Here is a 121,896-nt window from a genome sequence, read left to right as displayed (position 1 = left end):
TGTACATTTAGTCATTATTTCACTTAATCTTCACAGAAGTTCTGTGAAAGTGTTGGAGCAAACAAAGCTGAAATATATTTGTTCCAACACGCTCCTGAACAGCCAGTGGATTAAAGAAGAAATCAAAAGAGAAATCAAAAAACATCTTGAGATAAATAAAATGGAAACACTACCAAAACTTATGGGTTACAGCAAAAGCGCTTCTAGAGGAAAGTTTATAGCTATAAACATACACATCGAGGGGAGAAAAAAATCTCAAGAAAACAACAAAACATCTCAAAGAACTGGAAAAAAATAAGAAATTAAGCTCAAGGTTAGCAGAAGAGAGGAAATAATAAAGATTAGAGTATAAGTAAATGAAATAGAGAACAGAAAAACAATAGAAAATATTAACCATAGTTTTTTCTTTGAAAAGATAAACAAAACTGACAAACGCCTAGCTAGACTAACTAAGGAAAAAAGAGAGGAGACCCAAATCAGATATAAATGAAAAAGGAGACATTACAACTGATACCACAGAAATACAAAAAATCATAAGAGTCTACTCTGAAAAATTATTTGTCAACAAACCGGGCAACCTAGAAAAAAACGGAAATATTCTTAGAAATATACAACTTACCAAGACTGAATCAGAAAGAAATAGAAAGTCTGAATAGGCCAAGTACTAGAAGGATATTGAATCAGAAATCAAAACTCTACCAATGAAGAAAAGCCCAGGACCAGATAACTGGTGAATTTTATCAAACACTTAAAGAATTAACACCAATGCTTCACAAACTCTACCAAAATATCAAAGAGGAGAGAACACTTCCAACACTTCCTTATTTTACAAGGCCAACATCCTGATACCAAAGCCAAATAAGGATACTACTAGAAAAGAAAACTAGAGGTCAATATCCCTGATAAATATAGATGCAAAAAATTTCAACAAGATACCAGCAAACCAAATTCAGCAGCACATTAAAAGGATCATTCACCATGATCAAGTGGGATTTATCCCTGTGACGAAAGGATGTTTCAACATATACAAATCAATGTGATATATAAATAGAATAAAAGATAAAGTCATATGATCATTTCAATAGGCACAGAAAAAGAGCTTGAGAAAATTCAACATCTTTTCATAAAATTTTTTTTAAAAGCTCAAAAAATTGGGTATAGGAAGAATGAACCTCAAGACAACAAAAGCCATATATGACAAGCCCAAACCCACAGCAAACGGTATCCAATGATAAAAGGTTGACAGCTTTTCTTCTAAGGTCAGAAAGAGCACAAGTGTGCCCACTCTCACCACTCCTATTGAACACTGTACTGAAAGTCCTAGCTAGAGCAATCAGAAAAGACAAAAAAAGAACAGACATCCATATTGGAAAGGAAGAAGTAAAACTGTCTTTGCAAATGACATGATCTTAATATAGAAAACCCCAAAGACTCCACCCCCCAAAAAAACTAACAACAAATTCAGTAAAGTTGCAGGATATAAAATCAATGCATAAATTTAGTTGTATTTCTATACAATAGCAACATACTATCTGAAAAAAAGTCCCATTCACAATAGCATCAAAAACAATAAAGTAGTTAGGAACAAATTTTACAAATGAATTGACATCTGCACAATGAAAACTATAAGACTTAGATGAAAGAAACTGAAGAAAACAAAAACAAATGGAAAGCTATCCCATACTCATGGATCAGAAGAATTAATATTGTTAATATCTCCATACTACCTAAAGCAATCTACAAATTTGATGCAATCTCCATCAAAATTCTAAGCCATTTTTCACAATGGTTGGACAAACAATCCTAAAATTTGTATGTAGCCAAAGTAATCTTGAGAAAGAACAAATAGCCAAAGTAATCTTTAGAAAGAACAAAGCTGGAGGCACTATAATTACTGATTTCAAACTATACTACAAAGCTGTTGTAATTTTAAAAAAGCAGTATGATATTAGCATAAAAGATGACACATAGACCAATGGAACAGATTCAAGAGCCCAGAAATAAAGGAGCCAGGAATATACAATGGGGAAATGATAGTCTCTTCAATAAATGGTGTTGGGAAAACTGGATATTCACACGCAAAAGAATGAAACCAGACCCTTCCCTTACACCACTCATAAAATATTACATTAAAGATTTAAATACAAAACATGAAACCATAAAACCCCTAGAAGGAAATGGGAAAGCTCCTTGTTATTAGTCTTGGGAATGAATGTTTTGGGTATGACAACAAAAGCAAAAATCAACAAGTGGGTCTACATCAAACTAAAAAAACCTAAATCTGATTTAAAAACGGGCAGAGGATCTGAATAGACATTTTTTCCAAAGAAGACACACAGATATCTTGGCCAGAAAGTACATGAAAATGTGGTTGACATCACTAATCATCAGGGAAATGCAAATCAAAACCACGATAAGGTTTTTCTCCATGTCCCTCACAGTGGGCAGCAGATCTGAGGGGAGCTATCTGCTGAAGGTTCTGGGCCAATTGCTTTTTTGGGGCCCCACTGCCACCCACCCCACTCCTCCGTGGAGAGAATATGGTGGGCCAGAACAGCACCATCTTGGGTGGAACACTTTTCATCAGGTACTACATTTACTTTGACCTCGAGACAGAGTGACCCCAAATTCAAGAACAGGCTGTGAGAATGAAGAAAGAAACAAAAGCTTGACAAAGAGAGAGTTGGCTTTCCAAGTTACCTGACCTTAAAGATACTGAAGCTATTCAGAATTTCTTTTTCCAATAACTATGGCTTGGTGAAGAGTTACTAGCCCAGGGTGAATATTGAGAAGGGTATAGACTACCTGACAAATGCAGTTGCTGTGTGTGGACAGTCATAGCAGTTATTGCAAGTGTTAGGGCTAACAATTCAACAACCAGTGTTCCAGATGCTTTTGACTAAGCTTCCAACAATTAGAGAATTAATTATAAATGCTCAGAGCTTGACTGAAGGTGATGTGGAATGAGAAAAAATGTCAACATAATTATCTCAATTTAAAATATTTTAAAAATCTTAACTCAGAAGATGAGCAGCTCTGGGGGTGTGGTGGGGGACATAAGGGCAAATATGCTTGTTTTTGACTGTCCTACACTGAAATCTACCAAAGTTAATTTTTACTTTGTGTAGAGCCATTTGTCTGTTTTATTTATTTTTCCCAGTAAAAAGCATATTTTGAGAGAGATTTTCATTTTATAAATACACTGTGTGTTACTGAAATTTAGATTTTGTTTATTCCTAAAACATGCAATTAAAATATACATATCACATTGTTTACATTACAAATACTCAGTGCTCAGTTTTGAAAGATGGCCAAAAAAGTGTAGAAGAAAGCTGAAGAATGCACATTTTTTTTAAGCAAGTACATTTTGCTTTACATCAGAAAACTGGATGGAAACTTGATTGTGTTTATCAAAGGTGAACATTAAAATCTTTGATTCTTTCCGTTTAATCTTTTTCCTCCCGGACCGGGGCACGAACCCACGTCCCCTGCATCGGCAGGCAGACTCTCAACCACTGCGCCACCAGGGAAGCCCTGTTTAATCTTTTATACATGTGAGATGTGCTGCTGTACTGTAGTAACAATTTCACCCTCCACTATGTATATTAATCTTGACATGTTTTGGTTAAATCAGTGGGCTTAATGTGTTCTGGATAGTTATCTCCTTAATAACTATCTAACTCATTTAGATATATGTAGTTGCAAATAGCACTGGAAATTAGATCTATGTGCATCCCTAATCTAGATGAATGAGCTTCAGCAGTTAATGTCTGCCCACTTACCTCATTTATAAAATGAGAGAATTGGTCTGCTTATTCAGAGAAGCCTCCCTTTCAGCTTCTAATTTCTTTGGTTCTGTTCAGCATCTTCAAATCCACCTTCTTCTGAGGGATATATCTGTTTGGGCAACCACACTTGCATTTTTTAATATTCTGAATTTTACATGCTTGCCTGACTTGGTATTTCTGAACTGTTTTTTTAAGATATAAATTGTGTTGATTTTCACTGAAATTATGGTTCTATCACTACTTCTTTAAATTAATCTGAAACTTAACCTTCAAGTTAAAAACAAAACAAAACAAAAAAACCATGAGATATCACCCCACACCTGTTAGAATGTCTATAATCAAAAAGACAAGAGATTACAAATGTTGACAAGGATGTGGAGAAAAGAGAACTCTTGTACACTGTTGCTGGGAATGTAAATTGGTACAGCCACTATGGAAAACCACATGAAGCTTCCTTTAAAAATTAAAAATAGAGCTTCCCTGGTGGTGCAGTTGTTGGGAGTCCGCCTGCCGATGCAGGGGACGCGGGTTCGTGCCCTGGGTCCGGGAGGATCCCGCATGCCGCGGAGCGGCTGGGCCCGTGAGCCGTGGCCGCTGAGCCTGCGTATCCGGAGCCTGTGCTCTGCAACGGGAGAGGCCGCGGCAGTGACAGGCCCGCATACTGCAAAAAAAATAAATAAATAAAAAATAGAGCTACCATATGATCCAGCAATCTCCCTCTGAGGTATATATCTGAAGGAAATGAGATCACTATCTTGAAGAGATAGCTGCATCCTCATGTTCATTGCAGCACTAACCTAAGTGTCTGTCAACAGATAAATGGATAAAGAAGTTGTGGTATATATGTACAATAGAATTGTACAATTCAGCCATAAAAAAGAAGGAAATTCTACCATTTAAGACAACATGGGGCTTCCCTGGTGGCACAGTGGTTAAGAATCCACCTGCCAATACAGGGGACATGGGTTCAAGCCCTGGGCCAGGAAGATACCACACGCCATGGAGCAACTAAGCCCTTGCACCACAACTACTGAGCCTGCCCTCTAGAACCAGTAAGCAACAACTACTGAATCCCCTACACCTAGAGCCCATGCTCCACAACAAGAGAAGCCACCACAATGAATAACCTGTGCACCACAATAAAGAGTAGCCCCTGCTAGCCGCAACTAGAGAAAGCCCACGCGCAGCAACAAAGACCTAACACAGCCAAAAATAAATAAATAAATATTTTTAAAAAGACAATATGGATGGACCTTGAGGGCATTATGCTTAGTGAAGTAAGTCACACAGAAAGACAAATACTGTATGACAGCATTTATATGTGGAATCTAAAAAAAAAAAAAATCTAAAAAACCCCCAAAAAACTAAAAAGCAGATTGTGGTTACCAGGATTGGAGGGGTTTGGGGAAGGGAGATGGAATATGTGAAGATAGTAAGAGGGTGCAAACTTTCCATTATAAGATGAATAAATTCTGGGGATCTAATTTATAGCATGGTGATTATACTTAACAATACTTTATTGTGTGATTGAAAGTTGCTAAGAGAGTAGATCTTAAAAGTTCTCACCACGCACATAAATTAACTATGTGAGGTGATGGATGTGTTAACTGACTTTAGCATGGTAATAATACCACAATATTTATATATATCAAGTCATCATGTTATACAATGTTATATGTCAATTATACAATGTTATATGTTAAACTTATACAATGTTATATGTCAATTATATGTCAATAAAGCTGGGAAAAATAAATGTCAAAAAAGATATTTGTTCAGTAGAGCAAGGCTGAATAGAGTGATATCCACTTGCTCTTTAATAGATTTTTCCAGAGGCCTCAGGCAAAGACACTTGATCTTCTCTAAGAGGTGTTTTTCTCTTATAGAAAGGACTATTTTAATGTTTTGATTGATCTTTCTGACCTAAGGTCTTAGTTTTGCTCATCCATTGGAATAGAATTTTTTTTTTTTTGGCTGCGTTGGGTCTTCGTTGCTGCGCGCAGGCTTTTCCCTGGTTGCGGAGAGTGGGGCCACATCTCATTGCAGTGCACGGGCTTCTCATTGCGGTGGCTTCTCTTGTTTTGGAGCACAGGCTCTAGGCACGCGGGCTTCAGTAGTTGTGGCTCGCAGGCTCTAGAGCACAGGCTCAGTAGTTGTGGCGCACGGGATTAGTTGCTCCGTGGCATGGGGGATCTTCCCAGACCAGGGATCGAACCCCTGTCCCCTGCATTGGCAGGCGGATTCTTAACCACTGCGCCACCAGGGAAGCCCTGGAATAGAATTTTTAAAGTATTTTAAAACTCTATCTTCAGTATACTTTAATGTCTTCTGCTTCCGATATTTGAAACTAATAATGTCATGTGAGACTGTCAGCCAGGGTGACTACCAATGTCTTTTCCAGCATAGTCAGCTTATATGGCTGCTCAAGACTTAAGAAAGAGTGTTCCCAGGAAAAAGGCCAATGGCCTTTTAAGACCTAGCCTTTAAAACACAAGGCATTACTTCTGCCATATATATTGTTTGAAGTAGTCACAAGCCCACCTAGATTCAAGGGAGGGGTCATGAGAGATGTATCAAAAAATTTGCAACTGGGTTTGAAAACCACCATGGGTGGTAATGAGAAGGTTTTAAGATGGGAACACTTTAACCAGATTTGCATTTTAATTAGATCCACCTGGCTGGAATGAGAATAGATGTGGTGAGACCAGTTGAGAGAAAGAAATGGTAGTAGTGGAGATGTGAATGGATACAGAGGTGTGAATGGATTCAGGAAATATTTAAGAGCTAAAATCTATGGGATATAAAACAATAACTGTAACACTACCATTTGGCTTATAACATATATGAATGTAATATACTGACAATAGCACAAAGGAGGAGGACAGAAATGAAGTTAGGATGGAATAAAGTTTCTACATTTTATTGAAATTAAGTTAGAATTAACATGAAGTGGATTGTGGTATAAATTAAGATGCATATTGTAATCCACAGAGCAACCAGCCACTAAGAAAATAACAAAAATTGTTTAAAAATCAACACTTGAATTAAAATGGTACAGTATAGAATTTTATTTTGAAAAATAGTAAAGAAAGAAGAATAAAAGAGACATGAGGCATATAGAAAATAAATAGCAAAGTGGAAAACATAACTTCCACCATATCAGTTACATGAAGTGTGAATGTATTAAACACTCCAAATATAGAGATTACACAACAAACAAAGATCCAGGACAAGATGACTTCACTGGTGAATTCTACAAAACATTTAAAGAATACCAATCCTTCTCAAACTCTTCCAAAAAAATAGAAGAGGAGGGAACATTTCCATACACATTTTACAAGACCAACATTACCCTGTTACCAAAACCAGAAAAGAATGCCACAAGAAAACAAAATTACAAGCCAATAGCCCTGTTGATGAACATAGATGCAAAAATCCTCAACAAAATATTAGCAAACTGAATTTAGCAATACATTAAAAGGATCATATACGATCATCAAGTGGGATTTATTCCAAGGATGCAGCATGGTTCAACATCTGCCAGTCAATCAGTGTGATTCATCACATTAACAAAATGAAGAATAAAAAATGATATGATTATCTCAATAGATGCAGAAAAAGCATTTGAAAATTTTCAACATCGATTTATGGTAAAATCTCTCAACACACTTGGTATAGAGGGAATGTACCTCAACATGATAAAGCCCATATATAACAAACCTACAGCTTACATCATACTCAATGGTGAAAATCTTAGAGCTTTTTCTCTAAGATCAGGAATAAGACAAGGATGCCCACTCTCACCAGTTTTATTCAAAATAACATTGAAAGTCCTAGCCAGAGCAATTGTGGTGGTGGGGGGAAGGCATCCTAATCAGAAAGAAAGAAGTAAAACTGTCACTATTTGCAGATGACATGATATTACATATAGAAAACCCTAAAGATTCCACAAAAAACTATTGGAACTAATAAACAAATTCAGTAAAGTTCCAGAACACAAAATCATTGAACAGTTGACCCTCTGTCCATATCCTTGGGTTCTGCATCTGTGGACTCAACCAACTGCAGACTGAAACCGTTCATTAAAAAATTCCAGAAATTTTCAAAAAGCAAAATGCAAATTTGCTGCATGCCAGCAACTATTTACATAACATTTACATTGTATTAAGTATTATAAGTAATCTAGAAATTATTTAAAGTATATAGGAGAAAGTGTGTAGGTTATATGCAAATACTGTGCCATTTTATATAAGGGACTTCAGCATCCGTGGATTTGGGTATTTACAGGGGTCCTGGAACCAGATGCCTGAGGATACCAAGGGATAATTGTACAAAAATCAGTTGCATTTCTGTACACCAATAACAAACTATCAGAAAGATAAATTAAAGAAACAATCCCATTTACAATTGCATCAAAAAGAATAAAATATCTAGGAATAAATTTAACCAAAGAGGTGAAAGACCTGTACACTGAAAACTATAAGCCATTGATGAAAGAAACTGAAAAAGACACAAATATATGGAAAGATATTCCATGTTCATGGATTGGAAGAATTAATATTGCCAAAATGTCCATACTACACAAAGCAACCTATAGATTCAATGCAATCCTGATCAACGTTCCAATGGCATTTTCCACAATAATAGAACAATCCTAAAATTTGTATGGAACCACAGAAGACCCTGAGCAGCCAAAGCAATCTTGAGAAAGGACAAAGCTAGGGAATCACATTCCCTGATTTCAAACTATATACAAAGATATTATAATCAAAATAGTATGATATTGGCATTAAAACAGACACACAGAACAATGGAACAGAATAAAGAGCCCAGAAATAAACTCACACAATTAATTTACAACAAAGGAGCCAAGAATATACAATTGGAAATGGACCATTCTTCAATAAGTGGGAAAACTGAACAGCCAGATATATGTGTGTATACACACACACACACACACACACACACACACACACACACAAAAGAATGTTATTCAGCCATTAAAAAAGGTAATCTTGCCATTTGTAACAACATGACTGAAGCACATTTATGCTAAGTGAATAAATCAGACAGAAAAACAAATACTGTATGATCTCACTTATATGTGGAATCTAAAAAGCTAAAAAAGAAAAATCAAACTCATAAATAAGAAAACAGAGAGAAAGATTGGTGGTTTTCAGAGGTGGGGGTGGCAAAACTGGGTGAGGGTGGTCAAAGGTACAAACACCGGTTATAAAATAAATAAATCATGGGGATGCAATGTACAGCATGGTGACTATTGTTAATAATACTTTGTTGTCTATTTGAAAGTTGCTGAGAGTAAATCTTAAAAGTTCTCATCACAAGAAAAAAATTACTGCGTGGTGATGGATGTTAAGTAGCTGATCATTTCACAGTAAACACACACACACACACATATTAAAGATTACAGTCACTCTGGAAAACAGTTGACACTTTCTTATAAAATTGAACATGCAATTACCATATGACGCAGCAACTGCACTCTGGGACATTTATCCCAGAGAAATGAGAACTTATGTTCACACAAACCCCTGTACATGAATGTTCATAGCAGTTTTATTTGTAAGAGCCAAACCTGGAATCAATCTAAATGTTCTTCAATTAGTGAATTGTTAAACTCTATATCAGAAGCACTAGTCATAAGTAAAGGGAACAAACAAAAATTCCAGTTTCTAGTTCTGCATATAAGGAGCTCCATCCTAATAACAAGTAAAAAGCTGGAGACTGAAAACTCAAAAGCTATTCTTGTGTCCATAAGAGATGGGAGAACAAATTGCTGCCCTCAAGATTGGAGACACAGACAGATGAATATATGAAGTCACAGCTTATGGGAGCAGAGACTCATGAACAGAAACTACCTTAGGAACCAGTGCTGGGGTAGGAAACACTGAATCATAATTGATGAATTGCTGGAGGCTCAGTGTGAACAACTTTGAGAGTTAAAAACTGCAGGAAGACCCAGTCTTAGGAGGGTCCCCACAGTTTCATGAGATTTACCACCAGGAGCTTGACCAGGTTCTCATGGTAAATACTGGGGGGAAATCTTATGTTTCTAGCCCAGAGAGTGGGGGGAGGGGTGGAGGAGGAACCATTTCAAAATACACCAGAACATTCTCTTCTTAACAAGACCTGCCCTTAGAATAAACTAGTTAACCATAGCCTAAACTTCTGGGGTATTAACAGCCTGACTGATCCAGGGGGAAGGGAAATAACCCTATTCCAACTCACTCTATTTATCCTGTCCTAGCTAAGGAGGAGAAAAAGACCTGAGAAACACTTGTGAACTTCATAGCAGAAGCATAGGCTCAGAAAAAGACTGAGACCTCATCATAAGACTATAGAACTTCCCCCTACACCTTACAACTACATTACTAAAGGCCTATTTACAACAGTTCCTTTTACCCACCATTTCACATCCAGCTATCAAGAAAAAATATTAAAGGGCATATTAAAAGGCAAAAATTAAAATTTGAAGAGAAAGAGCAAGCATTAAACCAGACATGGCAAGATGTTGGAACTATCAAACCAAGAATTTAAAATCAATATGATTAATATGGCAAGGACTGTAGTGCATAAAGTAGACAACATGCAAGAACAGATGGGTAATGTAAGCAAAGAGATGGAAGAACTAGAAAGAAATGATAAAAGACCAAAAACACTGTAACAGCAACAAAGAATGCCTTTGATAGGCTTATTAGTAGACTGGACATGGCTGGAAAAGAATCTCTGAGCTTGAGAATATCTCAATCAGAAACATATAAAACAAAAATCGAAGAGAATAAAGACTGAAGGGGGGAGAAAAAATATCCAAGGAAAATGGGACAAAAAAAGAAGTTGCAACATACATGTGGTGGAAATACTAGAAGGAGAAGAAAGAAGAAAGAAAGAAAGAAAGGAAGGAAGGAAGGAAGAGAAAGAAAGAAAGAAAGAAAGAAAGAAAGAAAGAAAGAAAGAAAGAAAGAAAGAAAGAAAGAAAGAAAGAAAGAAAGAAGGAAAGAAGGAAAGAAGGAAAGAAGGAAAGAAGGAAAGAAAGAAAGAAAGAAAGAAGGAGGGAGGTAGGGAGGAAGGAAGGAAGAAGAAGAAATATTTGAAAAAATAATGACTAAGTATTTCCCCAAATTAATGTCAGGCACAAAATTACAGATCCAGGAAGTTCAGAGAACACCAGGATAAATTCTGAAATCATTACACCCAGACATATCTTCAAATTAGAAAATCAGAGATAAAGAAAAAATCCTGAAGAAGCCAGAGGAAATAAAACACACCCCTATAGAAGAGCAAAGATAAGAATTACATATCATGAAAGAAGGGAGTGGAGTGAAATATTTACAGTGTTGAACCAACCCAGAATTCTGTACTCTGAAGTTATCCTTCAAAAGTGAAGGAGAAATAAAGACTTTCTCAGACAAACAAAAATTGAGAAAATTTGTTGCCAGTAGACCTACCTTGCAAGAAATATTAAAAGAAGTTCTCTAGAGATAATGAAATTAAGTCAGAAGCTCAGATCTACACAAAACAGAAAGTGTTGAAGAAGAAATGTGAAGGTAAAATTAAGTTTTTCATTTTTCTTATTCTTAATTGATCTGATAGACAAAAGTTTGTTCAAAATAATAATATCAACACAATGTATTTGATTATGTATGATCATATATCTTATGTAATGTATAAACATACATAATGCTCATGTATATATGCTTATATATAAATGAAACGAATGGCAGCAATGACAAAAGGGACATGAAGGAAGAATTAGGATTATTGCTTTTATTACAAGGTACATGTGAAGTGGTGTAGTGTTATTTGAAAGTGGACCTTGATTAATTGTAAATGTATACTGCAAATTCCAGGGCAACCAGTAAACAAACAAGCAAAAAAGTAATTCTTTAAAAAGTGTAACTCACGTACTAAAGAGAGAAAATAGAATCATATGAAATAAACTGTGAATGGAAGAAGAATAGTGTAAGACAAAAATACAAAGAATGAGGGTGACAAAAAACAGTAACAAATATGGTATATATTAATCTGACTATATCAATAATCACTTTAAATGTCAATGGTCTAAATGCACCAATTAAAATACAGAGATTGTCAGAGTGAATCAAAAAATAAGACCTAACTATATGGTGTCTATTTAAAGAAACCTACTTTAAATGTAAAGACACATGTAGATTAAAAGTAAATAGATGGAGAAAATGATAACAAAAGAAAGAGTAATCAAAAGAAAGCAGGAATAGCTATATGAATCTCAGAGCAAGGAAAGTTAACAGGAATTTTAAAAAATCATTTCGTAATGATAAAGGGATCCATTCTCCAAGAAGACATGCAACTTTTTTTTTTTTTTTTAACATCTTTATTGGGGTATAATTGCTTTACAATGGTGTGTTAGTTTCTGCTTTATAACAAAGTGAATCAGTCATACATAAACATATGTTCCCATATGTCTTCCCTGTTGCGTCTCCCTCCCTCCCACCCTCCCCATCCCACCCCTCCAGGCTGTCACAAAGCACCGAGCCAATATCCCTGTGCCATGCGGCTGCTTCTCACTAGCTATCTACCTTACTGCGTTTGTTAGTGTGTATATGCCCATGACTCTCTCTCGCCCTGTCACAGCTCACCCTTCCCCCTCCCCATAACCTCAAGTCCGTTCTCTAGGAGGTCTGCATCTTTATTCCTGCTTTACCCCTAGGTTCTTCATGACATTTTTTTCTTAAATTCCATATATATGTGTTAGCATACGGTATTTGTCTTTCTCTTTCTGACTTACTTCACTCTGTATGACAGACTCTAGGTCTATCCACCTCATTACAAATAGCTCAATTTCGTTTCTTTTTATGGCTGAGTAATATTCCATTGTATATATGTGCCACATCTTCTTTATCCATTCATCCGATGACGGGCACTTAGGTTGTTTCCATCTCCGGGCTATTGTAAATAGAGCTGCAATGAACATTTTGGTACATGACTCTTTTTGAATTTTGGTTTTCTCAGGGTATATGCCCAGTAGTGGGATTGCTGGGTCATATGGTAGTTCTATTTGTAGTTTTTTAAGGAACCTCCATACTGTTCTCCATAGTGGCTGAACCAATTCACATTCCCACCAGCAGTGCAAGAGTGTTCCCTTTTCTCCACACCCTCTCCAGCATTTATTGTTTCTAGATTTTTTGATGATGGCCATTCTGACTGGTGTGAGATGATATCTCATTGTAGTTTTGATTTGCATTTCTCTAATGATTAACGATGTTGAGCATTCTTTCATGTGTTTGTTGGCAGTCTGTATATCTTCTTTGGAGAAATGTCTATTTAGGTCTTCTGCCCATTTTTGGATTGGGTTGTTTGTTTTCTTGTTATTGAGCTGCATGAGCTGCTTGTAAATTTTGGAGATTAATCCTTTGTCGGTTGCTTCATTTGCAAATATTTTCTCCCATTCTGAGGGTTGTCTTTTGGTCTTGTTTACGGTTTCCTTTGCTGTGCAAAAGCTTTGAAGTTTCATTAGGTCCCATTTGTTTATTTTTGTTTTTATTTCCATTACTCTAGGAGGTGGGTCAGAAAGGATCTTGCTTTGATTTATGTCATAGAGTGTTCTGCCTATGTTTTCCTCTAAGAGTTTGATAGTTTCTGGCCTTACATTTAGGTCTTTAATCCATTTTGAGCTTATTTTTGTGTATGGTGTTAGGGAGTGATCTAATCTCATACTTTTACATGTACCTGTCCAGTTTTCCCAGCACCACTTATTGAAGAGGGTGTCCTTTCTCCATTGTACATTACTGCCACCTTTATCAAAGATAAGGTGTCCATATGTGCATGGGTTTATCTCTGGGCTTTCTATCCTGTTCCATTGATCTATCTTTCTGTTTTTGTGCCAGTACCATACTGTCTTGATGACTGTAGCTTTGTAGTATAGTCTGAAGTCAGGGAGCCTGATTCCTCCAGTTCCTTCTTTCGTTCTCAAGATTGCTTTGGCTATTCGGGGTCTTTTGTGTTTCCATACAAATTGTGAAAGTTTTTGTTCTAGTTCTGTGAAAAATGCCAGTGGTAGTTTGATAGGGATTGCATTGAATCTATAGATTGCTTTGGGTAGTAGAGTCATTTTCACAATGTTGATTCTTCCAATCCAAGAACATGGTATATCTCTCCATCTATTTATATCATCTTTAATTTCTTTCATCAGTGTCTTATAATTTTCTGCATACAGGTCTTTTGTCTCCTTAGGTAGGTTTATTCCTAGATATTTTATTCTTTTTGTTGCAATGGTAAATGGGAGTGTTTTCTTGATTTCACTTTCAGATTTTTCATCATTAGTATATAGGAATGCCAGAGATTTCTGTGCATTAATTTTGTATCCTGCCACTTTACCAAATTCATTGATTAGCTCTAGTAGTTTTCTGGTAGCATGTTTAGGGTTCTCTATGTATAGGATCATGTCATCTGCAAACAGTGACAGCTTTACTTCTTCTTTTCCAATTTGGATTCCTTTTATTTCCTTTTCTTCTCTGATTGCTGTGGCTAAAACTTCCAAAACAATGTTGAATAATAGTGGTGAGAGTGGGCAACCTTGTCTTGTTCCTGATCTTAGTGGAAATGCTTTCAGTTTTTCACCATTGAGGATGATGTTTGCTGTGGGCTTGTTATATATGGCCTTTATTATGTTGAGGAAAGTTCCCTCTATGCCTACTTTCTGCAGGGTTTTTATCATAAATGGGTGTTGAATTTTGTCAAAAGCTTTCTCTGCATCTATTGAGATGATCATATGGTTTTTCTCCTTCAATTTGTTAATATGGTTTATCACATTGATAGATTTGCGTATATTGAAGAATCCTTGCATTCCTGGAATAAACCCCACTTGATCATGGTGTATGATCCTTTTAATGTGCTGTTGGATTCTGTTTGCTAGTATTTTGTTGAGGATTTTTGCATCTATGTTCATCAGTGATATTGGCCTGTAGTTTTCTTTCTTTGTGACATCCTTGTCTGGTTTTGGTATCAAGGTGATGGTGGCCTCGTAGAAGGAGTTAGGGAGTGGTCCTCCCTCTGCTATATTTTGGAAGAGTTTGAGAAGGATAGGTGTTAGCTCTTCTCTAAATGTTTGATAGAATTCGCCTGTGAAGCCATCTGGTCCTGGGCTTTTCTTTGTTGGAAGATTTTTAATCACAGTTTCAATTTCAGTGCTTGTGATTGGTCTGTTCATATTTTCTATTTCTTCCTGATTCAGTCTTGGCAGGTTGTGCATTTCTAAGAATTTGTCCATTTCTTCCAGATTGTCCATTTTATTGGCATAGAGTTGCTTGTAGTAATCTCTCATGATCTCTTTTATCTCTGCAGTGTCAGTTGTTACCTCTCCTTTTTCATTTCTAATTCTATTGATTTGAGTCTTCTCCCTTTTTTTCTTGATGAGTCTGGCTAGTGGTTTATCTATTTTGTTTATCTTCTCAAAGAACCAGCTTTTAGTTTTATTGATCTTTGCTATTGTTTCCTTCATTTCTTTTTCATTTATTTCTGATCTAATTTTTATGATTTCTTTCCTTCTGCTAGCTTTGGGGTTTTTTTGTTCTTCTTTCTCTAATTGCTTGAGGTGCAAGGTTAGGTTGTTTATTCGAGATGTTTCCTGCTTCTTAAGGTGGGCTTGTATTGCTATAAACTTCCCCCTTAGAACTGCTTTTGCTGCATCCCACAGGTTTTGGGTCGTTGTGTCTCCATTGTCATTTGTTTCTAGGTATTTTTTGATTTCCTCTTTGATTTCTTCAGTGATCTCTTCATTATTAAGTAGTGTATTGTTTAGCCTCCATGTGTTTGTATTTTTTACAGATCTTTTCCTGTAATTGATATCTAGTCTCATGGCGTTGTGGTCAGAAAAGATACTTGATACAATTTCAATTTTCTTAAATTTCCCAAGGCTTGATTTGTGACCTAAGATATGATCTATCCTGGAGAATGTTCCATGAGCACTTGAGAAAAATGTGTATTCTGTTGTTTTTGGATGGAGTGTCCTATAAATATCAATTAAGTCCATCTTGTTTAATGTATCATTTAAAGCTTGTGTTTCCTTATTTATTTTCATTTTGGATGATCTGTCCATGGGTGAAAGTGGGGTGTTTAAGTCCCCTACTATGAATGTGTTACTGTCGATTTCCCCTTTTATGGCTGTTAGTATTTGCCTTATGTATTGAGGTGCTCCTATGTTGGGTGCATAAATATTTACAATTGTTATATCTTCTTCTTGGATCGATCCCTTGATCATTATGTAGTGTCCTTCTTTGTCTCTTTTAATAGTCCTTATTTTAAAGTCTATTTTGTCTGATATGAGAATTGCTACTCCAGCTTTCTTTTGGCTTCCATTTGCATGGAATATCTTTTTCCATCCCCTTACTTTCAGTCTGTATGTGTCTCTAGGTCTGAAGTGGGTCTCTTGTAGACAGCATATATAAGGGTCTTGTTTTTGTATCCATTCAGCCAATCTGAGACATGCAACTTTTAATGTGTATGTACCTAACAACAGAGCCTTAAAGTACATGAGGCAGAAATTGATAGAACTGCAAGGAGAAATAGATGAATCTACTATCATAGTTGGAGACTTCAACATTCCTCTTACAGAAATGGACTGATCCAGCAGGCAGAAAATCAGTAAGGACATTGCTGAACTCAACAGTACCATGAATCAACTAGTTGACACTTGTAAACTACTTCAACAGCAGAATTCACACTCTTCTCAAATTCATGTGGAACATTCACCAATATAACCACATTCTGGGCCATAAAGTACACCTTAAAAAATTTAAAAGAATAGAAATCATACAGTGTCTGCTCTCAGAACACAATGGATTAAACTAGAAGTAAATAATAGAAATATAACTGGAAAATCACCAAATACATGGAGATTAAACAACACAGTTCTAAATACACGAGTCAAGGAAGAAATCTAAAGAAAAAAAATTTAAATAATTGGAACTAAATAAAAATGAAAACAGAGCTCATCAAAATGTGTGGAATGCAGTGAAAGTCGTGCTTAAAAGGAAATTTATAGCATTGAATGCATAGAACAGAAAAGAAAAAATATGTAGAAAGCAATTTTTATTTTATTCATTTTTTTCTTCTTTTATTGAGATATATTGACATACAACAATGTATAAATTTAAGGTATACAGCATAATGATTTGATTTTTATACATCATGAAGTGATTATTCCAAGTTTAGTGAACATCTATCATATAAGTACAAAATTAAAGAACTAGAAAAAAAGAAAGCTCTAAAATCAATAACTTATCAGTTTAGGAAATAGAAAAAGAAGAGCAAATGAAATCTAAAGTAAAGAGAAGAAAAGAAATAATGAACAGAACAGAAGTCAATGAAATTAAAAAAACAAGTCCCAGTAGAGAAAATCAATGAAACCAAAAGCTGGTTCTTTGGAAAGATCAATAAAATCAATAAACCTCTAGCCAGGCTAAGGGAAAAAAAGAGAGAGAGAAGATACGAATTACTAATATCAGGAATGAAAAAGGGGACATTACTACAGATCCCAAGGACATTAAAAGAACATTATGAACAACTATGTACCAATTCCTTGAAAGACACAGCCTTCCAAATCTCACACAAGAAGAAATAAACAATCTGATTAGGCCTATATCTATTAAAGAAATTGAATAAATAATAACATTCCAAAAAAACCACCAGACTTAACTGGTGTATTCTAACAAACATTTAAAGAAGAAATTGTACCAATTCTCTACAATCCTTTTCAGAAGATAGAAGCAAAGGGAATACTTCCTAACTCATTCTATGAGGCCAGCATTACCCCAATACCAAAACCAGACTAAGACATTACAAGAAAGAAAAACTAAACACTAATATCTTTTATGAACATAGATGCAATATTTCTCAACAAAATAATAGCATATCAAAAAAATAATATCATATCAAATACAACAATGTATTTTAAAAATATACACGTGACCAAATGGGATTTATACCATACACGTAAGGTTGTTTCAACATGCAAAAATAAATTCATGAAACCGTCACATCAGCTGGCTATAGAAGAAAAATTCTATGATCATATCATTTTGGACCTACACCAGGATTCTAAACTTAACTTAGAACTTTTCTTTGGACTCAGGATCTTGGATATGGATTTAGACCTGACCTGGACATTGGAACTAGAATTTGAAAAGGGACCTACTCTTAGATCCAGATCTTGAACCTCAAAACTTGAGGTTCAGCTAACCCTAGCTCTATCCCTTGTCCTAGCCCTAGCAATAACCCTAATATTAACCTTAACTCTAACATTGGCATTAATCCTAGCCTTAGCTTTAGCCTCAGATCTAATCTTAACCATAATCATAGCTTTAACTTCAACCACAAACCTAACTCTAAGCCTAAGGCTAGCACTAAGCCTAATTGTACATATGTCACAATAAGATGGTTAGAGCTCAATGTGTGAGAAGGGACACATTTTCCTTAAAAAAGAATTCCAAATAATGGGTGGATATTCCTTCCTCTAGGAGACGGAATTTAATTCCCTTCCCCTTATGTGTAGGCTAGACTTAGTAACTCACTTCCAGAGAGTATGGAAAGAGGAAAATAGCAACTTTACAGTGGAGAAACTTGGTTGGAGAAAGCTTAACAAAATGATCAAGGTTAACATCACCAGCAATGTCATGTTGTTATCATGTATTTCTCATATGTGATTAAAAGGGGACTATAATTCTGTGGAATTCTTCCCCAAAGCCCATAACTTAAGTATAATTATAATAAAGTACCATACAAATCCAAATTTAGGGACATTCTACAAAATACTTCATTAGTACTCTTTAAAGTGGAGTCTAAAGATCATGAGAAAAAAAGGAAAGACTGGAAAACTGTTACAGATCAGAGGAGATTAAAGAAATATGATGACTAAATACAACGTGGTGTACTGGATAGGATCCTGGAACAGAAAAAGGACATTAGTGGGAAAAGTGTGAAATCTGAATAAAATCTATACTTTACTTAACAATATTGCAACAATGTTAATTTCATAGTTTTGAAAAATGTACCATAGTTATGAAAGATGTTAACACTAGGGGTAACTGGGTAAAGGGAATACTCTGTACTATCTATGCAACTTTTCTATGAATCTAAAATTATTCCCAAGAAATGTTAAGGGAATTATTAAGCTTTTATACCTATTAATTAATAACTGTATTAGAGAGTAACTACAGAGATCAAATTGGTGAATAATAGTTCTTCCTTATAGATAAAATCTAAAACTAGAAACAATGATTGAATTTCTTCCTAGCACCCTCCCTTTAAACCTGGTTGTGAAGATTACTACCAGTGTATGTAAGATACTTTCAGAAATTAGAAACTGAAAAGTAAAACTAACAAAAAATATTTGTTATTATAAATAACAATGGAATTTAGTATGCTATTATACCTTCAGACCTACTGTAGGACATGCTGTTCTTTGCTGTTCCACTTGTGGCAGGATTCATAGTTTTTCTAACAGGTACAGATCCCTATGCCTGATACTGTGAGGAAGTGTTATACTTGAGCTCCACTCTTATCTCTCTCAGGCATTTTTTGGTATTGTCTAAAATGTAAATACATACTGTCAGCCTCCAGCATGATACCAGGCACATAATAGAAACCCAATAAATGTTTCACTGTGAGTGGAGTATAAGTTGATAGAATATTTTTGAAGGTTGATTAGGAAGATTAGATTGATTGAAAATCAATATTTTAAGTTTGCATCTCTTTCTTTCCAGAAATTCTAGTTCTAGAAATTTATATATAGCTATACACATGTATACAATGTGTATATGTTCACATTGCAGCCTATCTGTAACAGAGGACAGAAACAAAATACCCCCAAACTGAAAACAACTAAAAGTCCATCGATATTGGACTGGCCATGTAAATTATGTAATGTGACGCAGCTATTAAAGAGAATGGAATGTATGTACGCAAAAATTGACTGGGAAGATCACTATCCAAGACAGATTGTAGACTATGTATATTATGCTGCTCTTGTATAAAATACAGGAGCTCCACTACGTAGAAATACTTACATACAAGATATAACAAGTGTGAATGTAAACACTTGGGAAATATCTGAAAGAACCACACAAGATACTGGGAGAGTGGGACAACTTTCCATGTCCCATGATTGGAATTCTGAAGGGTAAACACACGAACTAATGGACCTCTGCTACCATCTTACGGCAAGGGAGGGAATTGCAGGCGTCAGACTCCTCTTTACTAAGGAAGCGTCTCAGTCGGCCGGCGTAATGACGTCATCTCGACGCGCGGTGGCGCATGCGCAGTAGAAGGAGGCCGGCGAGCTGCGTGGGTTTGTGCATGGGCGCTTGTGGTTCGGAGCCCTGTGCTGGCACCGGGGGCGCCGGGTTGGCGACTTTTGCACTCTTGGCATTGGGTGGGCGGCATCTTGGGGGTCGCATGAGCCAGTGGCATCATGCCCGTGGGCGCTGGGGTCAGCGTCGCGGCTTTTCCGGACGGACGTTCGTCGGCGAGGAGGAAGGGCGGAAAGCACATCTCGGAAAGGTAATACGGCTTGGCCCCTGGGCCTGGGCTTCGTATCTTGTGCTGTCTCCTGTGACTGTTGCCTCCGCGCGCTGGCCCGTCCGCGCTGTGCTAGGGGGTATTGGTCGTCTCGCGGCTCAGTTCACAGTAGCTGAAAGGGACAGTGTGTGATGTTCTGATTTCTCCCCATCGTTTTAAAACGGAGGCTCTGGCCATTGCTCCTCGGGTAAAATGCAGAGGGACTGCTTTTTAAGATGGAACTGTCAGTGTTGGGGACCCTCCTTAATTACCAGGATGGAATCCCCTTCAGTTCCTCAAGCTGTGTTGTTTAGGCACAGAAAATGTGAGTAATAGTCACTGGAACTAAGTTTGAGTGAAAAAAGGCACCGGTACCGCCGAATTTTCGAACTAATCTTACAAAAGTCAGTTCAGATATTATTCTTCACTGTGTTTCCTAGCATTAAGGAATTTTATTATCAGGTTTTGTATAAGGACTAAAAGTAAATTGTGAAGTGGAAGAATTGAGTTTAAACTATTTCAGTCAACACGCATGTATTAATGATACCTTAGTAGTCAACAGCGGGCTAGGTTTTATCAGGGATACAAAAGTTCTGGCCATCTCTGGTTTTAGATATCCCTTATTTGTTGAGACCTTTGCATTGTTTTGTTGCCTTTTATCTGTTTTCAAGATGGGAAAACAGGAACAAGGGAAGTATAGGTTATTACTAGGTGGGGTTGAATAAGTGGAGCAGCAAAATGTAAAGCAGAAAGAAGAGGGACCTACCCTAGAGGGATATGATTTCCATTTTCAAGGCGCATTCATCCTACGCAGGGAGACAGCCTAACATAAAATTTGCCTAACAAAAAATATATTAACAGGTGGAAAGACTATCTCCCAGTTGAACAGCGGATGCCTGGGACTCGTTTCATTGCTTTCAAAGTTCCTTAAAAAAAGGTAAGCAAAAGTTAATACCGTATTCTTTCAGAAATCTGAATTCTCCATATAGAGCCCTGGCTCTCAACCCCATCGTACTCCATTTTCCCTTTTTATAGCAAATACTTTTTAATACCTCTTTTACTATCCAGAAATGGAATTCATAGATAAATACAACCTACTTTTGTACTTAATAAAATTTTAAAAATACAACAATGGAATGCGCTATCTATAAATAAAGAATAAAGTAATTTATAAGAAAGTAATATGTATCTCAGTATGTAAATGTTTGGGGATGACTATACTAGAAATAAATAGTCAGTTACTTGTACCATGAATGCAGTAAACTATGGACTTTGATTGATAATGATGTGCCAGTGTTGGTTCATGAATTCTAACAAATGAAGCACACTGGTATGGCATGTTGATAATGGGGAAGGCTGTGTGGGATGAAGGAGAGAGAGTATAACTGGGAACTGTGTACATATTGCTCAGTTTTGCTGTGAAACTCAAACTGCTCTAAAACTAGTCTACTAATTTAAAAAGAAAATTGTGTTGCTGGCACTTGAATAACCAAACAGATCAATCAAACAGAGTACATAAATAAACCAATACATAAAAGAATATTTAGCCATCCTTTATATAGGTAGATATTCAAGAAGTATTTATTTATGTGTCTATTTACAGGCACTCTGCTTGGAGCTGGCAATACAGTGGTGGGCAAAATTGATGTGGTCCCTGCCTTCTCAGAGTTTACAGTCAGGTTAGGAGACCAACATGAAATAAACAAACATAGAAATAACTATATAGAAGTGAGCTTATTTTCTTCCGTCTAATCTCTCTGGAAGAAAGGATTGTAATATCGCTTGTAAACTCCAGAGGAGGAAACTTTACTTTGAATCTCATATGTTAGCATCACAGGTTTTGAATAAATGGATAATGTAGTAAAGGATTTTAAAAATATGTTCTTCCTTATTTTATTCTTTCTGACAGAGTTTTGAAAAGAATCTTGCTCCAGAAGAACGTTTCTCCCCCTTGGATTTCTTAACAAAATCCAAGGACAGAATGAAGAACTTGGGCTGATTATTGACTTAACATATATTCGCCGCTGTTATAAGCCAGAGGTAAATGGAAGCCGTAATTGAAAATGACCTTTCTGATACTGTAATAATTCATAGTAGTTCAGTAGTTATCATCTTATGCTAAGGTGAATCCTGGCCTTCTCTCATGGGTTCAAAAAGGGAAGCTAGTGGTTTCCTGTAATTGCTGTTTCAAAATGAGATTAAAGATATGAATTGAACTATAGTATTTGGCAGTTGGCTCTAGATATGCTTAAGAAATTCTGTAAGCTTCCATGTTCTATATTTTGAAAATGAAGTAAACTTTTAGTAGTTACAGTAGTATCCTAAAAAGAAAGAAAGGTATGTCCATTATGTCTTTAGCACTTATTTTAAGCAGTTGCCTGAGCATGTTTAAGCATCACTGTAAAAGACAATTGTTCTCTAAGTTTTATGCTTCCTTTTCCTAATGCCTTCTGATATAGTACAGAAACCCATATATTCTCTTGGCCCATGTAGGACATTCCAGTGCAAAAGAATTATCCTTCTTCTGACCTGTTCCATGGCCTTGGGAGACAGTAACACCTAATGTCTTTTAATATTTGTAGAGCAGTTTGTCATTTAGAAAGTTCTTTCATATCCATTGACTTAGTTAATCTTCACAGCAGTCCTTTGCTCTTGAAGTGGAAGTAGTACTGATATCTCCTACTGAGTGCTTACTCTGCACTAAGCTCAGAGGATAGACAACTACAATTACTAATTTTACAGATGATGAAACTGACTCTCGGAAGAATTGAAATTTCAGCTCTGTTATTCCTTTTTTTTTATTGTGGTAAAATATAGATAAATCATATTTATTTTAACCATTTATAAATATGCAGTTCAGTGGCATTAAGTACAGTCACAGTGTTGTGTAACCATCACCACTGTCTATAACCAAAACTTTTTCATCATCCTCAACAAAAACTCTGTAACCATCAAACAGTAACAACCCCATTTTCCCTCCCACCAACCCTTGGTAACCTCTATTCTATTTTCTGTCTCTGTGAATTGGCCTATTCTAGGTACCTTGTGTAAGTGGAATCTGCAGTATTTGTCCTTCTGTGTCTGGCTTATTGCACTAAACATCGTGTTTTCAAGGTTCATCCATGTTATAGCACGTAAAGAAATGCCGTTTCTTTTTTGGCTTAGAAAATCCCATTGTGTGTATATAGACCATAGTTTGTTATTCAACGGTTGATTGACACTTGGTTGTTTTCCACCTTGTAGGTATTGTGAATCATGCTGCTATGATCATTGGTGTACAGATATTTGTTCAAATCCCTGCTTTCAGTTCTGTTAGATGTGCAGCGTAGGTAGTAGCAGAGTTGTTGGATCATACGGTAGCTCTACGTTTAACCTTTGAGAAAGTGCCAAACTGTTTTCTACAGTGTTGTCTTGTTTTTAAACAATTATCACAAATTTTAACCATATACAAAAGTATAAAAATACTGTGAATGTTCCTTGTATACCCATGAACTCATCCAGCTTTCTTATTTACCAACTGATGGCTGTCATGTTTTATCTATACGCCCACCTGTTTCACCCCATTCCATATTATCTTGAAGCAGCTCCAAGACAACATGTAATTACACCTGTACGTTTTTGGTACGTGCATGTAAAATATTGGACTTTTATTCCTTAATATCATTTTTTAATATTAAATACCCAGGGAGTGCTCAAATTTGCAGTTGTCTCCTAAACGTCATAAAAAATTGTTTATAAGAATTTTGAATTAGATCCCAATAAGGTCCACACTTTGCCGTGGATTGTTAGGTCTCTGAAGTCTTGTTTAATCTATAAGTTCTCCCTCCATGTCTCTCTCACGTTTTTTTTCCTCCTTGAATTTTGATTTTAAAGAAACCAGGTAATTTGTCCCATCTAGATGTCGATGATTACATTCCATGTGTTGGTAACATATTCTTCAATCCTTTTTTTTCCTGTAAATTGGTAGTTGATCAGAATGAAGCTTGCATGTTTTGTTTTGGCAAGACAGTTTCATAGGTGATGATGTGTTCTTCCATGGAGACATATATAATTGTGTCTTTCTGTGGTATTAGCAGTCACTGATGATTCATACCTACATCCATTAATTCAGTTGAGGCTTCAAAGAATGGTGAATTCTGTTGTTCTTTTCTTCACTTATTAGCTGGGTATATTTGTATGAGGAGAAGATTCCCCTCATCAACTGTTTGGTTGCCCAGTTGTAGAGGCATGATTCTCTTCTTTTATTTAACAGTTTTCAGAATAATGAGTTGATTCACAAATATCCTCCAGTGGTGACCAGTTTTGTAAAATTTTATTTATTCCTATCACCGTGGACTCCGTTACAGTTATTATTCTAACTGAGGCCCTATCTTTGGCCAGTTGGAGCTTCTCAGTGACTCCTGAGTCCTTTTAACATGACATCAGTTGTTTCTAGACTTTTTCAGTGGTCAGAGCTAGGAAATATGTATGTTTGTTTATATTTTTAAAATATGTCATATGTTCCTACTGCTACTTTCCATTTAAATTCAGAACTAGAGAATTTTCACTTATCCTTTTCTGTCTTCTATTGATAGTCTACTTTCTCCCACCCCAAGAATACCAGTTCTCAACAATGCCTGAAATTGCCTCTATTTCCTAATTCGAATCCAAGTTCTTCTGACTCTATTCTACTACTCTCCTTAAATCACAGCCGCTTTATGGCCCTTGAAATGTAAGATAGAACATAAATGTAGGTAGAACTGTTTATATCATTTTGAGTTACATGTGCATTCATTCATATAGATTTGCTTTTCCTTTTGCATGCCTGGTAACTGTCCGTTCTGCAGTTTTAATGAAAATCAAGTGATAATTACTGGTTAAAGCAGCTTTGGAAAAAATGGCTCTCATCAGAATGACTGACATACTAAGTTTAATGTACTCTCCTGGTTTATATCCTGCCTTCTCTAATTAATTTTTTATTCTTTCGCTACAAAGGAAATAATACATATTTTCATGGTTTTGCCTTATAGGACTTACCAGAAACTATTCCTTATTTAAAAATTTGTACAATTGGGCATCAGGTGTCAGATGACGACGCTAGTTTTAAATTCCAGTGTGCTGTTAATGGGTTTCTGAAAGAACATAAAAATAACGGTGAGTTGCTTTTGTTTCTGTTTTTCCTTTACCTGAACTTTGGTATGCATTTTGAGTGGGGTTGGGGATTTTTAACATTTTTAATAGTTCTGGCATTAGTGTCAAGTTGTGTTTGGTAACATTAAGGTGGAAATGTCAGATGGTGCTAATAGAGTACGGTGTTTTTCCTGTTTATGGTCACAAACAATTTAGTTTGGAAAGTGATTTTGTGAGAAATATGAACTGAGCTAGCTTACTTATCTCTTTTTTAAAAATTTGAATGGAAAATACATAAAAACATAAAAATGTTCTTGTGTCCTATTTATTGGTTGAGAGGTGGAAGAAAAGGTTAAGACTCTCGGGTTCTTAGCATATATAAAAGAGAAAACAAAAAGCAAAGGTTCCGAGTGAGACAGATCCATAGAAGCAAAACAAAACAGAGTGGACCAGAAGAGCGGCTTCCTCATCATATATGTGTTTAAGATATTTTTGCTGCTTTTACACTTCGGTGCAAGTGAGGAAGAGCACTACCACCTCTTATTCTTATCTTCAGACAGGAAGAACTTAAAAGGCTGGTGTTTTCTTGTTTCCGCTTTAAGATCTACTCTGTTGATAGTAGGTCTTAATAGCGTGTGAATTTTAAGGATCCACTTGCCTTTTTCTAGCATCTAACTATCAGAAGGAACATGGTGTTTGCCATGTTTTAAGACTGAGGAATCTTTTGTCTTTGGAACACCACTGACGCCCATGTGAAAGTGTTCATTTTGTCCTCTTTCTAAATTTAGCCTGAGGAGTGTGCACTTTATTAAATAAACGTAACAGACAGTAAATATTCCATGTATATATAAAATGATGCACATATATACATAAAACAGGAAATAGGGGAGAAGGAATAGAGATGGAGGTGGGAAGATAGGGGATAGGAGGCGAGAGAGAGAGGGAGAGACTGGAATTTCAAGATAAATTTTCATTCTATAACCTGGTTGCTTAATGCAGGTACTAGCTCTTAAATATCTTAAGCCCTATTCACAGACCTTCTGTGTACTTTAGCTTTAAAACTTGAGAGGCTTGGCCTGTCCTGTGATAACCAGGGTGTCTAGAAAGGAGGCAAATTATCTGATTTGTTTAAACTGTAGTCACAGAAATGTTCCCTCTTAAGATGTTAGGGCACAGCTGCCGGCCTACTCACTTCCTCCAGGCTCCTTTGTGTGTGTTCTGTCTGTTCCGCGTGGGCTAGAAGATCCTTACAAGTGCATGAGAACACGTTTGTAAACCTTGATTGTTCACATGTTATACCAAGTGTAGTCCATTGCATATGCTGACTCCTCTGTGGGTCTTCTGCATGCAGTGGGCTAACTTCACCATGCTGTCTGCCATTGCAGTCTCAGGACCTTAGTTATGATTCATTGGTGACTCTCCTCTGCTGTAAGGCCCTCCCACAGGTGCCAGGCTCACTGATAATGAGGAGGAGACTATACTGTGCACTCCCTAGAATTGGTAGAGACTCAGAAAATAAATTGTTTCAGTAAACACCGAGAGCCTTATAGGTTTGTTGTTAGGGCACGGGGATACAGAGGTGAGTAGAAGTCTTTGTTCAGTAGCAACTTACAGTTATCTAGGAAGAGAAACATGTAGTGAGTATAAGTGGGTTAATTATGATAAAAGAATCAAGTGCAGCAGGAACATAGAGGAGAAAGTGAGGAAGGCCTGACTGAGGAGACAGCGTTGGAGCTGGGCTTGGGGGAAGAGGATTTTGCCGGAATGAGGAAAGGACAGCCCAGGTATTGGGGACAGGTACAGAAGGCACAGGGCTTGAACTTGTGCTCTGGAGGGGCAGCCTCTGGTGTGACTAGAGGGTAGTGTGAAAGGGCAAAGAAGTCATACATTGATTTTCAGCAAATATTTGTATAACACCTTCTAAATTGAAGGCACTGTTCTAGGAAGTAGGAAGAGAACAAAGTTCTTGCCCTTACGTACTTTCCATTCTAGTGGGGGAGAGAGATGAATAAATAAGTCAATATATGGAGTGTCAAGCGGTGGTAAATGCTTTGGAGAATAACAAAAGAAGATGAAGAGGTGAGGGAATGTGGTAGGTGATCAGGGAAGTCCCCTCTATTAAGATGTCGATTGAGCAGAGCCTTGAAGTGAGAAACAAGCCATTGGCTATCTGGGAGAGTGGAGATGGGGTGGGAGGGTGTGTTCTGGGAGAGTGGAAATGGGGTGGGAGGGTGTGTTCTGAAGCAGAAGGAATAGTAGGTGCAAAGTCCCTGAGGCACGACTGTGCTTGGCATGTTTGAGGAATATTAAGGAAGCCAGTGTGGCTGGACAGGGGAAAGTGAGTGAGGGCAGGGCAGTAGAGAATGAGATCAGGGGAGGCTGGCAGGGCAAAGGAGGGAGGTGGATGATGTAGGTCCTTGTAAGTCATAGTTTGAACTTATAATTCAGTTGGAGAGACAGACTGATATTTGTTTATAAAGAGTTCTCAATGCTGTGCTAACAACCTGGGCTCTATTCTGTGCTTAGTGAAGATGTTCAAGCAACAGAGCAATCCAGCCTAGTTTATATTTTAGAAAGATAACATCTTCCATGTGGAGGATCAGTTGAAATAGAAGAGACTGTTAGAATTATAGGGCGGTAGTAATCCAGGCAGGTGACGAATGCCAGACACCACCTAGTCACAGACATAGTCACAGACCTAGTCACAGACCTAGTCACCACCTAGTCACAGACATCTTTTGCAGAGATCAGCTACATGTTGATGTTTTATATTTACTTTCTCATATAATTTTTTTTAAGTGCTGGACCACGAATTACTGTGGCATAGTTGGAAAAATCTGAGACTCGATTCTAGTCTTTTTTCTGTTTGCCTGCTGTGCAGCTTGGGCTTACGTCTCAGTTCTTACTTTTTCATTGTGAAATAAAAACGATACTAGTTAACCTGGGAAGTCCACAAGCACATAGACGCATAGTATGTGAGGAGCAGTGAATGAGAGAAGGAATGGAAGTGCTTTGGGACCCCAAGAGCACTTCAGAAACCGTTTGTTCTTTTTAATATTGAGCATTAAAATTGAAGGCATTCCATTTGTTTCACTCAAAAACAAATTCTATTCTTCTGGTAGCCTGTTTTTGTTTTTGTGTTTCCACTCCCTTTTTCTATAGTCAGGTCAGTTCCTGATGGGCATTCTCCAGTCCACGCTATTGCATCTGATTGGAGGCTATGCAAAATTTCCCAGAGACAATGAATTTTGACTTTATAGTAGTTAATTCTTGATAGTACGTTCCTGCAAAAACACTCTTTCTTCAGAGTTTTTCCTTTTCAGGTTAGTGGTCGTGTTTTGGTAACTAATAAACGCTACTCTTCAGAAAATTGTATAACTTGTTTTTAGTGTATCTACTTCGCTTACTTAATTCCATATTCCCTGTTTTATAGACAGACTTATTGGTGTCCACTGTACCCATGGTTTAAACAGGACTGGCTACCACATCTGCAGGTGAGTTGCCAACCCCAAGAGGCAGACCATGTTTAAACTGTTCTGTTTACAGTAGTAATGTAAGCTGAATGCAACAAATGCAGTCAGAGAAATGTAGGAAGTGGAAGGGAAGGCAATTTTGCCCCCTACTCAGAGGTGACCACCAGTAATAATTTAGCACATATTTTTTGAGACATAAAAAATGCAGATATAAGCATATACAATGGTCCCTTGGTATCTGCAGGGGATTGGTTTTAGGACTCCCCATAGATACCAAAATCCTCGGATGCTCAACTCCCGTATGTAAAATGGTGTAGTATTGTCGGCCTTCCATGTCTGCAGGATATGGAACCGTTGGATATACAGCACTGACTGTACATGTGATTTAATGGTATAGTATTTAGACATTCTGGTTTATAATTTAATATATGGTGGACATCTTCCTATGAAAATATTTGGAGACCTAAATCTAATTTATTTATTTATTTATTTTTCCTCCAAATTTGCTTTATGTAGTTGGATATAAATTAATGAACCAAAACTTAAGCAAGATACATGTAAGGATTTAATAGAACCTGATACTGTAATTCTTTCAGTTTTTCTCAAACTCATCATGGGGCTTGTAAGAAAATTAACCAACATGGATACTACTACAGTTGAATGTCAAATCCTTAAGTGCTTATGACATACTAAATTCTTCTATAATGCACTTATGAAGAACCCTTCAAGAGACTTGTGTTTTGTATGTAGAAAAGTGATTTCTTTGAGGAGTGAAGCATTCAGCTTTCGTGGATAAATCCTTGTTAGGCTGAGGCAATCATTATCATATCCCTCTTTGCCATGAATTGTCTTATGAATGGTCATATCAGTCTGTTTTGGCAAATGAGTAATTAGGGGAAGGCTGTTATTGTGCTTATGAGAATGATATTTTTCTCTGAAAAAAGATAAATATGCATTAGGAAAATGACCATTGGGACTCTTTTTCTGCTTCCTCCTTGTTTTGTTAGAATATGATACTTGGTTTTACAGCAGCTATCTTGTGACCCTGAGATGACTGTATGCCAATAACGACAAATGGTAGATTAGAAAGAACCAGCAAAGACAGAAAACAGCAACATCAATAGTAACAACAATCACAGCAAAAAAACAATGGGACCTTAACTTGTGGAGTTCCTATAAAGTAAAAAATAAATGCTCTATGTTTATTCTAAAAAAAAAAAAAAAAGAACTATGCAAAAAAGCTTAAAACTACCTTTTTTGTGCCAGTGTTATAAAATGTAGCTTTAAATAAAACCTTGACCCAAATGCCAGCAACTTCAGAAAAGAATTTGGGTATGGGGAAGAAGAAAGATATCTCACTTAGGAAAAACAACCAGTATCTTTCTCCTAATCTTCTACACACAATTGAAACATTTATAGCTAATGTAACACTTTACACAAATCCTATGTACTGGAGCAATAACAAGATCTAAATACAATTATATTTTTAAACACTGGGCGAAGGCTTTACATAAAAATAGCATCGTACTTTTCCCCCTGAATTTCTAAAATATCACGTACTTTTCCCCAACATCTGAAGCCGTTCAGGAATTTTTAGGAAACTTTCATGCATGATCTTAATTCCTAGTCCCCCGCTCTTTGGGCTCAACGACAAAAGATCAAAACCACCAAAAATGATGGTTCTTTTGAAGTCAGGTGAGAGACACTGGCTCAGTTAGTCTCGTAGGACAAAAGCAGTGCTGCATCAACTGTCTCCATGCAGGAGGGGCATGTGAAGGATCTCATCAGCCAGTCATCTGTACAGCCCAGGTGACCTGCATACACAGCAGAAATCAAATTGGGTTCTCATAAACAAAGTCCATCATACAGATCACACACTCCTGGATCTTTTTTTATAATATTTGTTTTATTTTATTGATTGATTTTTTTTTTTTTGGTTGCGCTGGGTCTTAGTTGCAGGCGGTGGGCTCCTTAGTTATGGCATGCAAACTCTTAGTTGCGGCATGCGTGTGGGATCTAGTTCCATGACCAGGGAACGAACCCGGGCCCCCTGCATTGGGAGTGCGGAGACTTTAGCCAGTGCACCACCAGGGAAGCCCCCCGGATTCTTTTTTCTGATGCGTTTCTTCCAGGGTCATAAACTCCTTTAGGCTGATGCTGTATGAGGCCTATACTTTTGAGCTATCGTATTTTGTTCCTCTCAGCTGTGTTGCTAGGCGAGTCTGGCTAGGTGTTGGATGATAGACCAAAACTGGAACTTGATCCTGATATGGCAGCAGCGGCTCCTGATCCAGCTCCGTCCCTTTGCCAAAGCTAGCCCAGCCGGACTGAGACTTGTGAGGCAGGGAGATGTCATCCGAAGTGGGGGACTTAAGGCACTTCCCCATCTGTCAGACAGAGAAAGAAAAATCCTGTATGATCTCACTTTATATGGAATTTTTAAAAAAGCTCATAGAGGCAGGGGGTGGAGGGTGGGTGAAATGGGTAAAGGTGGTCAATATGTACAAACTGCCAGTGATAAGTAAGTCCTGGGGATGTGACTATAGTTAATAATACCGTATTGCATATTTAAAATTTGCTAAGAGAGTAGATCTTAAAAGTCCTCATCACAAGAAAAAAAGATTTCTACCATGTATGGTAATGGATGTTAACTAGACGTACTATGGTGATCATTTTTTAAACTGAAGTATAGTTGATTTACAGTATTATATTGTAATAACAATATATTAGAACCCAGTGATTCAATATTTTTATAGATTATACTCCATTTAAAGTTATTATAAAACATTGGCTATCCTTATAGCTTACTTATTTTATGCATAGTAGTTTGTGCCTCTTCATCCCCTCCCCTACCCCTATCTTGCCCCTCCCCCCTTCCCTCTACCCACTGGTAACCACTGCTTTGATATCTACATCTGTGCGTTCATTTCCTTTCCGTTACATTTATTGTTTATTTTTTAGATTCCACATGCGAGTGATAACATACCGTATTTGTCTTTCTCTGTTTGACTTATTTCACTAAGCATAATAGTGTTGCAGCAAAAATAGAAATGAAGTTTTTCCTCTCCAGAAAATAAGGAAAGTAAAGGGGACAGTGAACAGGCTAGAGAAGACACATAAACTGGCCTGAAAGGGTTAATCGATCCTAGTTTTATTTAAACTGTTACTGATTTGTACTGTCTGTAACTAGATGTAAGTTTCACAAAGCTAAATTACATCCTGTTCCTATCACTCCCTAGCTGTCAGTGTAAATTACATCCTGCATCTGGTGCTTAAGCTCCCTGCACTGTCTTGTAGCAAATCACCCTGTGTAGCTGTTTGCATTTCAGGAAGCAGATGGCAGGCAGATAAGGCAGAGGCAAATGAACCCAATTACCGGTCCGCCGGACCCAGTTACCGGACTGCCTGACGCCAGCGATGCCGGTTTTGAAATAATGCAAGAAGAAGAATGCAAGACCTTTACCACTTTGATCCTTATTACCACTCCCTGGACTGAGATGGCCGCCTGAGGGGCCAGGAGGCTAGCCGCGTCTTCCAGGCGTGTGTGGGCATCCTGTGTGCAGCCAGCGTCCCCGAGGCCACGCTCGGCCCATCATCACTGAGTGAAGCTGTGCCGCGACAGCACAGCCGACATTTTTCTGGCGCTGTGAGGACCTGTGTGCATTGCAGGATTCGGTGCCTCTGCCCGCCGTGGGCGCCTCCCTGTGGGAGGGCCTGCCGGACTTCAACACCCACCACCTGCGCAGGGTGGACTGGGCGCCGCCCCTGAGCACCCTCTGCCCCCGATCTGTATCCAGAGCTTCTTCCAGCCATGGCTTGGCGAGACGGGTTTGTACTTTCCACTTCCAGGGGCTCTCGTGTCGGCGCTGCGAAGCAGAGTTTTAGATGGTACAAAGTGGAGGGTGGGCACTAGAACCGGTGCCCAGTGCCCAGGTGTGCGTGCACTAGACGGGGCATGTGGCCTAGGACTCCTGCCGGCTCGGTGATCCTGGCCGAGTGCCTTAAGGCTTCTAGGTCTCAGTGTTCTCATCTGTAGCATGGGCTTAACAGGACTCACTCTCTGTGGCAGTTACAAGGTCACTCTCTGTGGCAGTTACAAGGTCGCACTCTGTTAATGCTTATAGACTCTACAATGTAGAACACTTAGCACAGTTTGGAGCATCCTTCATTGTTCCACAGATGTTACCTGGTCTGTTGAATGACTTTGCCTGGTACACGCCAAAGCAATTAGGAAATTGATATATCCCAGCTTCATTTCCTTTTCATTAAAACAGGGCTCAGGAAAAAAAAATTTTTTTTCAATAGTCCTATCATACAGTGGAAAGAGCACTGGTGTGAAGGCAGCTTAGGGTTTGAATTCCAGAGTTTATGCTCTCTGTGGCCTAAGCAGGTTTCTTTTGCACTACAATCCCCACACTTGTAAAATGACATTAAAAACCACCCTTTCTGTGGGTTCTTAGAATTAATTAAGCAGGTTATGTGTGTAGAGTATCCTGGCACTTGAATGAGTTGTCAGAACCAAGAGCTGCTGGAGAGGATGCTTCTGCCCTAGGTAATGTCCCCTTCTACTGGGCGGCAAGTAAACACAAGCACAGTAGTCAGTGCTAGGGAAGAAGTGAGTTCTGGTGTTACAGAGAACAGAATCTTGTTTTTTTTAATTTAATTTTTATTTTATATTGGAGCATAGTTGATTTACAATATTGTGTTAGTTTCAGGTGTACAGCAAAGTGATTCCATTATACATATATCCATTCTTTTTCAGATTCTTTTCCCATACAGGTTGTTACAGGATATGGAGTAGAGTTCCTTATGCTATGCAGTACGTCCTTGTTGATTACCTATTTTATATACAGTCGTGTGTATATGTTAATCCCAAATTCCTAACTTATCCCTCCCCCCCATGTTTCCCCTTTGCAGAGCACAGAATCTTGGAAGGGAAAGTTCAGGGTAGGCTTCTTGGAGGAGGTGCCATCCTTTCTAAGGATATGTAGAAGCTCCTGGGGTGGCAGGAGGGAGCAGTGTGTGTCAAAGTTGGAGAAATATAAGAAAATATGGCAAAACTAAGATACAGGACTGGAACTCAGTGTTTGGGAAAGAAATGAGAGTTGATACTGGAAACCTAGTGGGGCCCAACAGAAAGGGGCCTTGTTTGTCCTGTCAGAAGTTTAGATGTTTATCCTAAAGGCTGTGGGAAACCCTAAAGAACAGTGAGATGGACTTCTGGTTTAGAGACTCACTCAGACCTCCATGTGGAAGGCACTTGATTGGGTGCAGGGTGAATTGTAATCTAAGGGTCCCACTTAAGTTATAAAAGGTTGAAATGGATTTTGCAGATCCGAGAGAGAATGGGTGGGGCCTGGTGACCAGTTAGAAAAGGAAGGGCAGCAAGTGTGGGTGACGGTTTACAGCTGCATCTTTTTGTGAGATACAGAGCACAGTAGGAAAGGGATTGGGGGTGGGGAGAGGATCTTACTTCATCTTCAGTGCTTTAGAGGGGCCTGGTAGACAGGTCTGGGCCCAAGGTACAGATCTGAGCTTTTTGGGAGGACAGGTATTTGAAGGCATGGGAGATACTTAGGTTACCCACAAGAAGATCCAAAGAATCAGAGGTCTGAGGGCTTTTAAAGTGAGTATATTGAGGATGTTTATAAGCTGAAAGAAAGTAGCCAGCAGAGAAAGGGCATTAAGATCTAGGAGAGGAAATGATTGTTCATTTGTTTTCAAAAAGTTGAATACTTATCGTGAGCCTGGCCCTTTTCTAGGATCTGGGGTTCACACCATGTGTCATCTCTTCTGTAAGAACAGTTCAACTCATCCCCTGGTGAAGAGAAATTAGATTTTTCTTTGCATCCCATTCAGGTGTAGGAACTGTTCCGCACCTCTGAAGGGACTTTACTTAACCAGAGTAATAAGTTAGAAATCAAAAGAAATTAGAGCTGGAAGGCCACTGTACTTAATTTTGCCTAATATTTTACATTGATTGTAAGAAAAATTTATTGCAGAGCCCATTCTCTTCAGAGTTCCTTCACTGAACTTTCTTCATGTCTTGCATCCAGTGGGGCTAGCTTGTAGATTTTGGCCTCCTCCTAAATTTGCTTCTTCATCCACATTGCATTTTGCCCGGACTATGGCAGAAGCTCCTGGGTGGTTTCGCGGCCCCTGGACTCAGTTCCTCTAAGTTCATCTGCCTACTGGGGTTGAGTGATCTTCTAACATGAAAAGATAACGCCTAAAATAATGCTGCTAATGGCTTGCCCACACAGAGTTAGTGCATACTAGCCGCCCAGCGTGTGCTCTGCCCAGAGGCGTGTAGTCTGAACTGTGCTCTACCAATCCTCCTGGGGCTCTTTGGCCCTGAGGAAGGGAAGCTTTTTGTGATCACTCCCTTTATCTAACTGGTCCTTCAGCAGCGGGGTGCCTTTTGCTAATCAGTGGAGGCACCCTTACTCAGCCAGTGGTAGCCCCGGACCTCATCACCTGTGGGATACAAGCCATGCTCTCTCCCAGGCTTGATTCGACCAACATCTCTATTTTCTGTCCCTTCTCACACTTGGACCCCTGGCCTTTAGTCATCCCCACCTGCAGTGCCCAGCAGGAGTCAGGCTTGAGTGTCTTTGCAAAGGTGCTCCCTCTGCAGTTAATGCACCTCCTCCTCCAACTCTGCATAGCCTCATCTTTCTCGATTGTACTTCAGGGTTATCATGAAGCCGTCAGACATAACTTTTAGCTTCCATAGGAACCTCTGTGCATAAAGGTTATGGTTCTTTATCTCATGTGATTGAAATTTTGAGTTTACACATGTCCCTCCTTAATGAGGCTTTAAGGGCAGGAGTGGTTTCTAATCCTTAGCACAGAGCAGACGCTTTTTTTCTTTTTAGTTGTTTAACGGTGATAAAATGTATGGTTTATATCACTCATTTTACAATAATTTTGCTTTAGGTTCTGACAGAAATAAAGTTTCCAGAAGTTGTGTTCCTGCAATAAGAAATAAAGATGTGACCTTCCAGTTGTGTAAAGCTCTTAGACGCTGTGTAAGTGCGTCAGGTGCGCTAAGGAACCTGGAACTAAGTGGGCTAGTTGTGAGAGAAAGAGACGTAACTATGTTAACAAAGGTAAGCCTTCATTGTGTCCTGCCAACATTTGATAGTTGCTTTTGGGGCAAACTAAAGGGGTAAAATTTTAAACTGTTCCTCCCCATTAAAGGGATTGAATAAATCGGCCACTTTGGGGCACCTGTGTCTTGCGAATTGTCCAATTGGAGATGGAGGTTTAGAAAGTGAGTTTCAGTCTTGTTTAAGTCTCTTCCCATCAGACTGGTCTCGTGATTTCCTACACACCACGTTACTTCCTGTCTACCTTTTCTTGGTGGTGTTCATGCCTGGATTGTCTCCTATACCTGCTCAAACCTTGGTCCATTCTCATTTGTACCATGGAAGTTTGTCATGCTGGATACTGTCAGAATTAATCTTACTTAAGTCTGTGTTAAGCCATAAACCACATGTTTTGTATATTTTCTGTTTTTTGTGTTTGTTTATATTTTTATGGTTTCTCTTCAAGAAATATGGGAAGGGAAATAGCAAGATATAAAGAGCAAAAAAGTCATCATGATCTTTAAATTGTTAGAACATGTATCTGCAATCATAATTATACTGCACTGTGGTATGTGTTAAAATAGGAAATATATGTAACGTCCCGTAGGAGCAGCAAATTCAGTGGTGTTGGTGAGGGTGTGTCATGGAAGTAATCACAAAGCAGGTGACTCTTGATTGGGGTCCTGAAACATTAGTGTGTGTTCCCTGTGTCCAGTAGTGGTCTGGAGGGGTCAGGAAGCCTGCCTTTCAATTTGAGGGAACAGAGGGTTTGAGGTCCTCTCTCTTCTATTGCTCTTATACTGCATAGCAGCTAATAAAATACTGGGTTTATAGTTGACATTTAAGTCGCTGATTGATCATCAAGATTGGCATGTATCATTGGAAATGAAAATCAGAAGAGTCTTAGGCTTTTTAGGTTTTTCTTTTTTTCCCCTTTGTCTCAAATGTATGTAGTACTTTACAGAGTGGTTGGGAATAAAGTTTGCAGTATTCAGTGTATTCAGTTTTAGTACCGAAATAGAATTAAACTGTTGCTGTAAACTGGAATAACACTTCGTTACTGACAAGTTTTAGAATGCATCAGTTCATCAATTACCTGTTTGGGAAGATTGCAGTTAATGATTTTAAGAATGTGGCTATAAACCTCCAATTGACTCAAGAAAAGCAAATAAATCAAGATTGACAAATGTATAGGCTCTTCATCTTATTGTGTGTGTGGGTTTTTATTTTCCTTTTAGTTATTTGTCAAGGTATAAAGAACTCTATCACTCTTAAGACAGTAAACTTCACGGGGTATAATCTGACATGGCAGGGAACAGATCACATGGCCCAGATCATAAAGGTGATTTTATGTTTAAACTTTCATGAAAACATGTGATTGGAGCACATTAACATATTGATACAGATGGCAGTTAAATTTGTCTTTTAATACATGTGAGTGCATCTTTTGTTTTGTTGAAAGAATCTGACCAAATGGTAATGTGAATTGCTGTTGCATAAAGTATAGTGTTGAATCCCCAGTCTTTGCATTTGAGTTTAACAACTCTGTGGTTTTCTATCTTCTTCCTGAGACACTTAATCTCAGGTCCATCCTCGTCACACAGAGTGGTAAATTAGAGAACGATTAATATCACCATTTACAGAAGTGAGACTGAAATCTCAACCATACTGAACATAGGAACTGAAGGGGCCTCTCAGCAGTTCAGAGAGTTATTACCAAGCCAGTCAGCTGAATTCTGTTCAGTTTTCTCCATAGCAGAGCCTTCCAGGTCCTTCTTTTGAGCTTATATATTTTTATACACAATTCTGTGTGGATACTGTACATAATACTAAATAGAATTAACTGGGTTTAACTGGTGATGTATTTACATCAATATCTAGCTTCGTTTTGTTGATATCTTTTTCAGGGGCTTTCCATTCATCAAAGCTCGTGATGTATGTAATCAGTTGCTGGTGTGTAGCTATATTTGTGATATATAGGGCTTGAATTGGGAAAGGTGGATGGTCATTCTTCTTGCTTTTTAAACTGACAGAGCCTTACAAGAAGCACTTCCCTCTCTGAAATAAATCCATGTAAAACATGTTTGTTCGCTCTCCCAATGCAACTGTGTAGTTGTGTGGATTTGGCACACGACTGGCAGCCTTGTGGTTGTCTGTAAACAAGAAAGCCTGTTCTCCAGTCTGCAAATCAGCTGTTAGCCAGTAAAATGAACTTTACTGCCATTTCTGACCCCTCACATGGAGCTGTCATACTCAAGAATGTTCATATGTTTTCAAGAAACGTTGTTTATGGGCTATATGTACAAATTCCTGATCTGAAAGCCAATATAAAGCAACATCTCCCAAACCTCTGCTGTCTCACCAAGGCCACACACATTCCCTCGCTTCTGGCCTCATGGCAAGCTAATACTGTCACTATCAGATTCTCCTTCCCAGTGGTTCTGGGAGACTGCATAGTTGCTCTGTGAGAGGCACCTCTGCTGAGGTTGAGAGAAGAGCATCTTGGGTGTCAGTCCTGCCCTTGCATGCCCAGAGAGAAGGATGTGCGCCTTGTTCTCCTGTTGGGATTTTCCTATGCTGCAGGTTTGCAGCTTGTTGTCAAAATGATGTCCTAGTGACTTGTCTTCTGCATAGTTACATAATCCCAGCACACTTCTTTATGATCTGTAGACTTTTATGGGGTTGTGGCCAGGTCAGGTTTTAAATGTTTGGAAATGTCTAATTGAATAACATTGCAGTGACAGTGAAGCTTGACAGGAGAATTGTATTACTGTTACCCTAGTTTTGGCTTAAGGGTGATGAGAAGATGAAATTTTTGATGGGTCAGTTTTAGTTATGTATGTGTATGTTATTTACTTTTTTAAATTCTAACATCTGTTTTATACACAGCTTAGATATGTTGACTTTCTGATTATTCTTCTGATTCTTTATCAGTCCCTTTACTGATGTATTTTCCTCTGAAAAACTACATTTTCTTCCAGACTGTTTTTGTCTGATAGCGAAAAATAAATTTTTCATTTGCAGTCTAAAGTTGATCTGAGAAAAAATGGTTACCTTGGATCTTCCCTTGGCTTCTGTGAAAGAAACTTAATAAAATAATATGGGCAATTCCCATTACTAATCCTAACCATGTACAACAGAGGTCTGTACAGTAACATAGCAAAAATAAGTTACTGTACTTTTAATTAGTCATTGCCTGTTTTAGACTAAGGAGCAGTGAGAGACGTTTATAAATAATGATACCTCAGATCACTTTTGTTAAATGTCCTCTAATATTTGCATATTTGGTATCTGGCTTGTGTTGTCTTTTATACAATCTTGTTTTCTTTCTTTGCACTATAGTTTAACAACTCTGTGGTTTCCTGTCTTCTTCTTGTGACACTCAGGTCCATGAGAATTTCCTGTGACTGTGACAGTAGAGAGTCCTTCCTCCTCAGAAATTGAAGAGGTCGATGATTCCTCAGAAAGTGTTCAGGAAGAGCCAGAGAAAATCCATTTGAAACAAGAAGCATTGCCGGTACAAAGGTATCACTTTAAAGCTATAGAGAAGATTATTTTTCAAACGCAAGCCTGATTGCAACACTGCACAGCTTGTGTGAGGGTTCTGTTTTCTACTCCCATCTGCATTGTATCCCCTTGAATGGTTAATCTTAGACCAAGGTGAATGGTGGACATTTGAACTCTAAGAAATAAAAATCAAAACATGTCGTTAGTAATATATTTTCCTTTCCTTAGAACCTTAGTATATTAGATTTAGGGAGAACCTTAGTGATCATAAGATAAAGAAATTGAGTTCTGAATGAATATAGTCAGCTGATTCAATGCTCTTGTTTTACAGATGAGAAAATTGACAGTTCTAGTTGAACTCTCTTTTTACAAGAGGAAAATATGGCCTCATTTTAAATAAAAGTAAAGTTGAAAAAAGTTTTGATGTCGATATTCTCCTTTCCTAAAATAAAAAATATCAAGAAGCTACATTCTATTACCAAATAAACCTGACCTCTATTGTCATTCCATACTTTTGTTTGTATGGACAGAAAAGAAAAATTGATTTTCATAAGAAATTTTTGCACCTAAAATATAATATATTTATTTTATTTCAACTTTAATGAAGAGCTGAACATTTCTAGTAAATAAAGGAACACCATTTGGGGGGGACCTTGTCTTTGTGCTACAAAGTCCCATGTTTAATTTTTAAAAATTATTTAATATGATTTTCTTTTCGTATGAAACTTGACCGGTTTCAGAACTAATTATCCCATTATTGTAGGACTATGGGAATTAACTCTTTGATTTTCAAAAGAGAAAGTTAGATTTTTATTTTTTAATTAAAATTAGTGATAATATAGAGAAATTTTAAGAAAAAAACTTAGAAAATTATGAAATGTTAGAGTAGGAGAAATCTATAGTTCATGTAGTGTTACCCTCTTTCATTTTATAAATGAGCACCTACAACTTGTAGCACGTAAGTGGTTTATTAGTAAATGGCAGAGTACGACAAGACCCTAGAGCATCTAACCCGCATTCCTTGTCATTTTAGATGTGTTGTATTCATTTCCTTCATGAGTAGACCAGGAGATTGTATTTCTAATAGTAATGATAGACACTGGGGAGGACCAAGAAGTTTACACACTGGGACCACAGAATAGCAGATTCAGAATGCACTGAGAACCCTTTCAGCTCTTCTCCATTTTGACAAGACACTACAAGGATGGTATCAAAGTGTTTAAGTATATAAGCCCACAACAATCAAGGGATTTCAACATAGTTTTGAAAGACGGAAGACAAGTGGAAGAGTGTGAAACTGAGGCAGTAGGACAGAGGAAAAGCATCACCTAGAATATGCACAGGGACCACCTGCAACTGAGGAGGATTCTGACCCCACCTGCAGAAGTAGCCCCATGCTCAGATGCGCATGTAGGAGAGAGGGTGGAGTTAGTTAAAAGTGTGACTGAAATAGGGGAGCTCATTGAAGGGTTGTGTTTGGAGGAGTGGACTCCCAGCCCCGCCCTCACTCTCCTGAAATGAGATGATTTCATTTTGAAAACAGTGAAACTGGCGAGAACTAGGGCAGCTAGTGTGAGTTTTTACACCCTAGAAAATTGTGTTTGGGGGAGATCCTATTACAGTTACTCCCCGCTTCTTCCTGCATAAGAAAACCAATCAATCGTTGACTTCAGGGAGCTTTCTGCGCTCATTCTTAAATAGAAAATAACTGTCATTTGCCTGATAGTTGAGTAAAGCTTACAACATGAGAGAGGGGAAAAAGTGTGTAAACGTATCCTGGTAGGACCGGGGACAATTTAGGGAACAAAATAATTTAAGAAAAAACCCTAATTAGTATTCTGAGGGAAATTTAAAAAGAGCTAGCAACTATAAAATAAGGCTAGGGTGTTAATTAAAAAGAGAATGGTCAGAAAGCAAGAGAGTTCTCTTGGAAATGAAAATATGGTTGCTGAAATAACTTCAGTAGGAATCTAAAAAATTTCTCATTATATAAAAAAGAAAGACACAGTGGAAAATGTGATAGCAATATGTTAAAGAGGTTGCATCTGGGAGATGCAACATGTAACTATTAGAAACTCCAGACCCAGAAAAAAAATGGAGGGAAGCTGTCAAAGGGCAACAAAATTCCCCACAGCTTAAAGTAGACATCAGGCCTCTGATTGAAAATAGTTACTCAAGTTTTGAGCATGATGAACAAGAATAGACTCACACCTAGGCACCCTTCATTATGAAACTTTAAAATACTGAAAAAATAATTTAACATAGAATAAAATACTGACAGGATACATCCATTCCAGAGAGAAAAATACTGGTCACCTAAAAAGAAAAAGTTAAAATCTGATTTTATCATACTTGTCATCAGCACCATGGATCCTGGAAGGCATGAGAAAGATACCTCCAAAGTTTTTCAGGCACATAATTTTCACCCTAGGTGTTTGTATCCAGCCAAACTATCAGTCATAAGTGGAGGCTGAAGAAGATATTTTGTACACAAAGAAATTTGAAAATTTGACCTCGTGTGCTACACCTTAAGCTATTTATAGAAATAACCCAGCAAAATGAGGCAATAAACCAAGAAGGAAGGTAATAGGGGATTCAGTGCAGAGAGCAGCTAGTCTAGATTGGAGAGGCTTCTATTGATTGTGTGATTGAGAGCTTAGAAACACCTTGAGGCATATCATACTTACTAGGTATTAGGCACTGTTGGAAGGGAGGAGGGAGAGGAAGAGGAGAAGGAACTTGAACTCCAGAGGACAAAAGGCTATACTGACATAAACCTGAAGCAAACTAAGCTATGGTTGATTTTTAACCTACTATTGGTGAGGAAGAGAAGAATCCACTTAAACTTGACACTATAGATGTCCCCCTTTTCAGCAACACACGGGGGTAATGACCACCTATCTAATTTGTTGTCCAAACCAGAACTTGTCCAAACTCCTTACACTTCAATAGTGTAAGGAGGCACTCTAATGCTGTAACATCAGGACAACAGGTATAAACTGGAACAGCCCAAGGCGGCTTGGGGTATGTGGTCACCCTGCACAAGGGCAGTGACACTGACACAGTATGGAACGAGGTGTAGTCTATACACAGAGACAGTACATCTGCAGTGGGCAATATTAATTTCATTGTAATAATGGCAATACTGTCTTGGTTTGCAGCTTTTATTGTCAACTTGCATGTAATAACAAATAACTAACCTAAACTATACTTAGTATGTATTTGCATTAACTTGGTATGTACTGAAATGTACTAGTATGTACTTAGTATATATTAGGCTCTAAGCGTTTTTGCATATATTAACTCATTTAATCCTCTGAATAGCCTTATGAGGTTGGTGCTAATATCATTCCCACTTTTGTGAAAAGGAAGCTAAGACAGGGTAGGAACTTGCCCAGGCTGTACCTAATTTAGGGTTGGATCGAGGTTTTGAGTTTAGGCTCTCTCTACCTGTTGTCTTAAACCTTACTCCCTACTGACTCTCAAATAACAGAAGACTTAACTGCACATAGAACAGAATATAAATTTCAACTCTGACAATGTAAAAGCTAGGTCTGGAAGGTAGACAGGAGGTAGAAAAAAGGGAAGATGGTATGAATGTCCTCATTTTACAAAGCGTGACGTTGAGAGAGTTTATAGTTGATCAACAATGTAGGTTTTTAAGTATATCACTACAAGTCAAAGAGATCATGAGCAGTGGAATAACTAATGATGACATAACTTTACTGAGCAGTGTGGACATAGGAAGAGTGTAAAGGAACTAAACCCTTACTTAGTAAAATAGAAAGTGAACAGATAATGCCTCCAGCTTAGTCAGAAAATGATCATGTAAGAGTATTACGTGGAAATGGAGAAGAATTCAAAATAACAATAGTTGGACCTCCCTGGTGTCTCAGTGGTTAATAATCTGCCTGCCAAGGCAGGGGACATGGGTTCGAGCCCTAGTCCGGGAAGATCCCAAATGCCGTGGAGCAACGAAGCCTGTGCGCCACAACTACGGAGCCTGTGCTCTAGAGCCTGCGAGCCACAACTACTGAGCCCACGTGCCACAACTACTGAAGCCCGCCTGCCTAGATCCTGTGCTCCATGACAAGAGAAGCCACTGCAATGAAGAGTAGCCCCCGCTCACCGCAACTAGAGAAAGGCTGCACGCAGCAATGAAGACCCTACTCAGCCAAAAATAAATAAATAATAATAATTAAAAAATAACAGTAGTTGACGTAAACCTCATAAAAAAGGAAATCCAAACAGCCAGTAAACACAGAAAAGTGTACGACTTCATTAAGTAATAAGAGAAAAGTGAGTCAAAACCAATGAAACTACATGCCAATCAGTTTGACAAATACATGAAGTGTGGTAGTATCAGGTATTGTAGACCTGGAGTACTATGGGAATCCTCTACCCTGCTTATACTGGAGTATAAATCGACACAACTACTTTGGAAAGCATTTAGCACTCTCCATCAACTGAATGTATATAAATAGCCTGGGACCCAGCAGCCCTCACCCCTGCCCTGTGTAAATGCACCAGAATAGCCGGTACAGCAGGATTCCTGTCCATGATTTGCATTAGCACAAACTGAAAACAAACTAAATGTCCATTAAGAGTCAAAAATTAAATAAATTATGTGTATTCGTACAGTGGGAAAACTATCAAGCAATAAAATTGAATGAACTAGAGCTACAGGCTGCAATGTGGATGAATTTTTTAAACCTATGTTGAGTGAAAGAAATAAGATAGAAAAGACTTCATATACTATGATCGTCTACATAAAGTTAGATGACAAAACTAAACTCTTGTTAGGGATGCATGCAGGTTAAAGGAAAGGATTGTCAAGAAATGAGGATGGTGTTTAACTGGGAAGAAGGAAGGAGATTGTGATGGGAAAAGGATATGGGGGGGTTTTGAGATGCTGACAAGTATCAATACTTTCAGATTCGAGTACTGGTTATGTAAGTATTCTCTTCGTCACACTGACCGTTTTGTTCTGTGCACTTCTCAGTACGCATATCGTATTTTACAATTAAAAACCTGAGTAAAGAATCGGTCGCTTCTTGAGTGCTGGATGTGGGAGTGGGATGAGACTATTTCATTTTAAGCCCTTCACTACTGTTTGCATTCACATGTTATTCATTCAGCATTAATTGAACATATGCTGCGTACCATGCACTCTTCTAATTTTATATGTGTTTTAACTCATGTAATCCTCACAAGAGCTCTGTGATACGGGAGCTTATCTCCATTTTATAGATGAGGAAGTTGAGGCCTAGAGTTATAGAACTTGTCCAAGGTTATATAGCTAATGGGTAGTGCCAGGCCCATTTGCCTCAGAGAATCTGAATTTTTACAATATAATCTAAAAGAGAAATTTAATTGCTAATTATAAGAAAAAAACATTGCCATTAAAGAAGATGACAAGTTTACATCTATCCAGTTAGAGAAAAACACACAGTCTGTCTTTCACACACATACATCTTGTATTGGCAGGGATTTTCCTTATTAAGCAATTATTTATTGACCGCCTACGTTGTGCTAGGCACAGGTGCTGGGGATAAACACTTAATAAAATACACCCCCTATCTTCAAATAACTTGCACTCTACGTGAGGAAATAAGCCAACAGTTGTAGTAGAGGTTATATACCAAGTGATACATCGCTGATGGCAGTATAAAATCTCAGAAATCTTTTTTTCTTAATAGTAATCTTTTATTTATTTATTTTTATATTTATTTTTGGCTGTGTTGGGTCTTCGTTTCTGTGCGAGGGCTTTCTCTAGTTGCGGCGAGCAGGGGCCACTCTTCATCGCAGTGCGTAGGGCTCTTCACTACCGCGGCCTCTCTTGTTGCGGAGCACAGGCTCCAGACGCACAGGCTCAGTAGTTGTGGCTCACGGGCTTAGCTGCTCCGCGGCATGTGGGATCTTCCCAGACCAGGGCTTGAACCCGCGTCCCCTGCATTGGCAGGCAGATTTTCAACCACTGCGCCACCAGGGCAGCCCCAAAATCTCAGAAATCTTTTGGAAAGAAGTTTGGAGATAGGTACCTCAGAGCCTTAAAAATGTTCATTTGCTTTGACCTCAAACTCATTTTTATGGATTTCTTGCAAGAACGTTATTCTCAATACAGAAAAAAGCTTTCATGCGTAAAAACGGTTATTTTGTCTTATAATATTGAAAAGTTGGAAAGAATTTAAATGTGTAAAGTGGTTAACCAGTAAACCCACTCAGTGGAATATTCTGTAGCCCACACAAAAAAATCTAGGTTATGAATCCCCTGATTATATGAGAAATGATTGATTTCAATGTTAAATGGAGAAAAGGTGAACCTAAAATTTGATATCCAATATGATGGGAGCTTTGTCCCAGAAAAATCACCCTAGCCAGTGTACAGAAGGGAGGAAGAGAGAGCAGATGACAGGAAGGAAAATTATTCCAAAGCCTTATCATTAGTCTTACCTAAGTAATAGAATATCAAGCAATTTTACTTTCTAACTTTTTTGCTTCCATATTTCCATGTAAGGGGCATGAATTACTAATACTTTGTGGGAGGAGGGTACACTTTTTCACAAAAATTTAACACTGTGTTCTAATTCCCTCCACTAGAGGGAGAAACTATTTCATGTAATTGCACTTTGATGTGCTATTTAGAACCAGTCAAAGTTTTACTCTACTTTCCTGTGGTGAGGGTTTTTTTGTTTGTTTGCTTATTTGTTTAGAAATTCTTTGAAATCGGTTTTAGAAGATTTATTAAACCATTATATTGAAAGTAGAGGAATTTTGCAATTTTTCCCCCTTTTTCCCCATTGAAAACTTGGCTGGCTTTAGTCATGAAACATTAAAGAATTTGAAGTTCTTAGACTGTCAGTTTTTTAAACATATGATCTGAATATAAAAATATATGTTCATTGAGTAAATTTTTGAAAACAATGGACAACTCATTGAAGGAAATAAAAGCCACCTCTGCATGTACACACACCTAATCTGCTCTTTTGTCTGAAAAATGTATGAAAAATATTTTGTCTTATCACTAAATACTCTTCTGCATCAGAGAATTTGATTAAGCTTATGCACCATCTCCCAGGAAAAACGCAGAGATATATTTTGAATGTAGAACTCCTGAAGCCCATTCATTAACTCTGGTTGAGACCTGTTGTCATTATTTTCTTAGTGGCTTCATAGCACATTCCTTCATATGGTGAGCTGTTTTTGTTTAAACCAATCCTAATTTGGAGGCTCTTAGCTTTCTTCTAGGGTTTGGGTATAAACAATCTTATGACATCATGTTGGTAGATAAATCTTTGCCCACATCTTTGATTTCCTTAGGGTAAACCCCTGATGTAGGATTGTTGTTAGGTACCAAAAGCTACTCTCCAGAAAGTCATACCAGCTCCTCTCCCAATGATGGCATATAATAGAGTTCCTCATTCTTTAAGTGATTGTTCAAAGCAGCTAAAATGTATAAATATACCTTACTGTTTTCATAAGTGTAGGTATTCTGATTGTTTATCGCTGCATAGGAGACCACCCTGAAACAGTGGCGTAAAACAATGAAAATCGTTTGTTTTGTTCACGAACCTGGAAGTTGAGTAGAATATTAATTCTTTTACTGCACTCTTACTGACTGAAAACAATACCTATTTGACTAGCTCACAGTTCTGTAGGTCAGAAGTCCAGGCACAGCGTGACTGCGTTTCCTGCTCAGATACACACTGGAACATGTGGGTTCCCTCCCAAGAGTGTTAAAGCATGTGAAATTTAAGTGTAAGACACTGAGCCCCAAATGTTGGATGTTCACCATAGTTTGTGTGGGTCACAGAGCTGAAATCAAGATGTCAGTCAGGCTGTGTTAGCATCCAGAGGCTCTGGGAAAGAATGCCTCCAGTCTTCTTCGGCTTGTTGGCATAATTCAGATTCTGCAGTTGCAGGACAGAGGTCCCCATTTCCTTGCTGGCTGTCAGTCGGGGGACAGTCTCAGGTCCTAGAGGCCTCTCGCTTGCCTTCCCTGCCGCAGCATTGGACTTATTCAGAGCCAGCAATGGAGAGTCTCCCTCTTGTCCCTTTTGAACTTCAATTCAGGAAGAGTTCAGGTCCTTTTCATAGGGTGCCTGAGTAGGTCACATCCACCTAGAATAATCTCCCTATCTTAAAAAATCAACTGATTTTGAACCTTAATTCCATCTGCAAAATCCCTTCATTACAGCACCTAGATTTAGAGTTTGATTGGATAAGTGGAAGGTTTGTGTACTTCAGTAAGTAGGAATCTTGGGGGCTCTGTTAGAATTCTGCCTATTGCAAGCAGTGTCCCCACTTCAAGGAGCGAAGTGTCTTAGTTCCTGAAACTCCTAAGGGAGTTTATCAGTGTTCATTTTATTTCAGTGCCCTTGGTGAATGGGAAGACTACCACCTCTGTGAACAGGAATGGCACCCAGCTTCCTGAGTCCACAGTGTGGCTCTGCTACTTAGTGGTGTGACCTTGGCTGTGCTGCTCTACTTATTCTACTTCTCTGCCTCTTGTTTCCCTCATCTGGAAAATAGGGCTTCCCTGGTGGTGCAGTGGTTGAGAGTCCGCCTGTCGATGCAGGGTTCGCGCCCCGGTCTGGGAGGATCCCACATGCCGCGGAGCGGCTAGGCCCAAGAGCCTTGGCCGCTGAGCCTGCTTGTCCGGAGCCTGTGCTCCGCAATGGGAGAGGCCACAACAGTGAGAGGCCCGCGTAATGCAAAAAAACAAAAACATGGAGTTAGTGATCGTTCTTTCCTCATAGGGTTTTTTGTTTTACACATTTATTTTATTTATTTATTTTTGGCTGCGTTAGTTCTTCGTTGCTGCTCGCGGGCTTTCTCCAGTTGCGTCGAGCGGGGGGCTACTCTTCGTTGCAGTGTGGTGGCGTCTCTTATTGCAGAGCACAGGCTCTAGGCGTGCAGGCTTCAGTAGTTGTGGCACGTGGGTTCTAGAGCGTAGGCTCAGTAGTCGTGGTACACGGGCTTAGCTGCTCCGTGGCATGTGGGTTCTTCCCGGACTAGGGCTCAAACCCGTGTCCCCTGCACTGGCAGGTGGATTCTTAACCACTGTGCCAGCAGGAAAGCCCCCTTTTAGGGTTTTGATGATTAGATTATTTCATACCCAGGGAACTCCAGGAACAGTGCTTGACTGTGAATTGCTTTAAAAGTGATTACTTTTTAAAAACATGCTTTTGAATCTGCAATTAGGCAATTCAGGTGTGTTAAGCATGTTCATTAATAGGACTTCCTGCTGTAAAGAGAGCCACAAATAGAATTTTTCTTTCTTGGTCTTAACTTCTTATTTCTGACTTACTATGTTATATGCATATGCCTTTTATGGTGGGCTGCCACAAATTTATGTTGGGAAGAGTGGAATTTAAATAAATCTTACCTATGCTAATTTGATAGATTTTGATAATTCATTTCACTAGCATGGTATGATATTACCAGTAGCAGACTAAAATCTGAGTTCACTTCTGGCTCTGCCCCTAAATCCTGATGAGACCAATAGCTGGAAAGGCTTTGGGATATTATACTATGAATTAGTTATAATATTGACTCTGTTTGTTTAGGAAAACCTGGAGGAGTGACTAAAGCAGTTAAAGGAGGAAAGAGTAATAAGACTGAAGGCTGATAAACGAGTCAGTGAGGTAAACAAGTTTCTTCTTCTGCTTTAGAGAGTGTTTTGGTTTTATTTTGATTTGATTTTAAGCCATATACACATAATTTGTAAGCTTTAAAACTGTAATATGTTGCAAATTGGTTGTGTAATATGGACTTTTGCATTTACTGGTATTTAGTGATCATATGATCTATATTCTGGAAAGCATGTTTTTAAAAATGTGAAAATCTGGTTTTGTTATGTGTGTGTGTGTGTGTGCGTGCGTGCTTTTAGATGACATTAGCTTATTTCCTGTTCATGATTCTTTGATTCAAAAAGGCACTTTTTGTGCATATACTGTACACGATGAGACTCTCCTGGCAATGAATTAGGAAAGTGAATCATTTAAATAAATTTAAGATATTGGAAAACTTCTGAGAATGCAATGAAAGATAAAAATATATACTATGAGAATTACATTAGGGAATGTGCATGAAAGCAGGGCATAATCTAAAAAGTTCTATCTAAATATAATTTATCACAGGGTGAGTGTAGGGAGGAATTTTTGAAAGTGCATCCATTGGATTGGCGGACACTCATTCAATAAATGTTTAGCACCTGCTCATGTAAGGCACAAGGGGCATCATGAACATTAATGGCCTTTCTGAGAAATACTAGAGTTGAGCTTACAGGGGGTTTTAAGTGCATAGATGATGAGCGGAAGGGGAAGAGTGCACAGGGGGAATATTTTCAAGAAGCCAAAGAAAATATTGGTGATTGTACATTTAATAAATTGGGTTGGGTATGATTTAGGACTTTTAAACGTAAGCATTAGATATTTTGCTCACTAAAGTTAATTCTTAACATTCAGCAGAGTTGTAATATGTTTTATTCAAATCAGATTCTATATTATATTTTGTAATTTAAGAGAAACTTAAAGCAGGTAATTTTCTAATGTGGAATGAGGCTCCATTATGAATTGAACCAGTTAGAAATGTGATCTTTTGTGAAAAATCATTAATAAAACAATAACTTTGGTTTATTTATATACCACCTAAGTGTTTATATAGGAAACTTTGTTGGGTGCCTGTGGGTTTTGGTTACTGTGTGATATGGTCTCTGTCTTTACTGGTGGAAAGTTAGGTTAATTACAAATTAATTACATTTTGAGTGTTTTAGTTTTGTTCCTTGGAAATAGGCAAGACTACTTCTGACGACAATGAGAAAAAATCATGTCAGACATTTTTAGCCTTCTTTTATAGCTGGAACATGAAAATGCCCAATTAAGAAATATGAATTTCTCTTTGTCTGAAACCCTTCATGCCCACTCATTGACAAGCTTGATCCTGGGTGATGCAGGTGTTTTGGGCAGCATTGAGAATTCTTTTCAGAAGTTCCAGGCTTTCTTGGATGTCCTTAAAGATGCTGGGTTAGTTCATTTCTCTTCATGGCCGTTCTTCTCTTTGCGACTATAATGGTAGTTTGCTGAGGAACTGGAGCAATTTTCATCACTTCCGTGGCCATATTTAGTGTAATAATAGGTAATATAGTTGACTTTTTAAAATGAGGAATTAAATTTGTTAAGAAATGCAAATAGGGAAGCCTGCTTTGGTAGAGTGGGGAGCTCATTATAAAAGAGTAACCTGTAGATAATTAGTAGGTGTAGGTTTTTGTAAGGACTAAATTGAAGGCAGTTTTCATTGAAAGTATTCGGGAATGCATAAGAATTTTCCTATCTTTCACTTATTTTACTTGTTTGATAAGTCTGAATTAAAGTTATTTTTGCCTTAGACGTAAAAATTATTATTAATCTGCAGTGGTTCTCAACTGGGAGCAGTTTTGCTGGAAGAGGGAGGTGGAGATGGATAGTTGATGGAGTGGTGTTTTGTCAGTGAATGAATTGGTGTTGGTGTTGGGAAGGAAGGAACAAACACATTCTTGGAAACTGGAGGAAAGGTGGTAAAGAAGTGTGGGAATAGAGGTGTGACAGGCAGTGGACGAAATGCATGGTACATGTTGAAGCTCCTAGTGAGACAGTGGGATGTGTCTTAGAGGATGAATCTGGAAAGGGCTGAGATTTTGGGGGAGAGAGAGGCTTGTCTGGAGTAGGATGTTGGCTTTTAAGAGTTTTAGAAGTATTTCATGATTGTAGGTCTGGGGAAATCTAAACTGCTCTTATGTGATTATAATAACCTTTGTCTTTTCTCCTTTTCTCCTCTGGTCCAGGCTTGGGCAGCTGGCCACAATGGCTGGTACAGATCAGTCAGATTTTCATTTACTCTCGTCCCTAGATGAATTCTACTGTTAGTAGTCCATGTAAAGAAGAAAAGGGACTTGAAGAAGAAAAATCAGAATCAAAACAGGGTGCCCCAGGACAAATGAAAAATATCCAAGTAAGTGGACAGAACAGCACTTAATGATTCTAAGAGTGATTAGCAAAAAGGAAATGACCAAGTCAGGGAGAAAACAATAATGATCAATCTCTAATAGTTCACATGCTCAGGAGCTAGAAGACTCTGGAATCCTTTCCAAATCTGAGATTAGTAAATGTTTGCCCATTTCATGATACTGTATTGTTGTAAATAAGGAGACTGGAAGTTCTTTCGAAAATTTATGAGTTAAAACAAACTATCCTTAATGAAGAAAGAAAACATTAGAGAAAATATTCCAGATTGTAAATTATATAAATGTCTATTCTATTCATATTTTATTTAGGTTTCTATTTGTATGCAGTCAGCTTACAATGAAGGAACACTAATGAAGGTACACATACTGATATAATTTTTAAAATAAGTAATCCAGACATAGCTAATAGGTAACACATTACAGTGACTCACCTGGTTATGGGAATGGGAGGGGAAAACCTGTCAGCTTTTCCTCTAGCCTTACTTGGAGCCCCCATCAACCAATCTCAGACTGGTCTTGGGAACTGACAGCTTCAGAACACAGTCTGGTCACAAACTATATACTATTTGCATGTGCCTGAAGGATAGAAGAGAAATTAATTATCTTACAGAATAGGGTTTTATTTTTAGTGAGGGAAAGGAAATGGGTAATAACTACCCCAGTCACCAAAGTCTGAAAATGTAGCGGACATACCCTTGGATATAGCTAGGTTAAGCTGAGATCACTTGGCAAGATATAATTAGAAAAAAACTGGCTCTGAAATCTGAATATTGACTGTGTTAATAATAAGATCACAGAGTAACACTGAAGTTTTGAACTCTACTTTTTAATGGTTGGCTTTGTTCATCACTGAATTTTTGTCTTGTCTTTTGTTTTTCCATCCAGTTTCAGAAAATTACAGGTGATGCTAGGATTCCTTTGCCTCTCGACTCCTTCCATGTCCCAGTGTCTACTCAGGAGGCCTTAGAAACTTCCAAAGACAACCTGGGGGTCCCAGTCACAGAGCAGCGGCAGGAGTCTTTTGAAGATTTCATTGCTAGAACATGTTCTCCCTTCAGCAGACATCATTTCTGGAACTGGAAGTCAAAGAAAAGAAGAGGAATTATCTAGAAATAGCAGGTCTTCTTCAGAGAAAATGAGCAAAGCAGGTGAATATACCAAAAAATACTCTGCTAGGAAACAACCTGGGAAGGACCTGCATTCCTGCTCTGACTCACCTGTAAAGCGGAAAAGCAAAGGAATTGGGCAAAATAATTCTTTGGTTAATAAACCAATTAAAAGTGAGTCTTCGAAAAAACATTTCTGTTAAGAAAGAGAGTAGAATAGTGACTTTCATCAAAGACAACTAAAAGTAAACTCAATCTACTAGAACATTCTGAAAGTGATACTCCTGGATGTGACTGTGAATTTCAAGAAAGCATCCATACTCTATCACGCCTAACATAGGTCTAAATCTTTTAAAATTATGTTTTTGCCTTCAAATTTTAATAAATTACTTATGTTTTTATTATAGCATATGGTGGTTTCAGTTACTTGACTGGAAGCCATTAGAGAAAGATTTATCTATACTTTTTAATTATAATGGAAGTTTTGGTGTACTTTTCCTTGTGACACTTTGCACCATTCATTCAGCTAGTGTTTACTGAGGGCTTCATATGTACAGTACTTTTCTGGGTGCTATTGCTTTCAGCAGTGAACAAAATAAAGCCTTTACTCTCCTGGAACTAGCACTCTGTGTTGGGAGAAAACATAAACAACAAAGCAGGGTAAGGGTTAAAAAGAGATGGGAATAATAAATGGAATAGTTTTACCATTTGGTTAAATGTCTGTCAAACTATTATAAATCACATGGCCAGAAGCCATTGGGGTATTTTAATTCACAATAACCAGAGAGCCTCAAACATTTACCAAGGCACTTAACCGTGTTTATGGATTACAGCAACGCTCTGAGGTAAGGAACTGTTACCATCCCCGTTTATAGATGAGGAGTCTGAAGAGATATTATGTGAGTTGCCCAGAATTACACAGCTGTAAGTAAGTGGGAAGCTGCGATGTGACCCGAACACATGCTCTTTTTTTTTTTTTTAATGTATGGACTTTATTATGTTTCATTTGTTTCTGATTTATGTGAATTTTTTCTTTAAAGATGTTTTTTGATGTTGACCATTTTTAAAGTGTTTATTGCATTTGTTACAGTATTGCTTCTGTTTTATATTTTGGTTTTTTGGCCGCAAGGCATGTGGGATCTTAGCTCCCCCACCAGGGATCGAACCCTCACCCCCTCCATTGGAAGGTGAAGTCTTAACCACTGGACCACCAGGGAAGTCCCCCTTATGTGACTATTTTTATGGCAATTTTTAAAATTTTATTTTTTATTGACGTATAGTTGAATTACAGTGTTGTGTTCATTACTGCTGTACAGGAACGTGACTCAGTTACACATTTATATACACTCTTTTTCATATTCTTTTCCATTACGGTTTATCACAGGATACATAGTTCCCTGTGCTCTACAGTAGGACCTTTTTGGTTTTTTTAAAATACATCCACCTTTTTTAAAATAAATTATTAATTTTTGGCTGCATTGGGCCTTCGTTGCTGCACGCAGGCTTTCTCTAGTTGCGGTGCGCAGGCTTCTCATTGTGGTGGCTTTTCTTGTTGCAGAGCACGGGCTCTAGGTGCATGGACTTAAGTAGTTGTGGCATCGGGCTTAGTTGCTCTCTGGCATGTGGGATCTTCCCGGGCCAGGGCTCGAACCCGTGTCCCTGCATTGGCAGGCGTATTCTTAACCACTGCGCCACCAGAGAAGTCCCATGTAGGACCTTTTTGTTTATCCATCCTGTATATACACCAGTTTGCATCTGCTAATCCCAAACTCCCAATCCAATCCTCTCCCACTCCCTCCCTCTTGGTAACCACCAGTCTATTCTCTCTGTCCTTGGTTATGTTTCTGTTTCACAGATAGGCAGAACCCAAGCTCTTAATTACTTTGTTATCCTGTTTCCTTGTTAAGAAGAGAAGAAGGGTTTAAGGAAGGGACTGAGAGAGAAGGCAGTGAGCACTAGAAGTGCAAAACAGTGGGGCTGTCAGAAAGCACACCTGTCTCCTTCCCCCATCGTGAGCAGAATTTTTAAACGGCAGAGTATGTAAGAGTATGTGATGACACATCTCTGGATTAAATTATGTCTCCCTGGTAAAACATGTACGGATGAGTCTTTAGTTCATTCAGACTGAAAGGTGAGAGCAGAGAACAGCTGGAGTGTCAGATTTCTTCTAGAAGTTCCTGCCTGATTGTTACTAAGAGGGCTACTACAGTACTAGTTAGTTCATTCGTCATGGATTAGGTGTTAGAGGAGTGAAACAATGAGCAAGATGTAGCGTTGGCCCTTTAGCAGTGGAGTGAGAGGGGAAGACACACAGCAGATGTCTCATCCTGCACATGACATGCTGTGATGGGCATATTCAGGGCGTTTGGTCAGTGTTTGTGGAAGAAGAGGGGGAGCTGTGAGGCAAAGAAAAGTTATCGAAAGAGGCAGTCGCTAAGCTAAGTCTTAAAGGACTCGTGAAAAACTGGTGAGTCAGCCGGTGAAGGGAAAGGACACTCAAGGCAGAGAGGATAGCGGAAGTCCAGAGCCATGAGTGTGCGAGGGCTGTGTTACGGAGCCACAGGCACAGGCTCTGCAGGATCAGTGCAGTGTCACCAGGCAGTGGCAAGTGCCCCTAAAGGAGACCGCGAGGAGGAGGAGAGCGGGTCTTAACCACCCATGTGTGTGGAGCTGGTTTCCTCAGAAAACAGCTAAGAATGGAAAGGACAAGTTCAGGTGGTATTTTAGACCACTGACGTCAGTATGGATGAGGAATTTGAAGAAGCCTGGAGACAATTACGCCCCACTCTTCTGAGGAGCAGTGTTTTTTATTTTCAAGTGGGACTTTCACGCTGCCACCTCCTCTCCTGTCCCTACTGAAAAGTTTATAGGCCGGCAGAAGGGAGAACCTGGCTTAAGTAAAGTTAATCAGGTTTCTTTACTGTACATCTCCTCGGGGCTGCTGCAAGCTAGTGTTCATTCTGGATTGTCACAGCAGGCGCATGGTACACAGCCATCCTCAAAGCTATTTGACTCTAGTGTCCTTTTTTAACAGAAGTGTCTAACAACTGGTTCCACCAAACAGCAATTTGGTAACTTCTAGACCAGGTAATAGCAAGAAGAAAGGGGTCTGAAATAAGGTATAGACGAAGGGAGGAAATAAGTTCTAATTGTATTTAGGAAATTACAAGCAAGACTTGATCTTGGGAAGTAAGGAAGAAGTAGGAGGCGGAGGCTGAACCCCCATCTGTGTGACTAAGGTTGGGTGGTGGTATCATTGAGTTTGGAAATAGGGGATAAAGAACTGAATTGGGAAAAAGACTTTAGTTCTGGACATGTTGAATTGTAAAGCACCTGTAGAATTCAGGAGACAGACTGGTAGATAACTGGACATGCACGTGAAGACATGGAAAGATAAAAATTTGAATGTCATCAGCACATATCAGCAGTCATTAAAATCATGAACATGGATGAGATTTCAGAGAATTGTGAGTACTGACAACGTTTAAGTAATAAGCAGAGAAAGAATTCTGGGAAGGAGTGAGGTGATAAAGTTTCAAGAAGGAGGAAGTAGATGACAGTGCCATCCTTCAGAGAATGTGAGTGTCCATTGGATTTGGGCAGTTAGGTCCCCAGTGACCTTAGAGCAGTTCAGTGAAGTGGTGGACAAAAAGCCAGATGGCAATAAATTGAGGGTGTAGGGCTGCCTGTGGGGGCCAGGCGGGGCTAGTGAAGACAGTGGGAATAGGCTACTCTCAAGGAGTTTGGATGAAAAGAGAACATAATTAGCAAAAAAGAATTTTTTAGAATGAGAAGGACTTATATTTTATATGTTGAAATGAAGGAACCGATAAAGGAGATCCTGAAGATGTAGATAATAATTTAGAGAATTGGGGAAACATGGACATATGAATAAGAAAAAAACCTTGCACAGTATATAAAAATCACTTGTATCCTTCGAGTTGGATGGATACTGGTAAGTTTGGGAGGAAATAAACATAAGAAGAGATAGAAGTTAAATGAGTTTATACTGATAGCCTCAGTTTTCTTTGACCCAGATTTTTCAGACACACATATATACACATACATAATTACAGTTTTAAAATTCTTTCATAGTTACATGTTTTATTAATCACGTCTGAGAAAAGTCATTGATTTTCATTTTGTACCGCATTATCTTGTAAGGACAAGATACAGTGACAACTTCCAAGCGTTTTGCATATCAGAGCTGAAACAAAGTATCTCCATAATTGAATTTTCACTTATTTGTAATAAATTTATCCTTAGGAGGATACTTTCATAGTGTTTGATCACAGATGAGTTTGGGCATTGCTGTCACTCAATAATGTTAAGCATCTGTCAGGCTCTCTCCTATACTATATATTAATTTTTTCTCTGTGAAGCAAATATTTATTGGCAGCCTGTGGGAATAAAATACACCTAGGTCCTCTTTCCTTGGTATATTCACAAAAGCCTCTGAAACTAAATTTCCAAGTCAGGCCATACTAAGTCCTGGCATAATAAGTTTTCATCGTTAACAGTTTTTTTGTGTTTGTGGGGGTTTTTTGTTTTTATTTTTTTGAAGCAAAGATAAAACACTGTCTTAACTCAGTAGTTGTCCATTGATTAATAAATCTGAGAAGACATTGATGAAACATGGTATTTTGAATATCCTTTCCACAGCATAGGTAATGGGCCATCCTGAAACTCTGGTGAGATGCTTATCATTTTCAGATTTTGGAGTGGCAGAGAAAACCCTATTATACCTTGAATTATCACTGGAAACATGAATTCAGCCAAATAAAAACAGTGCCTCTACCTACTGAGGTTGTCAATTTCCATCTTAACAAAAGTGAACATTTCTCCTTTAGATTAAAATCAAGAAAATCTCCTCTGTCCAGGATTCAATAATGGGGTGCAAGAAAGAGGCAAACTGAAGCTATTCCCTCTTTACACCTGAACAGTGAATTCATTCTGATAGCAAATATTTGTTATGATTCTGCTATGGCCAGGTGCTTTATTGTGTTTAGAGATCAAGTTACTGTTCATTCTTGGTAAGTAAGAAAAATCCATGTTTTAGGACTCTGAATAGTAACTTTATATATATATTAAAAATAAATATATATATTATATATAATATATATTCCACCTATTCAACAAAATTGTAATTTTCATCATCTCTTACTAATGATGAACTGTATTCACTCTTTGGAAAGGGCTTATAGGGAATTAAAGTCTCCATATACTTTCTAAATAAGACCATAGAAACCAAATTCTCAACTGGGAACAAACTTAGGTTTTGCTATGAAGGTTTATGCTTGCCTGGCCTTAGAGTGGTTGGCCAGGAACTCAAGGTGGAGTTTTTTTCCTCTAAGTTACTTTTTCACTGATGCCACCCGGAAAAAATTTGGAGGGAGTATTTTTTGAAATAGCTTTATCTCAGTAACCCTTTAAAAATGCTTCAGGGTATGGGGAACATAACTGTCAAAATGTTCAAGCAACTCTTGTGGATTTAAGTGTAATTGATCAGGAGTAATACAGGAAGGAGCTGGGTACAAAAGACCTGAGGCTATGTCATGTATTGTTTTTGGCTTATTGTACAAAACAGAGAAAGTCTTATACACTCAGGCAAGTTCCCCTACTGTTCTCTCCTTTTAGTAGAAATAAAAGACAGCTAGTTTCTCAATAGCAGCATTCTATCCTTAAGTGGGTACACAGTGATATTCTAATGGTCTCTGGAGCAGAGAATAATTCCGTGGCAGCTCTGACCTCCAGTCACCAGGTTCTCTGTAACTTAGTCTTTCATGGCCAAGGACTATAATCATTATTGTATTTAGCATCTCAAAATTGAAAGGATTCCATGGACAACAAAACAGTAAGTGATTTCATGAAGTGTTTTAGTATGCATAAAATAAAAAACTATAAAAATACAAATCATCAGTAACACTTTTTCTTTCCGGAGAACTATATTCAGAAATTAATGTAAGCACCTAAGGTGCGCATGTGTGTTTTTTCACCCATGATCATGTTTGTGTGTGTGTGCATTCCACTGCTACAGGAGACATGCAAAATAATATCAGATTTGCTACTATATGAAGTACTGGTTTCTCCCAAGAACTGTACGCTCGCAGGGTTTGTTCAGGAAGGTGAGTGCCCTACCACCACATCGCAGTCAGATCTCATCACCTTCAGCAGGAATAATTTATAGTTTAACCTTACATGCAGGCATATTAAATTAGTATTACTCCTCAGAACTTGCTTATTAATAAAACAAACTGAATTAGCCACTGGAGAAATCATGTTTGGAAATTCAATGACAATTTTACATTTTTCATAAAGGCTCAGAAATATTATTGCAGAGCAGGTGGTACAGAAAACTGTGGTCGAATTTGACATTCATTAATAATTGAAGTGTGGAACGTAACAGGTGAAAATTGATACTGATTTCTTTCCTCTAATATTGGGAAGAGTTCTAAAAGGTAAATAAAATGCGATAACAAGACATATCAAGTCTCACTGATTTCTTTGATCACCTCTTCCCCACATATCACTCCTTCGCCTACCATGTTTTGAATAATTCAATGCCCATAGTCTTTCCATTTCAGTGCATTATAAAACACACTCAAGCTGGGTTTCAATCATATTAGACTGAAAGCTGAACTTTTTATGAAGGATTATTTAAAAACAAATGCGTCTTGAGCACAACAGCCTTTGAAACCAAACAATCCTAGGAATTCAGTAAGGAAATGTCAACACTATGAAGAACTTTTGGATTCAGAAAATTCTGTAACCCTACTTGATGTATGTTAACCGTATCAATATTAACAACCTTCTGCTTGATTTCAGCACTGATTTGAGAGCTGAGTTACTACTGGTCTTGTATTTTAACTAGTTGTGAAAGCACTGAGAGAATTGTTCTCGTGTTGAACTTGACCTGCCTCTGGGAATGCTCTCTGTTCTATCCATCTTGGAAAGCTTTATGCAAGTGCATTTCTCTGCCTTCCTTCTTCTCATCCGCACCCCTTGGGAAAACAAAAGATGCTCAAATATAGATGTGAACACTGCAGATGCTCTGTTTGGCAATGGTGTCTTTCAGCTTCCCAATGAAAAATTATATTGCTGACCACCCATTTGACTGAAAAGTGACTCATTTTTCTGACAGATATCTGGCTTGAGATGCCAAAAGTAATAGGTCATTTCAAATTTCCTTTTTAATTTTAAGTCATAGCTTTGTGTTGCAACACTACTTGTTCAAAAGTTAGATCATAAAGGTTCCTTCCTATGATCTCCAAATAATCAAAATGTTCTTCAATAGGCTATATTAAAAGCAAGCGGAATATTCCTAATTATCAATCTTTCTCTTGAGCCATATAGTTCTTGTAATTTCAAGGAAGAGAAACTCAAATGTAAAGTGTTACAATAGCCAAGCCTACCAGCACTGTTATCTAACCATTCAGCAATTTTCTCTGCCAAGTCACTCTGAACCTTAGACTACGACTGAGAATGTGTTTTTAATTAATTTTTAAGGTTCTCCTCTTTTGAGTTAAAAAATCGTCACAATTTTTATAAGTAAAATTAAAGAAAAAACAAAATAGAACATCTGAGATATTTCCATTAGGCATTATCTATATATAAACATATATATACATAATTTTAATATCTATACATATATAAAGGCACTGGGATAAATCTCCATCTTCTGTGTCAGTGGCACATAGGTCCATTATCTTAGGAATAGGGAACTCCTTTCACAATGGAAGTGAGGAAATAGGCTGGAACATCCTTGAATATAATCCATGAAGCCACCATCTAAGGTCGTCTGGATCTTGGTTCCTTCTAGCAATCTACTACTCCAACAATGTGTAGTTCATCAAATTCAGGTCTTTCTGAAGCCAGGCTAGAAATACAAAGTGAGGTGGACGACTAAGGTAACTGACCAAAAAGGAGGAAAGGAAGACAAGCAAAACAATTTCCCAATTTCATTTTTTCCCATATTCTCTGTGCTTGACAAGGGAAAAAATATTCGGGTCTGAGTTCCTCTCATTCTTAGCCATTGTTGGTTCAAAGTCTGAGAAAAAAAAAAAAAGGTAAAAACGAAAATATGGAGTCCAGAATTCCGTTAGCTCTCTTGCATGTCATATCACAACTTAAAAGGCCTTCCAAAATGGAGGGATAAACTTTTAAAAATATAGCCCAATCTTTTCAATCTAAACAAGTAAACACTAAAAATATATTTTAGAAATCCAGCAAACACACTAACCACAGTCAAAGCAAAGGAAGGCTTATGGCTTACCAAATGACAGTGGCTGTCTACAAGAGAGAGAACGAGAATACTCCAAAATTCTATCTGACCTGGCAGAGCTCAGCACAGCTACTCTTCTTCTTTCCTAAAATCAAGGCATAAAGAAATTGAATAAAACTTGCCAAAATGTCACCCAGTGCCTCCAAAAGCAGATTAAAGAAGGGAGTGTCCAGAAATCAGGATGAAGAAAACTACTTAGAGAAGCCCTGTCGCCTATCAGTGGGCCACCAGGGTTTATCTGGGTAATAAAATGATAATAGTTCTTTTTGTCATCTTTTTATAATTTATACATTTAAATTTCAGTCAACATTTTAAAAATATCCAATCAGAATGACAGGCATTTCCAGAAGTATCAGTTTTTTTTAATCCTCACCCTTTTACAAATGTGAAAACTGAGGCTCAGTATAGCTGTCAAGGGATTTTCCTAAATCATTGAAGCTGTAAACCTGGTACCAAAGTCTAAATCAGTTTCTCATTTTATCTTGGCTATCTTCTTAAAATTCTGTTTAGGGACATGGGGAGGGGGAAGGGTAATCTGGGACGAAGTGAGAGAGTGGCATGGACACATAGACACTACCAAATGTAAAACAGATAGCTAGTGGGAAGCAGCCAAATAGCACAGGGAGATCAGCTGTGGGCTTTGTGATCACCTAGAGGCGTGGGATAGGGAGGGTGGGAGGGAGACGCAAAAAGGAGGGGATATGGGGATATATACATACGTATAGCCGATGCACTATTATACAGCAGAGACTAACACAACATTGTAAAGCAATTATACTGCAATAAAGATGTTAAAAAATGTATATAAGAAAGCTATACTATAAAATAGATACAGTGATAATATATCTGAGAGGTGGAATTATGGCTAATTTTTATTTTTTTAATCTATTTTTGGATTATTCAATTACATGATTTCTCTATAAAGAATATGAATCTCTTGTGTAATAAAAGTTACTCAAAAACAAAACAAAACAAAACAATTCTGTTTAGGAAGAGAGGATAGAATGAAGGTTTGAGCATAGAAATCATTCTGGAAATCACTGAAGATACTGGGCCTGTAGTGCAGTTTCATTTGTAGTGGGTTTGGCTTACATTCTTATATTTAGTTTTATTTCTATACAACTATCAAAGAAGGAGAAAGAAGTTGGGTAATATTTGCATTTGCAACTAATCAAAGCAGAATTGCTTTTAGCTTTAACAAAAAGATCGTTCTGTGATCTCTGATTAACATCTTTATTCTTAAATGGAGCATAAATAACATTTATTGGCTAAGATTATTTGCAATAAACAAGACTGTTTACTGTTTACCACCTAGCAGATGATTATTTGTAAGTCTCACTGAGATGCTAAAACCTTATACTGAGCTCTCATTTTACCAGAGTGAATTTAAATTAACTTCAGCAGCCAGAATTAATGAAACCGGGTAAATGATGCAAAGATATTCCACAGGGTATTCTGTTTTAATTAGAGATAGAAAATGTGAGTCATTAGAGGTTTTAAAAAATGTTGCATTGTATTACTTTCTCATATTTTGAATCTAGGAATATAGATGAAAACTAAAAAATGTTAGCCTCTTTAGTTCAGTTTTAATGTATATCAGCTCTGAATTTATATTGAGTGAATAGTAAAGAGTGAATGAAGAACATAGTCTGGAGGCATTCAGGTACAAGTCCTAAATTTTATTAGAAGTTGAGTATCTGTTAATTAGCAGGTAGCTATATAACTTAACTATGAAGCCACTACAATTCAAACATTGTAGCACTACTACATGAATGAACACATATACAAATTAAACAGAAAAGAATATCCACAAATAGTTCTTAGTATGTCTGGGAAGTTTGATTGTGATAAAGTCAAGTTATAATCTTTAAAATTGATGCCTAGAAAACTACACACCCATTTAAAACTAAAGTCTGTACCTCACACTACATACCAAAATAAATTACACCAGTTGCACATGTAAGAAGCTTGCAAGTTGCCACTTTACCCTAACAAGATGCGTCTTTCACAAATGCTTTCTCCCACTCTGTGGCTTGTCTTTTCATTATCTTGATAGTGATTTTCAGAGAGCAGAAATTTTCTATTTTAATGAAGTCTAGCTTATCAGTTCTTTCATGGAATGTGCCTTTGGTGTTATATTTTAAAAGTCATTGCCATACCCAAGGTCATCTAGGTTTTCTCCTATGCTATCTTCTGGGAGTTTTACAGTTTTGTGTTTTACATTTAGGTCTGTGGTTCATTTTGAGTTAATTTTTATGAAGGATATAAAGTCTGTGTCTCGATTTTTTTTTTTTAACTATGGACATCCAGTTGTTTCAGCACTATTTGATGAAAAGACTATCTTTGCTCCATTGTATTGTCTTTGTTCTTTTGCCAAAGATCAGTTGATTGTATTTATGTGGGTCTATTTTGGGGCTCTTTATTCTGTTCCACTGATCTATTTGTTGTTTCACCAATACCACCCTGTCTTGATTACTGCACCTTCATAGTAAGTCTTCAAGTTGAGTAGTGTCATTCCTTCAACTGTGTCCTTCAATGAGGTGATAGCTATTCTGGGTCTCTTGCCTCTTCATATGGACTTTAGAATCAGTTTGCCAATATCCATAAAATAACTTGCTGGGATTTTTATTGGGATTGCACTGAATTTCTATAGATTAAGTCAGAAAGAACTGACATTTTGATAATACTGAGTCTTCCTATTCATGAACATGCAATAACTCTCCATTTATTTATTCTTTGACTTCATTCATCATGGTTTTGTAGTTTTCCTCCTATAGAGGTTGTACATATTTTATTAGATTTATACAGAAGTATTACATTTTTGGCAATGCTAATGTAAATAGTGTCGGTTTGTTTTAAACCTATTCCACTTGTTCATTATTGGTATATAGGAAAGCAATTGCCTTTTGTATATTAACCTTGGATCCTGCAACCTTGCTATAATCACTTATTAGTTACAGGAGTTTTGGGTCAACTCTTTAAGATTTTCTACATAGATGACCATGTCACCTGTGAACAAAGACAGGTTTATGTCTTCGTTCTCAATATGTACACCTTTTATTTCCTTTTCTTGCCTTATTGCATTAGCAAGGACTTGCAGCACAATACTGAAAAGTTATAATAAAGGAGGATATCCTTGCCTTGTGCTTAATCTTAGTGGGAAAGCATTGAGTTTCTCTCCAGGAAGTATGATGTTAGCTATTGGTTTTTTTGTAGATCGTATTTATCAAGTTAAGGAAGTCCTCTCTATTCCTAGTTTACTGAGAGTTTTTCTCATGAGTGCATGCTGGATTTTGTCAAATGCTTCTTCTGCATGTATTTATATGTTTTTTTCCTTTATTTGTCTTGGTTGGATTATATTAATTAATTTTCAAATGTTGAACCAGCCTTACGTACCTGACACAAATCCCATTTGGTCATGGTATATAATTGTTTTTATACTTTTGTGGCTTCAATTCACTAACATTTTGTTGAGAATCTCTGACACCATTTTTATCACATTTCTACTATAAAAGGTTTGGGATTCTAACGAATTTAAGCTATTAATTAGTCTTATCAAATTGTGCTCTTTATTCAAAGATACACCATAGCAGAACCCTGAGGGGATGGATGGTGAATGCTAAGGCCTGAATTTACACTTCTTTTATTCTTTATACCCTGAATCTGTCTCTCAACAAGTGTTCACGGTTGATGTTTAATTGTATGGAAATTAGATATAGCTCACTCCATTCATTCATTCAACAGATTCTACAGCAGAAGGGAGGCTTCTAAGGAGGTAGGGTGTATTAGTGGGGCTGTAGGTTATTACAGGGAATGCAAGCAAGGCCTCATAATGGAGACGGTGATATTTGAGAAAAGACCTAAAAAAGTGAGTGGATGAGTACTGTAGATAGTAAAGACAACAGCAATTCAGGTAAAGGGAACAGCAAGTGAAAATGTCTTCCTACTATACTTGTTGAACATCAAGGACTAAAGAGTATAAGGTGTTTGCAAAAGAGTGAGCAAGGAGTAGAGGTGGAGGACATGAGATCAAATATATAATGTGGAGGGTAATCATGTGGCAACTTTCCAGCATTTTAAGAACTTCAGCTTCAACTATGATGAAGGGGAAGACACTGAAGTCACATAATTCTTCTGACTTAGATTCTCAAAGTGTTCTCCGGCCACTATGTTAAGGACACAGTTCAGAGGGATAATAATTAAGATGACAGACAACGAAATCTTAATCCTGAGTGGTAACAGTGGAAAAATCGAGAAACTGTCAAATTCTGGTTCTATCTCAAAGATAGGGCTGACACATTTTGCTTGTGTATTGGATGTGAAAGGAGAGAGAAAGAAAAACGTCAAAGATGAATCACATTTTGTAACTGAGCACCAGGAAGAATGGAGCTGCGCTTTTCTGTTTTGTAAAGTCTACAGGAAAAGCATGAGCGACTATGTGTGTATTTGATTGCAAGGTATATTAAGTTTGGGATGTCTATTAAATGACAAAACAGAGATATTCTGTTAGTAACCAGTCTTGTTAGGTGGACCCAGTCCGTAAATGACAACCATCTATCTACCTAATCTGCTCAATCTGAAGCCCCATAAAGGATTTGGGGGCATTAGTGTGAAGAGGGGCTTCCTTTTGTGTTTGTGTGTATGTGTGTCATCTGCTTTGACACTGTGGTTAGGCTAAGGTAGCACTATTCTGGGCTTTCATCTTTGGCAACTTTTTTCTCACCATGAAGCTTTTTTATTGGGTTGACACCAAATGAGTATTTGCCTGATTCTTCATGTCCTGATTCTTTAACTATTTTCCTAGTTTGGACAGCCACAAATTTGGTTAGTATTTGTTAATTCCACCCTTCAACTTGGACACACTTGAAGCGAAGTGAAGTCCCACCACACTGATGGTAGACTCCATCTGAGCCTGCTCAAAAGGGCACAGAAGGTTGTCCACGGGGAGGGTACTATCAGAGGCTGATTGACAGTATCTGTGTTGTAGACCAACTTAAGGGCAAACACATACGGTTCTTACGCTTTCCTGCTCCTGATAATAGGCAATGGCAGGCTCTGGATCACAATGCTTGAACCCAGCAGGAATAGTGTTGCATTACATGTGGCATGACTATGATAAGGGGTATATATGTTATCTAGCATGTATCTTCTTTTTTATGCTACACAAATACAAGGCTGTCACTTTCTGAGACATTAAACTTTCTCTGGCTGTGACAGATTAAAAGCAGATGCCAAGTTAGAAACATTTCTGAATTAGGTGATTTGGGTTCCTTGACCAGGTTAAGAAAAACAAAACAAAACTGTTCTTCTTCTTGGTTTCACATTTAAACAATATGAGTTAGTCTAAACTATATGACCAAAAAATCGAACTACTAAAATAACAGGCTCTTATCATTATTATTTTGATATAATAAATAATAGAGGGATATTGTTTTACTAATAATTACCAGCATTTAGTAACGACAAGCCAAACATTAAGTCTTTAGGAAATTTGTGAACTCCTTCATTTCTTACAATAACTCTGTCAGATTGGTACCAGTATCTATCCCCATTGATGAAGAAACTCAGTTTCAGAGGAAGACACTGAGGCACAGAGAGGTTAAATGTAACTTGTCTATAATTGCCCTAGCTGCTATGCTAGTCGGCTTCATCAACCACTATCACCACTATCACATTTCTTTAATTGGACTTTAGATTCAGATAAACAATTTTTCCTGGTTGCAAGGAAATCATTTAACAGGCCCACATTGCAATGCTTGAAATGCAAGTCTGAGTCCAAATCTGAGAAACCTAAACCATGTGATCACTAAAAATACTGAGTATCAATTCTGAGCCTTATAATACGAGTTTGCATTTAAAATAACAGGCCCTATTAGGAATAAGTGTACAAATGGCATTCTAGGAGGGAATATATCCAACAGGTGTTTTAAATTGCTTTAGTGGCAGTGAAAATGTATGAAGGCATTTCCTGCAACACTAAATGAGCTGATTTGCTTTTGGTGGGTAAACACTGAACTTTGTTTACAAAACTTAACCTGAAAGTATTTTCTAAGTATCCTGCTATTACTCAAAGTTAGGCTTGTTATCTCCTTTAACAAACAAGAATGGTAAGACACAGTCTCAGTTAGTATAGTATGGATAAATCATTTGCAGGCTTGGGTAAACTTGTACCTTAACGAGTGTCTTCAATTTGGGGAAGACATGAATTCACTATTGCCATTCTCTATGCATATTATTGCCATATAAACTAATTCCAGCAAAAGAAAGCTATAGTTAGGTAGAACCTTTCATAAAGTGATGCAGTCACTCAGGAATACCTTATAACCTAAACTGACTGGACAGTCAGTAACCAATGAATTATTCTAATGCTGATTCATCTCAGAGATCCTTTATTCCAATGACTTCCGCTGCTATCCTTCTCTTTTTCTTTTGGGATTAAGAACTACGCATAAAGTCTTAGTTACTCTAAGGTTCACCTTGTACCTCTCCTGTCATACAACTCGTCACTTTCCCCATCATCTGCCACCAAATGCCAAAAAGAAATCTGAGTACTCTGCGGTCATGGCACAGGTATTTCTAAAGAGAGGAACACCTATTCAAAAATCACTAATCCGAGAATAAATATATGGGGAAATGAACTGGGGACATGAGTGGAATCTACTGAAACTGTGAGAGGCCAGCAGGGCAGCTATGTGTGTCTATATGTGCCTTAAAGAATAATGCTCTCTAGGAGAAAATATGCTTTAATGCCCCAAACTTTAATCCAATTAATATCTGGGAATATATTTCAAGACCACTTGTATATATGTGTATGTACATAATGTTAGCATTGTATATTATTTGTGTTATATTCTCCCTTATATTCATGGGAATATGTTGCCTTTAAAGTTTAAACTTTCTTGTTGATTTTGTACATGGATGAAGGTTCACACAGTAAGATAAGTTCAAGGATTTCTTTCTCCAATACCATTGATATGAATTCCTATTACTTAATTTCTTTTTGATAGATTTTCAGATGCCAGTCCAAGATAGTTCTGCCAATGGAAATCACAGGACTACCAAATATGGAAAAGACTGGAACACTTACAGTGTGTTTTCATGGTCTGCATCAGAATTCTACAGAAGGCATCTGGCTGAATTGGCAGTGAAATGAGAATGGAAAGTTAGTGTGTCGGTTACTTTTTAGTGTAGCATGTTTTCTTTTCTACTATTCTACTATGTATTAGAAATTACGTAAATATCAGGAGAAGAGAAATGGTTAAGAAAAAATATAATCTGTCATGTTAAAGACATTTGGCACTTACCTAGGCTCACAGGTAACACGAGAGAACATGAGAGCTGGCTTGTGAGAGCTAACCTTTTTCCATTTCCCTCAGTGTCTTCATGAAAAGCTTTGAGGCTCAAAGAAGGAAGTGACCCTGCCAGGTGCATACCATGAATCAGTGATGAAAGGGAGACTCCTTGGCTTCTGTAGAGCCATGACTCTGTACACACGGTATTAAAGAAGCATTAATTAAATGCCCCTTTACCTAACAACGTGGAGCTTAATCATAGGGTTTGGGCTTCTTGTCTCTTCTTTTCTTTTGCTTTCTCTTTTCCATCCTTGGGGGGCCTTAGTTTTTAGTTGCTCTCTTGAACTGGATTTATAAGACATTTCTTTTCACTAGCCCTTACTTTTTTGGATTGTAGGCTGAATTTTTAAGAAGTTGGGGAAGAAAAAAAAAAAAAAGTTGGGGAAGGATACTGAACTGCCAAAAGTTAACAGATTATTGGCAAAGATATAAAAATAATTAGAATGCCAATTTCCCTGGGTATTCCCTGTGTACTTTAGGGGTAAAAATAGTATTTGTAAAGTGATTTCAAAATGTGAAAATATTACCTGTGGGATATAACCTACGGGTGAAGAGCACTAACTCTAAAATTAATTTGCCTGGATCTTTTTTCCCCAGCTCCACCACTTATTAGTGGTGGGAGTTCAGGAGTGGTACTTCTTTGTGTTCCACTTCCTCTTTGAAAATCAAGGGCTTAATAACCTCACCCATTTTACAGGGCTGTGGCGTGGAGTTAATACATGTAGAGTGGTTAGGAATCCATGCCACTCTTAAGTCTTTGAAAATCAATCTTACTATTGTTGTTACTACTATTATTAATTTGTTAGCTGTCCTTGAAAAAGTTTGCCAGCAGTACTCACTTGCTTTTCTTTTTGTTTTATATTCTCTACATCCCACTTAAGCATTCTACCAAACCTTAAGAGGCTCTTATCAGATATTTTACACCTCTTTACTTGTTTGTCACAGCAAAAGTAAAAGGAGTGTGGCTCCCCTTGATCAAACAAACCAGAACTTTGGTTTTCTCCCATTCATACACATTGGTGAACAGATGTGAGAAAACGACTCCATGGTGCTTTCAGTCTGGAGCCAAACATCCAGGCTCTGTGTAACTCGACACTATTATGCACACATGTTGGTCCCTTAGGACCCAAAAGAATCTCAACTAAGCCCATCATTATTTCAGGAATATGACGAATGCTTTTTGTGAAGTAGGTGAATGTCACAGAAATACAAGAAAAGGCAGGGGTGTTTCATATCACAACTTTTTGAGAAATGCTCAGCGCTCTAAGATGTAGCTGACAATTCCCCCATCAGCTAATGCTTTCAAAGTGACCATAAATTTCACCATAAAGACATTTTTTCAGCAATGGCAATAACGCGGTGACTATACTGCTCAATTCCTCACAGTGTCAGCATTAAATACATTAAAAGGGTAAGTTAAAATATCTGTCTGATTGCTTCTGACATAACCCCGAGATCTCTTTTACTTCTGTACTCCATCAATTATAATGTGGAACATTAAGACAAATTATTTCTAAACACTAACAAGGAATGTAGCAACAAGTGGCAGACAATCAAGGGGAATTTTGCCATAGCGTGGTGCTTATTTTGTTACAAGCAGGAGTGCAAACCCAAAGGATGTAATTTAGAGGAAACTCTGTCCTGTCTATTCTCTAGGAACTAGAACAAGGAGACTGAGAGAAGATGATTCTGGGTAAATCAAACCGTTTTCTCCTAATTACAGCTGACTAATAGGGAGCAAACTCCCATGGAAGGCTGTGAGCTGCTTGAAGAAAGCTACGAGGTTGCCCTGGTTAGGGTCTTTCATATACAGTCATTCAAGCTCAGACTTGATCATCTGTCAGGGATGCTACAGTAGGGAGAGTTTTGCCGTAGCTCTGAGACTCAGCAAGATCACTTCCAACTCTAAAACCTACAATTTTAATTTAATCACCAACACCAGCCATCATTAAGAGCGACCTTAAATAACTCCAAATCTGTTCATCTACTCACATATTCTTTACACAGTCAACAGACCTCGAGTGATTACTACATGCCAGACACAGTTCTAAGACACAGAATAAGGGATAAGAAAGGTAACAACCTCTGTCACTGTGGGGCTTGAGTTCTTTGGGAAGAAGTTCATCTAAATACAAAGAGACACCAAAGATAATATTTGTTTTTATGATTATTCTGTGAAAGAAGTAAGGTAATCTGATAAATTGGGACTAAGTTAGGCCGGTAGGACAATCAAGGAAAAAATATCTTTAAGAGATGAGTGCCAAAGAATAGAAAGGAATCATTTATGGACAATTTTTCTGGAAATACTATTTCCAAAACATGGGAAAAACAAATACAAAAGCCCTGAGGCAAGATGAAGCTTAACTACAATCAAGGAACAAAAAGAAGCTAAAAGGTTAGCTTCTTGCACCCTCTTGCTCTGCTGGTGGGAATGTAAATTGATACAGCCACTATGGAGAACAGTATGGAGGTTCCCTAAAAAACCAAAAATAGAATTACCATATGATCCAGCAATCCCACTACTGGGCATATACCCAGAGAAAACCATAATTCAAAAAGACACACGCACCCCAATGTTCACTGCAGCACTATTTACAATAGCCAGGTCATGGAAGCAACCTAAATGCCCATTGACAGACGAATAGATAAAGAAGTGGTGGTACATATACACAATGGAATATTACTCAGCCATAAAAAGGAATGAAATTGAGTCATTTGTTGAGACGTGGATGGATCTAGAGACTGTCATACAGAGTGAAGTAAGTCAGAAAGAGAAAAACAAATATCGTACGTTAACGCAGGTATGTGGAACTTAGAAAAATGGTACAGATGAACCGGTTTGCAGGGCAGAAATACAGACACAGATGTAGAGAACAAACGTATGGACACCAAGTGGGGAAAGCCGCGGGGGGTGGGGTGGGGTGGGGTGGGGATGGTGGTGTGCTGAACTGGGCAAGTCGGATTGACATGTATACACTGATGTGTATAAAACTGATGACTAATAAGAACGTGCTGTATAAAAAAATAAATTAAATTAAATTCAAAAATCAAAAAAAAAAAGAATACTGTCTACTGTCCTCCGCGCCCCCTGGAACACTCACTCTAAATATCCAGGAGGTGCTTGCAGAATGAATGAATCAATGAACAAACAAGCTCACTCATTTCAAACGTGCGGTCACATGAGTAATCCGACCTTCTAAGAAGTTAAGCTTCTGGAAGGAGCCCATTTTCTTAACGTATTCAGCATCGAGTCATCACAAAATATGAACTCTTATAAAGTACTGCCCCCTCACTTCCCATGAGAAAGCAAAATTCCTCAGCAGGGAAATGGGAGGGTAGCAGACATTACCCGCAAAGCTTTGGAAAGGCTGCGGCTCGCTGAGCACTTCACTAGGGCCCCTGACCGCCTGCCTGGTAGTAGGACAGACACACCAGGAACGGCTGCTGACCGGCAGAAAGAGCGCCCAGCCAGGCAGGCAGCACACCCCGCACCCTGCCAAGCGAGGTCTGGCCAGCAAGGGAAAGATGCTCTCTCCACTTCAGAACCGCCCACCACTAGAAAGCTGGGTCCTGCCAGGGCCTGGACACACGAGGCCTTCCTTACAAGGGTTACAAATCTGTGGCCTTGCTCTGCCTCGAATAAAAGACAGAGACGGGGACAACGTGACCATCTCCAGATGAACTTTCAACTTCGTTTCAAGTGCCTGGGTGCTGGGTCACAGTGCATTTCTAAACTCTTCCAATACTCAAAAATACCAATTTCTAAGATGCAGAAGAGTTGTTAAACATACACTTAGCACAGATCCCAGTCCCACTCCTGAGTATTTTCTCAAGTGAGGTAAAAACCCAAGTTCACATGGAAACCTGCCCTGGGATGTTTACAGCAGCTTTATTCCTGATCCCCTCAAAACTGGAAACATCCCACAAGTCCTGCCACCCACAGGCGAATGGACAAACGGAACATGGAATACAACACAGCCAGAAAAAGGAGTGGCTTCTCATACCCGCAACAACAGGGATGACGGACTTCCCTGGTGGTCCAGTGGCTAAGACTCCGCGCTCCCAATGCAGGGGGCCCGGGGTCCATCCCTGCTCAGGGAACTAGATCCCGCACGCTGCAACGAAAACATACCGTACGCGCCAATGAAGATCCCATGTGCCGCAACTAAGACCCGGCACAGCCAAGTAAATAACTAACTAAATCAATGTTTAAAACAACAACAACAAAAAAAAAACCCGGGATGGATCTCGCATGGTTTTACTGAGCTAAAGCAGCCAGAATCAAAAAGCTACATGCTGTTGTTCCGTTTATCTGGCTTTCTGGAAAAGCCAAAACCTTAGGGACAGACAGGAGATTAGCGGCCAAGAAGCTAGAGGCGCGCTGGCGCCAAAGGGCAGCAAAAGGGATGAGAGGATTGCTCTGCCGCCTGACGGCGATCATCTGTCAAAACTCCTACAACTGTGCACTACAAGTGAACTATGCTTCACGGCTACTAAGGATAAACAAATGATTACATTTTGAAAAATGCGCCGGCCAGCCAACCCGTGCATGACAAGTGCAGTAAGAGGGGCGGGGAGGCAAGTGGATCAGCTGGACTTTTGAAGGTTCTCCCCACTTTGTTTCCCTCCCCTGGGATGTCTCCCCGCCCTGCCCACTGCTCAGGCCGCCCACCAGGGCCACCCGGAGTTACCCAACCGGAAAAGCCAGAGCCCAGGCTCAGCCGCGCCTCCGGGCACAGAAAGGGCAAAAATAGAAAGCGCCAGTGCGCGGTGGCGGGCTGGAAACCCTCGGACCTCAGATGACTGCGGAGAACCGGGGCCCGGGAGTCAACATCGGCTCCCAGGCGGTCCCAGCGTCCCGACCCCGACCCCGGCCGCGACACACTTTCCACAAACTGACACACACGGAGCCCGCGCGAGGGCCGGGTCGCCTGGAGGACGGTCCCCCGCAAGCCGAGGGCACGAAAGGGCGCCCCAAAGGCGCCGGCCCAAGGCGCCCGCTGCGCTTTCCCTTCGGAAGGTGGGCTGCGGGGCCCAGGCGTAAACCCTGAAACAAGGAACACGCGCACCACGCCGCCACGGGGGACGAGAGGCCGGGCGCCCACCTAGCCCGACACCCTGCATTTCTGGAATCACCGGACGCCTGTGTACATTTCCGTCTGGCCTGTCATTTTCCAAAGGCCACTCAAGGTCAGGGGACAGAACGCCTCTTCTCCAAGTGTCCTGCCAGCCCACCCACTCAAGATCAGAGGGACAAAATGCCTAACTAAAACAAAACAAAACAGAAACACAAAAAAACTGGAGAGAGGGAGGAAAGGGTGCCCTGAAAAATAAAAAAAAAAGCTAAGCACGTTGACAGCGCTAAGAATAAACTACCAGGAAAAAGAAACCCTACATGTCAGATCCTAAAGTACAGAAGGGCAAGCCCGCCGGCAGTCCAGGCCCGGGGGAACCGGGGTCCCCAGCCCTGCAGAGCCAACTGCAGAGCGGCTCAGGCGCCCCTCGGAAGCGCGGGGTCCCCGCGGCCGAGTCGGCGCCCCCGGCCGGCGCCGGCTCCCCTCTGCCCACCCTGCGCGCGGGGGCTGGAAACTGCCGCGGAGAACCACGGCGGGGCGGGAAGGGGGGGCTCCAAAGAGGGTCTGGCGACTCGAGTCGCTCCGTTTCTCGGTGGGCTCAGCGCGCGCCGTGGGGGAAGAGGGGCGGGTTTCCGGGAGGAGGGGACGGGCGGCACTTACGTAGACCGGCAGCTGCCACGGGTAGACGGCGGGCTCGGTCCCCAAGAGCGACTCCAGCCTCAGCTCCAGCTTCTCCCCCATGTCTTCGCGCGCGGCCCCCGCACCGCGCTACTCGGGCGGTTGGAGGAGGGGCGCGGCGCCGCCGGCGGGGGCGGGGCAGACGGGCAGGCGGGAGGCTGAGGGGAGGGGGCCTGGCCTGGGCCTCAGCTGCCGCCGCCGCGCTCCTGCCCGGCCCCCGGCTCCCTCTTTGTGGTCACAGGCCCGGGGCCTCCAGCGCTGCTGCGAACTCGGGCCGGCATGAGGCGAGCACAATGAGCCGGGGACTGGACTAAAACACTCCCCGCGCGGGCGGCCCGCCCCGTGGACTCGCACGCTCTCGCGCGCGCACGCACGCACGTACGCACGCACGTACGCACGTCATCGGCTGTCCCTGGCCACACCCACCGGCCCGAAGTGGGGACCCGGGAAAACCCCCTCAGGGCCAGTGATGGCGGGTTCGACTCCCGCCCTCGACGTACCGTGACACACCCCCTTCCCCCCAATAATAAGACTATAATTCCTATTAAATATGACAGCTGGAATCCGGGCTTCTGTTCACAAAAATGCCGTGTATTTAGCCTATGCTAGGCACCAGACCGCGGACGCTCAGTACTGGCAAAAAAGGAAATGCCCTGCCTTCATAGCACTGCCATTTTAATTGGAATAGTAGTGACAATGGTCAAGGGAGAAAATAAAGTGTCATCATCGCCACGGGGATGGTTAATCTCATGTGCGCACTGCGTGGGGCCCCGGCAACCACAAACATTATTCCAGATGTGGCCAGGAAGGTATTTTTCAGAAGAGATTAACACGGAAATTGGTCCACTTTGCGTAAAGGAGATTGTCAATGCCGCGGCGTGGGTGGGCCTCGTCCATCAGCTGAAGGACTGGAGAGAAAAATGAGGTGCCCTAGAAAGAGGGAAGTGTTCCTCCAATGGACTTGGCACATCAGCTCTTCCCTGTGTCTCCAGCCCAGAGTCCTGCCCTGACTTGCCTGCCTCACGGTCACAAGAGTCAACTCCTTAAAACGAAACTATATATGTAAAAATATTGAATATATACAAGCCTATTAATTTGTATATGTGTGTATAGATATGATATATATATGTATACACATATGTTTATATGTGCATGCGTTTGTAGTCTATGTGTAAGTACTATATACAGTATACATACAAGCCTATATATTTGTGTGTATATATTGTATACATGTATGTATGTGTATATATATAGTATACATATTATAAAGGTGAACATGCTGTTTCATAGAGATAGTGATAAAAAGAAGAAAAAAGTAACATATCAAAATGATAAAATCATTAGAGTTTGCTTAAACATCAACTCATTACTCTCAAAAGAGATAATGGTAAGGAAATACACATTTTACTATCTTTATGGTAGGAACTGTATTTTAGATAGTCAAATAGCTCTGAGGGTCACTGTTCTTAAAAATGAATTCTATCTCAAAAATGGAGAAGAAATGATCAAATTTAAATAACTTTTTGCAATCTATATTGAAATAATGGATTTAGGCAACAGTCATAATGGCTGTTACCATTGTACTAAGGTGGAATGCTAATGGGAAGAATTATAAAGAAGGAGTTATGTCATGACTGGAATGCAGTAATCAATCTTAGTATCAGAAGCAGGTTACCATGAAGGTAATTAAGCTTCAGCTTCAGGTTCCCTTATTTGCATATGTCACTTCCAAGCTCTGGGAGGGGCCAGAACTGTATGATGTTTGAAGAAATTAGTTAGGTTTTACGAATTTTAATTTTTGTGTCTGTAATTTCTTTACTATTCTAACTAAACATTTACATTTGTCACTTTTTTTGTAATTCTGTAGCCTTTTTGTTAAAGAAGAGACTTCAAAGTGTAAAAGCTTCAGGCCTTAACTAATCTAGACTTATTCCTGATTAGAATCACTAGTCCTGAGACAAACAAACATACTATGCTTCTCCATGTTATGCAACTGAATCACCCAAAATTATGTACACAGTATTCTTTTTTTTTTAATGTTTATTTATTTATTTTTGGCTGTGTTGAGTCTTCGTTTCTGTGCGAGGGCTTTCTCCAGTTGTGGCAAGCAGGGGCCACTCTTCATCGCGGTGTGTGCGCCTCTCGCTATCGCTGCCTCTCTTGTTGTGGAGCACAGGCTCCAGACGCGCAGGCTCAGTAGCTGTGGCTCACGGGCCTAGTTGCTCCGCAGCACGTGGGATCTTCCCAGACCAGGGCTCGAACTCGTGTCCCCTGCATTGGCAGGCAGATTCTCAACACTGTGCCGCCAGGGAAGCCCTACACAGTATTCTTGACAAAATTTTTGAAGTTTAATATATTCAAACCATTATATCTAACTAAAATATTGAGAAAATATGGAGAACAGGGAAAAAGTTAAACTACCTCATAAGGAAGCAATCAATAAAATCCAAACTTTGGAGTGTACTATAGAATAATTGCCTACATTTCTTTAAAATTTTAATAGAATTGAAAAAAATTAAAATGGAGGATTTTGCGTGATTTTTAAAAATTCTGATGTGATCAAAAACTGTGAAAATACATTTCTTAGAAGGTAAAGGAAATTGATTATGAATTGAATATTATTACATGACATTAATAAATAATTAAATTTGTAACAAGTGCTAATGTGATTGTGTTTATGTAAGAAATATTTTTATTACTATTTTTGAGATTCATATTAACTTTAAAGTTGTTTGGTTTAAAGAACAAATATTAGGGGATAGATTTAAAACATGTTTTTTTTAAGCTAGATGATGAATTCATAAGATTTATTGACCTTTCTTCTTTTGTAAATATTTGAAAATTTTTATAATTTAAAAATATTTGTTAAATTTCCCCATAAACATTCTGTTTACTTACACCATGACCAAGTGGGATTTATTCCTGGAATGCAAGGGTGGTTCAGCATATGAAAATCAATCAATGTAATATTCATACCTCACATTAGCAGAAAAAACAAACCAAACCAGAACAAAACACATGATCATCTCAATGCATTAAGAAAGAGCATTTGACAAAATTTAACACATTTCATGATAAAGACACTCTAAAAACTAGGAATAGAAGGAAATCACCTCAACATAATAAAGGCCGTATATGAAAAACTCATAGCTAACTTCATACTCAATGATAAAAGATTGAAAACTTTTTCTCTTAATATCAAGAACAAAACAAGAATGTTCTTTTTCAACACTTATATTCAACATAGTCCTGGAAGTCAACCTGGGCAGTTAGACAAGAAAAAGAAAGTTAAACGTTCCAAATCAGAAAGGAAGAATTAATCTTATCTCTGTTCACAGATGACATGACATTATACGTAGAAAACCAAAACAATTACACCCCCAAAAAGAGAAGAAACGGAACTAATAAATGAACTCAGCAAAGTTATAGGATACAAAATCAACAACGAAAATTAGTTGCATTTCTGTATGCTAATGATGAACAATCAAAAAGGAAATTAAGAAAACCATTCAATTTACAATAGCGTCAAAAAGAATAAAATACTTAGGAATAAACTTAACCAAGTAGAAAAAATATTTACACTGAAATTAAAGAAACAAATTTTAAAAAGACACAAATAAATGGCGAGATGTCCCATATTCATTGATTGGGATATTCAATATTGCTAAAATGTCAACACTACCCAGAGTAAACTACAGATTCAATGCAATACCGATTAAAATCACAATGATTTTTTTTTTTGCAGAAATAGAAAAACCCATCCTAATGTTAACATGGAATTTAAAGGGACCTGAAGTAGTCAACTGGTTTTTAACAAGGATGCCAAGACTATTCAATGGGGAAAAAAACATCTTTTCAACAAGTGGTTTTGGGAGAAGTAGATGATCTACATGCATTAAGAAAGGAAGTTATGCTCTTAACATATATAAAAGTTAACTGAAAATGGATCAAAGACCTAAATGTAAAAGCTAAAACTATCAAACTCTTAGAAGAAAACATGGCAAAATTTCATGACATTGGATTTGATCATGGTTTATTGGATATGACACCGAAAGCTCAGGCAGCAAGAGAAAAAATAGATAAGTTGGACTTCATCAAAATTTAAAACTTTTGTGCATCCAAGGACACTATCAACAGAGTGAAGATGTAATCTACAGAATGGGAGAAAATATTTGCAAATCATATACTGCATAAGGGATTGATACCCAGAATACCAAAAGATGTCCTACACTTCAGCAATAAAAATACAGGGCAGTCCAATTAAATATAAGGGAATTGAGTGGACATTTCTCCAAAGAGGATGTACGGGTAGTGCATGAGCATATGAGAGGATATTAAATATCACTAATCTTTAGGGAAATTCAGACTGAGAGCAGGATGGCATGTCACCTCACACACTTGGGATGGCTGTTGTTGAAACAAAACACAATGGCAGGTGTTGGCAAAGATACGCAGAAATTGGAGTCCTTGTGCTTTGCTGATGGGACTATGAAATGGTGCAGTGGCTCTGGAGGACTGTCTAGTCCTCAAAAATTGTACACCGATTGCCATGTCATCCAGCAGTTCCACTTCTGGGTATATACCCAAAAGAGGTTGGAGTAGGGACTTGAACAGCCACTTGTACACCTATGTTCTGGCAGCATTTTTAACAGTAGCCAGGAGGTGGGGGTAACCTAGGTGTCTATCCAAGGAAGAAAGGATAAACAGAATGTAGTTTATGCATACTGTTGACTATTGTTCAGACTTGAAAGAGAAGGAAATCCTGGCATGTGCTACAGCAAGGATGAGCCTTGAAGATGTTATGCTAGAAGTAGGCCAGTCACAGAAGGATAAATGTTGCAACATCCCACTTGCGTGGGAATAGCTAGGGTGCTTAGGTTCATGGAGACAGATACTGTTACTTCGGGCTGTGGGGAGGAGGAAATTGGGAGTTGGTATCTAATGGGTATAGAATTTCAGTTGGGGAGCATGGAGAGGTTCTAGAGATGGATGGTGGTGATGGTTGCGCAGCAATGTGGGTACGCTTAATGCCACAGAGCTGAAGTGATAAGAATTTTGGATTTTGCCACGATAGAAAAAAATGAAAAAGTAACTATTAATGAAATAATTTTTAATTAAAAATATACAAAAGATATATAAAAATACTGTTTACCAAAAGGCATGCATAACTTCATATTTATCCTTTCACAGTTACAAACTCAACCTTTCTCAGTAATTTCTGGTGGTAAATATGGATTGATGCTTTTCACACTCATTAATCAATAATGTAGACTCCTGTGGGGACCTCCTTGAATTTTCACATGTACAGTATTACATCAGAAACAAGCACTACTGAAAGAAAAAATGAGGAAGAAACAAAAATAAAATCTTTATCATCTGTCATGTATGCACTTACACTGGTAGCCAGCAAATTTTTCTTTAAAATTCCAAAGAGTAAATATTTTAGACTTTTCAGACCATACAGAGTTTTTTGTAACTACATAATTCTTCTGTTGTTGTATAAAGGCAGCCATAAACAATACATAAAGGAGTGAGCATGGCTGATTCCAAGAAAACTTTACCTACAGCAACAGTCATGGGCCAGCCCTGGGTAATTTGCTGACTGTAATTTTTACCATGTAGTAGTTTGATTGCCAAGAGCTCCAGCTTTTCTTTGGGCACTCAGCTGAAGCTAATGGCTAGAATAAATTTAACATAGGTATGCCTGTGAAGTGCACTGGGAGGCCTCCTCAATAATTGTAGCACTTATGATTGGTGTTGGAATCATCCCAGGTTTATTCCTCTTCCATTATCTTTAAATTAAGAATTGCCATGTGATTTGCTTTGGCCAGTGAAATGTGAACAGAGTATTATGTGGATTTCCAATTGGAAAAATTGAAATACAGGTGCAACTTGCCATCTAACCTTTTGTGTACTGCAATGGTTGTAGAATTACATGTCCAGAATGAGTCTGTATCACCCTAGATTCCTGAGTGACAGTTATAAGCGGAAAGGCCCTGCAGTACCACAATAGATATGCTTAATTGGCAAGAAATAAATTGTGACTGTGTTAATCCAGTGAGATTTTGTGATTGTAAATTATCACATCATAATTTAATCCATCCTGCTTGATAGTACACTATTTGATTAATAATTGTGTAATTTTAAATTTTCATTAATTGTAAATCATGATTTGCCAATATCTGAAGCAGCGATTAAAGGAGTTTTATGTGGGCTTCCCTGGTGGCGCAGTGGTTGAGAGTCCGCCTGCCGATGCAGGGGACACGGGTTCGTGCCCCGGTCCGGGAAGATCCCACATGCCGCAGAGCGGCTGGGCCCATGAGCCATGGCCGCTGAGCCTGCGCGCCCGGAGCCTGTGCTCCACAACGGGAGAAGCCACAACAGTGAGAGGCCCACGTACCGCAAAAAAAAAAAAAAAAAAAGGAGGTTTATGTGAAAGGGCATCGACAGACTTGTATCTGCATTGTAATTAGGGATTACAATGCATATTTTATAGTGCTGAAGAATTCTGGAAATCTACTATGTCTTTCTGAAGCTGACCTAAGCAGTATGACATAGGCTCTTTTAGCTCACAGCCCATATTTGATGTTTATTTGGAGTACCATAAATCTATATCAGTGCAACTTTTATAACTTCTGTTAAATCTTGACTATCAGTATGAAAATTAGGGATTACAATGAATATTTTATAATGCTGATTTTAATACTGAGGCATGTCAAAATAAAGTGATTTTCCTTTACACATAGAAGAAAATAAAGATGTCAGTCACATTCCTTCCCTCTGCCTATTGAGAAAGCTCATCCCAATTATAAAACATCATGCTTTTTATTATAGCTCTGTTTAACTGTATTTAAATAGAAAAACTCTAATGTATAAATTGATAAACATAACATGAATTCTAAAAATCAGGATCAAAGAATAAGTTGTATTGTGCATATTGCTAATTCATGTAGTTCATTTCATTATAATGTATACCTGACTTTATAATATTGAACTTATAACCCTTTATCATGAACATTTTAAAAATAAAATCCAAATATTTACAGCATGCCAGTTGGGTCTCTGAATTTTATGTACCTGATCATTCTGATACACAGCATTTGTCACGTTAGTTTAATGTGCAAGAAGCGCTGAGAGCATCTTATTCCGTATTCCTTGCCACAGGTATAGACAAATGATGACAAGCTGTGAATCTGAAAACTGTCTTTAACGGTCTACTAGAACAGGTTGAATATTGAGAGTGAAAATATTTACTGATAAAATTTCTAACTCATGCCGTATTGGGGAATGGATGACAGAGGGAACGGACTCCTGGCAATCAGCACACACTAGAGAAAACATAAACAATGAATGTCTTTGCAACCTTTGTCACCTCCTATTTGCTTTACATTTGTCATTGGTTTTAGTGAATAGGAGCTGGGTTCCAAGAAATCTCTGCAGGTTTCTTCAACTTCTCTCGTCTCTGAGCTTCTGCAACCAACACGTCTGCTTGAACCCATCAGCTGTGGTAAGTGTACATTTAGAGTCTTAAGGGAATCTGCAACTTGAGTGCAGGCAGCACCAAAGTAAAGATCCTACATGGCTTTAATACATTTATACATTTTTAAAATCCCATTTTAGGTAAATTTGTCCCTGAGATCAGTGTATGTGAAATCTCAAGTAAAGCCTTAAACATGTGCTTGAGACACTGGTGTTTCACAGACTTCAAAGGCAACAGATGTGACAATCCAGGGTGAGTCATTCAGTGCCAATTTAGTCAGAGACTGGGAATATCAATGATGTTATGCTTTAATTCAAGTAAATATATTATCTGAGTTATTTTTTCTTAGCAAAGTATCTGTTCATTAATTTTTTACAGCGCTTTTATATAGTTTACTTTGGCTTTCATTTTACAGCCTCCACTCAGTTCCACAGTTACTTAGGTCAACACCATTTTCCCCAAAACTTCTTAAGTGAAGTTATTTCATACTTGTAATACAGTTAGATGTTTTGTCACATTCTGTGTTCCATTGTGGATTCTCCAGAATATCTAAATGAGTTTTTTTTTAAATTATGTATATTAAGGTTCACTCTTCGTGCTGTAAATTTCTGTGGGTTTTAACAGATGCACAGTATCATGTATCCACCACTACAGTATCATACAGGGTAGTTTCACTACCCTAAACAATCCTCTGTACTTCACCTATTTAACACTTCTCAGTCCCCAAACACCTGGCAACCACTGACTTTTTTAAATTATCTCTATAGATTTGCCTTTTCCAGAGTGTCATACAATTTTTCATGATTCTTTTCAGACTGGCTCCTTTCACTTAGCAATATGCATTTATAATTTATCCATATCTTTTCATGTTTGGTACCACATTTCTTTTTCTCATGGAATGACATCTCATTGTTGGGATGTACCACAACTGTTTATTCACACCTGTTAAAAGGAGATCTTGGTTGCTTCTGATTTTTGACAATTATGAGTAAAGCTGCTATAAATATTTGCATGAAGGTGTCTTTTGGGATCGTTATCTTTGATTTTCTATAGTTTGAAAATGATACGCCTACATGTAATCTTTTGATATTTATTCTGTTGGATGTTCTCTGAGCTTCCTGGATCTGTGATTTGGTGACTGACACTAATTTGGGGGAAATTCTCAGTCATTATTGTTTAAAATATTTCTTCTGTTATTTTCTATTGTCACCTTGTGGTATTCTTATACGTGTATGTTACACCTTTTGTAGTTGTCCCACAGACCTTGGATATTCTAGAGATTCTTTCTTCTGTCATGTCTAGTCTACCAATAATCCCATCAAAGGCTTTCTTCCCATCTCTGTTGCAGTGTTTTGCATTTCTAGTGTTTCTTTTGGGTTCTTTCTTAGGATTTCCATCTCTCTGCTGACATTATCCATCTGTTTTTGCATGCTGTTTATCCATTAGAGCTCTTAACATATTAATTATAGTTCTTTCAAGATCCTGGTATGATCATTCCCAATCCCTGCGATGTGTGGTTCCTTCTATCTCTTGTGTTTTCTTTGCCTTTTACTATGCCTTGTAATTTTTCTTGACAGCCAGATTTGAACAAAGAACTGCTGTAAACAGGCCGTTAGTAATGTGGTGGTAAGGTGTGGGGAGAGGGGAAGTGTTCTATAATTCTATACCTATAATTCTGTAATCTCTAATAACTAGCTCTCAGTTGTTTAGTGGGCCAGTGCCTCTGGAACTTCACGAGTGTTTTTCAGTTTTTGTCTCTCTCCTTAGGTGAATGAGGATGGCTCAAGTGGGCTAGAGCTGTGTATTCCCCCTCTCCTATGTGGAAGGCTACAGATGACTAGAGTTGGGTATTTCCCTTCTCCCAGGTGAGCTAGGCTCTGCTAATATCGCAGCCAATTAGACTCCGGTTAATTAATTTCTCCTGAGTGCTGGCCTTGTTAAGTAGAACAGCCTGCTCTCTGGCATATTTCAAAATGGTTCCTCTTCCCTCCCTGCTGCTGACAGCACGAGGGAATTTTTCTCTGACACTTACTGTGAAAATCCAGTTGAGCTCCTGGAGGTAAAACTCACTGAAGTGTGGGAGCCCCACTATGACTGGGCTCCCCTGGCGTTTTTAACCATCAGGATTGTCCACACTGAGCCTCCAGCAATTAGACAATTCCAGTTCAGGTTTTCCTGCTCCGGTGCTGGTTCCCTTGCCAGTTTCTGCCCGCCAGACTCTGCTCAGGTGAGTCATGACTCTCTGTATTCACTTGTCTGACTTTCCAGTCCTGGAGACAGCAGTTTGCACTGTGTCCTCCCCCTCTGTTATGAATTCAAGAAGAGTTGTTGATTTTCCAGTCTGTTCAGCGTTTTACTGGTTGTTAGGACAGAGTGGTGACTTCCAAGCTTCTTTCATGCAGATCAAAAACCTGAAGTCTGCAGGGGTTTTGTGAATATGTTTTAAAATAAGTTGAGTAAACATCTAGGAGCATGACTGCTGGATTGTGTGGTAAGAGTATGTTTAGCTTTGTAAGCAATTGCCAACTGTCTTCCAAAGTGGCTGAACCTTTTGCATTCTCGCCGTCAGTGAATGAGAGTTCCTGTTGCTCTGCATCCATGTCAGCAATTGGTATTGTTAAAATTTTGGATTTAAAATCTTTCTAATGGTTGTGTAGTGATACCTCTTTGTTGTTTTAATTTGCAGTTCCCTAATGACAAATAATTTTCAGCATATTCCTGTTTATTTGCCATCAGATGTATGTCCTTTTTGGTGAGGTATCCAGATATTTTGCCTTAATTTTTTTTTATTGTTGAGTTTTAAAATTTCTTTCTGTATTTTGCATACAATACCTTTATCAGACATGGGTTTTCCAAATAGCTTACCCCAATCTATGGCTTGTCTTTCTATTCCCTTAAAAGTTTACTTCAGAGCTTAGAAATTTTTAATTTTAAAAATCCAAACTACCAAGTTTTTCTTTCATGGAATGTGCTTTTGGTATTGTGTCTAAAAATGTGTCACCAAGTTCAAGGTCACATAGATTGTTCCTTACTTTACTTTCATACTGGTACACTTCAGCATCTTCTTATGTGCAAACTTCCTTTTTAAGCATTGCAATTCAGTAAAAGCCCCCAAACCTGAAGATTTTTAACCTCCTAATTATCTAATCTTTAATTATTGGTTTTTCAGTCTGAGCATGATGTAATCAAAATATAAATGACTTTCTACCACAATAGTTCTATGTTTTTATACACACTTAAGTTGTTTATAAAGCTTCTCTTCAAAGGCTTAAATATTGATATTTGAAGAGAGGTAGCAAAGAGAAAATTCACACTGCCATGTGGGAACTTTTATTCCATTATTTTGCTGTTCTAGTTTCCGATTAGTAAATTTCACTTTGGTTAATTTTTAAAACCACCACTTATTTTCTTTTCGAGTTTTATTAAGAAATAATTGACATATATAACTGTATAAGTTTAAGGCACACAGCATGATGGTCTGAGTTACATGTATTCTGAAATGATTATCACAGTGGTTTCAGCTGATATCCATCATCTCATATAGCTACAATAAAAAGAAAAGAAATAAGAAAAACATATTCTCATTGTGATAAGAACTCTTAGAATTTACTCTTTTAACAACTCTCTGATATATCATACAGCAGTGTTAACTGCTATTAATTTTTTAATAAACATCTCTGTTAATTGAGATAAAGTTTAACACATTCCTGGACACAAGGTGCTGACACAACTTGGAATCCATGTGTCTTTTACATTGACTCTCGTTTCCAAAGGAATTTAACATACGAAAATTCTTATACATTTTGGGTTTGATGTTTTTTAATACATTATAGATAAATAGACATAATAGATAAGTTTTGATAAAAATTGAAGAATCAAAGAAACCAGTGTATTCAGTACCCTAGAAACCTCAAACCCAAAGGAAATAGTAAACATGATCACAAAAGGAAATAATATGGAAGGAAAGCATAGGCTTTTATAAGTTGTCCTAGAATCATCTTCTCTTACATTATAACTTTAATGACTTTAAACTCATTTAATCTACATGTATTTAGTCAGCTTTTTTCAGTGATTATAGAACGATCTCTTAAATGATTTATGATTAAAATTGACTAATCTGGACAGGAAATTCTCTTTATATAATAAAAAAGTTCCATGTGAAATACTCTGTTTAAATTAAGAGGAACAGTTATGGAAAATTCCTACCATGTAGTGACCTGGCACAATGAAAGTACTCAAATATGTTTGCTGAATAAGTTATAAAATGATAATAAAAAGTTAGCAGAACAAAAAAAGATGAATAAATTAGATCCACATTTTTGAGTCTAGACTGACAAGATTATTAATATTTGCTTAATATCATTAGGTACTTGCTGTGTTTTGAACTTTATTCTAACTATTTTACATTAATTACTCCTCCCAACACCCTTATGAGATAGTTGTACTTTATAAGAGCTTTGCCACTTCTAATAAATGTTTGCTTTCCATTTGATTTATATGTATTTCTAAGTTTGACTACAAGCTTATCCATATTTAAGATACTCATACCCACTGCACTGAATTAAAGGATTTGGGTGGCTAATCAAGGACAAGATATATGCTAAGGGTGTGGCAGTAGCACACAAGGAGCTGCATTGTGGGCAGCACTTGGACAGGATGCATGTGAGGGGAGATCCCTCACAGCAGGAGACCTCTTAGACACAGCAGCCTAGGTCCACCATCCATAAAGGGAAGAGGACAAATAAATGACTGGGGAAGAGAGCTGGAGAGGAGGCTTAAGTGCCTAGGTGATGCCTAGGTCAGAGAGCTTTCAAAGCCAGCAGGGACTTGGGATCTTTAAAGGGCCATGGTTTACCTTATTCATGGCTAGTAGATGTTGGGTGCAGTTTCTTGGTGTTTGCAGAGAAGACTGGCTTTTAAATGACTAAAAATAGGCCTATTGGGGCTATATTTAAAGCAATTGGATGTGTAAGAATTTGAGTTTAGCACCAGTAGGCTTTTGAGCTAACAGTCTAGACTGCTGTGATGAAGTAAAAACATGGGGGCCACAGTAAACAGGGGACATCTTTGGCTCATTTGTATAACACCTATAAAGTAATAACTATTCATTCTTAAATATACAAAATAAAAAAGCATACAAAAAAAGCATACATATTGCCGATTTTAAGTTGCTTGGGGTATATGTGTGTGTATATACATAGAAATGTATATATTGCATGAGCTGTATTTTCAAGCACACGCACACACACACATGCACGCATAAACTCTAAAACTATTAAATATATGAAAAAAGCTTTCTACACGCACTATCAAGTTTTCCTTAGGGGATTTTTTCCTTGTGTCTTTAGGGTTTAGGCAGTGGTATTAGGCAACTAGGGATGTCATAACAAAATGCCACAGAGTGGATGACTTAAACAACAGAAATGTATTTTCTCACAGTTCTGGAGGCTAGAGGTCAAGGTGATGGCAAGTTTGGCTTCTCCCTGAGACCTCTCTCCTTGGCTTCCTGCCTTCTGTGTCTTCATATGACCTTTTATTTGGTTTCTCTTCTTCTAATAAGAACACCAGTCTTATTGGATTAGGGCCCCATCCTTATGATCTCATTTAACCTTAATTACCTCCGTAAAGTCCCTAGTTCCAAATGCAGGCACATTGGATGTTAGGACATCAATGTGTGGATTTAGGGGAGACATAATTCCGTCTATAAGTACACTGTACCTCTGGATTGCAATTTTGTATGATATATGTATTTAGATATAAAGCCAATAATATATGCCCTGCACGATTTCACTATCTTAATTGCATGTGTATTATATACCACATTTTTATCTAAACTTGGACAAGAATTGCAGGTTCATTTGGCTTATGAAATTCAGTTCATTTATAACCTGTTTCACACAGCACTTCAGAACAGAAAATTAACTTTCTTGGCTGAATAAAACCAAAATGGAAACAAAATTTTAGTTCCTAAAAGAGCTTTGTAAATGATTTTGTATTGCACGTTTCATTTAATTTATTCCAACCAGGATTAAAATATGTTAAATACTCTTTTTTGTTGTGAAGATCTTCACGACTACGAAATGAAGTGGCCATTGTATTCTTAAGAGCTCAACATAATTAAGACTATATTTTATTGAGATCAACCAATTCCATTAAAATATCACTAGAAATGAATAAATTGAAAGGATCCTCAGCGAAATGAGAAGGAATGATTATGAGTTACTGAAATTTGAGCTCTATGAAGGCAGTATTTTGTTGCTGTGGTTTTGTTCATCTATACAAATAGGAGCAAAATCTGGTAGCATTACATTGAAAAATAACTCTATATTAAGTTTATACTTCCCCACAAATATTTGGCAATGTTTAACGTTGTATCTTCATGCCAGGAACTTTTCTAGGATTTAGGAATAGATCTCTTAATAAAATAAACTCCCTGCCCTCATAGAACTTCATTCTAGCATAGAGACAGAAAATAATCAAACACTTCCTTTAATTTGGGTTTCCCCTTTAGAGCTAGCCAGTGACCCTGACAGAAGTTTTTAAGTATTCAATGTATAAAAGTATATCTATAATCTCTGAACTGTAAAGTTCACATACAATAATTGTACCTACAGTTGCTACATTTCAGGGCACTATCATGTCGACCTACTCTATATGACTAAAATAATCAGCAATACAGTTCAGTTGTAGTTTCTAAATGTACTAGTGGTGAACAGAGGACCAAAATGCAAGATGTCATATAAAAGAGTGGTAAAGAAATGAGTTTTTTGCTCTGTTTGACTCAGTTTTCTGCTGCATACTTACTATGATATGAGACAATGTAGTCTATCTCTACAAAACTCAGGTGTTTCCTTTGTGAAATGAGAGAAATAATTAAAGGATGGCTCTGAGTATTATAGACGATAATATGTGCATTGTACTTAACATGATACCTGGTATGTAAGATTCATTGAAATTCATGGTAGCTATTACTATTGCTAAAATGCAGATGTGTTGAAGGGGGCAAAAAGATGAGCTTTTTTTTCCATTTGGAGCAAATTTCTTAGATTTCACAACATGGATTAATTATTTTTAAATCAAACATTCCATTAGATATGGGAAATTTCCCATGACTACTATTATGATAGTAATCACCCTAGAAAACTGATAACTTAATCTTAGCTGTTTATGTTCAGAAAAAAATTGAGACTACTTTGATGTATTGTTTGTGGGGAGGTTTTTAGTAATTTCAGTTTTCTTGATACATTTGTATTCTCCATGTTTTATATGTGTTATTTTTGAAAAGTAAGAACGTAATTGGAGTGGCAGTTTACAGATAAGCAAGGAAAGGAGGCAGTTAAAATAAAAGTTTTTCAATAGTAAAAACTTTATAGTGGAAAAACTGGACAAACTCTACCTCAGCCAGGTGGTCAAGGTCAACATCAACAGTGCTAAGTCATGTTCATAATATGTACCCTTGATATGACATGAAAGTGTCACTTTACTTCTATAGTTTTCCTTCCCCCAAATCCCGAACTCCAGTCTAATGAGAAAACATCAGTCAACTCTCAATTTAGGAACATTCTACAAAATACCTGAACAGTTATCAAATCTGTCAAGGTCTCCAAAATATACAAACAGCTCACATAGCTCAATATCAAAAAAGAAAAAAAACAATCAAAAAATGGGCAGAAGACCTAAATAAAAATTTCTCCAAAGAAGACATACAGATGGCCAAAAAGTGCATGAAAAAATGTTCAACATTGCTAATTATCAGAGAAATGCAAATCAAAACTACAATGAGGTATCACCTCACACCAGTCAGGATGGCCATCATCAAAACTTCTACAAACGATAAATGCTGGAGAGGGTATGGAGAAAAAGGAACCATTCTACACTCTTGTTTGGAATGTAAATTAGTACAGCCACTATGGAGAACAGTATGGAGGTTTCTTAAAAAACTAAAAATAGAGTTACCATATGAGCCTGCAATCCCACTCCTGGGCATATATCCAGAGAAAACTATAATTCAAAAAGAAACAAGCACCCCGATGTTCATTGTAGAGTTATTTACAGTAATCAAGACATGGGAGCAATCTAATGTCCACTGACAGATGAATGGATAAAGAAGATATGGTATATATACAATGGAATATTACTCAGCCATAAAAAGAATGAAATAACACCATTTGCAGCAACATGGATGGATTAAATATCATCATACTTAGTGAAGTAAGCCAGACAGAGAAAGACAGTTATCATATGATATTGCTTATATGTGGAATCTGAAAAACAAAGATACAATTGAGCTTATTTACAAACGAGAAATAGACCCATAGACATAGAAAACAAATTTATGGTTACCAAAGGGGAAAGGTGAGGAAGAGGAATAAATTAGGAGGTTGGGATTAACAAATACATAGTTATATATTTTATATATAAAATAGATAACCAACAAAGACCTAGTGTATAGCACAGGGAACTATACTCAATATTTTGTAATAACCTATATGGCCAAAGAATCTGAAATATGTATATATATATAAACTGAATCACTGTTCTGTATACCTGAAACTAACATGACATTGTAAATCAACTACAATAAAATTTTTAAAAATTAAAAAATAAACTTTCAAGGTCATCAAAAGTCAATACAAGTATGATAATCTGTCACAGCTAAGAGGAGCCTAAGGTGACATTACAACTAAATGTAATGTGGTATCCTCAGTGAGTTCCTGGAAGAGAGAAAAGACATTAAGTAAAAATTAAGCAAATCTGAACAAAGTTTGGAACTTGTTAATAATTATTTAATAATTAACAATTTGGGTTCATTAATTGTGACAAGTGTACCATATTAATGTACGATGCTTTGATAGAGGCTACTGAATATGAACTATTTGGGAACTTTCTGTACCAGCTTCACAATTTTTCTGTAAATCTAAAACTGTTCTAAAATAAAGTTTACTAATAAAGTTTACTAATAAAGTTAGTAAATAAAGTTTACTAAATAAAGTTTACTAATAAATATATAATCAAAAATTTTTTTAATTATAATTTTTTTAATTTTTTAATTCACATAGTTTGGATAGTTCAATGACAAAATGGTGGTGTTCAAAGAAGAAGTCTTGGAAATAAACACAAAATTAAAAGTCTACTTACAAAATGGATGGAACTATGCACGTATTTTTTCTTTGTAAAAATATCAAAATTTTGGAAATATTTACACAGTCAAAATAAAGGCAAAAGAAAATAAAAGTAAAAGCAGAAGATTTTTAAGTCATATCAAATGGATACTGTTGTCTACACTTGGCCAAAATTTTGCATCAAAATTAGTATTTTTATCTTGTGATTTTCTAAATATGTAACAACTGGTAGAACTTAGACCTGGCAAATGAGAGCAGACAGTAGTAAACAGTACTCATAACTATATAACACCTAAATATTAGAGTGGTATTTCTAAAACAGAATGTCAGCTCAGCCCAAAGACAAAACGTTTAGATTGAGTACCTGAAGTCTTGCTATGTTACACAATGGGAAGAAAATTATATTACAAAAACAGATACAATGCAAGTTTCCCAGACCAGATAATCTCAACAACTATAAAGCCCTAAATCTATACCAGCCATAAACCTAAAGGAAGGAAGGAAGGAAGGAAGGAAGGAAGGAAGGAGGGAGGGAGGGAGGGGCATTACTGGCCTCACTGCCTCGCTTGCTGTCACTTGGGACTCCCCTTGCTCTTTGACTATGAAATTTGGTATATACATCTCCTCCTTTGGATAGCTTCCTATGCATCCTTCAAGACCTGCTCAAAAATCACTTTTGCCAAGAAGTCTTTCATGAAACTACCAGAAAGAGTTAGCTGCCCCTCATCTGAGTCCCCATAGTATTGTGTTCATTTTGTCACTCCTTCAACAAACACTTAGCAATTACCTACTGTATTCCAGGCCTGTATTTGTATCTCTGTACCATCATTTCCTGAACTCTATGACAGCCATGTCTGATTCCCCTGCTAGACTCAGGCTAGTGCTTGGTGGTCTCCTCCTAAAATGAATGAGAAAAAGGAATCAGTAGTTACTCCTCACGGCCTGCCTTGTTTGAGGTGTGCCCTATTATAAACCATACTATACAAATGTGAAAAATGAGACACGAGAATGCAAGGTAACATGTCTGAGGTAATACTGCTGCAAAATTTTCTTCTTTAGCCTTTTGATGCAATGGATTACACTGATGATTGAATGTTTAGACAGCTTTGAATACCTGGGATAATCCTAGCTGCTTATGGCGTACATTCTTTCTATACATCTTTGGATGCAGTGAGCTATAATTTTGGTTAGGATTTTTGCAGCTACCCATGAGATATATCGGACTGTAGTTTTCTTGTCTTTTTCTGGTTTTGTTATGGGGGTAATTCTGGTCTCAAAGAATGAGTGAGGAAGTGTGCCCTCTGTTTCTCTTTTCTGGAGGATACTAAAGAGATTTGGGATCATTTCTTTCTTGAATGATTGGTAGAGTTCACCAGTGAAAAAATCTGGGCCTGGTGCTTTCTCTTCTGGAAGGATAATTATTGTTTGAATTTCTGTAATAGATATGGGCCTATTAAGATGATCTATTTCTCCTTGTGTCAGTTTTGGTATGATGTGTCTTTCAAGCATTAGTCCATTTCATTCAAATTGTCAAATCTGGGATCATACAGTTTTTCATAATAGTCTACTATATTTTTAAATGATGGTCCCTCTTTCATTTCTGGTGTTGGTAACTTACGTCTTTATATTTATTCTTAGCCTGGCTAGAAGTTTATTGATTATATTAATGTTTTCAAAGAACCACCTTTTTGTTTCATTAATTTTCTCATTGTCTCTATTGATATTTCTCTATTTCTTATTTTAAGATTCATTAATATCTGCTTTAAGTTTGTTACTTCTTCTTTCTTTTGGTTTATACTGCTCTTCTTTCTCTAGTATCCTAAGGTGAAATCTTACATTTTTGGTTTTAGATCTTTATTTTTCTAAAAAATATGCATTCAATGCTATAAATTTCCCTCTAAGCATTGCTTTCACTGCATCTCATAAATTTTGATAGGTTTTATTTCAATTTTCACTAAGTTCAAATTATTTTTAATATCTCTTGGCATTTCTTTTTTGACCCATGTATTATTTACAAGTGTGTTGTTTGTTTAATCTCCAAATACTTTGGGATTCTCTAGCCACTTTCTGTTATTGATTTCTAGTTTATTTCCATTGTGTTCTGAGAGCATACTTTGGATGATTTCAATTCTTTTAAAATGTGTTTGAGGTGTGTTTCATGTCCCTGAATGTGATGTATCTTGGTGAATGTGCTGCATTTTTCCTCAAGAAAATTATGGCCATTTACTCACTTGACTATAAATTGGGAGATGGAGATTACTCATATTTTTAGCACTGTTGGTATAGGTTATAGGGTTTCTGTGATATTGAACTACGAATACTTTGAAACATTATTGTGGCCTTCCTATATGTATGGGGGCATATGGGAGACAGGTAATAAATCACTTACATAGACCACCTGATGGTCATTTCCCTGGACCCTGAATGTTTAATTGGTATTAACATACTTGGAAGTTAGTACAACTTCCAGATTGGGTCCTTGGTTGTAGATAACTACCAAAATAGGGAAAGCCACATGGAAGCCTCTGAAACTGTTCCTGTCATGAGAAAGTAAGTAAAAATATATAAATAAAAATTGTATCATATATGTATTATATAGAGTTTAGGAGATTTATATCAGCCGTGAGTTTCTAACAGATGCAAGGATGGTGGTCCTTATCACATCCCCAGTTAAATTACCTAGCAATGATCTTGCAAAAACCAGATGGATCCTGGAAGGTGACTGTAGACCGCTGCAAGCTCAGCCCAGTAGTTGCCCTGATTGAAGTTGCCATGATGGATGTGGTAACTTTGTTAGAACAGATAGAGCCTCAGGTTCTGGTATATGGACATTGTTTTCGCATGTGCATTCTTTTCTATTTCAGTAAGAAAAGAGGATCAGGGAGAGTTTTTGCTCACTTCAAATGTGTTATTTTTTAGAGCTAAGAAAAATTCTAGTAGAGATTTGCTGAAAAGGTAGTGTCAGAAGCTCATTTTACCATTTTGGTATCATTCTTTGGCACAGGGAAGTTGATTCTTTCCTCACATGCACCTAACATACCTTGTTTGCCTTTTGACAATTTATGCTGCTATTAAACATCAAAAATTATATCACATGGAAATGTCTTCCTGGGAGGGTGTGCTGTTACTGTTGAATCATCTTTCTGTGGTATCATTAGGTACAAAAGCTTTGAAGTAAGACCTAAAGCCAAAATTCTCACAGATGTTGCATGAAAACAGACTTCAAAAAGGATCTCTGTGCTCTTTTACAGGCAGGTAAACATCTGTGAGAGAGAAAAAAGAAAGCAGGAGAGACAGAGAGAAACTCACTTAAAGGCTTAACTTTGAACAAAACAGGCCTTAGGCCTTTTCTTTCAAATTGATGTCTCTTTATATGACTTCCTGCCCCTCTACTAGGTAACAATTGAAGTCTCACTTTGTGAACTAATTTACATTGACCTCTTCCTTAGCCCTCAATAGTTCTTTTTAAAGTGAGGTTTGTTTTCCCTAATGAGGATCAGCTGTGAGCAGGGGCGGCCAAAATAAATTCCCTTTAACAAGCTGTGCCTCTGCTTAGGCTGAAATTTGGAGAAGAGGAGAGGCCAAGAATACATAAAAGATCTTGAGCCTGCTGGTTAACATTGAAGATCCTATAAATGCAATGTATTTAGACTCACCACATTTTTCTTTATTAAGGAATTATTATATTCCAAACACTAAAGCTACAAAATGAGGATAAACAAAGCCATGAAAAGAATGACCATCTTTGATAGCTCTTGGGCCATAAATTAAACTTTCTCTATTTTTAATAAGTGTACAAAATTTAGATCAAGGTTCACTTTATTAAAATTATTTGTTTTTCTTTGTCTTTTCATTTTATCAACTAGTGGCTTAGAAGTACTCATGCCATCACAAAATGAAGAACAAGAAAACAAAACTACAAATTAGAAAGGGTCAGTCTATCAGGATTATAGCTAGATCTCTCAAAGCCTAGAGCTTACTAAAACCTCAAAATAATTTCATCAAACAGTGTTATAACTGGAGATAAACAGCCCAGTTTTCTTTAAGTTTTCAAGTCTCTTGTCTTCTATTATTAGTTTGTCATATGATTTATTTTCCAAAAAACAAGGATCTATCAAATTGTGCCACTAAATCTCTTCTCTACTTTGATCTTCATTTATGATTTAAGGCAAAACAGCCTATGTGATGCTCAGCTTTATGGAATGTAGATTCTTTGCTCTTCATGTATAAGCCAAGCTCCCCTTACCTCCAAGCATTCTGGAACTGATTGATGGTAAGCCTACCTCAAAAAGTGTTTTCGTATCCTCAGTAAGAATATAACAATAAATAGGAAGAAATGATGATGCTACTGAAGCCTGTGAGCACAGCTGCTCATTTCATCAGTTCTGCTGTTACCTCTGGCTCAGAGGTTCCATTTTCTCTGCTGCTATGGGATGTGTCAGGACTGCTCTGACAGCAAGCCCCATAGGCACATGGCATAAAGCTTCTTGCTTTTAAAGCCGGCTTTTACTGGCTCACCAGTTGAGTGTAGTAGCAGTTCTAATGATAACTGGGGAGCTAGTAGAATAATCCAAAAAGTGCTGCCCTCAAATTCTGAGTTAATGAAGAGAAAACAAACTTAGAGTAAACACGTCATACTCTGAAGATAAAAGAAAACATATTCTTCTAGTTAACACTAATTATACGAATATTATTATTATCGTATTCTTTTTTCTTAAAAGCTCATGAGCTTTGGGTCAGAAAAATGTGGGTGGAAGTCCTGACTTTATAACCTATGAGCATTATGACTAGAGAAATTAGAATAATCCTATAATGTCCTTGAAATTCTTGAACTCAGCTGCAAATCACTTGGTATAATCATATGCTGATTAAGATTTTGTGATGTTTAAATAACATGTATTCATGATTAGGATTATGAGAGACACAGAAGTAATCACTCAACATGGATTTTTTTTGTCTTTAAAAACAAAAAAACATTAAAACTCTTTCTCTCTGCCAGGTTAAATATACCTACCTTAAAAGCAGGGGTTCCCTGACTTCTTTCTCTATTTCTATAGATTTTGGTGTTTTATTGGCCATAATGAATTGAATCATGGCCCCCAAAATATAGGTCCATGCCCTTATATTCAGAATGTCTGAATTATTCCTAGTATGGTAAAAGATGTGATTAAGTTAAGAATCTTGAGAGGAAAAACTTACCTTGGATTAACCAGGAGGGCCCTAAATGCAATCACATTTATCTTTATGAGAGAGAAACAGTTTTGAGACAGACAGAAAAGGAGAAACACAAACACAGGAGGCAGAAGCTGTGTGACCCAGAGAGACTGGAGCAGTATAGCCACAAGCCAAGGAACACGTGGAGTCACCAGAAGTTGGAAGTGGCAAAAATAGATGCTCCGCTCTAGCTTTGGGAGGGAATGTAGCCCTGCCAACACGTTGATTTAGGACTTTTGGCCTCTAAAACTGTGAGACAATAAATTTCTATAGATTTAAGGCACCTGTTTCTGATGTTTCTATAGGAACCACAGGTAACAAATGCATTGCCATTTTATCACTTTGTGCATTCCAAGTGTATCTTGGCAACTTATCGATAGACTGTTACGACCTTGAAAGTGGAAATCACATCTTACTCCTCTTTGTGTAGAATTCAGTACCTCGCCCAAGTCTTTACATTTAGCAAGGTCTAGAACAAAATTCCCAAATGGATTAATAAATGCCATCATCAGTGAGAGAATTATTCTGGACCCAGTTCCTAAATACAATGATTAAGAATACTGATTTGGTGAAAAGTCAGCAAAATTGAACAATTATCTAGGTGTACCTTTTGGGGAAAGGATAAAATGAAACATGCATTTTAACACTGAAAAGATTTAAAAGTCACATAGGAAATAACTGTTATTGACCTATCTAAGAGATGAACTGACGATCTAAGAGAAAAATTCGTAAAAGCATTTTTGTATATTGTGTTGATTGTACTTTTGGGTTTTAGTCCAAATTGTAAGGAGCCTGAAAGTTGTTACTTGCTTCCTCACAACAGGAAAAGTGATGAATAAACTGAAAAGCAGCAACTCTTTTTAGAGTCATCAGGGAGCTAAAGCCACAAGGCAAACTGCTGCCCTTAAACCTGGAGAAATAGGAGAATACAGAGAATCACAGCTTATTAGGAGTATAAACCCAGAAGTGGAACAGAATCCCATCACTGGTGCCAATCCCAGTAGGAACACAAACTGTATTGACAGAGTGCTAGAGGCTCAGTGTGCACTAGCTTGAGAGTTAAAATCTCCCTGTGGCCCCAATCTTTTATACGTTTTACCTCTAGGAGTCCCATTAGATTCTTACTGTGAAGAATAGAGGAAAAATTCTCTCATACTTCTGGCAGGGGGAGGGGAAAAGTCACTATTCTGAAATATGCCCACATGTCCCTGTTCTTAACAAAGTGCACCCTCAAGGGAAACTTTTACCAGAGCCAAACAGTTTGGAATTTATCTAAGCCTAACCTCACTGGCAGAAGAGAAATACCCAACTCCAGCCCTCCAGCTCTTTGAAAGAGAAGAAAATCCTAGATGATATGTTTGAATACATGTTCAGGAAGCAGAAATACAATGAAAGAGTAATAACTGTTACAACTGGTCAGAGAAGTTACCACCCAGAGTGACTGCTTAAGGCATCCTGGCCATTACCCAGTCAATTTGATAAAGAATCCAAGAAAGATTCAACACCAAGACCCAAGATAATTACTGAGGGATGGACTCCAACAATATTACTGAGTTAAAAACAGGAAAGCATGAAGATCAGGAAACAAGGGATGGGACGTAGTGGAGGAAGTCCTAAGTTGAAGATGAATGGAAGTTCAAGGAAGAAGACTGCTGCATGAGTGGAGAACAACCAGTTCAAAGTGTAACAGAAGAACCATCTGCAAGAAAATATTATGGTTGGGAAAAAGTCTAATTCTAGAAGGAGAATAGATCTCTGGATCATTTGGGGAAAATTTAAAAATAGTTACAGAAAACAAGACAAAGGAAGCACTGAAGTATTTTCTCCAGGAAAACACAAGAAAGACACAGGAAAGACATTCAACTGTGTGCACAACTGGGTCATGCAGTGAACACACTTTACATGTTTTTTTCCCTATATATGTGTATTTGTTTGTTAATTTTATTAAGCAAAGAGAAGAAAAGAGCTATTCTTGTTTCATAGGGGTGAATTTGTTTTTTAAAAAATAATATTCATAAAAGTACATACTGCAGAGGTTTCACCTTGATTGATAGTGATTTGCAGATATATCTAATCTACTGAACGATCTCAGAATTTCATAAACTTTTACTTGTGAAGAAACATTTTACATAAAACGGCCCTTTGTTAAATTTTGGCCTAGCCAGTTTTTGGTTTTTGCAGCAAAATTATTTGGTTAACGTATTAAAATACAACTATATGGTTTCTTTTTCATTTCTCTTTATCTAATCTTATTTCGTGTTTTTTTCCCTTCAGTTTTCTACCTCATTACACTTTCCTCCTTTTATAATCTCATCCCTTTTTAAAATATGGAACTGATTCTCTTCTAAATAATGCACAGTGAATATGTGCATAGATGGAAATTAATTGGGAGAGTTATTACTTCTAAAAGAGGGAAAGGAAAATAGGATAACAACATAGAAATGTGCTTCCTGAACTGCCTTTTCTGTAATCTTTCTCTTCCATTATGGCACATCTATTTTTTTTCCTCTTTACTGTGTATGCCTAGATTCTGTATCATTTCAAATCCATTTTTTCTGGCACATTGTGTTCCAACATGGTGCCATTTTTTTGTTCTTAAACAGATTACTTATTTCTTATATCTTCTTGGGCCTCACTTTGTTTCTTCCTCTGATGGGGAACAAAACACTTCAAGAAATCCATCACTGTGCTCTTAGAGTGGTTTTCCTTAGGCATTGTTTGAAGGTCTCAGTTTAACATGAAAAAAAAATGATTCATATAAGTTATGCACATTGTTACATAAAAATGCAAACTAAAGATGAATATAGTATATTCTATCTTCAGAATTCTCAGCTCAATCATGTAACGTTTATAAAGATATTATATATCAATCTTTCTTATAAAATATATTGTCTAAGAAGTTCCACATCAATAATAATCAATTTATTACTAATAACTGACAAATAAATACCACTATTCTTTGAGGCCTATATTATTTTTTTTAATATTTATTTATTTATTTGGCTGCACCAGTTCTTAGTTGCAGCAGATGGCCTCCTTAGTTGTGGCAGGCTGGCTCCTTTGTTGCAGCACGTGGGCTCCTTCGTTGCAGCAGGAGGGCTCCTTAGTTGTGGCACGTGAACTCTTAGTTGTGGCATGCACGTGGGGTCTAGTTCCCTGACCAGGGATTGAACCCGGACCCCCTGCATTGGGAGCATAGAGTCTTATCCACTGCACCACCAGAGAAGTCCCTGAGGCCTGTATTATTACATGCAATTTACATATGAGGAAATAGAGAGTTTAGAGATATGAGTGGTTGCTCTAGATGACACAGTTCATAAATAAGAAATGGTGCTGAAATTTAAACATATAAATATTTAAACCCACACATATTTAAATCCAAATTTGGTGTATATATTAAATATTGATAGATATTGTAAATATTGATAAATATTGGTGGTAATCTATTACATTTCATGATAATTTACGTTGTATAATATTTGTTTGATTTTGACCATTTTTTAGCCTCACAATAGGCTGGCTGAAAGGAAATAAAGAAGATAACTTTTCTATTAGAATAAAATTCTATATTTTTAATCCATGATATGGAGTTGAAAACTAAAATTCAAAGATCAATAATGTATACATAATAATGGGTAATATTGGCTTCTTAAATTGTCAAAAGTAAATATGTCAGAATAAGCCCGTGTAAGATTTAATTATAGGCTCAAATAGATCCATCCCTACAAGCAGGGTAAAGGATTTTCACTGACAGACCATGGAGTCCCTGTTATTGAATTCTGCTCAATACTAAAGAAACAGTCATCAATTTGGTGACTTAAACGTTTAATTTTCTAAAGACACAAGAGTGAACACCCAGTGGAATGAGAATTGTGCACACAATTACAATTTGTATTGTAGACAACAACCAAACACGGCAAAGTGACAGAAAATAAGGTTTGCATGGACTGAGATATTTAACATGCTTTTGACTGAGAATGTCTAACAATGTAAATATATTACTTTTTCCTTGTGGATGTATACGTATAATAAAATTTAATGAAAAATCTCAATGGGTATTATGAAACTTAATTAAATAATATAAAATTAGTCTGGAGAGGAAGTTTAGGATCATTTACCATACTTCCCCCTTTTGTGGTCCAAGTCCCCACAATGCCTGCTCTTCTTTACTGGGATTTCCAGTCCATTCACATTTCGACCTCCTTCCATCATCTTCTCATTTCTGTTTCTATATTTTAAATCCCTTGGCTTCTGATTCCAACCTCTCTTTTCCTAGTGCTTGAGAAAGTGTTTTGCCTGTTTTTCTTTCACAGTCTCAGCCCAGTTACACTTACTTCTGGACATATTCTTTAAACTGACTTCTCCAGGCCTAGGCCAGCTGTAAGATTTTAGGGAGAAAATCAAACATCCAAATGTGTGGCTACACTTGTGAACTGTCTGCCTCCAATTGTTTGGCAAAACCACAGTCTCCTTCTGCTCAGTCAACCGCACAATCACTGGGGGAGGATCTAAGTTTTTTAATCCTTCCAGGCCTTCATTCCAAAGCCTCATTTCTCCTTTTTTTTTTTAACATTTTTATTGGAGTATAATTGCTTTACAATTGTATGTGTGTTTCTGCTTTTTAAAAAAGTGAATCAGCTCTACATACATATATATCCACATATCTCCTCCCTCTTCAGTTTCGCTCCCACACTGCCTATCCCACCCCTCTGGGTAGACACAAAGCACAGAGCTGATGTCCCTGTGCTATGCGGCTGCTTCCCACTAGCTATCTGTTTTGCATTTGGTAGTGTATATATGTCCATGACACTCTCTCACTTCATCCCAGCTTACCACTTCCCCCTCCCCGTGTCCTCAAGTCCATTCTCTACGTCTGTATCTTTATTTCTGTCCTGCCCTTAGGTTCTTCAGAAACAATTTTTTTTTTAGATTCCATATATACGTTTTAGCATATGGTATTTGTTTTTCTCTGTCTGACTTACTTCATTCTGTATGACAGTCTCTAAGTCCATCTACCTCACTACAAATAACTCAATTTCATTTCTTTTTATGGCTGAGTAATATTCCATTGTATGTATGTGCCACATCTTCCTTATCCATTCATCTGTTGATGGACACTTAGGTTGCTTCCATGTCATGGCTATTGTAAATAGAGCTGCAATGAATATTGCGGTACATGAATCTTTTTGAATTATGGTTTTCTCAGGGTATATACCCAGCAGTGGGATTGCTGGGTCGTATGGTAGTTCTATTTTTACTTTTTTAAGGAACCTCCATACTGTTCTCCATAGTGGCTGTATCAATTTACATTCCCACCAACAGTGCAAGAGGGATCCCTTTTTTCCACACCCGCTCCAGCATTTATTGTTTGTAGATTTTTTGATGATGGCCATTCTGACTGGTGTGAGGTGATACTTCATTGTAGTTTTCATACTTCATTGTAGCATTTCTCTAATGATTAGTGATGTTGAGCATCCTTTCATGTGTTTGTTGGCAATCTGTATATCTTCTTTGGAGAAATGTCTATCTAGGTCTTCTACCCAATTTGGACTGGGTTGTTTGATTTCTTGATATTGAGCTCCATGAGCTACTTGTACATTTTGGAGGTTACTCCTTTGTCAGTTGCTTCATTTGCAAATATTTTCTCATATTCTGAGGGTTGTCTTTTCATCTTGTTTATGATTTCCTTTGCTGTACAAAGCCTTTTAAGTTTCATTAGGTCCCATTTGTTTATTTTTGTTTTTATTTCCATTTCTCTACGAGGTGGGTCAAAAAGGATTTTGCTGTGATTTATATCACAGAGTGTTCTATGTTTTCCTCTAAGAGTTTTACAGTGTCTGGCCTTGCATTTAGGTCTTTAACCCATTTTGAGTTTATTTTTGTGTATGATGTTAGGGAGTGTTCTAATTTCATTCTTTTACATGTACCTGTCCAGTGTTCCCAGCACCATTTATCAAAGAGGCTGTCTTTTCTCCATTGTATATTCTTGCCTCCTTTATCAAAAATAAGGTGACCATATGTGCGTGGGTTTATCTCTGGGCTTTCTATCCTGTTCCATTGATCTTGATTTCTGTTTTTGTGCCAGTACCATACTGTCTTGATTACTGTAGCTTTGTACTATAGTCTGAAGACAGGGAGCCTGATTCCTGCAGCTCCCTTTTTCTTTCTCAAGATTGCTTTGGCTATTTGGGATCTTTTGTGTTTCCATACAAATTGTGAAATTTTTTGTTCTACTTCTGTGAAAAATGACATTGGTCGTTTGATAGGGATTGCATTGAATTTGTAGAGTACTGTGGGTAGTATAGTTATTTTCACAATGTTGATTCTTCCAATCCAATAACATGGTATATCTCTCCATCTGTTTGTATCATCTTTAATTTCTTTCATCAGTGCCTCATACTTTTTTTATTTTTGCGGTATGCGGGACTCTCTGTTGTGGCCTGTCCCGTTGCAGAGCACAGGCTCCGGATTCGCAGACTCAGTGGCCATGGCTCATGGACCTAGCCACTCCACGGCACGTGGGATCTTTCCGGACTAGGGCACGAACCCGTGTCCCCTGCATCGGCAGGCGGACTCTCAACCACTGTGCCACCAGGGCAGCCCTCTTATAGTTTTTTGTGTACAGGTCTTTTGTCTCCTTACATAGGGTTATTCCTAGGTATTTTATTCTTTTTGTTGCAGTGGTAAATGGGAGTGTTTCCTTAATTTCTCTTTCAGATATTTCATCATTAGTGTATAGGAATGCAAGGGATTTCTGTGCATTAATTTTGTATGCTGCTACTTTACCAAATTCATTGATTAGCTCTAGTAGTTTTCTGGTAGCATCTTTAGGATTCTCTATGTATAGTATCAGGTCATCTGCAAACAGTGACAGTTTTACTGCTTCTTTTCCGATTTGGATTGTTTTATTTCTTTTTCTTCTCTGATTGCTCTAGCTAAAACTTCCAAAACTATGTTGAATAATAGTGGTGAGAATGGGCAAACTTCTCTTGTTCCTGATCTTCATGGAAATAGTTTGTTTTTCACCTTTGAGCATGATGTTGGCTGTGGGTTTGTCATATATGGCCTTTATTATGTTGAGGTAAGTTCCCTCTATGCCTACTTTCTGGAGGGTTTTTATCATAAATGGATGTTGAATTTTGTCGAAAGCTTTTTCTGCATCTATTGAGATGATCATATGGTTTTTATTCTTCAATTTGTTAATATGGTTTATCACACTGATTTGAGTATATTGAAGAATCCTTGTGTTCCTGGGCTAAACCCCACTTGCTTATGGTATATGATCCTTTTAATATGCTGTTGGATTCTGGTTGCTAGTATTGTGTTGAGGATTTTTGCATCTATGTTCATCAGTGTTATTGGCCTGTAGTTTTCTTTTTTTGTGAAATCTTTGTCTGGTTTTTGTATTAGGGTGACAGTGGCCTTGTAGAATGAGTTTGGGAGTGTTGCTCCCTTTGCTATATTTTGGAGCAGTTTGAGAAGAGTAGGTGTTAGGTTTTCTCTAAATGTTTGATAGAATTCACCTGTGAAGCCATCTGGTACTGGGCTGTTGTTTGTTGGAAGATTTTTAATCACAGTTTCAATTTCACTGCTTGAGATTGGTCTGTTTATATTTTCTATATCTTCCTGGTGCAGTTTTGGGAGGTTGTGCTTTTCTAAGAATTTGTCCATTTCTTCCAGGTTTTCCATTTTACTGGCATATAGTTGCTTATAGTAATCTCTCATGATCCTTTGTATTTCTGCAATGTCAGTTGTTACTTTACCTTTTTCACTTCTAATTCTTTTGATTTGAGTATTCTCCCTTTTTTCCTTGATGACTCTGGCTAATGGTTTATCAATTTTGTTTATCTTCTCAAAAAACCAGCTTTTAGTTTTATTGCTCTTGGCTATCATTTCCTTCATTTCTTTTTCATTTATTTCTGAACTGATCTTTATGATTTCTTTCCTTCTGCTAACTTTGGGGTTTTTGTTCTTCTTTCTCTAATTGCTTTATGTGTAAGGTTAGGTTGTTTATTTGAGTTGTTTCTTGTTTCTTGAGGTAGGATTGTATTGCTATAAACTTTCCTCTTAGAACTGCTTCTGCTGCCTCCCATAAGTTTTGGGTCATGGTGTTTTCATTGTCATTTGTTTCTAGGTATTTTTTGATTTCCTTTTTGATTTCTTCAGTGATCTCTTGGTTATTTAGTAGTGTATCGTTTAGCCTCCCTGTGTTTGTATATTTTACAGTTGTTTTCCCTGTAATTCTTATGTAGTCTCATAGCATTGTAGTTGGAAACAATACTTGATACAATTTCAGTTTTCTTAAAATATACCAAGGCTTGATTTGTAACCCAAGATATGATCTATCCTGGAGCATGTTCCATGAGCACTTGAGAAGAAAGTGTATTCTGTTGTTTTTGGATGGAATGTCCTATAAATATCAACTAAGTCCATTTTGTTTAATGTATTTAAATATTAATTAAGTCCATCTTGTTTAATATATCATTTAAAGCATGTGTTTCCTTATATACTTTCATTTTGGATGATCTGTCCATTGGTGAAAGTGGGGTGTTAATGCCCCCTACTATTATTGTGTTACTGTCCATTTCCCCTTTATGGCTGTTAACATTTGCCTTATGTATTGAGGTGCTTCTATGTTGGGTGCATAAATATTTACAATTGTTATATCATCTTCTTGGATTGATCCCTTGATAGTTTTATTTTAAAGTCTATTTTGTCTGATATGAGAATTGCTACTCCAGCTTTCTTTTGATTTCCATTTGCATGGAATATCTTTTTCCATCCCCTCACTTTCAGTCTGTATGTGTCCCTAGGTCTGAAGTGGGTCTCTTGTAGACAGCATATATATGGGTCTTGTTTTTGAATCCATTCAGCCAGTCTTTGTCTTTTGGTTGAAGCATTTAATCCATTTACATTTAAGGTAGTTATTGATATGTATGTTCCTATTACCAGTTTCTTACTTGTTTTGGGTTTGTTATTGTAAGTCTTTTCCTTCTCTTGTGTTTCCTGCCTAGAGAAGTTCCTTTAGCATTTGTTGTAAAGCTGGTTTGGTGGTACTGAATTCTCTTAGTTTTGCTTGTCTGTAAAGGTTTTAATTTCTCTGTTGAATCTGAATGAGATCTTTGCTGGGTAGAGTAATCTTGGTTGTAAGTTTTTCCCTTTCATCACTTAAAATATGTCCTGCCATTCCCTTCTGGCTTTCAGAGTTTCTGCTGAAGGATCAGATGTTAACCTTATGGGTATTCCTTTGTATGTCATTTGTTATTTTTCCCATGCTGCTTTTAATATTTTTTCTTTGTATTTACTTTTTGATAGTTTGATTAATATGTGTCTTGGCATGTTTCTCCTTGGATTTATCCTGTATGGGACTCTCTGTGCTTCCTGGACTTGATTGACTAATTCCTTTCCCATATTAGGGAAAGTTTCAACTATAATCTCTTCAACTATTTTCTCAGTCCCTTTCTTTTTCTCTTCCTCTTCTGGGACCCCTACAATTCAAATGTTGGTGTGTTTAATGTTGTCCCAGAGGTCTCTGAGACTGTCCTCAGTTCTTTTCATTCTTTTTTCTTTATTCTGCTCTGCAGTAGTTATTTCCATTATTTTATCTTCCAGGTCACTTATCCGTTCTTCTGCCTCAGTTATTCTACTGTTGCTTCCTTCTAGAGAATTTTTAATTTCATTTTTTGTGTTGTTTATCATTGTTTGTTTGCTCTTTAGTTCTTCTAGGTCCTTGTTAAACGTTTCTTGTATTTTCTCCATTCTATTTCCAAGATTTTGGATCATCTTTACTATCATTACTCTGAATTCTTTTACAGGTAGACTGTCTATTTCCTCTTCATTTGTTTGGTCTCGTGGGTTTTTACCTTGCTCCTTCATTTGCTTTGTGTTTCTCTGTCTTCTTATTTTGCTTAACTTACTGTGGTTGGGGTCTCCTTTTCACAGGCTGCAGGTTTCTAGTTCCCATTGTTTTTGGTGTCTGCTCTCAGTACCTAAGGATGGTTCAGTGGGTTGTGTAGGCTTCCTGGTAGAAGGGACTGGTGTCTGTATTCTGGTGGATGAGGCTAGATCTTGTGTTTCTGGTGGGTGGGACTGCGTCCAGTGGTGTGTTTTGGTGTGTCTGTGACCTTATTATGACTTTAGGCAGCCTCTCTGCTAATGGGTGGGGTTGTGTTCCTGTCTTGCTGGTTGTTTGTCATAGGGTGTCCAGCACTGTAGCTTGCTGATTGTTGAGTGGAGCTGGGTCTTAGCATTGAGATGGTGATCTCTGGGAGAGCTTTCACTCTTTGATATTACGTGGAGCCGGGAGGTCTCTGGGGGACCAGTGTCCTGAACTCGGCTGTCTCAACTCAGAGGCACAGGCCTGATACCTGGCCATAGCGCAAAGACCCTGTAAGCCACACAGCTCAGAAAATAAGGGAGAAAGAGAGAGAAAGAGAGAAGGAAAGAAGGAAAGAAAGAAGGAAAGAAAAAAGGAAAGAAAGAAAGAAAGAAAGGAGGAAAGGAGGAAAGAAGGAAAGAAAGAAAGAGAGAAAAGGAAGGATGGAATGATGGAAGGAAGGAAGGAAAGAAGGAAATAAAGTTATTAAAATAAAAATTAAAATAATTAAAAAGTAATTAAAAAAGGAAAATAAAGAAAAAGAAGAAAGCAGAGAGCAACCAAATGAAAACACATATCACCAATGATAATAATCGCTAAAAACTATACTATAAAAAAAAGAAAAAGGAAAAGAAAAGAAACGGACAGGCAGAAGTCCAGGATAAATGGTAAAAGCAAAGCTGTACAGACAAAATCACAGAAAGAAGCATACACATGCACCATCACAAAAAGAGAAAAAGATAAAAAATATATATCTATATAAAAAGAAGAGAGCAACCGAATCAATAAACAAATATCCCAATGATAATAAACTCTAAATACTAAACTGAGATAAACATAAAACTAGAAACATATTAGATGCAGAAAGCAAACCCCAGGTCTACAGTTCTTCCAAAGTCCACATCCTATCTTGGGATGATTCCTTGTCTATTCAGGTATTCCAGAGATGCTGGGTACATCAAGTTGACTGTGGAGATTTAATCTACTGCTCCTGAGGTTGCTGGGAGAGATTTCCCTTTCTCTTCTTTGTTCTCACAGCTCCTGGGGTTCAGCTTTGCATTTGGCCCTGCCTCTGCGTTTAGGTTGCCTGAGGGCGTCTGTTCTTCACTTAGACGGGATGGGGTTAAAGCAGCAGCTGATTAGGGGCTCTGGCTCACTCAGGCCAGGGGGAGGCAGGGGTACGGAATGCAGGGCGAGCCTGCAGCGGCAGAGGCCGGCATAACGTTGCAACAGCCTGAGGTGCACCGTTTGTTCTCCCAGGGTAGTTGTCCCTAGATCATGGGCCCCTGGCAGTGGCGGGCTGCACAGTCTCCCGGGAGGGAAGGTGTGGATAGTGACCTGTACTTGCAGACAGACTTCTTAGTGGCTGCAGCAGCAGCCTTAGCATTTCATGCACCTCTCTAGTGTCTGCGCTGATAAGCGCATCTCATGCCTGTCTCTGGAGCTCGTTTAGGCGGTGCTCTGAATCCCGTCTCCTTATGCATCCTGAAACAGTGGTCTCTTGCCTCTTTGGCAGGTCCAGACTTTTTCCCGGACTCCGTCCCAGCTAGCTGTGTGGCACTAGCCTCCTTCAGGCTGTGTTCACGCAGCCAACCCCAGTCCTTTCCTTGGGATCTGACCTCCGAAGCCCAAGCCTCAGCTCCCAGCCCTCGCCTGTCCCGGCGGGTGAGCAGACAAGCTACTCGGGCTGGTGAGTGCTAGTTGGCACCGATCCTCTGTGTGGGAATCTCTCTGCTTTGCCCTCCTCACCCCTGTTGCTCTGCTCTCCTCCATGGTTCCAAAGTTCCCCCCCCACGACCCCCCCCCCGTCTCCACCAGTGAAGGGGCTTCCTAGTGTGTGGAAACGTTTCCTCCTTCACAGCTCCCTCCCACTGGTGCAGGTCCCATCCCTATTCTTTTGTCTCTCTCTCTCTTTTTTTTTTCTTTTGCCCTACTCAGGTACGTGGGGAGTTTCTTGCCTTTTGGGAGGTCTGAGGTCTTCTGCCAGCATTCAGTAGGTGTTCTGTAGGAGTTGTTCCACATGTAGATGTATTTCTGATGTATTTGAACTAACTGCTAAAAAATCTAACTACTATATAACATAAACACACCTTTTTTATTGAAATATAGTTGATATACTTTATTATATTAGCTTTAGATGTACAGCGCAATGATCCAATATTTTTATAGATTATACTCCTTTTAATGTTATCATAAAATATTGGCTATTTTCCCTGTGCTATAAAATATATTCTCGTGGGGCTTCCCTGGTGGCGCAGTGGTTGAGAGTCCGCCTGCCGATGCAGGGGACACGGGTTCGTGCTCCGGTCCGGGAAGATCCCACATGCCGCAGAGCAGCTGGGCCCGTGAGCCACGGCCGCTGAGCCTGCGCGTCCGGAGCCTGCGCGTCCGGAGCCTGTGCTCCGCAACGGGAGAGGCCACAACAATGAGAGGCCTGCGTACCGCAAAAAAAAAAAAAAAAAAATATATATATATATGTATATATTCTTGTATCTTATTTATTTTATACTTAATAGTTTGTACTTCTTAATCTCCTACCCTATCTTGTCCCCTCCAACCTTTCCTCTGCCCACTGGTAACCACTAATTTATTCTCTATACCTGTAAATTTATTTGTTTGTTTATACTCATTCATTGGTTTCATTTTGTAGATTCTACATACAAGTGATAACAGCATTTGTCTTTCTCTGCTGTCTTAATTCACTAAGCATAATACCCTCCAAGTCCATCCATGTTGTTGCAAACAGCGAAATTTATTTATGGCTATTATTCCATTTTGTGTGTGTGTGTGTGTGTGTGTGTGTGTGTGTGTGTGTCTATCTATCACTTCTTATTTATCCAGTCATCTGTTAATGGACACTTAAGTTGCTTCCATATCTTGGCTATTGTAAATAATGCTGCTGTGAACATTAGGGTGAATGTAACTTTTCAAATTAGTGTTTTTGTTATCTTTGGATATATGCCTAGGAGTGGAATTGCTGGGTCACATGGTAGTTCTATTGTTATTGTTTCGAGGAAACTCCAAACTGTTTTCATAGTGACTGTTCCAATTTACATGCCCACCAAAAGGGTACAAGGGTACCCTTTTCTCCACATCCTCACCAATATTTGCTATTTCTAGACTTTTTGATGATAGCCATTCTGACAGGTGTGAGGTCATATCTTGTGGTTTACAATTGCATTTCTCTGCTGATTAGCAATGTTGAGCATCTTTTCATGTACCTGCTGCCATCTGTATGTAGTCTTTGGAAAAATATCTATTTGGCCCATTTCTTAGTTGACTTTTTTGTTGTTGTTGTTATTGACTTGTATGTAGTATTTATATATTTTTGATATTAACTCGTTATCAGTCATATTATTTGCAAATACTTTCTCCTATTCAGTAGTTTGTCTTTTTGTTTTGTTGATGTTTTCCTATGCTTTTAAGTTTAATTAGTTCCCAATTGATTATTTTTACTTTAGTTTCCTTTGGTCCGGAAGACAGATTCAGAAACATATTGCTACAATTTATGTCAAAAGTGTTCTGCCTTGGGCTTCCCTGGTGGCGCAGTGGTTGGGAGTCCGCCTGCCGATGCGGGGGGCGCGGGTTCGTGCCCCGGTCTGGGAGGATCCCGCGTGCCGCGGAGCGGCTGGGCCCGTGAGCCGTGGCCGCTGGGCCTGCGCGTCCGGAGCCTGTGCTCTGCAATGGGAGAGGCCACAACGGTGAGAGGCCCGCGTACCGCAAAAAAAAAAAAAAAAAAAAAAAAAAAAAAAGTGTTCTGCCTATGTTTTCTTCTAGGAGTTTTATGGTGTCTGGTCTTAGATTTACGATTTTAATCCATTTTGAGTTTATTTTTATACATGGTGTGAAAAAATATTCTAATTTCTTTCTTTTCTATGTAGCTGTCTGGTTTTCCCAGCACCACGTATTGAAGAGACTGTCTTTCCCCATTGTATATTTTTGCCTCCTTTGTCATAAATTAACTGACCAGAAGTGCGTGGGTTTATTTCTTGGCTCTCTATTCTGTTCCATTGATTTACTTGCCTATTTTTGTGCTAGTACCATGCTGTTTTGATTACTGTAGCTTTGTAATATAGTCTGAAGCCAGGGAGCATGGCCACTTGAGCTTTGTACATTTTTCTCAAAATTCGTTTGGTGATTTGGGGTCTTTTGTGGTTCCATATAAGTTTTAGGATTATTTGGTCTAGTTTGGTGAAAAATGTCATGGGTATTTTGATAGGGATAGCGTTAAATCTGTAGATTGTGTTGGGTAATATGGACATTTTAACAATATTAATTCATGCAGTCCATGAACAAGGCATCTCTTTCCATTTCTTTACATCATCTGTCATTTCCTTTATCAGTGTTTATTAGTTTACAGGGTATAGGTCTTTTCTCTCCTGGTTAAGTTTATTCCCATGTATTTTATTTTTTTGATGTGATTTTAAATGAGATTGTTTTCTTTCTGTATCCTCCTGATTGTTCATTATTAATGTATGGAAAAGCAAAAGATTCTTATGTATTAATCTTGTATTCTGTAACTTTACTGAATTCATTTATTACTTCTAATAGTTTTTGAGTAGAGACTTTATGGTTTTCTATATACAGTATCATGTCATCTGCAATTAGTGAGTTTTACTTCTTTCCTTCTAATATGGATGCTTTTTATTTCTTTTTCTTTTTTGATTGCTGTGGATAGGACTTCCAATACTATATTAAGTAGAAGTGCCAAGAGTGGGCATCCTTGTCTTACTCCTGATTTTAGAAAAACACTTTCAGCTTTTCCCCATTGAGTATGATATTAGCTGTGGGTTTGTCATAAATGGCCTTTATTCTGTTGAGATATGTTTCCTCTATAGCAACTTTGATGAGAGTTTTTATCATGGGTGGGTGGGAGGTAGAGCTGGAGATGAATGGGCTAGACCCAGAGCCAGATGTGAGCCTGGGTTTCTTCTATACTTAGTGGCCATCAGCCACCTATCAGGGATGGGTGCAGGTCCCAAGTTGCTGGAGCAGAAGCCCTGAGGGTCAGGTCCAAGCTGGCTCCATTCCCTCAAAGTGTGTGCTCTCCCTGGCAACAGCACCTTTGCCCCAGAAGCAGCACTGAAGCAAGAGGGGCTGGAGTGGGTGCCTGGTGCAAGCCCAGGCACATACTGGGCTAGTTCCAGCTCACCATTCAGAGCTCCAGATAGCTCCCAATCCACCATCTCTGCGAGTGTCACCAATGGCTGCCCTTGCCCTTTCAGATGCAGTGCCATGTCCAAGGAGGCTCTGTGCCCCCAAGTGGGCACTCCTCCATAATGGCAGCATTTGCCCTAGTGCTGGAGCTAAAGGAGGCAGAGCTGGCACTCAGCATGGGTAGAGCACATGCTGGGATGATCCTGGCACATCAGTGAGACCTCCAGACAGTTTCAGTCTGTTTCATCTACCTTGTTGCTGGGAATAAGCAGTAAGTAAGCATTTGCATGTTCTTCACAAATGAAGTCTTGGTTTCTTACAGCCTTCCTATAAGTCCCACTGGCTTTAAACCAGCTAAGGGGACTCATCTTTCTGGAGTCAGACCCTAGGGCTGGGGTACACATGTGGTTGGAATCCCTCACTCCTCAGAAAAGTTCTCCAAGCTTGTGATACACTGCACCCCTTCTGTGTCCTATCCTAGGGGCACAAGTCCTGACGTGATTGCTTCTCTTTTCCTACCTGACTCCATGTAGATCTTTCTCTACAGCCTTGGTTGTAGAGATTCTTTCTGCCATTCTCCAGTTTATTTTCAGTGAGAGTTGCCCTACATGTATTGTATTTTTGACGTGTTAATAGGGGGAGGTGAGCTCTACATCCTTCTACTCTGCCATCATGACCTGCTTTTTTTTTTGGTATTAATAAGAGTCACTAGGGGATGGACAGATCTTCTTCTGTTTTCCTATTTTAGCAGTCCAACCAAGTGTAAGTGCTGAGAAGAAGGAAATATGATATTACATCCATCATCAGTCCTCACAGGGGTGCTAGTAAAATTCTGATGAATCTACTCCATGGACTGATTATCTCCAAAATTTCCTACTTCAAATATTCATGTATTAATATTGCTGTCATCTGAATAATTCTAATTACTTTTCACTAGGCAACACTAATATCTCTATCATTATCAAAATTAACCATTGTTTTGGTATCTTTATTTGTATGATCACTTAAGAGATTCAGACATTTAATAATCAAATAACTAATTTGTGTTGAGTACTTTCATTTATTTCCATTTATGGAAGAAGAGATTAAACAACTAGTGTATCATGTACATTTCTAAATTTCCATTCTCATACTTGTTTAATCTGAAAATTGAATCTAAGCTCCCTGAATTCATGGTTAACATGCTTTATCTACTACTTTCCAGTATCAATAGAAATTTGCCCCATTTAAAAAATCTTCTATTTCTAAAATCAGTAGGAATTTGGATTGGAATCTATCAGTAACTATCAAAAATCATGTGACACTTGAAAAACCTAAAATAGAATTCTTTATTTTTCATTAAAATGTTTCATTTTATAGAATATAGTATAATATTTAAAGCTAAAATATTATTTTTTTCTAGGTAGTTCCATTACCTGGAAATGTCACTTTTTAAACATTTAAATGATGATTTAGAAAGAAGTCAAGACTCATCAAATATCATATTTACCTGTGCTTTTAAGACAATGGATCAACTTTAATTTTCTTTTTTTAAAATTTTTATTTTTAACTATTTATTTATTTATTTATTTTTGGCTGCATTGGGTCTCCGTTGCTGCATGCAGCTTTCTGTAGTTGCAGTGAGCAGGGCTACTCTTCATTGCAGTGTGTGGGCTTCTCACTGTGGTGGCTTCTCTTGTTGCAGAGCACAGGCTCTAGGTGCACGGGCTTCAGTAGTTGTGGCACATGGGCTCAGTAGTTGTGGCTCATGGGCTGTAGAGCACAGGCTCAGTAGTTGTGGCACATGGGTTTAGTTGCTCCAAGGTATATGAGATCTTCCCAGACCAGGGATCGAACCCATGTCCCCTGCATTGGCAGGCAGATTCTTAACCACTGTGCCACGAGGGAAGTCCAACTTTAATATTCTTATACTGACTTTAACATCTGCAAATTTTCTTTGTACAAATTTCACCTTTGTAAAACATAATATATTATCAAAACATAAAAGTATCAAATTTTATCAAAATAGAATTAATTCACCCAATTAAATTTTAGCACATTTTAAAATTCTCAAGAATTTTCTAATTTTTATTAGTTTTACATTTTTATTATAACATTTTTAATGTATTTTGTATTTTAAATGCAATTTTCAATTCAATAATGATTAAAATATAGCTCCTCTCCTCTGGGAGCTCTCTATATAATTGGAGAGTCAGACAGATAAATGGATAAGCAAACAGTGTGTTATTTGCCATGCAGAATAATTATGGAAGGTGCAACAGTAATATTAAGAAAAAAGAGGCTAATTATTGGTATTGGATAAAAGTCAGAAAGCCCTTTGTAGTGGAGACATCTAACATGAATTTAGAACATGATTACAGTTTACCATGAGAATAAAAATATAGAATTAATTATCTAGGAGTAAGTAGATTCACATAAAAGAGGGAAAATGTCCATGTCCGTAATGCAGACACAAAATGCATGATACACAATGTGAGCACTTATAAGTCTCTAAACAAAAATTATTAACAGTGACAGCATTTTGACAACTTTCAGTGTTAAGAATATTATTCTCTGTCAATAATATTTTTTTAAATAGAAAGATAGAACAAAACATTTGAATATGTTTAAAGAGATATCATTCTGATTACTAACTCTAAAGATAAATGTAACAGATTTATAATAAAAGCAACTTAAAGCCCAGAGTGGCTTCCTGTCAACAATATTTATTCTTTAAGGAATGCATGGAAATGATAATGGATTAAAAAAAAGAAAAAAACTAAAAAAGTACAAAAATATAGGGAAGTCTGTTTGCTTTGCATCTGACTGTGGACACATTCAAAGAAACACCGGCAGAGACAAGAATAGTGAATTAAAAAAAAACACCCTGAATTGAAAGAAACATTCTATTCTATTCAAAGAACTTAATTCTCAGATATTATTAAAGACATAAAATAAGAAAATATATTTTTCTCTGATGAGATTAACAAAACTTAAAACAAGACAAAGCCTAGTTTTGGTTCAGGCTCTTCCAAATATTTGCGTTGGGAATTTAAATCGGTACAGTACTTTTGGAACACATACGCTTTCCCTATTAATTCTGTTTTTGGAAATTTACTTTGAATACATTGTCTCACATATGTGTTTTTATATTCAACATTAAACAATATATAACTGATATCATGCAGACAAAACAGGTTACTATTATGAGAGAAAATTGAAGAACCTCTGTACAATCTACTGGTGTCAGGATTTCACAAGAGTTTTGGTGCTTTTTTTTCAACATTTTAACTCTCACATGCAATTTGCATAATTTACCTGTATAAATTAATAAATTAAATCTTAAATGTAGCTCTCCCTCGGATTCACAAGACAAAATTAATGAATCATATCCAAAACCATGAAGAGTTCTGCAGACAATACTCTGTTTTGCACATCCTGACTATATGGAGTCCCTTTAATATTTATTAATATCAAAGATAATTAGTGGTCTGAGGAATGCACTTTGTGAAATACTGAGCTATATCACAAGCCTTATGAAGACATTTATTTTAAGTAAAAGTTAAGGACCCCTTTCAGGAATTCATCATCCCAAACAAAATAATATACATTGGTAGAGAAGAAGTCTCTTCTTTTTCTTTAATAAACAATCCTAAATACATAAACACATACGTGGAGATTCTTGAATCTCCAAAGTAAATCTATAGATGTAGTGCAAGAAGGGCAGTATGGGACACAATTACTGTGCTCACCTCATCCTAGGACTAATGAAGCATGAGAGAAATAGTTGTGCACACATATCAATTTGTCATCTTTACATAGCTGCATTGGAATTTTCCTATCTGACACTCTCAAGGTTGGATGAAAAATCACATATATCAACAATATTGAGTACAGAATATCCATAATTGGAGGTCAACGTGTGATTAAAGTTAAAGCCAGATTGGATTCACATCATAGACCATAAATGACAGGTTCAGAAGTATAATGTTATACATTATTTATTTGTGTTTATCAAATTATTATAATAACATTTTAATAAAATTTATAGAATTCATTGATCTGTATTTTCTAGATATTTTACATGGATGTGTATGACTTTGAAAATAATGAAAAAAGAAAAAAGGAAAGATGTACTCATTTTAGAAATATTTTCCTCAAAAATAATTTTAAAATGTGTTAGAATTTAAAATCCTCATGCTACACTGATGTCACACACATAAGAATGATTTTCCTCTTAACAAAACATGTCAAATGTCTGTTTTCTGTGCCAAGATCTTTACCCTGTGGTGCCTTTGTTTTATGGAGCCATGTCTTTCAAAATATCTGTACCTGTGTCTCTTGACTTTATCATAATGCTTGCATATAAGTAATGATCAATTATCAGTTTAAAAACAGTGGATATAAGAAGGAAATTATTGTTCCAGTGATTGCCAGTTACACCAACTTTGTGTAATATACTGTGGTACACACATGTTATGAGGTACTGTGATGGTTAATTTAATGTATCAACTTGAATGGTCTAAGGGATGCCCAGATAGCTGGTAAAACATTATTTCTGGGTGTGTCTATGAAGAAGTCTCATGAAGGAATAAAAATTTAAATCAGTAGATTGAATAAGGAAAATCTGCCTTACCAATGTGGTGGTGGATGGGGACATCATCCAATCCATTGAGGGCCCAAATAGAACTAAAAGGCAGAGAAGGGGCAATTCTCACTCTCTTAAGATGCAACATCCATTTTTCTGCCCTTGGACATCAGAACTCCTGGTTTTCATCCCTTTTGACTTTGACTGAATTATACCACCGACTTTCCTAGATCTCCAACTTGCAAACCCCATGTAGTCAGATATCTCAACCTCCCAAATTACATGAGCCAATTCCCATAATAAATCTCCTCTTATATATCAATATATCCTGTTTCTCTGGAGAACTCTGATGAATACAGATGTCATCCACAAACATCATTCTCTCTAAAAAACCTAATCTTAATACATATGTATATTTTGTCTATTTCCTGAAGACTGTACAAGCATTGCAACTAATGAATTCCACTTATTAGTATTTAGTACAAGAATCAAATACATAAAATCCATTATAGTTCATTTTAGCTTGGACTCACTGCTTTGGAGGAGGAAATACATGAAATGAAAATGCTAAAATATTTTGAATGAGTAGAATTAGAATACAGTTCTAGATTTCTCATTAAGTCCATGTTGGGAAAAAATACCAAACTTATAAGCAAATATTGCAAATTAAAATATTTGATTTCATATTCTATAATAACTACTGGTTATATTTTCTAAAAGTACTGTTTGTGTATACTTTGTGAATCTGATGCTATGTAATGTACTGAAGAAAGGAGAGGTATTGTATCAAAATGCTTTAAGAAGCCTGGAACTAAGTATATTTTCAAAGTGTTCATGTGAAGAAAGTAACTAAAACTGTAATGTATTTTCATAAAATGTTTTAAATACTTTGCTCAGGAAAATCTTACTGAAGAGAATAATAATTGAATTATAATTGCATGCCTTTATAAAAGCTACATTTACTGGCTATGTGTAAATATTAGAATAAAACATTAGGTTGAGTTTTTTCTTAAACTTTATGGAATATTTTCAGTTCTCTAAATAGAAAACTAGTTACCAGATATATCTTATATAGAGTGTGGAAACATATTTTCAATTTTGAAGTATAAATGAGTAATTTATATGAATTAATAAGGAAAAAATGTAGCTAGAGAGGAAGGCCAACTTGTAAAGCTACCAATTCAGTTCTACCAAGTTTTGTTTTATTTACACAATTTACTTTTTCCCACATGGATATGCAATTGTCCTAATGCCATTTATTGAAAACTCCTTAATTTCCCCACTTTCTGTCATATCAAGTTCTCATCTATCTGTTTCTGGACCTTTATTCTCTACCATAGAGCTATACGTCCCATCCTTGCACCACTAGGGCTGTTTCATCACTATAACTTTATTTTTTATTCATTTATTTCTTTGGCCGTGCCGGGCGGCATGTGGGATCTTATTTCCCTGACCAGGGATCGAACCCGCACCCCTTGCAGTGGAAGCTCAGAGTCTTAATCGCTGGACCTCCAGGGAAGTCCCCAGGGCTTGCTTTGACATCCATCGAATGGTGGCGGGTGGGCACGGGGAGCAGCTGTCTGTGAGCCATCCTGTGTAGAAATGCAGGGTGGAGGGCAGGAGAGCTGGAGCGGGAGGGGAAGAGGCGGAGGAGGGAGGGAGGGATGGCGGGCGGGCGAGAGACAGAGTTTCCGGAGACACTAGCTCTGGCCGTGTCCTAGGGCATGAAAGCTGAAAATAGCTGCTAGTGCCGGGAGCCTTGGAGCCGGAGCCTGGGAGCCAGGGTGAGTGGCTCTCCTCCCTGGTGTGTGTGTGTGGGGGGGGGGGGGGCTCTGGACTTCTCAGGCTGGGAATGGGGTGCACGGAGCAGGGACGGAGCAGGGACCCTTCTCTCTGGGACCTCGCGGGCCATCCTTAGCTCACAAAGCTGAGCCACTCCTGGCCCTACGAGTGGGGGGCTTATCCTCCCTGTCCCCTGGATCACACCCCCTCACACACAACTTCCCCTTGTGTGCTCCCAGCAACCAAGATAATCTGTTTTTAAAAGATTTGGGGGAGGGGGGTAAACATACAAACAAGAGCAGAATGGATACTTTTTCAGAATGGGAATGGCTCTGTGTAACCCCATCCCCAAGGTAACCAGAGTCCTGACCTCTAACACCCTTGACGAGTCAGCCTTGGTCTGGGCTTGCAGAGCCACGGAAGCCTCCTCATCCCCTCCTTCAGACCCCGTCTCTCCCTCGGCGTCTTTGTGAGAGGCACCCGGGGAAGTGGGACTGCTAGGCTGTACTGCTGCTAGAACTCCACCTGGGCTCCACCAGGCTCCAGCCCCCCCCCCCGCCCCCCGCCCTGTGCACCTCTCTGACCCTGAGGCACCTCAACTGGTAGGAGCGGCATCACCTTCCCTCCCGGGACTTGTGACACTTAAGGGAGACACAGAAAGGACAAGCGTTTGGCTCCCTGGCTGGCAAAGAGCAGGTGCTCAATTGTCATAAGTGTCCGTATCAGTGAGGGTTCTCCAGACAAACAGAATCCATAGGGTGTGTGTGTATATACACACACACGTACACATGTACACGCATACAAAAATATACAGCTGTGTATATATGCAGTATGCATACAGACATACACACATATAGTATATGCAATACGCAAATACATATATACACACATATATATAAAATGCAGTTTGTATATATACAGTATGTCTACACACATATACACATAATATATACAATAGACACATACATATACACTATACATACACACATATGAAATGCATAGTTTGTATATATATACAGTATGTACACATTCGTATAAGATATGCAATATACACACCTAGGTACGTCTATATCATACATATATACACACATACAAAGATATTTAGGTGTGTATATATACAGTATACATACACACACATATAATATATGCAATACATACACGTACATACATATAGACACATATACACCTACATATAAAAGCATGTAGAATAAAAATATATATGTACTGCATCTATAAATTCGTCGTATATATACATACACATATCATATATAGGATACATACACATACATATATACAATGTATACACACACACCTATATGTAAATATGTGCATGTACATACACATATAAATACACACGCAAGTGTGTATATATATATAGTACATACATTTATACATATAATACCTATACACATACAGGTATACAAAATATATACACACCTATATATCAATATACACTGTATACATACATACATACAGTGTACATATACTGTACATATACACACCCATATATCAATATATGGGTGTGTGTATACATACAGCATGTTCACCTTTATTATATGTATACTGTATATATACACATACATGTATACAATATATACACAAGTATATAGGTTTGTATGTATACTGTATATAGTACTTACACATATTACTACAAACGCATGCACATATAAACATATGTGTATACATATATATATCATATCTATACACACATATACAAATTAATAGGCTTGTATATATTCAATATTTTTACATATATAGTTTCGTTTTAAGGAGTTGACTCTTGTGACCGTGAGGCAGGCAAGTCAGGGCAGGACTCTGGGCTGGAGACACAGGGAAGAGCTGATGTGCCAAGTCCATTGGAGGAACACTTCCCTCTTTCTAGGGCACCTCATTTTTCTCTCCAGTCCTTCAACTGATGGACGAGGCCCACCCACGCCGCGGCATTGACAATCTCCTTTACGCAAAGTGGACCAATTTCCATGTTAATCTCTTCTGAAAAATACCTTCCTGGCCACATCTGGAATAATGTTTGTGGTTGCCGGGGCCCCACGCAGTGCGCACATGAGATTAACCATCCCCGTGGCGATGATGACACTTTATTTTCTCCCTTGACCATTGTCACTACTATTCCAATTAAAATGGCAGTGCTATGAGGGCAGGGCATTTCCTTTTTTGCCAGTACTGAGCGTCCGCGGTCTGGTGCCTAGCATAGGCTAAATACACGGCATTTTTGTGAACAGAAGCCGGGATTCCAGCTGTCATATTTAATAGGAATTATAGTCTTATTACTGTGTGTGTGTGTGTGTGTGTGTGTGTGTGTGTGTGTGTGTGTGTGTGTGTGTGTGTGTGTGTGTGTGTGTGTGTGTGTGTGTGTGTGTGTGTGTGTGTGTGTGTGTGTGTGTGTGTGTGTGTGTGTGTGTGTGTGTGTGTCACGGTATGTCGAGGTCAGGAGTCGAACCCGCCACCACTGGCCCTGAGAGGTTTGGCCGGGTCCCCACTTCGGGCCGGTGGGTGTGGCCAGGGGCAGCCGATGACGTGCGTGCGTGCGTGCGTGGGAGCGTGCGTGCGTGGGAGCGTGCGAGTCCAGGAGGCGGGCCGCGCGGGCCGTGAGTGTTTCCGTCCGGCCCCCGGCTCACTGTGCTCGCCTCACGCCGGCCCGAGTTCGCAGCAGCGCTGGGGGCCCCGGGCCTGTGACCACAAAGAGGGAGCCGGGGCCCGGACGGCAGCGCGGCGGCGGCAGCTGAGGCCCAGGCCAGGCCCCGTCCCTTCAGCCGCCCGCCTGCCCGTCTGCCCCGCCCCCGCCGGCGGCGCCGCGCCCCTCCCCCAAGCGCCAGACTAGCGCGGTGCGGGGACCGTGCGCGAAGACATGGGGGAGAAGCTGGAGCTGAGGCTGGAGTCGCTCTTGGGGACCGAGCCCGCCGTCTACCCGTGGCCGCTGCCGGTCTACGTAAGTGCCGCCCGTCCCCTCCTCCCGGACCCCCGCCCCTCTTCCCCCACGGCGCGCGCTGAGCCCACCGAGAAACGGAGCGACTCGAGTCGCCAGACCGTCTTTGGAGCCCCCCTTCCCGCCCCGCCGTGGTTCTCCGCGGCAGTTTCCAGCCCCCGCGCGCAGAGTGGGCAGAGGGGAGCCGGCGCCGGCCGGGGGCGTCGACTCGGCCGCGGGGACCCCGCGCTTCTGCGGGGCGCCCGAGCCGGTCTGCGGTTGGCTCTGCAGGGCTGGGGACCCCGGTCCCCCCGGGCCTGGAATGTCGGCGGGCTTGCCCTTCTGTACTTTAGGATCTGACATGTAGGGTTTCTTTTTCTTGGTAGTTTATTCTTAGCGGTATCAACGTGCTTAGTTTTTTTTTTTTTTTCAGGGCACCCTTTCCTCCCTCTCTCCAGTTTTTTTGTGTTTCTGTTTTGTTTTGTTTTAGTTAGGCATTTTGTCCCTCTGATCTTGAGTGGGTGGGCTGGCAGGACACTTGGAGAGGAGGCGTTCTGTCCCCTGACCTTGAGTGGCCTTTGGAAAATGACAGGCCAGACGGAAATTTAACTTAATTGATATATAATATTGTATCTGTCCAAGGTGTACAATGTGATGATTGGTATATATATAGTGTGTGAAATGATTACCACGATAAGTTTAGTTAACCTTAATTCACATAATTACAAATGTTATCTTTGTGATGAGAACTTTCAAGATGTACTCTCTTAGCAACTTTCAAACATAAAATACGGTATTGTTAACTGTAGTGACCGAGCTGTACATTACATCACCATTACTCCCTTGTCTTATAACTAGAAGTTTCTACCTTTTGATCGTCTTCCCTCATTTTCCTCACCTCCAACCCCCAGCTCTGGCAACCGTCATTCCATTCTATCATGAGTTCAGTATTTTAGATTTCACATATGAGATCATAAAGTATTTATCTTTCTCTGTCTGACATTTCATTTAGCATAATGCCCCCCAAATCCACCCATGTGGTCACAAATAGGCAGATTTCCTTCTTTATCACGGCTGAATAATAGTAGGTTGTATGCATCCCATTTTCTTCATCCATTCATCCACAAAAAAACACTGAGGTTGTTTCCATGTCTTGGCTCCTGTATTGGGTTGGCCAGAAAGTTCATACAGTTAATGAATACACTGTTCAATAAAACTTGGTGAAAATGAGTCTTTCATTTTTACTTAAAATAAATCTTTGACAAAGCCAGCTAGGCATCCCTTTGCGTAATGGCTTATACCACATTGAAATATTTTAAACATATGAACAGTAATAGCTGAAATGACAAATGTTACTAATATTGACACAATTTATCAAGGAGAATATGTTAGAATATGTTAAAATGCAGATGGACAGTGAAAGAACAAATATAACTTTTAACTAAATATTGTCTTGATATTTAGACCATTGGTTAAAATCATGATAACAGGTTTCATCCATTTCAAGAAAGCAGAATATTTGCAGATCACTTAACATTTA

General features: G+C 38.2%; 3 pseudogenes across 3 annotated transcripts; 2 read left to right on the top strand and 1 right to left on the bottom strand.

Moving 5' to 3' along the window:
* The first annotated feature begins 20,146 nt into the window (after positions 1 to 20,146).
* On the top strand, positions 20,147 to 28,946 carry LOC309823954 (RNA/RNP complex-1-interacting phosphatase-like; annotated as a pseudogene). The gene is made up of 5 exons: positions 20,147 to 20,342; positions 21,201 to 21,276; positions 22,249 to 22,379; positions 25,349 to 25,472; positions 28,882 to 28,946. The product of its transcript is annotated as an RNA/RNP complex-1-interacting phosphatase-like (transcript).
* A 571-nt stretch (positions 28,947 to 29,517) lies between these two features.
* Positions 29,518 to 74,365, bottom strand: LOC309823471 (RING finger protein 11-like; annotated as a pseudogene). The gene is made up of 3 exons (XR_014298561.1): positions 73,998 to 74,365; positions 31,022 to 31,308; positions 29,518 to 30,801 (listed from the first exon to the last, which is right to left on the bottom strand). The product of XR_014298561.1 is annotated as an RING finger protein 11-like (transcript).
* Positions 31,421 to 53,237, top strand: LOC309823719 (centrosomal protein of 78 kDa-like; annotated as a pseudogene). Its single transcript has 12 exons — positions 31,421 to 31,442; positions 32,525 to 32,749; positions 35,861 to 36,033; positions 36,125 to 36,197; positions 37,251 to 37,354; positions 37,515 to 37,620; positions 39,408 to 39,529; positions 49,089 to 49,166; positions 50,380 to 50,546; positions 51,344 to 51,510; positions 51,833 to 51,880; positions 52,409 to 53,237. The product of its transcript is annotated as a centrosomal protein of 78 kDa-like (transcript).
* Positions 74,366 to 121,896: the final 47,531 nt, after the last annotated feature.

Source organism: Grampus griseus, assembly GCF_964374135.1.
Source record: "Grampus griseus genome assembly, chromosome: 6".
Taxonomy (NCBI): Eukaryota; Metazoa; Chordata; class Mammalia; order Artiodactyla; family Delphinidae; genus Grampus; species Grampus griseus.
The sequence above is the reverse complement of the archived record's forward strand: the minus strand, read 5'-3'. Positions and strand labels throughout refer to the sequence as shown.